Source organism: Muntiacus reevesi, chromosome 1, assembly GCF_963930625.1.
Source record: "Muntiacus reevesi chromosome 1, mMunRee1.1, whole genome shotgun sequence".
NCBI lineage: Eukaryota > Metazoa > Chordata > Mammalia > Artiodactyla > Cervidae > Muntiacus > Muntiacus reevesi.
In genome coordinates this window covers 137489211-137613689 of record NC_089249.1, presented here as the reverse complement: position 1 = coordinate 137613689, position 124479 = coordinate 137489211, and the positions used below count along the sequence as shown (strand labels likewise).

The following is a 124479-nucleotide window of genomic DNA, read 5'->3' as shown; positions in this document are numbered from 1 at the left end:
TTCAAAAAGAAATAAAGTTTCCTCCGTGCAGTTTGCAGCTCTGAATGGAAGTTGACAGTCTGCTTTGAATACCTGATGAAAGATTGCTTTTTCATGACTTATGACTTTAAAAAAGAACACCCATTCTTATTCCTAAGGCCACCCATGTGATTTGTAAAATCACCCTTGTATTTTACAGATTGTGTAGCAGGTTTGGCTACACACACACACACACACACACACACACACACACACACACTACCCTATTCACACACACAACAGAATCATACTCTAAAAATGACTGACTTGAAAGCATTCTTTATTTGATCAAGAATGGTGAAAACTTTCTACAACAATGATTAATTTTTTAGTCAAGAATTGTGTTGATAAGTATTTCAGGAATGTGCCTTAACTGATGCAAATCAAAATGGAAACAAAAGCTTTAGAAAACAGCATTAATCATCACAAGTCCATGCTAGTGGCAATGACAGAACTTTGCAAAAATATAGTTTTAATTATGTAGTAATCAAAAGTCAGCTAGAAATTGTTATTCATAGCCAATGTATGAAAACATTGGAATCAATTTATTTAAATACAAGATTTTCAATGATAAAATATATGAGGTAGTTTAATTCTATCATATTTCATAAACCATATCCATGAAGTGCAACGATTTGTATGGGATTGGTAACTAGTTTCTAGTGAACATTTGACTAATATTATTACAATGCCTTCACCTCAAATTTGCACAAAGGTGTAATTAGTGTCTTTAAAAAAGGAAAATTTAGTTCAGAAACGTTAGCTACTAAACAATTTTTAGTCAATGAAATTTATAAAGCATGAATGATATAAAATTCTTGGAATATTATCATTATATCAGTTAATATTTATGAAATACAAACTATGTGCCAGATAGTAGACTAGAAATTTTCAGTAACATCTCTCATTCTATCCTTCATCTTTCATTAATCCTCAATCTTTAATTAGTATGTATGGGAAAGGTATTATCTTCAATTTTAGAAATGATCAAACTCAAAGAAATGATGTTATTTGCCCAAAAATTATACAATTATTCAAATAGATGGGGAAACAGTGGAAACAGTGGCTGACTATATCTTCTTGGGCTCCAAAATCACTGCAGATGGTGACTGCAGCCATGAAGTTAAAAGACGCTTACTCCTTGGCAGGAAAGTTATGACCAACCTAGACAGCTTATTAAAAAGCAGAGACGTAGATTCCTTAAAAAACTGGAAATGGAACTGCCATATGACCCAGCAATCCCACTCCTGGGCATACACACCGAGGAAATCAGATCTGAAAGAGACATGTGCACTCCAATGTTCATCGCAGCACTGTTTATAATAGCCAGGACATGGAAGCAACCTAGATGCCCATCAGCAGACGAATGGATAAGAAAGCTGTGGTACATATACACTATGGAATATTACTCAGTCATTAAAAAGGATTCATTTGAATCAGTTCTAATGAGATGGATGAAACTGGAGCCCATTATACAGAGTGAAGTAAGCCAGAAAGACAAAGACCAATACAGTATACTAATGCATATATATGGAATTTTAAAAGATGGTAACAATAACCCTATATGCAAAACAGAAAAAGAGACACAGATGTACAGAACAGACTTTTGGACTCTGTGGGAGAAGGCGAGGGTGGGATATTCAGAGAGAACAGCATTGAAACAAGTATACTATCAAGGGTGAAACAGATCACTAGTCCAGGTTGGATGCATGAGACAAGTGCTCAGGGCTGGTGCACTGGGATGACCCAGAGGGATGGGATGGAGAGGGAAGCGGGAGGGGGGATCAGGAAGGGGAACACATGTAAATCCATGGCTGATTCATGTCAATGTATGGCAAAAACCACTACAATATTGTAATTAGCCTCCAACTAATAAAAATAAATGGAAAAAATAAAATAAAATTTAAAAAAAGAGAGAAAAAAATAAAATAAAATAAAAAGCAGAGATGTTACTTGGCCAACAAAGGTCCGTCTAGTCAAGGCTATGGTTTTTCCAGTAGTCATATATGGATGTGAGAGTTGGACTATAAAGAAAGCTGAGCACCGAAGAATTGATGCTTTTGAACTGTGGTGTTGAGGAAGACTCTTGAGAGTCCCTTGGACTGCAAGGAGATCCAACCTAAAGGAGATCAGTCTTGAGTGTTCATTGGTAGGACTGATGTTGAAGCTGAAACTCCAATACTTTGGCCACCTGATGCGAAGAGCTGACTCATTTGAGAAGACCCTGATGCTGGGAAAGATTGAAGGCAGGAGGAGAAGGGGACAACAGAGGATGAGATGGTTGGATGGCATCACTGACTCAATGGACATGAGTTTGGGTAGATTACGGGAGTTGGTGATGGACAGGGAGGCCTGGTGTGCTGCAGTCCATGGGGTTGCAAGGAATTGGAGATGACTGATGACTGAACTGAACTGAACTAAGTGTTAATAATATAACATAAAGTATTTTCTCTTTAATAAAGAAAAATTTGGTAAAATGTACACCAGAAACAATTTAAATGGATTCTTTCCTAACTTCCTTAATTATTCTCAGTTAAATTCAACAGGTATTTACTGAATGAGCTCATGAACCTATTATAGATAAATATTAGATAAAGGAATCTAATAAATGCACTATTTTAAAAGTACTCAATGTCTTAGAACATAAACTGTATTCTATAAGAAAGCAAAGAAAGTGATATCTGTAGACTTTTTCCTACTGCAAGGTGTTTAGGCCATCCATCTCACACGCTAGTAAAGTAATGCTCAAAATTCTCCAAGCCACGCTTCAGCAATACGTGAACTGAGAACTTCCAGATGTTCAAGCTGGTTTTAGAAAAGGCAGAGGAACCAGAGATCAAATTGCCAATATCCACTGTATCATTGAAAAAGCAAGAGAGTTCCAGAAAAACATCTATTTCTGCTTTATTGACTACGCCAAAACCTTCGACTGTGTGGATCACAATAAACTGTGGAAAATTCTGAAAGAGATAGGAATACCAGACCACCTGACCTGCCTCTTGAGAAACCTGTATGCAGGTCAGGAAGCAACAGTTAGAACTGGACATGGAACAACAGACTGGTTCCAAATAGGAAAAGCAGTACGTCAAGGCTGTATATTGTCACCCTGCTTATTTAACTTCTATGCAGAGTACATCATGAGAAACGCTGGGCTGCAAGAAGCACAAGCTGGAATCAAGATTGCCGGGAGAAATATCAATAACCTCAGATAAGCAGATGACACCACCCTTATGGCAGAAAGTGAAGAGGAACTAAAAAGCCTCTTGATGAAAGTGAAAGGAGAGTGGAAAAGTTGGCTTAAAGCTTAACATTCAGAAAACTAAGATCATGGCATCTGGTCCCATCACCTCATGGGAAATAGATGGGGAGACAGTGGAAACAGTGTCAGACTTTATTTTTTTGGGCTCCAAAATCACTGCAGATGGTGATTGCAGCCATGAAATTAAAAGACACTTACTCCTTGGAAGGAAAGTTATGACCAACCTAGATAGCATATTAAAAAGCAGAGACATTACTTTGCCAACAAAGGTCCATCTGGTCAAGGCTATGGTTTTTCCAGTGGTCACGTATGGATGTGAGAGTTGGACTGTGAAGAAAACTGAGCACCAAAAAGTTGATGCTTTTGAACTGTGGTGTTGGAGAAGACTCTTGAGAGTCCCCTGGACTGCAAGGAGATCCAACCAGTCCATCCTGAAGGAGATAAGTCCTGGGTGTTCATTGGAAGGACTGATGCTGAAGCTGAAACTCCAATACTTTGGCCACCTCATGCGAAGAGTTGACTCATTGGAAAAGACCCTGATGCTGGGAGGGATTGGGGGCAGGAGAAGGGGACGACAGAGGATGAGATGGCTGGATGGCATCACGGACTCGATGGGCATGAGTTTGAGTAAACTCCAAGGGTTTGTGGTGGAGAGGGAGGCCTGGCGTGCTGCAATTCATGGGGTCGCAAAGAGTCGGACATGACTGAGTGACTGAACTGAACTGAAAGTTAGAGGGCATCTTCTCCAAGACCACCCTTATTTCTGACACCAAGTTTGAACCCTCAACTTCAATAATTAGCAGAAGGACTCAAAGATCTCACTGAAAGCCATTATTGTCAGGATTATATTTAATTATAGGGAAAGGATTCTGGAGAAGGAAATGACAACCCACTCCAGTACTCTTGCCTGGAAAATCTCATGGATGGAGGAGCATGGTAGGCTATAGTCGATGGGGTCTCAGAGTCAGACACGACTGAGCGACTTCATGCACTCACTCATAAGGAAAGGATATAGGTTAAAATCAACCAAGGGAAAAGCACACAGGACAGAGTCCAGAAGAAGTGCCATAGGCAGAGCTTCATTTGCTCTTCTCCTGGGGTCAGAAAGAGGTTGCTCTCCCAGCACTGATGTATGACAATACATAAGGAGCACGGCCAACCAGGGAAGCTCATCTGAGCTTTGTGTCCAAAGTTTTTAGCTTTTAGGGGTTCATCATATAAGCATGATTGACTCATTTCCCCGATAGTTAATCTCAGTTGATTGACTGATCCAGAGCCCCAACTTTAAGTCACATTGTTGTTCTTTCTAGAGTGGTCATCCCCCGCTAGACTAAGTGGTCAGTCCCCACAAGACTATGCAGGAGTAGACAGTCCTCCACCCTAAATCACATTGTTGGATTATCCAGTGTGACACAAGGCCCCCAGGCAAACAAAGACACTCTATCATGCACGACAATACTGGGACCCAGAGATAACCTCCCAGAAGCCAAGAACAAAGTCCAGAGCTTCTCTTTGGGCAAGAGATTCTTTATTATATAGTCTTTACTGCATATTGACTATATTTTATTTTTAAAATATCCAAATATTTATTTAGCCATTCAGAAATGGTGAAATCCTTTGCTTTCCCATCCCTACCTTCTTTCCTCTCTGGAATGGGGCCATCTCTTTTCTTGCTCCACACAAACCATGAGGCCTGGGAGAAGTATCAGTATTCTTCAAGTTGCCTATCATCCCCTTCACGCCTTTATTTTTCTTCTTCTTTAGGAAAGACCTTCTTTTATGAGGTTCAACTATCTCTTCACACCAACTTATTAACAAATTCCTGACCGTCTCTCACTTTTATGGATTTGAGATTTTTCTCGGGCTTCATATTAAATTTATGAAGTCAATGTCTCACCTTAACACTCATTCACCTCCTAGATTAAAGCTTCTTTACTTCATTGCCCATTAAAACTGTAACTCTGAAATCTTGAGCTTTACCAGTTTGTCCTAGATCACAAACTCTCATTCCTTTAGCCCATCACCTTTCTTACTTCTAGATAATGAGCTCTTTGGCCCCTTAGTGACACCTTAGTTTCATCTCTCTCATTTGCAAATCCAATGGACATTTTTCAGACTCGATGTTATTTGACCTCAGTTCTGAATTTAACATTGTTGACTTCTGACTCCTTGAAATATTCCTTTCCCTTGGCCTCAAGGGATGCTACTCTTTCCTAGTTCCCTTGCCTCACTGAGAATATTCTTATTGCCTTCCTTTGTGAACCCCCATTCCTCTGCTCTCTCCTCAAGTATTATTCTACCCTGAGATTCTTTCCTGCTTTTAATCTCCTTTTGTTCTAAAACAAGAGGGAAGGAGAAAGGGCACAACTTTTAAAGCAATGCAATCTCAATCAAAAGACAGTTGGTTCAAGTCCCAGCTTGTGAGCACAAGTCTCAGTCTGAGTTTTGGCTGGGTTAGCGTCTCATCTGTGCAGTTTCAGTTCCCTTCCTGGCCTTGATATTGCCCTCAGAACACAGTCCAAATTACACAGTGTAGAATATGGATATGGAAATATCTACTATCTGAGTCCAGTTTATGCTGAATAGAGTTCTGACTTTTTAAAATTTGGGCCAACCCCTGGCACACAAAATGACAACCTTATCAGTTCATGTAAACTTTTCAAATGTTTCAGGTTTTCATATCTTTGTGCCTTGGGGTTCATGCTGCTCCCTCAGCACAGGCACTTGTGAACAACTTACTCAACTCCAAGTTTCCAAAGGGGAAACATGTTGTCTATGCTATGCCAATAAGACCACTGACCACAACCCCCTAACCACAGTGATTGATTTAGGGAGAGCTACATGACTCATGAGAGATCAGTTAGGGACTCCAGTTAAGCTACCATGGAAGTTACAACTACTGTCAGACTTTTTCATAATAAAATAAATCCTCTTTGTGCACAGACTAGTTTGGATTTATTTTTTCCACTTCCTATGAAAGGATATCTAAAAATTGATACTGAGCTCTACAAATATTTGTCAGATGAATGGAAACTGTAAAATAGGTAGATGAATGATCTCATAGGGCTGGTCTGAGAATTAAATCATTTACCAATCTGAAGCACCAAGCCTGGTGCCAAGCAAAAACAGATATTCAAAACTTTCATTATGTTTCTTCCCCCAGCCCTCTCCCTATCCCCACAAAGTCCATACAACACAATTAAAAATTGCTACCTGAACTTGATTTTATAGTGCTAAGAAAGCACATATTCTCAAATATTTAAATTGTTTTTCCCTATAAATCTTTTCTTCCTATTATAGAACACAACTTTAAACATATTCTTTTGTATAATATCTTAAAATGTTTTGCTTGATTTACATGTAAAAACACAGTATTTAAAGTAAAAGATTGTAAAATCTGACTTTATAAATATTTAAAATTTCTGCATGTCCAAAATCATCAAAACATTTTAAACACGGAAAATTACCCAAAAGGTATCTCAAAAATTTTAGGGATCATTAAGAAAATGGCAAACATAATAACGGAAAAGAAAATGTGTTGAATTTAAATAGTTCATTTGCAAAATACCTGCAAATGACTATTAATTATATTTTAAATTATCAACAAAATATTCAGAGCCATATGTATTAAACCTACAAAATATAACTTTTCTCTTATCACATTGGCAATTTCTATGCTCTACCAGAGGAAGTATGACTTGTTAGAATGGTGAGTTACAATTTGTAGGAAATCTTTCAAAATATATGCAAACTTTGATTCAGCATTTTCATTTTTAAGAATTTATATTTAGAAATTAATCATAGAAACACACAAAGAATTAGGAACAATGTTGTTAGTATAACATTCTTTATAATGGTGTGAAAAATTAAAAATAGGATAATGGTATCCAGGTGACACTACTGGTAAAGAACCCCCCCTGCCAGTGTAGGAGACATAAAAGACTTGGGTTCAATCCCTGGGTCAGAAAAATCCCCTGGAGGAGGGCAAGGCAACCCACTCTAGTATTCTTGCCTGGAGAATCCCATGGACAGAGGAGGCTGGCAGGCTACAGTCCATGAGGTTACAAAGAGTCGGACACAACTGAAATGATTTAGCTTGCACACAGGCAGTACATCACCAGAGTCAGCCACAGGGACCAGTAAATAATAAAGTAGGTTCCTGGCCAGGAGCTCAGTCATGTCCAACTCTTTGAGACCCTATGGACTGTAGCCCACCAGGCCCCTCTCTCCATGGGTTTTCCCAGACAAGAATATTGGAGTGGGTTTTCATGCCTTCCTCCAAGGGATCTTCCCCACCCAGGAAGCAAACCTGCATCTCCTGTGTCTCCTGCATTGCAAGAGGATTCTTTACCTGTTGAGCCATCTACTCAAAAGAATCAAATGAAGAGAAAAATGATATTCCCTTACATCACATACCCTCTTACCACTTGATGGCAGTATACCAAAGTTTAAAAAAAAAAAAAAAAACAGTTATAATGACTTGAAATGACACTAAATATCTCATGATAAGGGCTGCAAAACAATTTCCCCCAAATGTGCTGTTTTCCAGTTGGAGATTAAGCTACTGTGACTACACTGTAGGTTTTTGAGAAAGATTCTTTCTGTAATGTGTCCCTTCTCCCTCAGCCCCTGCCCATTTTTATACCTACTATAGAGAAAAGAAATTACCATTATAATGCAGTGAAACTACTGAATTAATGTTTCGACCACTTTCTCTTTACTTTTTGCTGCCACTGAGGTCTGATTTGTCTCCTTACATTCGGATTCCTTATTGAAACAGGAAGATCTTCCTTTTATTAAGAGTTCTCTTTCTAATCAAAATGCTGACCAAAAAATTTTATAAAAGTTGATAATTATGAAAATTCTTATATATTTACTTCTTATGTTATACTTACATTTCTTCTTAAGCTACTTATAATGATTTACTTAAACCTCCAATAATTAAATTTAATAGTTTATGTCAAATACCATTTTATTCTTTGAACTAAGTGTTAAGTTAAACATTGACAAATTGTTATAATTCTAAAAGAACTAACACTCTCTCAAACTCCCTTCTATTTCCTTTTGGCTTCATCCTGCTGATTTGATCACTCCTGTACAAGCTCTTCTTTTCCTTCTCACTCCTTTAACGTTGGTATTATCCAGGGTTCTGTCTTCACACTGCTCTTTTCTCTCAACCTAGTCACTTCTAAGCATCTCATCCACATCCAAAGTTTAAGTGATCTCTTATTTACCAATGATTCCTAGGTTTACCTCCCCAGCCCCACCTCTCTCTGAAACTCCACTCATTTTGTGATGGCCTATTCAACATTTCCACTGGAGGCCCCACAAACACTGCATATTCAACATGTCTACTCATTATGTCCCTTCCTAAATTTGTTCTGTCTCACTGCCCTTTCACTTGGTCAGTGAAAATGAAATATTGGAGTGATTTTAACATGAATAATAATAATAATTAAAATTATTAATTAAGTTCTGAGTCTTTTATATGCATGCATGCGTGCTAAGTCACTTCAGCCGTGTCTGACTCTTTGCAACCCCATGGACTGTATGTAGCCCGCCAGGCTTGTCTGTCTATGGGATTTTCCAAACAAGAATACTGGCGTGGGTTGCCATGACCTCTTCCAGGGAATCTTCCCAACCCAGGGCTTGAACCCATGTCTCTTATGTCTCATGCATTGGCATGTGGGTTCTTTAGTGTCACCTCGGAAGCCCATTTGTATTTTTCAATCTTATTTAATATTCAAAACAAGCCTATGAGGTAAGTACTATCACAAAACCATTTTACAAGTGAGGAAACAGACTTTCCTACAGCTACGTGGCTAGTAAGTAGAACTGAGACGTAAACCCAGGCAGTGTGTTTTCAGAGTCCATACCACTAACCCACACTTAACAGGAGCAGCACCAAATATACATATGTTTCTAAACATTTTCTTACTTCCCTTGCAACTAGGTTGGGATCATCTACCCAGTTCTGGACAATGAAATGGGAATGAAAATTATGTATATCTCTTCCAGGACAAGGCACTTAAATCATGTTCTTCTCAATCTTTTCTTTCCCCTCAGTTGTGGCCATGAATTCCAGATGGCATAGCTACATAATCCATATCATTAAGGAAAAATGTGGTAAGTTACAGATTTCAGAGTTTGCTGTTATCACTGTGGACCCTAGCCTATTCTGACTGATACAAGCCGTATGCTAATAAATGCCTCTTTCTCCTTCACTGTCTACATCTGACAGATCAGTTACCAAACTGTTTCATTCCTCCATAATTCTTCTTCCTCTCTGTTCTTTCCATAGTGCCTTAGACTAAATTCTCATTATTTCTTTAATTGGAACAGCTCCTATAGCCTACTAAATAACTCATCTTCTTGCCTCCATCCTCAACCATCTTCAATCCACACTCCACTGTGCAGCTTGGTTGACCCTTTTAAAATAATGTATTAATGCTCTGTTGTTTCTTAACATTTTTAAGTGGCTTCCCATTCCCCAACAGATAACAGTCAGTCTTCTCAGCATGGGCTACAAGATCCTTGATAAGCTCGATAACATCTCACTGGCCACTCCTTCAACCTTATATTCAATTCATTCAGGTCTCCAAATGCCCTTTATTCTGCTAATATGCTGATCCTTCAGGGAATGCCTCTCTTACGCATCTTGTGAAACTCAACTTAGTTGTTGCCTTTCAGGAAGAAATCTTCCCTGACACTTTATTCCATCTCCTCTATTCTGGGCTTCCATGGCCTCCCTCTTTTCTAGCCTTTATGCCATTGCACTTTAGCTCTTTTTTCCTCTATCTGTGTTCATTTTACTAACTGTCATATTCATGTTAATATCTTCCCTACCATGCATGCACAGTGTCTGGCACATATTGGATAATAAAATATTTTCTGAATGAATTAATAGGTACATGAATGTGTGAATAATATTCCTAGATAGCCTGCTGGGAATGCAAGATCATTGAAATAGTCACAAAATTGCATTCTCTGGCTGTGATACTCCCAGACAATTTCCCAGATGCCATTCAGCACGAGCTGCCAGCCACCTACGTGAATGAAACATCTTGGATGTTCCAGATCAGCTGAAACCACAGATAACTGTAGCTTCAGTCATCATCATGTCAGACAGAAGAATGTTTCAACTTAGCCCAGTCATCACTTTCTCTGCTACTATAGCTTCATGTGATCATGTCTCCTAAGCGTGCAATGACAAAAGTGATAATCTGCTGCCTTCCACATCTTTGCCACAGTTACCAGTGCCTGCCGATGCCTATGTTAATGTTGCTGCTACTAGATGTTGAGAGTGCAGATGTCTCTACACTGGGGTGCAGTCTCAGGTCCCTGTAGAAGTTGTCATGAATGCTGCTGACCTCCTGCACTTCATTATCCCACAAAGATCACTGTCAAACAGTGATCACCCCAAATGTCCGTTGGGACTGGGCCACTAAATAATCTGAGTGATAGATAGAAATAGTGCCACATTCATATTCATTTCTCCTCCTTTATCCTTGGTCCATTGTCCTTAAGTCATACTTTTGTGCTATGACATTCCCTTCCCTTGGATTAAAATTTCTCTGAAGAGGCATTAAGATGCTTGATGTATACAGGGCCTAAAATGCAAACCCCACCAGACCTTCAGACATGACCAGAGAAGACTGACATCAAAGAGGTTCGACATGCCCAGATTCTAGTGGAATTAAGACTAAAGCTATTCATTCATATATTTATTTAAGTGTAGAATACTCTCCTCTTCCCACTTCCATTTGCTAACAGTTACCATTTTCCTTGGGGAAACTGCCCTTACCCCTTTCCAGTGAGTTGTGATTGTACTGTCAATTACAGTACATCATTCCACTCTAGCCTAGAGGGATGAGAATGTGATCTTGTTCTGGTCAATCACAGTACCTCCTTTCTCTAGGAAAAGAGACTATTCTAAAGGATTAATTATAGGCTCCAAGATAGAGCAGACAGAGTTCCTCTCAGAGATTTTCTTCAAGAAAAGACTCCTTTCTTGAGGTACAGAATAAGAAAGTTGTAGTCCGGGGATTCTATGCGGAAAATATTTTGAAAAATAAAGCCTAGAAGAATTAAGCAGATGAGAGACGAATGGCGTGAAAGAGAGAAAGTCCTGGTTGTGTTAAGTTGGAAGTTTCTCTCCTTGAGATACCTGAAGTTAACTGCTCCCCACAGAAATTCCATCAGTTCTACAGTGGGCTGTATTCTTTTCCTATTAATTACCATTTTTATTTAAATAGTTTGAATTGGATTCCTAGCATTACAGTTAAAAAAATTTCTGACTATTGCAAATACAAGCAAACCAAAATGATACAAAATATTTTTTGTGTTTTTATCTGCCTTATATTCACAATGGGAAAATGACTTAGAGTAAAAAGAGCTGAAGTTGCAGCATATTTAAATAGTTATCTAATAAGAAATTAATGTGCTATAGTATATAATTTGTGGTTGCTACAATCTGATCTAATGAGGTTAACAAACTGTTCAAGAAATGAAAATTAGACTTGCAGAGTTTTTTGTAATGGGAAAAATTTATGCAAAATAAATGCTTCCTTGGAGTAAAATGACCATTTAAAAAGTTGCTCTGTTTTACCATTTTTTCTTGTAACTCCAGTTTGAAATTTTGTTTTTTTTTTTTTTTCTTAAAGAATATCTCTATAATTTTGCCATCCAGTAAAGAAGACACATGATGCAATATGAAGCAATAAAACTCTGTGAATTCTTTTCTATTGAGTAATGCTGTGCGCGGGATTAATGAAGTTTTCTATTGGTTTCTAGTATGAAACATGCACAAATGTTTAATGCTAGCATATTAAATCATACTTTTATTTAACAACTGATTAGTATTAACCTAAGTAGAAATTCTCAGCAAAATATAAAGGTTCACATAAACAAAGCTGCAGCAAGGACAACCTGGAAGTATAAAGATATCTACAGCAGACAAGCTAATTAAATTAACCATCCAAGATATACTCTATCAAACAGGAAAGTAGAAAATTGACAACCTAATTTATACTACAAATTGCCTTTTCACAATGTAGGTACCAGTATGAACACTTTTATTTCTTAACATTGTAAAGAAAAGGAAGCACATGGAGGAAATATCCTAAAACAGAAAGTCAGTTAGCTACTGAAGACAATGTTAATATTTCTCCTAAGTTAAAAAAAATTGAATCACACCAAAAATTGAATCACACACAAAAAATTGAATTTCAACTTGTGATTGGTTGAAAGATGTGTTAAACTCTTCAGTGTTTAAGCCTCTGTACTCTAACAATTTAACAATAATGACTTTCCTGGTGGTCCAGTGGTTAAGACTACGGGATTCTAATGTATGGATTGTGGGTTCGATCCCTGGTGAGGGAAGTAAGATACCACATGGCTCATGGCTAAAAAAACAAACAATAAGCTACATGTGCTCCATTACTGATTGAGATGTGAAATGAAACTCTCACCATTAGATTGCCAGAAGATTCTCCTGGCAAAAATATTTAACAGAACAAACTGCTTATTTTTTTAATTGAATTTTGGTTTCAAGTATAGCACTAATGACTTCAATGTTTTGTTTTTCCTATGTAAACTTGTGCTCCATTTTATTGAGATTTTTTCCATTCTGTAATAGTATTTGATTTTAGTGTGGAAAGGAGCACAGCATTGAACTCAAGATAGAAATCTCGCCTTATTCTACTTGTTATCACCATAACCAAGAAACCAACATTGATCAGATAATTATGTGCCAGACACTGTGATATACATTTATAGATGCAATTTTACTCAATTCTCCTCCAAATCCTACATGGATTACTCACATTATACAGTGAAAAAAACTAACAGAAAATGGGCTTATGACTTGTCTAAGGTCATTCAACTAGTGAGTGGCCAAACTTGAATTTAAACTTAGATTTCAGAACAGACTTTTGGACTTTGTGGGAGAAGGCGAGGGTGGGATGTTTCGAGAGAACAACATTGAAACATGTATATTATCTATGGTGAAACAGATCACCAGCCCAGGTTGGATGCATGAGACAAGTGCTCGGGCCTGGTGCACTGGGAAGACCCAGAGGGAGCGGGTAGAGAGGGAGGTGGGAGGGGGGATCGGGATGGGGAATACATGTAACTCCATGGCTGATTCATGTCAATGTATGACAAAACCCACTACAATACTTTAAAGTAATTAGCCTCCAACTAATAAAAATAAATGAAAAATAAATAAATAAATAAAAATAAAGATACTAAAAAATAAATAAATAAATAAAATAAACTTAGATTTCTCTGGCTCCAGAATATTTCTCTTTTCCATCCATCCATACTGGTGTCTTCATAGATAATCTAATAATGTGTGACCTACTCTTAAAGAAGCACCAACTGGAAAAGTGGTTATTAACCTAGAATTCTCAAGGACACTTTCTTTGCAAACTAAGAGAGTTTATGGGCAAAATGACATTGTTTCAGGTTAATAATATCTTGTATTGCTTTTCCTTTTAGATGATATCTATAAAATTCTTGGCTTCCCTGGTGGCTCAGACGGTAAAGCGTCTGCCTACAGGGCGGGAGACCCGGGTTCGAACCCTGGGTGGGGAAGATCCTCTGGAGAAGGCAATGGCAACCCACTCCAGTACTCTTGCCTGGAAAATCTCATGGACGGAGGAGCCTGGTAGGCTACAGTCCATGGGGTCGCAAAGAGTCAGATACAACTGAGTGACTTTACTTCATAAAATTCTTAGTATAGTCCTTGTTAGATTGTCAGGGCTAATTAGTTCTCTTCCCATGCTCTCTATTTTAGCATTTTGGGGTTGATAAAATCCACTACTTAATATTACTTTATTTGCTGGGCTTCCCTGGTTGCTCAGATGGTAAAGAATCTGCCTGCAGTGCAGGAGACCCTGGTTCAATCCCTGAGTTGGAAAGATTCCCTGGAGAAGGAAATGGCTATCTACTCTAGTATTCGTGCCTGGAGAATCCCATGGAGAGAAGGGACTGATGGACTACAGTCCATGAGGTTGCAAAAGAGTGGGACACAACTTAGCAACTAAATAACAAAAACAACAACAACACTATACAGGACTCCTGTTGTCTTGTTTGCCCATCACCCAAACTTCCTCTGGAAACTTTCTCCCATTCACCCCTTGTGATAGATTAAATGATTTAGCCCCATCCTTCCCCCTTCTCTGCATCCCACGCTGACTATAGCTTCACTTGGGCACAAAGGTTTTCTCTGTGCTTGACTTAGAGTTTAACCACGTGGCTGGCACTGACCAGTGGCATGTGAGTGGGAGTGGCAGTGTGAGGATGGTTCAGACTAAACTCCAGAGGCCTCCCATGTGCTCTGACTCTCTTACTTGTCCCAGGAAGTAGATGACCAAGGTGTAGCCAGCCTCGTCACCACTACCTGAAGTAGAGCTGCCTCAACCAGTCTGCAGATCTGAGGAAATAAATGATGGTTGTCTCAGTGCTTTGTTACACAGCATTAAACTAGTAATAGCTAACCAATTACCTCCCATGCCCAAGCACACTGTTCCCTCAGAACTTACCTGGTTCTTCTGAAAAGATCTGACCCCTTGTAATATCTTCGTACAAGAGCCTGTCAATAGTTGGTCCAGAGGCCAAATGGGCTACTTAAAGCTCTTCTCAGTGTTTTGAACGTGGAAGAGAACATGGGGGGTGGGGGTGGGGGGTGGAGGGCACTCTGGCCGAAAGTCCAAGGTGTAAAACCTAGGAATTATCCTCAGCTATTTTGGCCACCCAGTAAAGAAACCAGGTTTGCAGTGAGAAAGATGAGTCAGGAGGTGAAGAGTGACACCTAGGGGTTCTTTAGAATTTCTGGTTGCAGTTGTTAAGGCCTTGCTACATTCTTTGGGTCTCTGAACTGGTAATTCTCCTTTGTTCAACTAAGCTGTTTTGGCTGAGTTTAGTGGCTTGCAATTGAATGAGTATTGGCCATACACATATTTTCTTTTCCTTTTTTAAAAAAACTGTGGTGAAAATCATACTGTGTAAAAGCTATCATCTTTACCATTTTTAAGTATGTGGTACAATGAACACATGCTTAGTCACTCAGTCATGTCTGACTCTTTGCAACCCCATGGACTGTAACCCTCCAGGCTTCTCTGTCCACGGGGAATCTTCAGGCAAGAATACTGGAGTGGGTTGTCATTTCCTTGTCCAGGGGATCTTCCCGACCCAGGGGTTGAACCTGCATCTCCTGCATTGCAGGGGTTTCTTTACCACTGAGCCACTAGAGAAGCTCATCCAGTACAGTAGTGTTAATTATTTGCACACTGTTATGAAACAGATCTCTAGAACTTTTCAGTCTTGTGAGACTGAAACTCTATATCCATTGACCAACAATTCTTTTTCAACTCATCCCTTCCTCTGACAACCACTATTCTACTTTCTGTTTCTTTGAGCTTAATTAATATGCAGGTCAAGAAAGAATACTTAGAACTGTACACAGAAAAACAGACTGGTTCAAAACTGGGAAAGAAGTACATCAAGGCTGTATACTGTCACCCTGCTTATTTAAATTATATGCAGAATATGGCATACGAAATGCTGGACTGGAAGACTCACAAATGAATCCAGGGTGCTGGGAGAAATATCAACAACCTCAGACATTCAGATGATACCACTCTAATGTATCTAATTACCACAGTAATCCAAGTCTATGCCCAACCACTAATTCTGAAGAAGCTGAATGGTTCTATGAAGACCTACAAGACCTTCCAGAACTAACACCCAAAAAAGATGTCCTTTTCCTCATAGGGGACAAATGCCAAAGTAGGAAGTTACAAGACATTTGGAGTAACAGGCAAGTTTGGCCTTGGAGTACAAAATGAAGAGGAGCAAAGGTTAACAGAATTTGGCAAAGAGAATCACTGGTCATAGCAAACACCCTCTTCCAAAAACACAAGAGATGACTCTACACATGGACATCACCAGATGATCAATACTGAAATCAGATTGATTGTATTCTTTGCAGCCAAAGATGGAGAAGCTCTACACAGTTAGCAAAAAACAAGACCGGGAGCTGACCGTGGCTCAGATCATAAACTCCTTATTGAAAAATTCAGACTTAAATTTAAGAAACTAGGGAAAACCAGTCACTCAGGTATGACCTAAATCAAATCCCTTATGACTATAAAGTAGAGGTGACAAATAGATTCAAGGGATTATATCTGATAGAGTGCCTGAAAAACTATGCATGGAGGTTCGTGGCACTGTACAGGAGGCAGTGATCAAGATCATTCCAAAGAAAAAGAAATGTAAAAAGGCAAAATGGTTGTCTGAGGAGGCCTTACAAATAGCTGAGAAAAGAAGAGAAGTGAAAGGCAAAGGAGAAAAGGAAAGATATACCCATCTGAATGCAGAGTTCCAAAGAATAGCAAAGAGAGATAAGAAAGTCTTCCTAAGTGATAAATGCAAAGAAATAGAGGAAAATGATAGAATGGGAGAGACTAAAGATGTCTTCAAGAAAATTAGAGATACCAAGGGAACATTTTGTGCAAAGATGGACACAATAAAGGACAGAAATGGTATGAACCTACAGAAGCAGAGGATATTAAGAAGAGGTAGCAAGAATACACAGAAGAACTATACAAAAAAGATCTTCATGACCCAGATAACCACAATGGTGTGATCACTCACCTAGAACCAGACATCTTGGAGTGCAAAGTTAAGTGGGCCTTAGAAAGCATCACTAAGAACAAAGCTAGTGGAGGTGATGAAATTCCAGCTGAGCTACTTCAAAACCTAAAAGATGATGCTGTTAAAAGTGCTGCAGTCAATATGCTGGCAAATTTGGAAAACTGAGCAATGGCCACAGGACTGGAAAAGATGAGTTTTCATTCCAATCCCAAAGAAATGCAATGCCAGAGAATGTTCAAACTACCGCACAGTTGCATTCATTTCCCATGCTAGCAAAGTAATGCTCAAAATTCTCCAAGCCAGGCTTCAACAGTACACAAACTGAGAATGTCGATATGTTCAAGCTGGATTTAGAAAAGGCAGAGGAACAAGAGATCAAATTGTCAACATCTGTTGGATCATAGAAAAAGCAAGAGAGTTCCAGAAAAACATCTACTTCTGCATTACTGATTATGCTAAAGCCTTTGATTGTGTGGATCACAACAAACTGTGTGGAAAATTCTTAAAGAGATGGGAATACCAGACCACCTGACCTGCCTCCTGAGAAACCTGTATGCAGGTCAAAAAGCAATAGTTCTGGACATGGAACAAAGGACTGGTTCCAAATTGGGAAAGGAGAACGTCAAGGCTGTATATCGTTACCCTGTTTATTTAACTTATATGCAGATTACATCATGCGAAATGCCAGGCTGAATGAAACACAAGCTGGAATCGAGATTGCTGGGAGAAATATCAGTAACCTCAGATATGCAGATGACACCACCCTTATGCCAGAAAGCGAAGAGGAACTGAAGAGCCTCTTGATGAAAGTGAAAGAGGAGAGTGAAAAAACTGACTTAAACTCAACATTCAAAAAATGAAGATCATGGTGTCTGGTCCCATAACTTCATGGCAAATAGATGGGGAAACAATGGAAACAGTGACAGACTTTATTTCCTTGGGCTTCAAAATCACTACAGATGGTGACTGCAGCCATGAAATTAAAAGACACTTGCTCCTTGAAGAAAAGCTATGACAAACCTAGACATTTTAGAAACCTAGACATATTAGACATATTAGAAAGCAGAGACATTACTTTGCCAGCAAAGGTCTGTAGAGTCAAAGCTATGGTTTTTCCAGTAGTCATGTGTGGATGTGAGAGGTATACTATAAAGAAGGCAAAGCAGTGAAGAATTGATGCTTTTGAACTGTGGTGTTGGAGAAGAGAATTCTTTGGACTGCAAGGAGATCAACCCAGTCAATCCAAAAGAAATCAACCTTGACTACTCATTGGAAGGACTGATGCTGAAGCTGAAGCTCCAATACTTTGGCCACCTGATGTGAAGAGCTGACTCATTAGAAAATGATGCTGGGAAAGATTGAAGGCAGGAAGAGAAGGGGATGACAGAGGGTAAGATGGGTGGATGGCATCACCAGCTCAATGGACATGAGTTTGAGCAAGCTCCCAGAGATGGTAAAGGACAGGGAAGCCTGGAATGTTGTAGTCCATTGGGTTGCAAAGAGTCAGACATGAATGAGTGACTGGACAACAGCACAACAATGGCAGAAAGTGAACAGGAACTAAAGAGCCTCCTGATGAAGGTGAAAGAGGAGAATGAAAAAACTGGCTTAAAACTCAACATTCAAAAAAGGAAAATCATGGTACCCAGTCCCATTACTTCATGGCAAGTAGAAGTGAAAAAAGTGAAAATGGTTACTGATTTATTTTCTTGGGCTTCAAAATTACTGCAAATAGTGACTGCAGACACAAAATTAAAAAACGCTAGCTCCTTGGAAGCTGTGACAAACCTAAATAGAGTATTATAAGGCAGGAACCACTTTGCTGACAGAGATCTGCATAGTCAAAGGTATGGTTTTTCCAGTAGTCATGTAGGGATGTGAGAGTTGGAGCATAAAGAAGACTGAGCACCAAAGAACTGATGCTTTTGAACTGTGGTGTTGGAGAAGACTCCTGAGAGTCCCTTGGACTGCAAGAAGATTCAACCAGTCCATCCTAAAGGAGATCAGTCCTGAATATTCACTGGAAGGACTGATGCTGAAGCTGAAACTCCAATACTTTGGCCACCTGATGTGAAGGACTGACTCATTGGAAAAGACCCTGATGCTGGGAAAGATTGAAGGCAAAAGGAGAAGAGGGCAGCAGAGGATTAGATGGTTAGATAGCATGGCCAACGCAATGGACATGAGTTTGAGCAAACTCCTGGAGATAGTGAAGGACAGGGAAGCCTGGCGTGCTGCAGTCAATGGGGTGGTAAAGAGTGGGGACACAACTTAGTGACTGAACAACAAACATGGAATTATGTCTTTTTGTGGCAGGCTTATTTTACTTAGCATTATGTCCTCAAAGTTAATCCACCTTGGAATATATGAGAGAATTTCCTTCTTTTAGGGCTGCATAATATTCCATTATATATATTTACCACATTTTCTTTATCCATTCTTCCACTGATGGACATTTAGATTGCTTCTACCTCGTGGTTATTGTGAATAATACTATCATGAAGATGGGTGTGCAAATATACACAGATTTTCTTAATGCAATCAAACATACTTACATGTGTAATCTCTGCTTCTCCATTTGGAAGAAAAAAAATGAAAGAAATATGAATGTAATAACAATGGTTTGAGGACATAAATACCCACCAGTGAAACATACTCCTGAGCTTTCCCACCCCCAGGTCCTTGCCTATTTTATATCTTCTTTCAAATCTCATCCTTCCCATAATTCAAGGGCTATCTGAAATGTCATGTCCTTTATGGAGCCTAATGGAGATCACTTTCTTTAACTTGAACCTCCGTAAAGTATTTCTGCCTCTCTGTGCCTCTTATCTCATTGTACTTGCTTCACTCTCCATGTTTATGTTGTAATCTTTCTGAAGAAAAAGACAGTCTCTCTCCTTTAAAATTTATGTTTATTTATTTATTTCTGGCTGCACTGGGTTGTCATTGCTGCACACAGACTTCCTCTAGCTGTGGCGAGTGGGGGCTACTCTGGGTTGTGGTGTGGGGCTTCTTACTGCGGCGGCTTCTCTTCTTGCAGGGCTCGGGCTCTAAGTGCACAGGCTGCAATAGTTGCAGCTCTCAGGCCTAGAGCTTGGGCTCAGTAGTGAAGGCCCATGGGCTTTGTTGTTCCAAGGAATGTGGAGTCTTCTCAGACCTGGGACAGAACCCATGTCCCCTGCACTGGTAGACAGATTCTTATCCACTGCAACACCAGGGATGTCCCAAAGACAGTCTCTTAATCAAATTTGTATTTCCTCAATAATTCTCTCACAAGTCTCACACATAATTGGCATTCAGTAAATATATGTGGAATTAAGTGGTACTTCACCCAAACCCCTAAGTTAAAACTAGATCTCTTCTTTCATCCAAATTAGCCCATATTTACTCTAATCCACCTACTTTATGCTGGAGGTTCATAGTTCAATCATTTTCCATCATTTGACTGAAATTAAACTCCTAAATTAAATTGAGCAAATGAGTCAGCTAGTTTTTTAAAGGTCAAAGTATTTGTTGCCAAAAGGCCAACAGGTTGAATTTGATCATCCTTTGGATTAAGATCTATTTTAGCTTTAAGATTATTTAGCTTTGTGATATATATAGTTAATTCTTTTTTCCAATCATAAGTAAATGAATTTTCAGGTAATTTTCTTAAAGATAGAAAATTTGCCTTGGTTTATTTTTCTTTATATCTTTACATAGGAATGTTCTGGGCTCAGTCCTAGGACTTCTTCCCTTTTCTATCTCTAGTTTATATATACTTTCTTGGTAATCTCATAATCTCAGTCATGCCTGTGGCTTTAAATTCTGTGTATGTGCAGAAGACACTTAAATTTTTGGATCTCATCTGTATCCCTCCTCTGAATTTCAGACTGATATGACCAACTGGCTATTCAACATCCCTGTCTGTATACTTAATAGACATTCTAAAGCTACCATGTCCTAGAATAAATTCCAAATTCCCTACCCCATTCCTCTGCAAAGTATCTTCCTCTTGAAAAAGATATTTTATCCCATCTCAACTAATAGCCACTTCACCCAACCTTTCTAGTTGCTTAGGCCAGAATCCTTCAGGTCAAATCATGGTCATTCTTCTCTTTAAAACACTTTAATAGCTTCTCATCTCAACTGTCAGGAGAGCTGAAAGCCCACGCAGCCTGACACTATCCCTCACCACCCCACTTCATGACAGTTTCTTCTCCAACCTCATTTCCTTCTGATTTTATCTCCTGCTTTCATCTCCCTTTGCTTACTAAGCTCCTCCTACACTGGCTTCCTTACCTGTACTCAAAAGCAGCCCAGAGCTTCTTTTCTTACCCTATCTGTCCCCTTCACTGTTCTTCCTGTCTGAAGCACACTTCTTCGAATTAAACCCACAGCCACTCACTCAAGCCCACCAGAAACTTCGCTGAAACATCACATTCCAGCAAGACCTTCTCTGAGCACACTGAATTCCGTCTGCATTTCCCACTTTATTTCTCTCCAAATGGTAACACCATCTAAAACTATAATTCACTTATTTATTTTACTTATTGTCTGTCTCCCCATGCTAGAATATAAGCTTCATGAAGACTAGACAATAGAACATGGTATGTTTTCTTATACACTGAATTTTCAAGTCCATTCCTGCATTCTTTCCAGCACTAAGTTGAAATGTCACTGAGAATTTGATGAATGTTGAGTACTAGAGTATTAAAATGGTTGTTCTAAAAGCATAATTTAGTAGAACATGACTTAGTAATTGAACAACAGTCATTTTTTGGATGTACCAGCAAATCCCCCCTGAGCACATAAACATAAAAATTGAAGAGGAGCATTTAAATGATGCTTTATATTAAAAAAAAAGAACAATATGGTGCCACTGGCATAAAAATAGACAGACCAATGGAATAGAAGAAATATCCCAGAAATAAACTCATGCATATGCAATCAAGTAATCATTGACAAAGTACACAAATAGGGAAAATAAAATCTCTTTGATAAATGTTGCTGAGAAATCTGGATATCCATATGGAAAATAATGAAATTAGATCCCTATCTTACATCATTCAAAAAATTAACTGAAATTAATTAAAGACTTAAATACAGGACACGAAACCATAAAATTCCTGGAAAAAAACATAGGGGAAAATCTCCTTGACATTGGTCTTGGCAATGATTTTTTGGATATGACACCATAAGCACAGACAACAAAATCAAAAGTAATCAAGTGGGACTACATTAAACTGAAAAGCTTTTGCAGAGCAAAGAAAATGATCAACACAAAGGAAAGGCAGAAATGTGGAATGAGAGAAAATAATTGCAAACTACATATCTGATAAGGGGCTAATATCTAAAATGTATAAAGAACTCATATAATTCAATAGCAGAAAAACAAGCTGATGAAAAAATGGGCGGAGAAATTGAATAAACATATTTCCAAAAAAATATACACAGATGGCCAACTGGTAAATGAGAAGGTGCTCAACATCACTAATCATGAGAGAAATGTGCATCAAAACCACAGTGAGATATTACCTTATACTTGTTAGAATGACTTTTATCAAAAAAACAAACAATAACAAATATTAGGGAGGATGTGAAGAAAAAAAAGGAAACCTTAAATACTGTTAGTAGTAAAATGGTACAGCCTTTATGGAAGACAGTGTGTGTGTGTGTGTGTGTGTGTGTGTGTATGTGTGTCTGTGTGTGTCTGTGTGTGAGTTGTGTCCAACTCTTTGTGATCCCATGAACTGTAGTCTGTCAGGCTCCTCTGTCCATTGAATTCTCCAGGCAAGAATACTGGAGTGGGTTGCCAGTCCTTTCCCCCAGGGGATTTCCAGGGATTGAACCTGGGTCTCCTGCATTGCAGGCTGAGTCACCAGGAAAGTCCTATTCAATATCTCTACTACCTTAAAACAACACTGTTATAACTTATCACATGTTATTAAAATTTTTTGTCAAATGTCAAAGAACAGCAAGCTCTTTGAAGTCAGGGATATGCTCAAGCCATCTCTGTATCCTGAGCCTTGTGACCGACACATGATAGAAAATCAGGAATATGATCAGTAAATAAAGTAATTCTCTCTGGCGATATGCAGTCAAGCAGGAACTGTAGCAACTCTAAATAGACCTTTAATGGCTGGGGTGCAGCTGGACCTAAAGGTTGAATGATCTAGGGCATTGCAGAGAGAAGTTAAGCAATCAGTAGGCTGTCAGAGATTGCTGCTGGCAGTAGCCATCCCGGTGCATGTAGCCCTCGTTTTTGCAGTAGCCGTCTTTCTGGTCTCAGAAGTAGCCACCATAAGTACCCACCACACTTGTGGTCAAACACCACTCATTCTTTTCCACCAGGCTTACCAGCTTCTCTGCAGGGCCAGGTTCTGCTGGGTGGTGGGCTTGATGTGGTGCATCATCGCTGTCTGCATCAGTTGGTCCAGGGAGGCCATCAACTCATTGTTAATGGTCATCTTGCTGATGATGGAATGTACAATGGGAAGACAGTATAGAGGTTCCTTAAGAAATTAAAAATTAAACTACCATATGATCCAGCTATTCCAGCTGGATCCAGCTATCCAGCTATTCCAGCTATCTGAAGGAACTGAAATCAGTATCTTGAAGAGATACCTGTACACCCATGTGCATTGCCTTTATATACAATGTATACAATAATCAAGATATGAAAACAACCTACATGTCTGACAAGATGAATGGATAAAAAAGATGTGATGTATATATACAATGGAATATTATTCAGCCATGAGAAAGAACAGAATCCTGCCATTTGCAACAACATGGATGAATCTGGAGGACATTATGCAAAATGAAATAAAGCAGACAGAGGAGGACAAATACTGCTAGGTATCACTTATATGAGGAATAAAAAAAAACCCAAAGCAATGAAACTCATAGAAACAGAGAGTAGAGTAGTAGTTCCCAGGGGCTGTGAAAGTGACGTGAAAGTGAAAGTTGCTCAGTCATGTCCAACTCTTTGCAACCTCATGGACTATACAGTCCATATAATTCTCCAGGCCAGAATACTGGAGTGGGTAGCCTTTCTCCACTCCAGGGGATCTTCTCAATCCAGGGATTGAACCCAGGTCTCCAGCATTGTAAGCAGATTCTTTACCAACTGAGCTACCAGGTAAGCCCCCCAGGGGCTGTGGGATGGAGGAAATGGGGAGATATTGATCCAAGGATGCAAACTTTTATTTATAAGATGAAGAATTTCTGACGATCTAATGTACAGCATGGTGAATATATTTATAATACCATATTGCATACTTACTAAGAGACTAGATCTGAAGTGTTCTTGCACACACCACATACACACACACACACACACACAAAGAAGAAGGATAAAAGAATAACTATGTGAGGAGATGTGATTAGATGTGATTAGCTTGATTATGGTAATCATTTAACATATGTATACATACACTAAATCACCACTTTATATGCAATTTTGTCAGTTATGCCTCAATTTTAAAAATATTTACTGTTATTGAATTTCTGGTACAGCCTTCTTTTCTTTGAGTCACTAAAGTCTCAAGATCTTTCTTAAAGAAGATGATAGAAGAATGAAGGAGAATTTAATGGGATAAAAACTCCTCCCCCTCCACTTTAGTTGGATTTATATAAATAAAATGTACCCATCAGTAGGCATATAATTCCCTCCAGCTACCTCATATTTTAGAATTGGCTAGGAAAGAATTTCCTCTTTATATCCTCCCCTTTAGAGACTTCCTAGTCCTTAATGTGTTTAGTATTTTTTAATGTTTAAAAATTATCATACATAATATGCTTATCCTAAAAAATAGGAAGTTATAGAAAAGCAAAAGGAAGAAAAAGTATCCATAATTTCATAATTCAAAGAAACCACTTTTTGGTGTATTTTTCCACATATGGATTTTGTTTGGCTAGTATAGTATCACTTCATGGCAAATAGATGGGGAAACAATGAAAACAGTGAGAGACTTTATTTTGGGGGGCTCCAAAATCACTGCAGATGGTGACTGCAGCCATGAAATTAAAAGACGCTTGCTCCTTGGAAGAAAAGCTGTGACCAACCTAGACAGCATATTAAAAAGCAGAGACATTACTTTGCCAACAAAGGTCCATATAGTTAAAGCAATAGTTTTTCCAGTAGTCATGTATGGATGTGAGACTTGGACTATAAAGAAAGCTGAGTGCTGAAGAATTGATGATTTTGAATGCTAGTGTTGAAGAAGACTCTTGAGCATACCTTGGACTGCAAGGAGATCAAGCAAGTCCATCCTAAAGGAAATCAGTCCTGAATATTCATTGAAAGGACTGATGCTGAAGCTGAAACTCCAATACTTTGGTCACCTATGTGAAGAACTGAGTCCTTGGAAGACTCTGATGCTGGGAAAGATTGAAGATAGGGGAAGAAGGGGATAACAGAGGATGAGATGATTGGGTGGCATCACTGACTCAATGGACATGAGTTTGAGCAAGCTCTGGGAGATGGTCATGAAGAGGGAAACCTGGCGTGCTGCAGTCCATGGGGTTGCAAAAAGTCAGACATGACTGAGCGAGTGAACTGAACTGAACTGAGTATAGGTGAGCACTAGTATAGTAGTCTTCCAAATGCTTTTCTTAAATACCCTTAAATTAAACTTTAAAAATTATGTACCCTTTTGCATATTTTTAAATGAACCTCTAAAATATTAAACACAAGTCTAAAAGAGTTCGCTTCCTTTTAAATAGACAATAGAAATTATTGAACATTTTATAAGATGAAATAAGCAAGACAAGGCTGAGTAGGAACAAATATGCCATGATATAGTTTGATAACATGACGTTTAGCTGCCTTATTCAGTTGCTGTTGTTGTTCAGTTGCTAAGTCGTATCTGACTCTTTGCAACTCCAAGGACCGCAGTGCACCAGGCTTCCCTCTCCTTCACTATCTCCAGGAGTTTGCTCAAACTCATGTCCATTGCGTTGGTCATGCTACCTAACCATCACATCCTCTGCTGCTCTCTTCTCCTCCTGTCCTCAATCTTTCCCAGCATCAAGGCCTTTTCCAATGAGTGGGCTCTTCTCATCAAGTGGCCAAAGTATTGGAGCTTCAGCTTCAGCATTAGTCCTTCCAAATGAATATTCAGGGTTGATTTCCTTTAGGATTGACTTGTTTGATATCCTTGCAGTCCAAGGGACTCTAGGAGTCTTCTCCAACACCACAATTTGAAAGCATCAATTCTTTGGTGATCTTTTATTCAATAAAGTACAGCATATCTGAAATAAACCAAGTAAAATTTTACACAAGAATTTTATCCAATGTATTCAGAAAAAAAAATCATAGTCCATCAAGTATCTTATTTACATTTAAAAGGATAATAATAAGTTTCCCATATTGCTCGTGGTGTTCAGCATTCAGACTATTCCAAAATGGGCCCAAGTATCCCAAATTGGCTAAAATTCAGAGTAAGTCAACATGGGCTGAAATATCGGTATTTTAATAAGCTTCACTTTTCTAAAATACGTATGCAATGCAAGAAAAGATCAGAAACCTTATGAACTTAAAGTGTCTTGATTAGTTATTCAAAGAGTTCTCCCTGAAACCAGTACTCCCATTTCTCTGTTTGTTTGATACCCTGGCGTTAATTATACCCAGGGTCATGCACAATGCTGAGATTTGGGATGGAGGGCTACCATTCTATGAAGTGAAAGAATGACTACTATGAACCCAGCTTGTTCTCAGATAAATCAAATTTAGGAAAGGGCATATTAGGAAGTTAAAAATCTTGAAACTGATCTCTTTAAAAGTATGCGTGAAGTCTCTAAGAGCTACAGTTGTATATTGAAAGTGGTTTTTTCCCCCCCAAATTTTAAACTCTTTATTTTGTATTGGGGTACAGCCGATTAACAGTGTCGTGACAGTTTCAGGTGAACAGCAAAGGGGCTCAGCCATACATGTATGTGTATTTATTCACCCCAAATTCCACCCCGCCCCACCCACCATCCAGGCTGGCGTAAAACATTGAGTAGAGTTCCATGTGTGATACAGTAGGTACTTGTTGGTTAGCCATTCTGCATATAGCAGTGTGTACTTTGAAGGTTTTGAGTTCACTTCCACTTCTGAGCATTCTTAAGTCTCTAAAAAGTTTATAGGAAATAAGGTAGAGTTGACATTTAATGCACACCTCACAGGAAATGGTGATGATTCAGCCAGTAGCACACATTCCTCTGACAGAGCTGAATGAACCGTAAGGTGTTTGATACTGAGAAATGTCGAGCAGTTGCATGTAGGCACTGTCCTTTGGATGAGTCAAAAGATTGATGGTATTTATTTCTTTTCAAAGAATCTATATAACTCTTTATGAATAATGGCACTATTAATTCAGTAGTTGAGAAAATTAATAAAGTGATAACACCTCCTTTCTCTGGCATATTTGAAGAATGAGTTTTTCCAGGTAAAAGTGTTGTCAAGATAATTAAAACATAATTTCAAGACCAGGAAGTTAGAAAAACAAGTTCAACATTTTTGATAAAAAGTTTTCTGAAATGAGTAATATTTTCTGTTACCTTCTTAAATTAAAACTGTGGAACTGAAATTGTACTTTTTGTAATTACTCAGTTGTGAGTGCTGAAAAGTGGAGCACACCCAGACAGTGAGCTGGGCACTGCTGGCGGAGCAAAGTGATACGGTATGGTCCAAACCCACTGGACAGTGATGGGGCAGCACTAGGGACAGTTGAAAGAGGCATGCTGGTGCCCTAAAAAGGCAAAAGATCTAATGATCTGCAGGGAAACCAGAGTTATTTGGTACCATAAAATCTAGTTGAGAGTCACAAGTGTAAGATCAAACTGGAGGCAACAGGTGAGAAACCGATTCTGAGTCATTGACACAGATCTGGTAAACTTTGCCCTGTAGGAGTTGGCATTCAGAGCAGAAGCTTGCAGAAGTGTGAACCTGAAGCTCCTGTGTATTCCTCTGCTCCCCTGCTTTTATCTCTTTCTATGACCATTTTATCCTTCTCTATTGTAACTTTTAAACACAATCTTCTTTCCTACTTCGGTCCTTGAAAGCTAATAATATCCTCTTCTGTAGTCACAACCCCTAGCCAGTCTAAGATGTCACATAGAAGGCACTTAAGGAACATGTAGCCCCTTTCTTAGGCCTGTAACAACAGAAGGGCAGGGTAACACAGTCAATTATCCAAATAAGTTTTGCATTTCAATTGTACATACAAATATCAGTACATTGGCAAACGCAAAAGGGTTCTTTACCCCAACCTCAAGCCCCTTGGTGCAGTATATACAGAAACAGCCTTAAAGAGGCCTGAGGATTGGCTCACTGAACAGCTTTGTTCACAGTCTCAATGGCTTTTTCTTGTCTCACCCTTAATTTCAGGGGGCCAACCCATGCGGTTGCCTCCTTTTTGGTTGTTTAGAGAAGAAGTTGAGAGGAGGAAGTCACTTACCTAACCAAACATCTATTAAACAATTAGACTTTCATTCTACCATGAATTGACAGATTGTTTCAAAATATAAGTAATAAATAAGTGTTAGTCGTTTGGTCGTGTCCAACTCTTTGCAATCCTATGGACAGTAGTCTGCAAGGCTCCTCTGTCCATGGGATTCGCTAGGCAAGAATACTGAAGTGGGTTGCCACTCCATTATCCAAGGGATCTCCTGACCCGGGGATCGAACCCAGGTCTCTACTGCAGGCAGATTCTTTATCGTCTGAGCCACTGGGAAAGCCTGTTTCTAAGCATAACCCTTGTTATTTGCTTAAGGAAAAAGAAGCCCTCCCGTTTTATCTTATATCTGTGTTGCGGTTTCTACAGGCCCTCTTCTATCATCCTGGATCTACTGGTGACTGCCCAAGGAGGAGGGTGGTTATGTGTCTTGCCCCAGGCAGACACTGAGGAGGGATCCAGTCACACTTGAGGCGCTGTAGTAAGATAAGCCCTCTCAAATGGGGATACCTGTTTTCCACCCAGGTGTAGAGAAAGACTGGGCTATACCACTGTATCCTAGCTACCAACAGTTATGCAGATATGTACAAATATCTGCCCTGAGCATATCCATGAATTAGGAGACTTCTCTGACTTCATCGTGTAGCTGTTGTCATCTTTTCTCCTTCAAAAACAGTTCATCCCACCAACCATCAATCTCCCCACCCTTTCATGATATTGATTTCCTTATTCCATACAGAACTGCTAGATTATTATGGCACAAATTTTAAGCCTCCCAAATCAGGTCTACCTAATGAGATTTGCATATTTAGTGGTACCTTCAAAGGGATGACTTAGGAGCTTTACACATGATAATATTCAGAGGTTCTCCCCTACTAAAGCCACTTCAAAGAAATGTAATAATCAAAGTAGAAATAGTGCACCTGCTATGCAAGCACAAATTCAAGAGTTCCCTAGTTTTCTTCTCTAATGAGATTATCTGCTTTAAGCCAGGGCCATTTAAAAATGCTGGGACTGCCATAACACTTCCCTATATAGAGGTGGTAGGTTTTCCACCTCTAATCAGAGTCAGAGAGTCACTAAGTTCCCATTTCAAGGGCCAATAGTCCATTCCTCGCTCTTCTCATTGCCCCATATATGGCATCTGAGTTCTGAGGCAAGATAGATTCCTCTAGGCCTCCTCCTTACTGGGTAGATCAGTGTTGCTAGGCAACAGCTTAACATTTCAGGTCTTGGTCCAGATGTACTTCTTAAACTGGAAGATCCTAACCAATCCACTTGAAAGAGTTCCTTCTATTAATAGTGGTCAGTTAGTTTATGACAGTTTGTTGCCAATGCACAGAGAAACTGGAGATATTTTCAGTCCACAATAGGCAGGTAAATTTATAGAAAAGCACAACTGCATAAGGACTACGTAGTTTACCTTCTGGTTTGAAATTCCCTGAACTATACTTTTTTAAGTTGGAAAAAATCCAAATGTTGCATAATGTATTTACCCTGTGATGTAACTCAAAATATACTTACTAATTTAATATGCTGCTTTCAAGATCATACATTTTACACTCAATATCTTTTTCATTCCCTTATCCAACAACCATTCCAAACTTTTACCAAATGCTACAGAAAAACTTGAAATTGTGCGATTTTTAGGAAATAAACCAGATTTATTACTTGTGGGCTTATAAGACAGTGAAAAGATACCTTCCAAAATAGAAAAATTTTGAAAGTAAAATATTGTGTATAATTACCTATGTGTGTGGGTGTGTGTGCTCAGTTGTGTCTGATTCTTTGGAACCCATAAATGCTAGCCTGCCAGGCTCCCCTGTCCACGGAATTTTCCAGGCAAGAACACTGGAATGGGTTGCCATTCCTTCTCCAGGGGATCTTCCTGGCCCAGGGATCAAACTGGCATCTCCTGCATTGGCAGATGGATTGTTTACCACTGAGCCACCTGGGAAGTCCCAAGTCTATTTAGTACTACATTTTTCACATTTTGTGATTTTTTTTTTTGGTGATTTCACTATTTAACATGGCCCCCAAATACAGTCCTAAAGTATTGTCTAGTGCTCCGAAATGCAAGAAGTCTGCAATGTACATTAAAAAGAACATTCATGTTAGGTAAGCTTTGTTCAGGTTTGAATTATAGGGCTGTTGACCCTGAGTTCGATGTTAGCTAGTCAACAATATAGATTGTCTTTAAACAGAAACACACATTAGGCAAGGCTATATACTGACCCACTGATGAAAAGATAAGCAGAGGCTAACAAGACAAAAATAAAAATAAAAAATTATTAAAGCAATTAATGAATTGGATTTCACTAAAATCAAAAACTTCTTTCAAAAGATATTGGTAAGAAAATGAAAAAAATAAGCCACAGACTAGGACAAAACACATGTCCAGGAAAGGGCTAGTTTTCAAACCATGTAAAGAATACTCAAAACTCAATAATAAGAAAAAGAATAAACCAATATAAATGGACTAAATATTTGAACCTGGAGTAGCAAATGGGAACGCACTCCAACATTCTTGCCTGGGGAAATCCCATGGACAGAGGAGCCTGGCAGGCTACAGTCCATGGAGTCACAAAAGGCCAGACACAACTTAGTGACTAAACAACAAAAACAACAGAGATTTGAATGGATTGTTCACCAAAGATATGCATGGAAAATATCTGAAGAGTGGGTTGAGAACCACCACCAGCCCCCATTAAAATAAATAAGTGGATACTGATTTGCAGTGAGCATCCATCAATCTCATCTCCACTGCCCAAATTCCTGAAATACTGGATGATGTCCTCTCCTTTATTTTCTATTCTAACTCACTTCAATCTTCTTTCTACCTTCATTTCTTTTCTGAAACTATTCTCAGGGGGAACTGACTATTGTCAAATTCAACACTGCCTTTTAGTTCCTATCATATTTAATCTCTGACCTTTTGACACTCGTCATGCACTTCTTCCTGTATCTCTTCTGTACTTTGGTCAAGATTTTCTGGTTCTGGCCTCCTACTCCTTTCCCTTATCTCTCTGGATGTTCTCTCTCAATTCTCTTTTTCTAATTTTACTTTTAATACTACTGACATGCTGAAATCTTCTAAATTTAGATCTCCAGCTCAAACTTCTCTCTCAAGTTTACCAGTGTCTCCACCAGCCTACTAGACAGTCTTCTCTGAACATGCTGGAAGGCCCTTCAAATCAGTATGATCAGAACCACATTCACTACTTTCCCACCCTCACGCCTCCTTTTGTGTGTTCAGTTAATACTGTTATCTACTGAGTCAACAAAATGGCCACCAGAGTCAAGCCTTGTGCTCCTGAATTCTTAGCCCCACACAGGTTGTTCATTGTACAGCTCCTGTTGAGTGGGACTCCCTGGAGACCTCACATGTGTTTCCTCCTCTCAGTGCTCACTGACTTTGCTTTGCCTTAGGTCTTCATCAGCCTTTGCTCTTCCATAGCCTCCTAACTGGATTCCTTATCCTCATTCAATTCTCCATGCAGTAATTAGAAATATCTTTCTAAGATCCAACTTGATTATGTATTTCTCTGCCTAACAATCTTTGTTATCTCTGACACTTTCAGATAAAGGAAGTTGGGGTTTTGTTGTTGTTGTTGTTTGGTTTCTTTCAGCTGTGTAGCCTGACGAGCATGACAAATAGATGGGGCAATAATGGAAACAGTGTCAGACTTTATTTTCTTGGGCTCCAAAATCACTGTGGACAGTGACTGCAGCCATGAAATTAAAAGATGCTTGCTTCTTAGAAGAAAACTATGAAAAACCTAGACAGCATATTAAAAAGCAGAGACATTACTTTGCCTACAAAGATCCATAGAGTCAAAGCTATGTTTTCTTCCAGTAGTCAAGTATGGAGGTGAGAGTTGGATCATAAAGAAGGCTGAGCACTGAAGAATGGATGCTTTCGAACTGTGGTGCTGGAGAAGATTCTTGAGCGTTCCCTGGCGGGCAAGATCAAACTAGTCAACCCTAAGGGAAATAAACACTGAAAATTCATTGGAAGGACTGATGTTGAAGTTGAAGCTCCAATATTTTGGCCACCTGATACAAAGAGTCAACTCATTGGAAAAGACCCAGATGCTGGGAAAGATTGAGGGCAGGAGGAGAAAGGGGCAACAGAGGATGAAGTGGTTGGATGGCATCATCAACTCAGTGGACATAAATTTGAGCAAAACTTCTGGAGACAGTGAAGGACAGGAAGGCCTGGCGTGCTGCAGGCCATGAGGTCACAAAGATTTGGACACAACTGAGCAACTGAACAACAGCCTGACCAGCAACAGTCAGATGGTGATGTACACCTGAGTGCGTGGAGGACAGACAAGAATACAAAGCCCATTATATTTTGCCACTGATCTAATTTTCTAGCTCAAATCCTTCAGCCTACAGAAACAACTTGCCAGTTCCAAACCATTGTTCTTGGTATGAAAAATGTTTCCCATACCTTTCTTCATAGTTTAGAAAATTGTTACTAGTCATTAAAATCCAGTTAACAGTCAAAGACACTCTTATTCATGTATTCTGGTGGTCTCCAGCCCTGACTGCTCATTATAATCATCAAGAGAGTTTTTTTTTAAAATACTGTTGCTCAACTTCCACTTACAGAAATTCTGATTTCATTGGGTACAATAATTTTGAGCATAGGAATGTTTAAACGCTCCCCCAGAATATTCTAAAGTGCTAGGTAATAAAGATACAAAAAACTAAAAAGACAATATGGAGTTTCTGACTTCAAGAAATTCACTGTGGAGGAAATGAGGAAATGGAGGAAATGTAAACCGTCATTTACAATAGAAAGCCGAACGAAGAGTGAAAAGATATTCATGTAGAACAAATAAGGAGGTGAGACAAAAAGGTGTGCCACAAGGTCTCCTGGTGATGCTTGCTAGAAACCAACCAAATAATTGATTATTTTTTAAAAGTTGGTCTTAGGATCCTGTTATGGCTTTCCTGGTGGCTCAACTGGTATAGAATCTGCCTGCAACGTGGGAGACTTGGGTTCGATCCCCGGGTTGGGAAGATCTCCTGGAGAAGGGAAAGGCTACCCACTCCAGTATTCTGGCCTGGAGAATTCCATGGGCTGTATAGTCCATGAGGTTGCAAACAGTTGGACACGACTGAACAACTTTCACTTTAGGATGCTGTTAAACCATGAATAAATAGTTTAAAGCCATTGATCTATAATTTTATTATTATAAACAATGCAATATATAAAGCAGCTGTCCTGTAGTTAATCATTATTATATCTTTAATGCCCCAAAAAATACCTGGCACATATGAGATGCTCAAAAATGCTTGTTCAATAAATGAATGGTCAATAGTAGCTTTTAAACTTTCTTTTCTTAAGAAATGGATTTATAGTGGATATCAATGTTAGTTGCAAATTAAAACTAAGCATTGTATCTTTGGTGTCAAAGATTTTGAAAGATTAAACATAAACATGTGTTCTACTTCTTGGATGAGATTATTTTAAATTAAGGTGAGGAAAAAAAAAGTACTGACAAAGCAGTTCACTTTCAGTAATCTGGGTTTTCCCAAATAGTGACATAAGAGCCAGTCATTTTGAGTTGGACGGTTTTGAGTTCCTCTTCAAGAATCTGAAATGTAGGTCGGAGCTTTGCAGATATTTCCATTTGCCTCATCACTGAAAACCTGAAGCAATCGTTGACAGGCAGGCAGTGAGGAAAGAAGACATGACGCAGATACGAGGGTAGCAGCCTGGCTCTGAGGTGGAATTATGAGCTTCAAACAGATTGTAAGGTAAAGAGATAATGATCTCTGAATACTCAAAAACAGCTATATTTCCTTTTGGAAATCCAAGGGCCAAGTTGTCTTCTCTTATTAGTTTGTATGATATTTCATACAGAGTTACTGATAGAAGCTGAATCTGTAATATTATCTAATATTATATCGCTTTAAATGATATTATTGTGTATATTCTATTAGTTTAGTAGTTAACTCCTAACTAGGAATATTTCAGGGTTTGTTTTGCCTATTATTTACAAAGAGAAGATCTACTATTGTTAACAAATCATGAAAGGGATCTTTATATTCATAAATCATTTGGGACCTCAGTTTTTAAAAATGAAATATTGTGTGTCATTTGATGAGTTATGAGTTTTTGTTGTTTTATATGAAAGGCTCAGGTTTAATTAAACAGATAAAAATAACTGAATAATGCTGATTATTGAATACCTTAATTATTTAATATTGCATGTAACTGTTTAACTGAATAATGTAACTCCAGATGTAAACTAATGGCAATATTGTTTGGAATTTCTATAATGTGTTTCTTTTGAACTCTCTGCAGATAAAGGGGATTTCTGTAAATCTAACTGGTGATAACACATAAGGTTTTGTCTCATTTCCTGTTTCTTCATTTTGAATGCTTTTCTTTTCTGGAAATTCTGACCTTTTTGGCTTTTCCTGAAAGACTAATATTTCTGGAGCTTGATAGACATGTGAACCTGGTCAGGAGAAGGACTGAGGATCATGAGTTAGAGCAGAAAGTGATTTCTGATGAGAGAGACAAGATCAGGAGAAATTATATTTTATCAAGGGTCAGAATGTCTTATGAAGGTAATTCATACTGATTTTTGAAGGGTATAAAATTCCATTCTTTTGCTTTACTCCTCCACCTTATTATACCTCCTCACACCTAGTGACTCTTCTTTGCCCTGTTTCCTTCTCCCTTCCCATCCTTCCTTCCTTCATTCCTTTCTTCCTAATTAAAGTTTCTCATCAAAAACAACTGTTAGAAAAGATGCTATGAAAAAAAAAAAGAAAAGAAAAGATGCTATGCATTTTAGTATTTTATTAAATATTACAGTTTAAACATTTTTCATATTTTTCTAGACAGCGACAAAGAGTTTTTTCTGCTTTCAGGCATGAATCAGGTCACAATTCATTGGGACGTGGTAATAACTCTCTACATATTCTTCAGTTGGTGTCATGGAGGTATAGTATTTTGAGTACCTATTGCTATTTTTTATTCAAATAAAATACTGATTGTTTATTATGTTCATGACATTATGCTTGAATCTCTGAAGAATAAAAATTATTATTTTGGGAAAAATTATATGCACATAAAATTATGTGGAATGAAATATGAGTCCAACCTCCCTCCTAATGCAGGATTCCTTTATCAAGCATCGTGACAGAGGTCTAATTCTTATATCAAAATTTCCATGAAGCGGTCTCATTCTAATATCAACATTTCCACAAAGGAGTTTATCATTTTGGTTTGGCATAATCTGTCTTTGAACATTTTAAACTTATATAACTCAAACATTTGAATTTTATTCAGTTCCGCAAACAATTTATTGATGATTACTCTGTGTTAGGTGCTGTGCAAGGCCTTGTTTTCCTCACAACAACTTTGTGCAGTAATATTATGTGTTATTATTATTCTTATTTTGTAATTCACACAGACAGTTGGCATTATGACAAAGAGCCATTGGCTCTTGAGAGTTTCTATCGGGGGCATAGCATCCTGGACAGGTGAGAGGGACTCATTACTAGGAGAGAAGCAACACCAAGGGCTTCTCATGTGGCTCAGTGGTGAAAGAATTCACCTGTCGATGCAGGAGATGCCTGTTCAATCCCTGGGTAGGGAAGATCCCCTGAAGAAGGCCATGACAACCCACTCCAGTATTCTTACCTGGAGAATCCCATGGACAGAGGAGCCTGGCGGGCTACAGTCCATAGAGTTGCAAAGAGTCGTACACGACTGAATGACTGTGCATGCATGCAAACACAAGCAACATCGAGGCAGGGTTTTAGATCTTGAAGTAAGCTTTGCAAATCAAGAAACTTGCTCAGAATAGTGACAAAAGCAAAACTATCTTCTGTAGGTTGGGACAAACTTATATTAGACATAGAGAAGTAGCCCTACCATGAGAACTAGAATCCCTCCAGCAGGGTATCAGACACTTCCAGAGTCAGACCAACAGTATCCAAGAAGGTTTCATAGAAATAAGACATCATTTACTTTTTCCAGCTTCTGGAAATATGCGAGTGATAAGTCAGACTTCTGTTTATACATGGAATTCTCCAGGCAAGAATACTGGAGTGAGTAGTCATTCCCTTCTCAAGGGGATCTTCCCGATCCAGGGTTCAAACTCAGGTCTCCTGCATTGCAGGCGGATTCTTTACTGTCTGAGCCACCAGGGAAGCCCGTTTATACATATGAGTGATTAATATGAAGCATAGAGAAATAAGACAAGCCCATATGATTGATATGGCATTAGAGACTTTCCAGTTGTTCATTAGAAATTATTATATATATTATTACCCAATCTACTGTAATATTTTTACTGTCTTTTCCAAATTTTCTACTAGAGTGATATTTTACTCCTTTTAAATAGCTTTGCTGAAATGAAAAAAATAAACACTATGTTTAGCATTTTTCTGACCAACCCTCCCCAAATTAACATATTTTGTATTACTTATTTTAACATATTAAAAAGAGCAATTAACATACTTTTGTATGACTTATTCTTACATAATCCAAATTGACTCCTGCCGATTACTGATTTCTTTTTCTATGCACTTTAAAATCATCGACTTACTAATTCATTCCCAAATGTTGTGAAGCTCAGCAGTCCAGTGTTTCTGGGGTTCTTTTTTATTCTATTTTTTAAAACCAAGACAACATTTATCCAAATTTGAAGTCTTCTGACATTTTTAATATTTTCTGTGTATTCTTAAACACTACTCACAAAGGTTTCATGATAGTATTCACATGTTTTTTAAGGTGCTGAAGAAACAGTTTGTCTGAACTTGAATTGTTGAACTTCTTTAAAATAGTAGGGGCTTCCCAGATGGCGCTAGCGGTAATGAACGCCTGCCAATGCTGGATACATAAGAGATGTGGGTTTGATCCCTGGGTTGGGAAGATTGCCCAGAGGAGGGCAAGGCAAACTACTCCAGTATTCTTGCCTGGAGATATCTATGGACAGAGGAGCCTGGCAGGTTACAGTCCATGGGGTCACAAAGAGTTAGATACGACTAAAGTGACTCAGCATGGCAAAGCAGTCAGATGCTTTCTTAAAACTTCTTTTCATGTCTTTGGCTTCAATTTCCTATTGATAATGATGGAATTGTTTTTATCTTTACTTCAACATTTAAATATTTATAATTTATATGTGAATGCAAACTATATAAATGGACATATTCAATTACATTTACATTATAAAAGTTAATTTTTAAGCTTTGACTATTAAAGATAAGGACTTTTAAAATTAAATACTTGCCTTTAATTATCATTTTGATAAGGTTTTAAGATATTCTAACGTTTAGGATTTAGAATATTTAGAAAAAGCCTACAATGCATTTTCCTTGATGTGAATTTAATTGATATTGCATTACATTGTCATTTGAGTTCATGAAAATGCATTTATTGTCATTTGGCTATAAAAATAATACATTATTATATAATTTTAAAACACAGAAATATTCAATTAAAAATAAAAATTAACACACAGAGGTTATCAATGATAATATCTTAGTGTATCTTTAATTCATTCATCTATTTATTCTTAACATTGAGTCTATATTAAATATTTTGTTTTGCAACTTGCTTTTCAACTTAAAAATATATTCTGAACATTTGCCCATATTTTTAAATTAATGATGAATTTCAAGTGGTGGTCAAGCAATAAATTCTTGCAACTAGTAAGAGTATAATTTCAATCATTAAACTCATAATTTTCTAGTAAAAGTAGCCCTTATCTATAAAAGAAGGAAAGACTGAGTAGCTGAAGAACGGAGTTTGGATTCTCCCCTACCAATTGTTACTTCTAATGTTACCTTTGAAACGTAAGGTAGCCTCAAAATGCCTCATTCCTCACCTTTAAAATAGAAGAGCTAACTATATTTGCACTTTAGACTGCTGGAGAAGCTGAAAAGCTGAGAGCTGACTCAGGCTTGTGTCATGCTGTCGAACATCAACAGAACATGATAAAAACACACTGATAAGCTAAGCAGTTAAAGGATACACTGAGTCCTAAAACTCTTTTCCAATGGAAATTATTCTGTCAGAAACAATTTTAAATGCAAAGCATATTCTTCTGAATATCTGGTTTTAATGTTTTACATGGAATTAATTATTTTATCTATTTGTTTTCCAGGGATTACAAATATAAACTGCTCTGGACACATCTGGGTAGAACCTGCCACAATTTTTAAGATGGGTATGAACATCTCTATATATTGCCAAGCAGCAATTAAGAACTGCCAACCAAGGAAGCTTTATTTTTATAAAAATGGCTTCAAAGAAAGATTTCATATCACAAGAATCAATAAAACAACAGCTCGCCTTTTGTATAACAACTTCGTGGAGCCACAAGCCTTTGTGTACTGTACTGCTGAGTGTTCCAGATATTCTCCAGAGACACTGATATGTGGAAAAGACATTTCTTCTGGATGTAAGTGTTGGGGTGCCTTCAAAAGCCAAGTGAAAGTTAGCCTAACAATTAACTGGTAACTACCAATATTGTCTAAAAATGGAGGCAAATTAATATACTGCACTTCTTATATTAGTTTAATGTAGGTATTGCAAATTTGAATGTCTCCAGGAGCCAGGCTGGTGAAATGTTGCATTAAGAAGCTGGTGGGATCTGTGCAGAGCGGAAAACACATAGATAGTTTACTGAGCACAGACAGTGTCCAACTTCAGCATCTCTGAGGGTCCAGTATTCTTAGGTCTTTTGGTTCTTCCAAAGAAGATGGAAGTATAAATTTTCAGTGTGAATTCTACAAACTTTTCAATGTTGCCAACATATTCAAAATACAATTTTTTAACACTAGCCTGGTTGAACACAGTTTTTTAGGTATGTGAAAGGCAGCACCCTCAGATTTTCAGTGTTTTTATTTTCAACTATTTTTCATTTAATATTGTTTTCCAAACTAATATCAACCTTGAAGCAGATTCCATTGAGAAATTTTGAGGCTAAGATTTCGGAAGGAAAAAACAGTTGCAATACTAGCTTTGTATCTCTGCTATATTTCCTACCAGCTGTGTGACTTCAGGAAAGTTGCTTAACCAGTCTGTGTCTCAATTCCATGTCTATAAAATGAGGCTAAGTATATTGGTCATGGTAAACATCAAATTTCAATAACTTATTTAAAAGTGTATTATATACTTTAAACTACAATATTAATGTGCCTTAGCCCTTTTAAATGGAACCTTTTGATAAAATATCTGACGATTTTGATATAATTCCCTGCTCCTAATGTCACTGCCCCAACTGTGAATCATTTTGTTTGTTACTATAATTATTAAGAAAAAAAATGAATTAATTTTAAAAATATTTGCTAAATTCAATGTGTGTTCATAGTATCCTGAAGATGTTTAAGTTACTATAGTAATATGGGCTGGCTTGTATAATTATATACTTAATTCTTGGTTCTACTATTACAAAAGAAAAATCAGTAAGTTCAGTACTGTTTTAATCTAGATTTTCATTCCCTATAGCACCTGGGCCCATTTTCAGTGAAAGATAGAGGGCTTTGGATCTTTGCTACGCTCCCTTTCTCCATACTTTTGAGAATCCAATCTGAGATCTTCCTCATCTCCAGTCCTCACCTAGACAGACCAAGCCCACCGGGCCATCTCTACCTGTCCCTAGAGGGGGTGTCTGAGAAGAAGGAGGCTTTTTTGTTCCAAAGTAAGGCCATTGTCCTGCTAGGCGCCTGACATCCTTGCTTCAAGAGAGAAGAGCTGTAGGAAGTAGCAGAGGTGAATTGAGGAGGGAAATTAGTAGGTTTTGGAGTTAAAGAAAAAATTTAGGCCTTAAAATAATAATAACATGCTAAACTTGCCCTAAATTGTGGGAACTGAAACCACAAGTAGACATCTTATCTGATGTCTGAGGACTTCTTAGCTTGTCCACATCCTCAGGAAACAAAAGTAACCCTTCTTGCTTAATTACATTCCTATTTATCCTTGATGGCTGGGGGGTGGGTTGTTGAGAGAATATGTCATCGGAGGACAAATGAGCAACTGTCATGGTTGTGGGGAAAGGTTAGTGTTAATTTCGATCCAGAGGAAGGAAGGAGGCAGAAGTGTGGCCTCCTTTCCCCTGTTGCAGTGTGAGTGACCAGTGACGCCCACCACTCTCCAGCGTTGGCTGAGGCCTTCTGCCCCCAAACACAACCCCCAGGCTCTGTTCAGGGCCAGGGAATGGCCTTTTCTCCCCTTCTTGGACCACACATTAGAAGCACTTACATTTTCTGTGGACAGCTGCTTAGAAAGAACATTACCCTTTCCACTTGTTTACTCTGTGATTTTGGAACTTTTTACATAGATCTCTGGTTATGAGTGTGAAAGTGTAACTGCCATGTAAGAATTTACCCAAAGCCCTGGATTCAAGAAGTCCCGTGTTCTTGGGCTCTACATTCTTAGCAAACAAAACTTCCTATTGAAGTAGGTCAAGTAAAGGTTTTTGAGGGTTTTTGTGGTATTCTAGAAATCACACTGCTTTCACTGGATCACTTTGATTACAGGATACTCTTCCTGTGAGTTTTACCATGTCAACTTATCATCACTGTTCTGAACAAAATGATTATGTGTGTTTTTTTAGACTGGAGAAAAATCATACAAAGCAAAGAGAAGATAAAGGAGTCATTGCTTTCCTAAAAAGATATCCAAACATTAAAAGCTCCATACTTTGATGTGTAATTTGTGAAATACAAACTATTATCACAGTTTCATTTTTAGCCATAATCTTAGACTTCTTAGATTGTTATCTGTAAGTGTACACACCTCATGTAAAGTATTCTATCAGAGTCACACCAGTCATGGGATAAAACACTTTAAGATTTCTCTATTCCTTTAAAAACACCAAATTAAACTATTCATGAAACAGTCATATTTCCACTGAATCATTAAAAAGTTTAAATATATCTAACTTGAATTTTAATCATCTTTGATCTCTACTTATCATCTGATGAAAGTAGACTTATCCAATAAAAGGCCCTGAAAAGTTGTCTTTAACATTGCTACTCAGTCTTATTAATGACACAGTAGGCCTGTCTGCGCACTCTTTGGGTAAGGAATTATGGAGAGATCTTTGCCAGAAGCATTGTCTTTCCTTTCATTTTAAATTCTCATCATTATCATTTTATTAATCAAACCAATCAAGCCATGAAATACACTTTACTTAGTGGTTAGTATGCACCAAAAATGTGTTAAATGATAGCAATTCAGAGAAGAGGGGATCACAGACTCTGCTGTTTCAAGAAGCTGTCAGTTGAAAATGATCCTTGGCTAAACTTTGAATGAATAACAAACATGGCTTGTGACTAGTAACGGACCCAGTAGGAGCGGAGACATGTAATGGGTAGGAGACAGCAGAATATTCTCTGGTATCTGACTGTACAGCAGGTTTTTACCCATGGACATTTAATAACCTGGCAGGTAAAGAATCTGCTTGCAATGCAGGAGACACAGGAGATGCAGGTTCAATCCCTGGATTGGGAAGATACCTGGAGAAGGAAATGACACTCCATTCTAGTATTCTTGCTCAGGAATTCCATGGACAGAGGAACCTGGAGGGCTACAGTCCAATGGGGTTGCTAAGAGTCCAACGTGACTGAGTGATTAAGCACACACAATGGAATCTAAAAACAATTTGGTCTTATTTTATATCTATATTCACATTCCCATCTTTACATAGCTTCATTTAACAAATAGCATGTTTATTTGCACATAAATGTTTAATCTATTTGATCTTTTACAAAGTTAATTAGTTATCAGACATAACCCTGAGCATTCACTTCAGAGAAAATGCTGTGGAATAACATAGCCCAAAAGACGGACAGTTGTCTTTTAGGATGGCCAAATCAAAAATACTCTGAAACTAGAGGGAAAAAATAACTTCAGCACAAATCACTGAAGGACCCCAAGTCAATCAATATCCAAAATGATTTAAATTTATGTTTCTACACCTACCTCCTTTAAGGCTCAAGTAAAACTTAAAGATTTATTTTATCTTACTTGGAGTCCAATTTCTCCCCCACTGTAGTTTGACACTACAACTCATCAAAATGTTTTAAAGCACTTTAGTGTGTTCTTACTGTTTGAAAACATGTTTTTAAATCATTAAATCAAATTGCATTCATGTAGAACATCTTTAACATTTTGGACCAACAAAAAAGAAATACCCATCATTTCTATAATCTCATAATCTTACTACTAGCAGACTCCATCTTTAATAATTTGGAATATATCTTTCTAGTTTCAGTCTCTTTCTCTGTGTGTGTGTCTCTGTCTCTTTTCTCTGTTTCTCTCTCTCTCTCTCTACCCCTTCATCTCTCTGTCTCTCAAATGAGACCACTATAATATACTATTTTGTAACTTATTTTTTCATTTTATAATATGGCCCTTACTTATTTAATTAAACATATTTTGAGTTGCTTCCAAGGCCAGATACTTATATTGTCTTCAATAACTTTGTTTTTGGTTGTATTTTAGGAGTGTATTTTGGAATATTAAGCTGGTTTCCAATTCTTCCATTATTATGAACAACACTTTAAGAGGCAAACCCTTTTAGCCAAATATTTTTGTGTATCTATGAACATTTTAGTAAGGATGCATTCCTAGATGTAAAATTGCTGGGTCGTAAGATATTACTCCTGCTTTTACAGATTATGATATGTATAGTGCTCTCCATAAAGGTTGTTCCAATTTGCATTTCCACCAGCAGTGTGTTAGAGGATTTCCTTGAGTCCATTTCAACACTATGGATTATCATTTTTCAAAATCCTTGCCAATTTGATAGCTCTAAATGACATCTATTACTGGTTCAGTTTGCAAAGAAGATAAATTTTTTCCATATATGTATTTCTTATTTTATAAGTAGTATTCTTGGTAGATGATTTACAGATGAAGTGAGGAATATATCTATATTTAAGCTAACTCTTTGGGTAAAACTTCAGGTGCATAAATGTCTGTATTTTTATTCGTTCTGAGGCCCCATCCTTTTTCTTTTTTCCGTAATGGGACAGAATTATTGGTTTATTTTTTTGTTTGTTTAATTTTTATTTTATAGTTGATTAACAATGTTGTATTAGTTTCATCCTTTCATTTTTCATATCATTTTTTGAGTAATCAGTTCCCCAGGCAGTATTTCAAAAGTAGGCACACGCTGAGAGAGCCACCCCTAAAAAGTGATCATATGGTAAATGCTCAGTATTTACATACTTCTTTTTTGATCTTGATTCTTAACTGGATGATGTATCTGAAAATTCCAGATGCAGTTCTATATTTTGGGGGGGTTTCATAGGCTTCAGAGACTCTAAGGGCTCCAACAAAACTGTCTCATCTTTTCTCATCTCTTGGGTTTTGTTTTCCCCTGTGCTGGCTTCATTCTTAAATAGACTGTTTCACTATGACAGCAAGATGGCCATCAACAGCCCATAGCTTACATGACACTCAGAGACAGTAAATTAAGGCAGGGAGAAAGCAGATCTTTTACAACAGCCCCAGAAAAAGTTCCTTGGATAATTCTGATTGGTTCATCTTGGGTCACGGGTTCATTCCCAATGGAAATACTTGATCAGACTAGGTCAAGTGCACAGTTCTGCGTGTCAAGGCATGCTACTTGGCACAGGGGTGAAGTGGGGATGAGGTTAGGAATGAGGAAGATGTCAGTTCTTAAAAGGAATCACGGTGGCAGAAAAAAATTAACAATATTCTCCAAAATTTGGTCATTCAGAGAAAGAGCTGAAGGCATGGGAGAAGAGAGGAAAAAAAACTAGAGATAGAATTCTGTGAATGCCTAAGAATTTTTAATCTTTCTTTATTGTAGTGAAATGTACTTTTTAAATGATTCTTCAGTGCACAGTTCTGTGAATGCCAGTGATGTACATACACATTGACATCATTGTGCAACCATCACCCCCATCCATTTCCAGTACTTTTTTCATCTTGCAAAACTGAAACTCTGTACCCAATAAACAACAACTCTTCATTTCTCCCAACACCTCAACCCTTGGCCACCACCATTCTGCTTTCAGTCTCCGTGAGCTCAACTGTTCTAGACATCTCCTATAAATAAAATCATATAGTGTTTGTCCTTTTGTGGCTGGTTTATTTTATTTAGCATAATGTCTTCGAGGTTCATCTATGTTGTAGCATGGGTCAGAATCCCCTTTCTTTTAAAGGTTGAGTATGTATATATGACTATCAAACTTTTTTTTCTTTTTGGCCTCACCCCGAGGCATGTGGGATCTTAGTTCCCTGACCCAGGATCAAACCTGCTCCCCTTGCATTAGAATGCCAGAGTAGAAGAAAAACATGGAGAGCCCTTTCACAACAGCCAAAAGGCACAGAGATTTCAAGGTGGGAAAGACCAAAATAGCAAATTCTGCAGAGTTCAAACTCAATGATGACAGTAAAGAAATCATGGGATTTGTGGATTAGAAAGTCATTGATGACCTTAACAACAGTGATTTTGGTGGAATTGTGGGTCTGAATCTTGATTGTTTGGGGTTCAAAAGTAAATGGGAACTGAGGGAAAAGATCAGTACTATGGACTTTAAAAAAGAAAAAAACTATTGTGAAAAGGAGAAAGATATACTGACAGCTGAGGGAAGAGAATTTGGGGAGGAATTCTTTTTGATGGGAGGAACTTTATCACCTTAGTATCCCCAAAGAGGGAATATAGTAAAGTATGTGAAGGAAAGCAGCAATATTTCAGGACAAAGTGGGCTGGAATGTGAGCTGGAAGGGGTGGAATGGGGGAAGTGCTGATTGACCTGGTTTTCCAAATAAAATGGAATGGTTATCAACTAACTATAAAAAACCTTGATGTTTCTGTGGTGGCTCCTAAGTGATACATTTTGTTGCAGATCCACCAGATGTCCCTGACAAAGTAACCTGTGTCATTTATGAATATTCAGGCAACATGACTTGTACCTGGAACCCTGGGAGGCCCACCTACATAGACACAAAGTATGTGGTGTACGTGAAGAGGTAGGTTCCCTCCTCAACAATCTATCCTGAGCAATTCCACTCCAGTTCAGCCAGTGCTCTGCCTCCAGCAGGGATCCAAGAAATCTGCTTCAAATGTTAAATGCATCTTTACTGTCCCCAACTCCCTAATACTGATCAAGGAATCCACCAGAACACTTTTCAGGCCATTGATGTTTCACCCTGTGAGGCAATATGTTCCATAATCTTTCTGCTGTCTTTACTCATTGGAGGTAACTGTGGGCAAGGACCTAATGTGATACAGCCCAGCACAGTTTTAAAAGGATCTCTGCTTGAATCTCAGCTCTATCCTCCTAGGATTTAGGCACTTAAACTCTCCAAACTGTCACTTCTTTATCTTTAAAATAGGCTTAAAAGTAGAACCTAATGGATAGGTTAATTTTGTTTAAGTGGAATTTGACTTTTTAAAGTGTGAATCACTATGCCAGGTCCATCAGTACAGTTCAGTCACTCAGTCGTGTCTGCAGCACGCCAGGCTTCCCTGTCCATCACCAACTGCCGGAACTTGTTCAAACTCATGTCTATTGAGTCGGTGATACCATTCAACCATCTCGTCCTCTGTCATCCCCTTCTCCTCCTGCCTTCAATCTTTCCCAGCATCAGGGTCTTTTCAAATGAGTCAGTTCTTCGCGTTAGGTGGCCAAAGTTTTGGGGTTTCAGCTTCAGCATCAGTCCTTCCAATGAATATTCAGGACTGATTTCCTTTAGGATTGACTGGTTGGATCTCCTTGCAGTCCAAGGGACTCTCAAGATTTTCTCCAACACCACAGTTCAAAAGCATCAATTCTTTGGCACTGAGCTTTCTTTATAGTCCAACTCTCATATCCATATTCCACATATAGAAAAACCATAGCTTTAACTAAATGGACCTTTGTCAGCAAAGTAATGCCAGATCCATAGTTAGTACTAAATTCATGGAAGATACTATTAATAATGACCCCCAAATCTTAAATTTGGTGTCTATATATACCAACCATCTTCCCTGGCTTGCCAGGGAAGAATAAGGGAGCTATCTGGACACAGGACTTTCAGCTTTAAAACTGAAAGCAATAATTGAATGAAAGTAATAATTTCTTAATTGCAGTTGAGGAGGGCTTTGTGGAAACACTCTTCTGTTATGATCTAACAATAACCAGACTTCAGGAGCCAGACAACCATGCAGCCAAAAGCTCAAAAGTTTTATGCTTAAAGGCAAATAACTAATCATAACCATTATATAACTTCATATGAACTTAGATTAGGGGAAATGTATTTTTAGTTTCTACTATTTGTAAATTGCAAAATAGGAAATGGTTGATGTGGAAAAATCTTTCTCTCCTTAATGTACACAACTCAAATGTTTCTGGGTTATATCTAAACTATATCCATGTACGTCAGTCTGTTTTGGAATCCTTTGCCAGTGTTAAAGATGGAAATAATTTGGAGGAAAAAACTGTGGGCAAACTGGGCTAGATTGGTCTCCCTATTCTTGTTTCATTTATATTTTCAAAGAAAGCCTTCAATTTTGTACAGTTGACTTTTGAAAAACACACGGGTTGTGGTGTTGACCCCTTCATGTTACTTTTGACTCTCCCCAAACTTAATTACTAATAGCCTACTGTTGGGCAGAAACCTTACTGATAATAGCTCACTGACACATTTTGCATATTATATATATGTATTAGATATTGCACTGTGCTGAACTAAGTTGCTTTAGTTGTGTCTGACTCTTTGCGATCCTATGGACTGTTGCCCACCAGGCTCCTCTGTCCATGGCATTCTCCAGGCAAGAATAGTGGAGTGGACTGCCATACCCTCCTCCAGGGGATCTACCCAGCTGAGGGATCGAACCTGCATCTCTTATGTCTCCTGCATTGACAGGCAGGTTCTTTATCACTAGCACCATTGTATTCTTAAAATAAAGTAAGTTAGAAAAAAGAATATGTTATTAAGAATATCATAAGGAAGAAAAAATACATTTATAATAGTGTGCTGTATTTATTGATAAAGTAACTTTGTGTTGTCTGTTTACAAGATTAATCATCTGTTAGTACCAACATCAAAATGAAAATATAATGTGAAAAAGAAATTCATATTTATTTATAGGTGTAATGATTCATGAATGATAGGGAATAAGCAGTAATATGATTGCTTTACAGTAGCCTAGTGTAATTGGTAGAATTGCTTCATAGTAGTCTAGCCTATACACTAATGAGTGAATCATTACTTTTATGGCATATAGTATTATAGTCATATTCATAATACAGTATTGGAAACTTTGTTGCTTTTTTTTTTAGAAACACCTGTGATGATAGGCTGATATGGAGTTTCTCCAATTAGAAAAAACGGGCATACTCTATGGTAATGTAATGCTCTGAAAGCAAAGTTATAACAGTAAGGAAACTAATACATTATTAATTTCATATTAAATATCACTTTATGCTCTTGTAAGGATCGACTAGTACCTATAAATATTTTATGCATTTATGACATACTTAACTTTTACTTAATTTTTTTATATTTCTAGGCTATACATTCATCTGTGAGTTTTTCCACATTGTTGCAAATCTCCAAAATTTTTCCCAATACATTTATTGAAAAAAATTCACCTATCAGTGGACCTGTGTAGTTCAAACCCATGTTATCTAAGGGTCAACTGTATTTGCAGTACACTTGTATACTTTTTTTTTCCTAATGATTGTTAAAAGTTTCACAAGCCACTGTTTTTTAAATAATGCATTTATTGGACTCTTACTGCTTGCCACACACTGGGCAGACTGGGCCAAAGGTTTAATATGTGCTGTGCTGAGTCACTTCAGTCATGTCTGACTGTGTGACCCCATGGACTGTAGCCTGCCAGGCTCCTCTGTTCATGGGATTCTCCAGGCAAGAATACTAGAGTGGGCTGCCATTTCCTTCTCCAGGGGATATTCCTGACCCAAGGATTGAACCCGTGTCTCTTAGCCTCCTGCACTGGCAGGTGGGTTCTTTACCACTAGCACCAGCTGGGAAGTTATTTAATCCCTTATGCAACCTTATGGGGTACATATGATTATTTTCCTGATTTTTGTAGACAGGTGACTGAGGCTTAGCTAGGTTAGATGATGTGTCTAGGGCCACGCAGCTATGAGAGGGAGAGGTGGGATTTGAACTTGGCATGGCCTGACTGCTTTCTTCCTAATTTAGTTTTTTCTGCTAAAGTGGCGTGGGAACCCAGATCACAGGGCATATTTGAGAGATGCTATCCAAGTCTCATCATTATGGAAGGGAATAACCTTCCAATCTTGCTCTCTCAAGATAGAATAATTTTGACTAAGTGAAACATAATATGTACCACGACTCTGTTCAAAATATCTGGACAAAAATTAGACAGATTTTATGAATAGACTGCTAAGCCTGGAGTTACTGGCTACATGCCATGGGCAAGAAGCTCACATCTTTCACTAAACAGAGATTTGGTTGGGTACCAAAGGAATGATGGAAACAGTGAGGTCAGAGATAGATTGTGATGTCAAACAGTACACAATTTGCTAAGCACTGCACTCTGCTACTTCATGTGCTTCACATCCTCAATCTTCAGCTCAACCTTGCACAGTAACTATTATAATTGTCCCCTTTTACCGAGCTTATGTTACTTCCCCAAAGTCATTTGGCTAAGACATCAGGGAGCCAGGACTGTAACAGGTGTCTAAGACTTAACCTCTCCTCCTTGTTTCTGGGATTAAATAATGTCTGTGAGATGAAAAGAGGTCATGAGGACAAGAATCTCATTGTAAAGGCAACCTTCATGTGTGTGTGTGTGTGTGTGTGTGTGTGTGTGTGTGTGTGTGTGTGTGCGTGTGCGTGTGTGTGTTAGTCACTCAGTCAAGTCCAACTCTTTACAACCCCATGGACTGTACCCGTCAGGTTCCTCTGACCATAGAATTCTCCAGGCAAGAATACTGGAGTGGGTAGCCATTCCCTTCTCCAGGTGATCTTTCCAATCCAGTACAGAACCTGGGTCTCTTGCATTGCAGACAGATTCTTTACCATCTGAGCCATCAGGAGGCTTCCATGGTGTCTCTGGTAGTAAAGACTCTGTCTGCAATGTGGGAGATGTGGGTTAGATCCCTGGGTTGGAAAGATCCCCTAGAGAAGGGACTAGCAACCCACTCGAATATTCTTGCCTGGAGGATCCCCATGGACAGAGAGGAGCCATCAGGGAAGCCCAAAGACAGCTTTAAGAATGTGAAAACAAAGCCAGAACAGGGGCCAACACCACAGCTGAAGCTCACAGAAGATTTCGATGTGCCAGACTGACAGAGAATGCCTAGGGCCTTGCTATCTATCTCCTGGAACTTTTACTATCTCATGGACCCACTGATCTTGATTAGTTGATTACTTCTTTTTCTTTTAATCAGTCAATCAGTCAGTTCAGTCACTCAGTCGTGTCTGACTCTTTGCGATCCCACTGACTGCAGCATGCCAGGCTTCCCTGGCCATCACCAACTCCCGGAGCTTGCTCAAACTCATGTCCATTGAGTCAGTGATGCCATCCAACCATCTCATCCTCTGTTGGGCCCTTATCCTCCTGCCTTGAATCTTTCCCACCATCAGGGTCTTTTCTAGTGAGTCAGTTCTTCACATCAGGTGGCCAAAGTATTGGAGTTTCAACTCCAGCATCAGTCCTTCCAGTGAATATTCAGGACTGATTTCCTTTAGGATAGCCTGGTTGGATCTCCTTGCAGTCCAAGGGACTCTCAAGAGTCTTCTCCACACCACAGTTCAAAAGCATCAATTCGTTGGCACTGAGCTTTCTTTATAGTCCAATTCTCACATCCATACATGACTACTGGAAAAACCACAGCTTTGACTAGACAGACCTTTGTTGGCAAAGTAATGTCTCTATTTTTTAATATGTTGTCTAGGTTGATCATAGCTTTCCTTCCAAGGAGCAAGTGTCTTTTAATTTCATGGCTGCAATCACCATCAAGAGTGATTTTGGAGCCTCCCAAAGATAAAGTCTGTCACGGTTTCCATTGTTTCCCCATCTATTTGCCATGAAGTGATTGGACCAGATCCCATGATCTTAGTTTTCTGAATGTTGAGTTTTAAGCCAACTTTTTCACTCTCCTTTTTCACCTTCATCAAGAGGTTCTTTAGTTCTTCTTCACTTTCTGCCATAAGGGTGGTATCATCTGCATATCTGAGGTTATTGATATTTCTCCCAGTAATCTTGATTCCAGTTTGTGCTTCATCCAGCCCAGCATTTTGCATGATGTACCCTGCATATAAGTTAAATAAGCAGGATGAAAATATACAGCCTTGACATACTCCTTTTCCTATTTGGAACCAGTCTGTTGTTCCATGTCCAGTTCTTACTGTTGTCTCTTGACCTGCATACAGATTCCTCAGGAGGAAGGTCAGGTGGTCTGGTATTCCCATCTCTTGAAGAATTTTCCACAGTTTGTTGTGATCCACACAGTCAAAGGCTTTGGCATAGTCAACAAAGCAGAAGTAGATGTTTTTCTAGAACTCTCTTGCTTCTTTGATGATACAATGGATGTTGGCAATTTGACCTCTGGTTCCTCTGCCTTTTCTAAATCCAGCTTGAACCTCTGGAAGTTCACGGTTCAATACTGTTGAAGCCTGGCTTGGAGAATTTTGAGCATTACTTTGCTAGCAAGTCAGATGAGTACAATTGTGCAATAGTTTGAACATTCTTTGGCATTGCCTTTCTTTGAGATTGAAATGAAAACTGAATAATACATATTAGTTATAAAAGAATAAATTCTTTTAATACAATAGCTTTATTGAGTATACTTCATATTCCATACAATTCACCTTATTTAAAGTGCAAAATCCAAAGATTTTAGTATATTCAAAGAGTTGAGCAATCATCTCCATAATATTAGAACATGTTCTTCATGCCAAAAGAAACCATATCTCTATTAGCAGTCACCCCAAATTTCCCTTCAACTCTCCCAGCCCTAGGCATCACCTGTGGATTTGCCTACTCTGGACATTTTGTATAAAAGGAATCATACAAATTATGGTCTTTTATTAATAGCATCTTTCACTTAGGCTAAGGTTTTCAAGATTCATCCATGGTGTAGTATGTATCAGTCCTTCGTTCTTTTTTATGACTGAATAATTTTCCATTGTGTGAATATAGCACACTTAACTTATTCACATTCATTAGTTGATGGACATTTTGGGTTGTTTCCAGTTTTTTGGCTATTGTGAATAATGTTCTACTAACATTCATGTACAAGCTTTTGTGTAGACATGTATTTTCATTTCTCTTGAGCATATACTTAGGAATGGAGTGGCTAGGTCATATGGTGTTGTTTATCAGTTGCTAAGTCTTGTCTGATTCTTTGTGATCCCATGGACAGGAGCACGCCAGGCTTCCTTGTCTGTCACTACCTCATGGAGTTTGCTCAAACTCATGTCCATTGAATCAGTGATGGTAGCTAACCATAGCTTGACTCTATGGACATTTCTCAGCAAAGCGATGCCTTTGCTTTTTAATATGCCATCTAGGTTTGTCATAGCTTTCCTTCCAAGGAGCAAGTGTCTTTGAACTTCATGGCTGCAGTCACTGTCAGCAGTGATTTGGAGCCCAAGAAAATTAAATCTGCCACTGTTTCCACTTTTCCCCCTTTCATTTGCCATGTAGTGGTGGGACTGGATGCCATGATCTTAGTTTTTTTGAATGCTCAGTTTTAAGCCAGCTTTTTCACTCTCCTCTTTCACCTTCATCAAGAGGCTCTTTAGTTCCTCTTCAATTCTGCCTTTAGAGTGGTATCATCTGCATATCTGAGGTAACTGATATTTCTCCCAGGAATCTGGATTCCAGTTTGGTATTCAACCAGCTGGAATTCCCTTGCTTTCTCTATGATCTCCGCTTCCTCTGCCTTTTCTAAATCCAGCTTGTACATCTGGAAGTTCTCAGTTCACTTACTGCTGAAGCCTAGCTTGAAGGATTTTGAGCATTACCTTGCTAGCATGTGAAATGAGTGCAATTGTACAGTAATTTAAACATTTTTTGGCATTGCCTTTCCTTAGGATTGGAATGAAAACTGACCATTTCCAGTCCTGTGGCTACTGCTGAGTTTTCCAAATTTGCTGGCATACTGAGCACAGTACTTTAACAGCATTATCTTTTAGGATTTGAAATAGTTCACCTGGAATTCCATCACCTTCACTAGCTTTGTTTGCAGTAATGCTTCTAAGGCTCACTTGACTTCACACTCCCCGATGTCCAGCTCTAGGTGAGTGATCACTCCATTGTGGTTATCCAGGTCATTAAGTTTCGTTTTTTTTTTCGGTATAGTTCTGTATATTCTTGCTGTCTCTTCTTAATCTGTTCTACTTCTGTTAGATCCTTGTTGTTTCTGTCCCTTATCATGCCCATTCTTGCATGAAATATTCCCTTGATATCTCCAATTTTTGAAGAGATTTCCAGTCTTTCCCATTCTATTGTTTTCCTCTACTTCTTACATTATTCATTTAAGAAGACCTTCTTATCTCTTCTTGCTATTCTCTGGAACTCTGTATTCAGTTGGGTGTATCTTTTTCTTACCTGCTTGTTTTTACCTTCTCTTTCCTCAGCTATTTGTAAAGCCTCCTCAGACAACCACTTTGCCTTCTTGTATTTGTTTTTTGGGGATGGTTTTGGTCACTGCCTTGTGTACAATATCATGAACCTCTATCCATAGTTCTTCAGGCATTCTGTCTACCATATCTAATCCCTTGACTCTATTTATCACCTCTACTGTATAATCATATGGGATTTGATTTAGGTCATACTTGAATGGTCTAGTGGTTTTCCCTACTTTCTTCAATTTAAGCCTGAATTTTGCCATAAGGAACTGATGATATGAGCCACAGTCAGCTCCCGGTCTTGTTTTTGCAGACTGTATAGAGTTTCTCCATCTTCAGCTACAAATAATATAATCAATCTGATTCCAGTATAGGTGATGTCCATGTGTAGAGTCATCTCTTGTGTTGTTGGAAGAGGGTGTTTGCTACGACCAGTGCATTCTCTTGGCAAAACTCTGATAGCCTTTGCCCTGCTTCATTTTGTACTCCAAGGCCAAACTTGCCTATTACTTCAGGTATCTCTTGACTTCCTACTTTTGCATTCCAGGCCCCTATGATGAAAAGGACATCTTTTTTTGGTGTTAGTTCCAGAAGGTCTTGTAGGCCTTTATAGAACCATTCAACTTCAGCTTCTTTGGTATTAGTGCTTGGGGCATAGACTTGGATTACTGTGATGTTGAATGGTTTGCCTTGGAAACGAACTGAGATCATTCTGTTGTTTTTGAGATTGCACTCAAATACTTCATTTTGAACTCTTTTGTTAACTATGAGGGATACTCCATTTCTTCTAAGGTGTTCTTTCTCACAGTAGTAGATATAATCATCATTTGAATTACATTTGCCCATTCCCGTCGATTTTAGTTCACTGATTCCTAAAATGTCGGTGTTCACTCTTGCCATCGCCTGCTTGACCATGTCCAATTTACCTTGATTCACGGACCTAAAATTTCAACTCCTATGCAATATTGTTTTTTACAGCATCGGACTTTACTTTCACCACCAGACACATGCACAACTGAGCGTGATTTCCACTTTGGTTCAACCTCTTCATTCTTTCTGGAGCTACTTTTCTGCTCTTCCTCAGTAGCATGTTGGGCACCTACTGACCTAGCAGGCTCATCTTCCTATACCATATCTTTTCGCCTTATCATACTGTTCATGGGTTCTCAAGGCAAGAATACTGGAGTGGTTTGCTATTCCCTACTCCACTGAACCAGGTTTTGTCAGAACTCTTCACTATGACCCATCTGTCTTACATGGCCCTCCACTGCATGGCTCATTGCTTCACTGAGTTACGCAAATCCCTTCACCACAAGGCTGTGATCCATGAAGGTAAGGTCATATGCTAAGTCAGTTTAAACTTTTGAGGAACTGCCACACTGTTTTTTTAATTGAAGTAGAGCTTATTTATAATATTTTGTTAGTTTCAGGTGTACCACATAATGATTCAATATTTTTTAGGTCATACTCCATTTAAAGTCATTACAAAATAATTGCTATATTTCCCTATGCTATACAATATATTTTTGATGCTTATTTATGTCATAGATAATAGTTTGTATCTTAATCGCATACCTCTATCTTGCCCCCTCCCTCTCTCCTCTCCCCACTAGTAACCACTAGTTTGATTCCTATATCTGTGAGTCTATCTTTTGTCATATACATCTGTTTTAGATTCTGCATATAAATGATAATAGAGATTTGTCTTTGACTTATTTCACTGAGCATAATACTTTCCAGGTCCAACCACACTGTTACAAATGGCATAATGCCATTCTTTTTTATGTCTGAGTAATATTCCATTATACATATATGGACATCAGGATGCATGTCTCTTTTTGAATGAGTGTCTTCATTTTCTTCCAATATATATTCAGCAGTGGAGTTCCTGAATGATATGTTAGTTTTAGTTTTCTGAGGAAACTCCATACTGTTTTCTATAGTGGCTGCGCCAATTTTCAATCCCACCAACAGTGTACTAAGGTTTCCTTTTACTCAGATCCTTGCCAACATTTGCTATTTGTAGAGTTTTTGGTAATAACCATTCTGACAGGTGTGAGGTGATATCTCACTGGTATTTGGTGGATGGGGCAGTTGTTGGGCTTTTTCGATCTTGCCACGTAGTTTGTGGGGTCTTAGTTCTCCATCCTGGGATTGAACCCAGGCCCTTGACAGAGAGTGTGGATTCCTAACCAATGAATCACCAGAGGGCATTCCCTCTCATTATTGCTTTGATTTACATTTTTCTAATTATTAGCATTGGGCTTCCCAGGTGGCTCAGTGGTAAAGAATCTGCCTGCCAATGCAGGAGGTGCAGTTTTGATCCCTGGGTTTGGAAGATCCCCTGAAGGAAATGGCCACCCACTCTGATATTCCTGCCTGGGAAATCCAATGGACAGAAGAGCTTGGTGGGCTACAGTTCACGGGATCACAGAGTCAGACACGACTTAGCGACTGAGCATGCACGCAATGACTAGCAATGTTGAACATTTGTTCATGTGCCTATTGATTACCTGTATATCTTCTCTGGAAAAATGTCTATTCAGGTCTTCTGCCCATTTTTATACTGTCATACTGTTTTCTAAAGAAGTCACACCAGGGAGGCTCAGGATAGGGGGACACACGTGCACCCATGGCTGATCCATGTAGACATATAGCAAAAACCACTACAAATTGTAAAGTAATTATACTCCAGTTAAAATAAATTAGTTAATTTTAAAAATAATTTAAAAAAAGAAGCCACACCATTACAGTCCCATCAAGGATTCCAACCTCCCCACATTCTTGTCAATATTTGCTATTATCTTGTTGATTATTGTCATCATAGTGAGTACGGGTTACTTCTCTCAAATCTTGCTAATATGCCTTCTCAGATTTCTGGCAATGAGACTGTGTTGTAAACTTGAAACAGACATAACACAATTTGAAAGAATTTGTTTCTTAAAAAACACTTGTCGACCACCCATAATTTCCTATTTAGTATCATAAAAATGTTCTCACAATTTTATAAGATTATTATATATCTCTTTAAAAGCCATTAATGCAGCCTGGTGCACTGGGAAGACCTAGAGCAATCGGGTGGAGAGGGAGGTGGGAGGGGGGATCGGGATGGGGAATACATATAACTCCATGGCTGATTCATGTCAATGTATGACAAAACCCACTGCAATGTTGTGAAGTAATTAGCCTCCAACTAATAAAAATAATTGAAAAAAAATTAAAAAATTTTTAAAAAGCCATTAATGCATTGACAATTATATATGTCTAAATTATATATACATGGTGGTTTTTGAGGGACATATCTACTTTATCAAGTAAGGGTTACTTACAGTAGTTATGAGCACTGAAATTGTTCTCGGTACTCAAAAAGTCACTTTGAAAGTCTGGAGACTAGGTTTATTAAAGAGTAAACTGTCAGAAACATCCATTGGAAAGAACATGAACTTTAGACTTTAATGTTTGATATCCAGTTTGCAGACTTATCAGTTAGAAGACTTTAATGGTACAAATAGCTGAAAACCCAGGTGCAGTGACCTAAACAGAAAAGGCTTTATTTATATCAAGCCATGGTGGTAGGTAGTGCAGAGCTAGTGTGTTAACTCAATTGTACTCCAAGGACCCAGGCTCTCTCTATCTTTCTTCTTTGCAGTCTTTAGAGCACTGACCCTAGTCCTCGGGTACTGCATATCCAGGCTTCTCATCCAAGTTTCAGGCAGGAAAGTAGTGAAGGGAAAAGGAAATTCTCAAATGAACTTCTACTTGCATCTCATTGGCCAGAATTGAATTACACACCTACTCTATCTGATGGGAACCCAGGAAAGGCGTACGGTGGATGCAGTTCAGTAATCTAACAGTATCTGCCACAGTTGCTAGCTGAGTAACCTTGGAAAATTTGTTTAGCTTTGCTAAGCCCTAGCCTCCTGAGAAGTGAGTATAAGTAATACAAAACTAAGTATTATAAAACTTATAAGAAAGCAAATTATAAGAAAAGGCTCACAAATAGGAAATGCTTGGAAACTGACAAAAAGACCATGTTAGAGTGTTAGAACATTACGGTGAAGCTCAAGACTGACTCTCTAGACTTTTTTGATTCATTCTAAAATCAAAACCTGACTGACTTGGGAGAGAAGATGAATGTAAAGCCACAAAAATGATCATTTACAGGCTATTGTAAGCAATAACTTTATTTACTTTCAAGTAGCAATAACTTTAGACAGATGACTATCTAGAAAGAATGTCAAATGTGGTCTAATAAGTAAGACTAATTTTCAAGCTGGTGTACATACATCAATAGTAAAGTCACTCATTTTAAAGTCATTCAAACTAGAAATGTAAACTCAATGTGGGCAAGAATTTTTGCTTGCTTTGTTTACTGCTATATTTCTTTAGCCTAGGATGAGGCCTGGCATCTAGAAAGTGCTCAATTAACACGTGTTGAGTGATCATTCTGATAACTAGAAATGAACATTTCCTGTATCCTCCCTTCACAATCAAGTTGAATAATAATAACACAAGGTCCTATATATTAAAAAGGTATTTTTTCACTGTCTTTCCTGAAACTGAGAGTAAATTATAGCCAAGCTTAGGCAAATCTAACCCAAATCCTAAATTGATTAAGTCCAGATTAGTGGAATTTTATTGTATCTTAAAAAGAACATAAAGGATGTGAAGTGATAGCATAAAAATGAATGTATTCCTCTAGCAAATTCAAAGAATGAGCTCCTGTAACCACAGACAAGTTGGAAAAGAAAATAGACATCTGTTCATCTTACAATTAGTTAAAAATACATCCATGGATTAAGAAAAATTACAGAAATTCATTTCTAACTAATGATTAAGGCCTTTCCCCCCTAGGAAAAAGGTGACTTATAATGAATTTTCTGGTTGAGATAGTATCAGATTTTAAAAGGTTTTTCTTTTTAATACCCTGAGAACTCAGGACCCTGAGTTCTCAGGATATTTTCTACTTTGGTTGTTGCGTAGATATCAGCATTTGCAGTTTCACTTCCAACTCCTGTGGTTCTCTTTGCCAGTAAAATCATGTACAGAGAGAGGCATTTCACCTCAGCCCACCTACTTGTTTCCACAGTGGCAGAAAGATGGCATTCCCTCTATGGGAGCACTGGGTCCATCAGGGCCTCCAGATGGTATGGGGTTGAAGTTGTAAAGCAGAGGAATTGTGTCTATGTTGTTTCAAGAATCTTCTTTCTGCACAGGACTTCTGTGGTGACCCCACCAGCATAACCTTTCACACACCATTCTCAACCCCTTTGTATTTTGCTAAGTATTGCACCAATGGGTGGCAATAGGAAAAAAAATAAACAAAACCTCTGCTATTAAGCATCTACTTACTGTTGTCCTGTTACCCTCAACAGCTTCATGTAAATATGTTCTTTCTTTAACATGGAAGCGCTTGCAATATCTGGCATGGTACTCCGTAAATACTTGAATGAAAATGAGTGCATGATGGCCCTTCATTCCATTTTATTCAAGTCAACTTAACAAATATTTATTTAGAATTTCATGTCTTCTCGGAACTATGTTAAATGCTAGAAAACTTTTAAAAAATAGACAACATCTCTGTGCATGACAAGTTCATAAACTATTTAGAATAAACACCAATAGTATATTTTCAGGTACCATGCGAGACCAATAGGGTCTTTTAGTTTTAATAAGAGCCCTAAAATCAATTGTTACTCTTCTACTTTATAAGACCTGCTTGCTTTTGCCACATGTTTCTCACTATATTCATATTCATAATAGCCAGACAAAATTCTCAGATGTAATTCCAAATATATTTAAGGCTGTGATGTTATATTTCTACTGAGTTCTTTTAGGACTTAAAAATCAGTTCATATACTAAAATCCATCTCCTCACTGGTTCTACACCAGTGCTTGGAGAGCTAATTGTGGCTGGGGACAAATACAAAATTTCTGACCCATGTTACTTTATATTCGTGGTCACTCACTTCAGCTGAGCCCAGATAGCCACCCAGCAGTCCTGTGGCACTTCACTGGTCAAGTCACCCCCCCACTGACCAGGCCATTATCTTGTTACTGCTTCATCTTTGGGTTCCAACATCTTCTCCCCCTTCTCACTCTCTGTTGATGAGTAACTTCCTATTTCATTGAGAAAATAAGAGTAATAAGAAATACCACAACCTCTCTCATCTGCCGACACACTGACATCTGAACCCACACTTGGTCCTCCCTTCTTACTGTGGATGAACCACCACTGCCTGAGGCCAGTTCTCTACTATAGACTAGATCTCTCTCTGTCTGCCTGCTAGAGGACATCGCTCCAACAATATTGCTTCCTTTTTTCTGTACCATCACCTTTTCTATCTTTACTGGATCTCCTCATCAGCTTTCAAAATGCTGTAGCATCTACCTTCCCTAGGCCCCCCACTCCCACTAATTTATCTTTCTGCTCCTTCATATGGCAAACTCTTCAAAAAGAGCTGTTCATACTTTCCGCCTCTACTTCCTCTCTTTTCATCCTCTCTTTAATCTTGTCAAGCTTTTGCCCCCCACCTCCAGGTCTTATCAGTGTTGCTAATGACGTCCCCATTGCCAGATGCAGCAGTTTATTCTCAGTTCCTACCTTCCTTTTCAGGAAGGGTAGATTTACTATCAGGAACATTTAACTTAACTTTTTACTTCCTTCTTTCATCTTCCAGGACAGCACTCTCTTTTGGTCCTTCCTGGATGCTTTTTCTCAGTTTCTTTTGCCAATTCTCCTTTATTCTAGTAAAGTAATATCAATACCCTCAGATATGCAGATGACACCACCCTTATGGCAGAAAGTGAAGAAGAACTAAAGAGCCTCTTGTTGAAAGTGAAAGAGGAGAGTGAAAAAGCTGGCTTAAAGCTCAACATTCAGAAAACTAAGATCATGGCATCCGGTCCCATCACTTCATGGCAAATAGATGGGGAAACAGTGCAAACAGTGGCTGACTTTATTTTTCTGGGCTCCAAAATCACTGCAGATGGTGACTGAAGCCATTAAATTAAAAGACACTTACTCCTTGGAAGGAAAGTTATGACCAGCCTAGATAGCATATTAAAAAGCAGAGACATTACTTTGTCAACAAAGATCCGTCTAGTCAAGGCTATGGTTTTTCCAGTGGTCATGTATGGATGTGAGAGTTGGATGGTGAAGATAGCTGAGCGCTAAAGAATTGATGCTTTTGAACTGTGGTGTTGGAGAAGAGTCTTGAGAGTCCCTTGGACTGCAAGGAGATCCAACCAGTCCATCCTAAAGGAGATCAGTCCTGGGTGTTCATTGGGAAGATTGATGTTGAAGCTGAAACTCCAATACTTTGGCCAACAGATGTGAAGAGCTGACTCATTTGAAAAGACCCTGATGCTGGGAGGGATTGGGGTCAGGAGGAGAAGGGGACGACAGAGGATGAAATGGCTGGATGGCATCACCGACTCGATAGACATGGGTTTGGGTGGACTCTGGGAGTTGGTGATGGACAGGGAGGCCTGGCGTGCTGTGGTTCATGGGGTTGCAAATAGTTGGACACGACTGAGCGACTGAACTGAAATGAATCGTGATCCAGAGCTCTGTCCTAGGACCTCGTATTATATTTATCTACATTCATTATCTAAAAGATCTCAACCAAATTTATGGTGTAAAACTCCCTAATTTGTATCTACACTCCATATCTCTATATCTCTCTTGAACTGCAGCCAAATTTTACCTAACTTCATCCTCAATGTTTCCTCTTAATGTCCAAAAGCTAATATTTTCAAAACCAAATACTAAGTTCCCTCTCTTCAGGCTCATGTTCCCTATCTCAGTAACTGGCAACTCCATCCTTTGCAATATTCAAGTTAAAATCACTGGTGTCCTCCTGGATTTCTTTCTACTATGCCCCCATTCAGCTGAGAGAAAAACTTATCGCATCTATTTTTAAAAAACTAACTTCTTTTCACTGTCTGGTCCAAGCCACGTCATCTCTCACCTGGGTTAGTAAACTGGTGCTCTAGCCTCCACCTTTGCCCTGCTACATACAGCCTATTATTCACAAATAGTCAGAGTAATCCTTTTCACACACACATATCAGATGTTACTCCTCTGTTCAGTCTGCTGGTTTACTCAGAGATCCTTCCATGGCCCTATGTGACGTTACAGTGCCTGATAAATCTCCTCTCATCTAGGACTCTCTGCTCTCATCTCATCCCTTCCCATCTCCTTCAGTCTACCAAACGTTAATGACCTCCTTTCTGTTCTTGAACAGGACAGACAAGGACCTGCCTCAGGACCTTTGCACATCACCTACAATGTGCTTCCTCCAGAAAGGCATAGTTCTTGATTCTGTACTGCTCCAGCACTATCTTCTCAGATTCTCAGACATATCTTCCCTTATCTTCCTCCCTAAAAAAATCCCCCCTTACCCCTACTCCTAGCATTTCCTAATCCCCTTCCTTTTTCCTTCTGAGTGTTTATCAACACAAGACGTATTATATATGCATTTGTGTGCTCTACAAAAGTTGCGGCTTTACCTTTTCTGTTCATTATGGTAGCTCCAGTGTCTAAAGTAGTGCTTAGAATACAGCGGGTGTTAAATGTTAAATAACTGTTGAATGAATGATTAAATTTTTTTGAATGATTAAATTTTAAAAGATACTATTTATCATTATCACCATAAATCAGCAGTGTTTACAGAAAACCTATTAACTGCAACTAGGACTAGGTGCAATGGAAACATCAGAAAAATATAAATCATACTAATTCCCCTTCAACAAATAATTTGTTATATATGTTAACTAGCACAGGGAAAAAACAGAAGACACTTTGAAACTTTGTACTGTACAGTTGTATGCAAAAATTGTCCTAAAGTTTAGTCAGTCATTTTGATTGGATTTTTCATCTAAAGTAGTGCTTTGTGGTCTAGGTGCTAATATGAGGGTAGACTTTAAAAGAAGAATTAAATTACCTAATAGCTATAGTTAATGTCGGTCCGAGAAAACATTTCCATTTTGACTTGTGGTCTCAATATGTGTGATGAAAGAATTAGCCACAAACCAATTAAGAACATGTATGTGGTTTTCTCTAACTGAAAAATATTCAAAGATGCCCTACTTACTACTTACACAGTTGCCATTCTCTTATTTTCACATTTGAATACTTATTTAACACAAAAGTTAGCATTCCTTATTACAAAGCCTTTGCGTGGAACTCCTATGCAATGCCCCTTCCCAGAGGGAGCTCACTTAGTTCAAACCGTGTCCAGGGCTGACTTCCCCAAAGAGGCACAAAAGGTACACCCAGGGCCTGCTGTACCTTCAGAAGTCTATGAAAATGTTTAATTTCACTTGAAATCATAAGAAAAAAATGAACCATTAGGCCAAAGACAGTGTTTTAACATGTGACATTAATATATTTACTTTTATATCAACAGTTGTAAAACATAATCTGTATGAACATATATACATATAAGTGCTCATGCATGCTCAGTTGCTCAGTCATGACTTTTTGTGACCCCATGGGCTGTAGCTTGCATATACATATATATATACAATATATATATATAAACATAAACATTATATATATATATGTAAAAACATACCTACACATATACAAACTTGTAAATCTTACTTACAAAAGGGGTTTATGAAGGTAAAGGTGCTTAGGACCCATGAAAGTCACACTGTGACCCTGGATGGTCTTGATTATGTTTTCAAAAATGAAACAAATTTTGATTCATTTTAAAGTGAAAGTGCATTCTGCAAGCAAGCTAAAAAGACAGCACCAAAAAATTGAGGAATAATTAATTCAACATAACTGGTGATCATAATCTTTCTCTTTTTTTTTTAAGTTTAGAGACAGAAGAAGAGCAAGAATATCTCACTTCAAGTTTCATTAACATCTCCACTGATTCACTGCAAAAGGGCAAGAAGTATTTGGTTTGGGTCCAAGCTTCAAATGTACTGGGCATGGAGAAGTCAAAACAACTACAAATTCATCTGGACGATATAGGTAAAGTATAAAAAATTCTGTAAAAAAAAAAAAAATCCTCTAATGTTTTTACAAATAAACAACTAATTTGTGCTGACCTAATCAAATGAAGTCGAGATCTGAAAGGAGTTCCCCTAAAGGTCCCAAAAAATCATGATAAAGAAAATAAGCATTACCCATAACCTGCTGCCTGAGACAAGTCAAAGGTAAGTGAAGCTGCCTTTGTTTTATATATCCTTCCAGTCTTATTTCTACATGGGTGTGTCTTTTCACAATATTTATTGAAAATTTCTTATGTTCAAGCATAGTTCTAAGGGCTAGGGAGAATAAGACAGACAAGGAAGGTACTTGCTTGTAATCTACTGGGGATGATGGAAACGAATAAACATTATAATAAAGTGTGATGAATCTTATGTTGTGAGAATTACAGTATACTGCTATATGCACTATTTTTAAGGTTATGTTTTTGTTTGAAAAGTTCTACAAAAAACACAGAAAATTGTGAAGAATTATGTAGACATCTCTATGTATACCAGCCAGATTAAAACGTTAATATTTTTTGCTTCAGGTATTTTAGAACTTGCCTTTAAAAAAAAAATTACAATATAGAATAAATATTTCTATTAATTCAATCTATAAGCTTACTTTTAATTAAAATCTTTAATTATCCCTTTTTATTGTTCTCAGTTTTTCACCATCATAAACTATACTGCCACGGACAAACTTTAGGCTGAATTTTAACATAGCAGTTGTTTTTCTCCTTAAGATAAATTCCAAAAAGCAATTGCCCTTGAGCCCTTTACATCTACATTCTAATCCTAAAGCCAGAGTTCAGCCAAAGAGCACCAAGTGTGAATCACCTTCTCATTGCAGATTCTAGTGCCAATTATCCCTGTTTTTATTATTAAAGATAATTTCAGTAGCAAACACTTATGGCACACTTCTTCAGCACTAACTGCTTTTACATACGTTATCTTATTTAATCCTTATGACAACCCTATTTTGCAGAAGATAATGTAATTTATACATGAGGAAACCACGCTGAGGTGGTATAAGGCAAGTTGAGGCTGCAGAGCTAGGAAGCCTCTAATTCCAGGCATCTCAACTCCTATCCTCAGTCTTTGTTTAAAAGCACACTGCAATGTGTGTGACAACTTTCCTGCTGATTAACGATTTAGGGGATGTGGCACCTCTCAGGATACAGCATGAGTATCCTTTGGGGACTACTGTGGTCTTCTGTTGGAAGTAATATCTCAATGTCTCAACTAATCACAATAGGATTGGTCTAAAAAGCTGTCCTTAGGCTATGAATATTGGCTTTGAAAATAAACACTGCTAACTGTGGAGATGCATAGTAGCTCCACTGTATTGTATATTCTTGGAGTTACAGTTCTCTGGACCGTGACCTGCATGTTTTTGTAAGCTTCCATTTTGAGGTAGGGTACAGTTACAGTATGTGCGAGCTCAGGTGCTTCAGTTGTGTCCGACTCTTTGTGACCCTATGGACTATAGCCTGCCAGGCTCCTCCATCCATGGGATTCTCCAGGCTAGAATACTGGAGTGCCACGCTCTCCTCCAGGGTATCTTTGCATCCCAGGAATCAAACCCATATCTCTTGCATCTCCTGCATTGCAAGTAGATTCTACCCGCTGAGCTACCTGGGAAGCCCTAAAAACAGGTTCCTCTCAATGGATTAATAATGGTTAAGAGTTATCATGTTCAGTATCATTTTGGCAGTATTCATTATTAGGAACTAGATTAATATTAGTAGTATTACTGGTATTATTATAATTGTTATTACAATCTTAGTGTATCCATTTACTAAACACCTATAGTGTTCCAGGCAATTAACATGCATATTACACTTAATTCTGGAAATCATATATGATACCATTATGCCCATTTTTTAGACAAAGAAAGAGATAAAATACGTTCCTTAAAGCACATAGCAAGTGAGGAGAGCCAGATTTCATCTCAGACTTGCTGACTTGCTGTAGTTAACCATCACCCCCGCCTTCCAAAATCTCCTCTGACTGTCACCTTCAAATCTTTTCACACTAAACCAGGGAGCCTCTTGTTTGGAGTTTCTGCACCTCCTCCTCCTCCTTTCTCAGTCTCCCAAAATGGATTCTAAGAAACTCAGATTGAAAAACACAGGTTGACAATGTAGGAGGCCCCTCCCAACAGAGCCCTTAGACTTACTGGAATATGCTATATCGATTTATGGCACTTTAAGAATGAGACTCTGCAAATTAGATAAATTAACTGTTCTATGAAACTGAAGCAGAGGACTCTCCTGGCAGTAATTTCCACACAACAGCTATGGGATTGGGCTTTAATTAAATTAGAGAGATATGTTGAAAGGCAGGACTGAGTTAACAGTGTAGAAACACTGCCAAAATGACATGTGAAAGGAATGCTTAATGTAAGAACTGATGGAAATGTTTGAAATGTATGCAATGAGAGAAAAAATTCAACATTTTGAGTCTTGTATAACGAACTAATGGTCAAGTACATATTATATAATTACTTGAAAAATATAAGCTCATGCAAACCTGAAGCCTTAGATCTCTATTGTATTGATCTGCTCTGTGCTAAGCCTCTATCTTAACCACACTTACTGTTCTATCTGCATTTCTCATAGGACTAAGAAGAGTTTTTCTTCCTCCCCAGAATATTCCTTTCTGGAAAAGGATCTCACAATGCTTGCATTATTATATTTGTAGCAGGCTACATTCAGAGATGGGAGACAGGAGCAGAGGCATAATTTATAGTCTTGAGGGGGCCTGAAGTATTCGCAAATGGTTTCAGAGCCCTAGAGATCCACTTACCTGACTCTAGAAATCTCTGAATTCTGATTTTTATTACAAGGAGCTTAAAATAGAAAAAGGAAATCAACTATGGAATTCAGATGATAAAAGTTTAGCACTGTAAGCTCTTTAATTAGATTAATTCTACTACTATTACTTATATTCTATGCTAGGTTATGGAGAAGGAAATGGCAACCCACTCCAGTGTTCTTGCCTGGAGAATTCCATGGATAGAGAAGCCTGGCAGGCTACGGTCCATGGGGTCACAAAGAGTCAGACATGACTGAGTGACTAAATCACCATACTAGATTAAACCCAAGGATTTTATTTTAGGTCAGTGTTACTAGAAAGCAAATCTTTAATTTTTCTGTTTTTCTATAAATAATGTATCAGTGCACATAACTTTATGTAATATTATTCATTGAAAATAAAATAATAATTTTCCCAAAGAATACTTTATAACTTAGAATAAAAGGAAACGAATTCATAGAGAATATTAAATTGTAATAATGGCCCCTAAAAGCACACTGATTTGTTAAATCAATATTGGACTGGCCAAAAAGTTCGTACCATTGTACAGAAAACCCTGAACGAACTTTTTAGCCAATCCCAAAATAAATACATCTAACAAAGTCACAGGTTCTCATTGTTCTATTATGCATATAGGAGAAGTGGGAAATGCCAATGATTGTATTCTATTCAGACAGAACAAATTTACAACAATTTGCAGATTAGAAATACAGAGATTCCAGGGACACCATGACTCCTAGTATGAAAAATAGTAAGATTAGCAATCAGAATTTCAGTTTCCTTTTGAAAATCAAAGGAAATTTTTAGTTTCCTTTTGATCTTCCCTGGTGGCTCAGACGGTAAAGAGTCTGCCTGCAATGCAGGAGACATGGGTTTGATCCCTGGGTCAGGAAGATCCCCTGGAGAAGGAAATGGTAACCCACTCCAGTATTCTTGCCTGGAAAACCCATGGACAGAGGAATCTGGCAAGCTGCAGTCCACGGGTCGCAAAGAGTTGGACATGACTGAGCAACTTCACTTTCTTTTTCTTTGAAAATCATAATCACACAACACAGCAATAATTTATAAAGTCTTGGAGTCTTGTGAGACACTGTTCAAGTCATACTTTCAAGTACAGATTTACTTTAATAGCTAACAAAACAAGTGAGCAAATATTTGTACAAGTTTCCCTATGACACAGGAGAGTAATAATAGGATTGTGAAAGATCTCAACTCAACATTTTGCCAAATCAGATTCTCTGAACTAAATTTTAGATGCAAAACATAATTTTTCCCTAAACATATACAGGAAAGAAGAGATATCTTCTTTACCTCTTTTTTATATTCTTCTGTTAATAGGCCAGGCTTCAGATTTCATGAGTTAGGAATATAAAGCAGCATGAGGTGGGAAAAGACAAGACTGTTAAAGTTCCATTTAAAAGAAATGGAGAATGGGTGGAATGGAATTTTAATTAATAACAGCAGTTTTCTCTTACATAATAAATTAGAAAACAAGAAAAATTTCATTAATTATTAATTAGATCATGAGTGTTTTTGTTTAACACTTTGAGTTTTAACATGTCTAAATATTGATGGAAAAAATACCAATTTCTTCCTAGGCAAGTTTTAAGTTACTGGATTTATGTTTTTTTCTAGTGATACCTTCTGCATCCATTATTTCCAGGGCTGAGGATATAAATACTACAGTGTCCAAGACTGTAATCCACTGGAATAGTCAAACATCAATTGAAAAAGTTTCCTGTGAAATGAGATATAAAGCTACAACAAACGAAACTTGGAATGTAAGCTAAATTTACTTTCCTTTTACATGTAAGTGAGTAAAAGACAAGCTAGCCAAGTCAATGACCACAGTGGATGTATAATGATTTTACATGTTTTTATCTGATTGTGTGATATTCAAACTACTCTAGTTTTAATAATGATGCTTCCAAATAAAGAGGTGAATTTCTTGAAAAGGTCCCTTGCCTTTTGTAAACTAGTAAATAGACAAATGTCCAACTAGGAGGGATTCATCTATTTAGCTCCTTATAAGTCAGTGTCACAGGGTGAAATTTGTATCAGTGATTATAAATATAAATGTAAGTATTCTATGCTGAAATTTACCAGGCATTCAGGGAAATAAAATTTGTTCAAAAAGAGCTTCAGATTTATGGGTATCTCTTTTTAAATGAAAAAATGCACAATTCAACATGTAAGATTTATTACTATATTAGTTTTAAATGAGCATAAGATTAAAAAAAAGTGAATGTCCAGGCAAATCAACCATCCTTAAACACCAACAGTAAGTTAGCAAGTTAGTGTCTTAGGAGAAGCACAGGTGCAAGTTTCATTAATAAAAATCACATCACATGGCAGCACCTGTGAACACTGTAATAAAAACTCAGTATTTTGAAATATAGGGGAACAGTAATCTGACTGAGGAAAAAGTACCAATTTTGGTGTATGTGAAAAGAAATGCCATTTTATTACTTTCACGTACAATAAACTGCCATTTGTGTGTGTGTGTGTGTGTGTGTGTGTGCGCTCAGTTGTGTCAGACTCTTTGCAACCCCATGGACTGTAGCTGCCAGTTTAGTCAAAATAATTAGGGAATGGAGTTTATGGCTTTGCTTAATTATGAGTTATGTATCATGTATTAATTTGTCAGTTTTCAGGGAGTTAAGTGAAATGACACACATTTATTCTCTGATGATTAACATGACTTCAAAGCCTTCACCTTCTGAACACGAATGAACTTTTGCTTTGCTATAGAAAGCAGTATGTTTAGGCAGTGTCAAAAAAGTGAGGGTAAAACTATACTAACTTTACCACACACTCCAACAACTACTCTTTAAATCCCCCAATGCCAACTTGTTTATTTACCCTTCTTCATTTAAATGAGAAATGTGACCTTTTCGTTGTTTAGATTACACTTAGATGCAAGTCCATGTTCTGCATCACTTAGTAAATAACCAAATAAAGATCCCACTGGACCCCTTGACTAAATAATTATGGCATTTGTGTTCACAACAACTCCAAGCATAAAGCCTGGGATGACCAAAATAAAAAAATTCATAGCCAATCTTTTGCATATGTGGAATTTAGGTAAATTAGCAAACAGCCCAAATGAAACTCTACTCTTAGACTTTGACTGAATGAGGCTTTACTCTAATAAGACACCTGGGTCCAATCCCTGGGTCAGGAAGATCTCCTGGAGAAGGGCATGGCAACCCTCTTCAGTATTCTTGCCTGAGAATCCCTGTGGACAGAGGAGCCTGGCGGGCTACAGTCCAGTCCCTAGGGTCCCAAAGAGTAGGACACGACTGAAGTGACTTCGTACACATGCACGGGTAGTGTCATGGTCATAGGATGATATTAAGAATATGAAATTCCCTTATTTGGCACAAGTAGGAGGAAGTAATAAGCTATAAGAATGTTTAGAAAATAGAAAGCTGTTATAGTATCAGTATCTCCTAATAGATTTTCAGAAACCAAGTGTTTTTTGGTTGAAACTCTTGTTCTCTGCTCCCCCTGGTGGTGCTATATATGCCACTGTGAAACTTGGTAACTAGAGGTAAATTGGAACTCCTCAAAATGTTCTCTTTATCAGAAGCAGGCAAATGAAGGAGCTGAAAGAATATTTTTTACCTCATTTAATCTCTATCACAATCTTTAGTGATAGGTAGTATCAGCTCCATCACAGAAATGAAGGCACAGGGCTTGAAAGAGCTTAAGCCAGGTTCTCCAAGCTTACAGTGTTAGTATAGTAACTAAGTACGTCTCACAGACCCTACATTACTTTGGACACAAAAATTTTTGGAAAATGAAGGAACCAGTTTCAGTCCAAAATCTGTATCCTACCCTTTTTACCATAATTCCTCCAAATGTAACTACTCACAGAGATGATCCAAGTCCAGTTGATAACAGCCAGAATGAAGCTTTGTTTTCCACACGTGTTACCCATCAATTTCATCTGGATCATGCATAAAATGTTATCGTTACCCCCCTGTAAGGAGACGGGAAATGAGAGTCATGAAGAATAGGCAGACACAAAGGACTACAGATTTGCCCTTCCACCTCAGCTCTGTCTCCACCAGGTAATTGCTGGAAGGAAGCTCTTTACTTCAAAGTGGTGGGCAGTTACACAGAAAGCCTGTGGCTAAGTGCACAGGCTCCAGAGTTCAAAGCCTGGTTATGACACTTTCTAGATGTACAACCTTGAGCAAGTTTCTCACACCAAACACCAGCTAAAGGCTCCAAGGGCTTCCCTGGTGGCTCAGTGGTAAAAAATCCACCTGCCAACGCAGGAGACTTGGGTTCAATCCCTGTTCCAAAAAGATCCCACGTGCTTCAGAGCAACGAAGCCCGTGTGCCACGACTACTGATCCTGTGCTCTAGAACCCAGGAACTGCAACTACTGAAGCCCACCTGTCCCAGAGCCCACGCTTTGCAACAAGAGACGCCACCGCAATGAGAAAGCCGCACACTGCAGCTAGACAGCAGCACCCACTCACCCCAACGACAGAAAAGCCCACACAGGAGCGAAGACCCAGTACAACCGAAAATAAATAAATATGGAAAAAAAGAGGCTTCTGAGCAGAGACAGGAGGAAATGGGTTGGTAAGGGGGAAGAACAAAAAATGTTCAGACTCATGTTTGATGAGCAGGACCCCTTACCCTGTGCCATGCTCCAGGCTGGGAGTCAGAGGGAGTTAGATTATAGAACGCTGAATAGTGTGCGATTCTTCCCTTCACCCAAGGATGCTCCCAGAAACTTAGGTGTAACTTAAGAAAAGCAGTACCTCAAAATGATGGAGTTAAGTTCCCAGGCCTCCCACCTTGAGAACTGAGGCTCTAAAAAGAAATTAGCTGCTATAAAAATGAAGTTATATTTCTGGCACTTGAGATCATACCCTCTCCATAGGAACACAATTAGGTCCAACTCTCTCAATGCCTGTTTTAGCCTCTGAAAGTATTATTTTGAAGTACCATATTGAGCTTGCAAGGCCCTAAATATTCACCTGGTTTGCTTCTTAGTAGAAACAACTTTTAACAGTTCCATAAAATTCTTTCTATTTTAGAATTCTGGCTGTAACTTTAGGGTATTTCTCTTCTTAGAGGACTTATCTATAAACATAATGGCAAGAGACATATGGGAGAATAGTGCATATGGAAGCTAAAGTTTGGCACTAGTAAAATCTCTCCCGTATCTCAGGAGACTCCAGAAGCCTCCACTCAAATTTAAAAGAGCAGAAAATTTCAAGAGCCATGGGTAAAAATATGGCTTATGGAAACTCTGAATGATATCTTTCAGGGAACATGATCTCCCAAAACAGACCTTTATATAACTTTTACAATTTAAGTGTATAAGACATATTAAGATTGGGTTTTAACAGAAGAATCTCTAAATGATGTGAATACCCTGTTTTGGTGTGTGTATGTGTGTGTTTAGGAGAAGGCAATGGCACCCCACTCCAGTACTCTTGCCTGGAAAATCCCAAAGACAGAGGAGCCTGGTAGGCTGCAGTCCATGGATTGCTTAAAGTCGGACACGACTGAGCAACCTCGCTTTCACTTTTCACTTTCATGCACTGGAGAAGGAAATGGCAACCCACTCCAGTGTTCTTGCCTGGAGAATCCCAGGGATAGAGGAACCTGGTGGGCTGCCGTCTATGGGGTCGCACAGAGTCGGACACGACTGAAGCGACTTAGCAGCTGCAGCAGCATGTGTGTGTGTTTTAACTTTCACAAGCACAAAAAAATTTTTGTGATTTTTTGTGATAGTTTTAACTTTCTCTTTCATGGCCATTGTTTTCTTCCAGTTGCTGTTAATAAATAAATGCTTTCCTAGAATTTTTTTATGTTTACCTTTCAATTGTGCCTCATTTTTTTATCAGTAGATCCACTTATTACAACATGCTGATGTGCTGTGTAAGTGCCTTGATTTCTTTCTCCCTTCTGAACCAGCTTGTCTGGGGATCCTTTTTAATTATATTTTATGGCAGATTGTAGTGCCCCAGAAACATGACTTTTAAGTTAATCCCTCAGCTATTTTTTTTTGCTTATCTTCCATTGGATTTTCACAGTTCAACAATCTTAAATGTTTTGTTTTCCTATATATCCTTATAGAATGGATAGATCTGCAATAAGCACCAATTTAACAGCTTAGTTTGTAGGTAATTTTTTCTAAAAGTCATCATTAGCAAGTGAAATTATTTCATCATTCAGAAAGAATTACTGATCTAAATACCCAACTGCATAGCGACAGGGACGGACAGACAGATGGGGGAGGGAAGAAGGACTGAATTCAAACAGTAGCTATCAGGTCTCCCCTCCTCCTATCCTATTAAAATCAGCTGAGTCAAAATTAAGAGTATATTACACATTGAAATTTCTTGAGATTTAAAAGCTTGAGAGAGTTGTCAAACACTAAGCAATGCGTATTTGTCTTTTAAGGTTAAATAACATGTATTTGATTATTTCTGACTATCTTTTATACAAAGTATTCTGTTTCTGTTTTCCCAGGGTTGAGAAGGGTCTGGAACATAATATGTGCCCCACAATATGTTTCTGCTAATAACTGTTTATTTTAAAAGCCTACTGCATTATTTCTTTATGGTATTTCACTATGGTTATTCATCCATTTTAGGTTAAAGAATTTGACACCAATTTTACATACGAGCAACAGTCAGAATTCTACTTGCAGCCAAATGCTATGTATGTATTTCAAGTGAGATGTCAAGAAACAGGTAAAAGGTACTGGCAGCCCTGGAGTTCACCCTTTTTTCATAAAACTCCTGAAATAGGTGAGTGTATTTCTATATTTAATCTCTTCGGCTTTTCTTTTGACTTTGTCTCTCTTCTAAGCATATCTTTTTTTTCTCCCTGATTTCTATCAAAATCGACAAAACTGTTCTAGGGCGGGTCAGTTAAGTTCAATCACTCAGTCATGTCCAACTCTTTGCAACCCCATGGACTGCAGCACGCCAGGCTTCCCTGTTCATCATACCCACTAGGGCAGGTGATAGATAACATTTAAATTGTTATTTTACTTTGATTTTGTTAAGGCTGACTACAATTTATGTAATGGTTCTCAAATATTTCAAGGTATAACAACCAGCTGGGGGCGCTTGTTTAGTACGCATGTTCACTGGCCTCTCCCAGAGTGTCTGAGTCCATGATCTGAGGTAGAGGGGATGGGGTCAAGAGTCAGCATTCATCACAAATATCCCAGGTGATTGTCAAGTATCCCCCTAGTCCTTGTTTTAAAAAAGAGTTTACTAAGAGTTACAGTACACTATTTAGGCCATTCTGATAAAATATATTCTCCTAAGGGAGACACAAAATTATTCAATAAAGATTGATTACTTACTAAATGCAAAGCAAACATAAAAAGTTAAAACTCTTCAACATGGGATTTTTTAATTCTCAGTATAACCTAGCTGAGCTATTTATTTTTAGATATTTTCCTGCTCTTAATATTATTCGGTTAATTTTCTAGTCATTTAAATGTTATTCTGTAAAAGCTTAGCCAGGGAATTCCCTGCCAGTCTGGTGGCTAGGACTCTGCTCTTTCATTGCCAATAAATTCACCTGGTTGGTAAACTGAGATCCCACAAGCTGCAAGCACAACCAAAAAAAAAAAAAAAAAATTAAATTAAGAAATAAAGTCTATTTGGCTAAGATTTTATTTTTAATTGTAAGTAAATAATAAAATGAACCTATTGCAATTGTCATAATACTCCATGCTGGTCCCAGTCCTTTTCCTGAGATGTCTCTGTACTGTGGGTAGCTTACACACTAGATTTAAAATGTTCTTTTCAGAACTGAAGGACTTAATTGTAATCACAGCATTGTTAATGTCATTCTTACATAATATAACATCTTGGAATTATTGTATGTTTTCAAAGCACTTTGACACACATTGTAAATATTAATGGCCACCAAGTAAGTAGAGGGAGCCATAGAGCCAAAGGTAAGGTTAAAAAGTTCTTTTGGTGCCCTCTATGTCAAAATCTTAGAAACACATTATTAAGGGAATCATTTGCAATACGGGTTATCAGTTCTCTCTCTTTTTTTTTTTCTTAAGTAAGTTTTTAATTTAAGGTATTCCAACTTAAATTGATACTGTTAAAATTCTTAGGACTTTTGATGTCATTTTAGAATAGTCAGAATTTAGTAGATAATCCAATTATTTTAATGAAATCTAGAATTGCTTAGCAAGATTATTCAAATTGATAATTAACATTTTCTTACCATTTATTATAGTATACATAAGTGTGTTTGACCTTTACATCAGACAAATCTGATATTACAATTTGCATCATTTTACAAATGAGGAAACTGAAGCATGACTTGTTTTCTTGTTAGTGAGTAAAGAGCAGTTAAAGCAGAACACAAGTTTTCTTACCACCAGTCCTCAGCAATCTCATTGATTTCTTTCTTTAACCAATTACAGTTGACCCTTTAACAGCATGGGTTTGAACTGTGTGGATTCACTTATACTTAGATATTTTTCAATAAATAATACAGCACTACACAATCTGTGGTGGATTGAACTCACAGTGCAGAACAGGATACAGTGGAATCAAAAATACAGAGGGTCAACTATAAATTATACAAGGAGTTCTGGCTGTGTGGAGGGTCAGCACCCCAACCCTTGTGTTAAGGGTCCATTGTACCTCGAAGTGGAACAGCTTTCAGAAATATTCTCCAGTCAGCTCTTCACATTCATGGGTTCCACATTCACAGATTTAACCAACAAAGGGTAGAAAATATTTGGAAAAAAAAATTCCAGAAAATTTGAAAAGCACAACCAATTTGCCTCACACCAGCAACTAGTTCTTTGGAAGAAAGCAATGAAAAACCTAGACAGCATATTAAAAAGTAGAGACTGCCAACAAAGGTCCAAATAGTCAAAGCTATGGTTTTTCCAGCAGTCACGTATGGATGTGAGACTTGGGCCATAAAGAAGATTGAATGCCGAAGAATTGATGCTTTTGAACTGTGGTGTTGGAGAAGACTTTTGAGAGTCCCTTGGACTGCAAGGAGATCAAAACAGTCATTGATATCCTAAAGGCAATCAATCCTGAATATTCATTAGAAGGACCGATGCTGAAACTCCAATATTTTGATCATCTGATGTGAAGAGCTGACTCCTTAGAAAAGACTCTGATGCTGGGAAAGATTGAAGGCAGAAGGAGAAGGGGATGAAGAAGATGACATGATTGGATGGCATCACCGACTCAATGGACATGAGTTTGAGTAAACTCTGGGAGATAGTGAAGAACAGGGAAGCCTGGCGTGCCATGAGGTCCCAACGACTAAACAACAGCAGCAGCAACTACTTCCATAGCATTTACACTGTATTTACAACTATTTACATAGCATTTACTGTACTGAGTATTTTAAGTACTCTAGAGATTATTTCAGGAGAAGGCAATGGCACCCCACTCCAGTACTCTTGCCTGAAAAATCCCATGGACGGAGGAGCCTGGTAGGCTGCGGTCCATGGGGTCGGGAAGAGTTGGACACGACTGAGCGACTTCACTTTCACTTTTCACTTTCATGCATTGGAGAAGGAAATGGCAACCCACTCCAGTGTTCTTGCCTGGAGAATCCCAGGGACGGGGGGACCTGGTGGACTGCCGTCTATGGGGTTGCACAGAGTCAGACACGACTGAAGTGACTTAGCAGCAGCAGCAGCAGCAGCAGAGATGACTTAAAGTATATGGAAAGATGTGCATGGGTTAAGGGCAAATACAAACTCCATTTTAGTTAAGGGACTCAAGCTTCCTCCGAGTTTGGTATCCAAAGTGGGTCCTGGAACTAATCCTCCATGGATACCAATGAACAACTGTATAGGACCACAAACCACAGATGTTCTCCTTTAAAAGTAAAGGCTTGAAACTACACACAGAAGGGATGGGGACGTCACAGCTATCCTACAATTCTAAATTTAAAGTCTTTGTTTCCTAAATAATCACTCAAGAGGCAAAAATGCCAGCTGAAATTAAATATCTCTGAAAACTTGCATCTATCCAGGACTAACATGTTAGCTAAGAGGAACCGTAAACTATTCTCTTGGTACAAATTGCTTTCTAAGACACGTTAAACAAGATACAGGAAAAATGTGTTAGGGAAAGTGCTAGCATAAAATCATTTTGAAAAATTATCTCTTTTTTTCTATTTGTAGAAACAATGCAAATCTATTGTAATATGCAATCTAGAAATAAGTATCATTTACATTTTAATGGATTAAATACCAGTTTTTTCCTGTACACATATTTTTTAAATGGTTGGTGCTGTGGTATAAGTACTGTTTTATATCCTGATTTTCTTACTTAATCTACCTTGTTGAGTTTAAAAACCTATTTAATGGGTGCACTTCAGTTTATGGATGTAATATAATTTAACCATTTCTCTATTTAAACAATATCTAGGTTATTGCATTTTTCCATTATCAATAAACTTCTTTGAATAGCTTTGTATATAAATTCTCCTTCTGCCTTTAGGTCTTATTGGATCAAGAGCTGAGCATATTTTAAGGTACTTAATGCAAGTTGCCAAATTGCTTTTCAGTAAATCTTTAATATCAATTGCTTTTTTAAAAAGGTATCCATGAAAACAGTCATTCATTTAAATTGTTCATGAAATGTTCATTTATACTATACTGCACATCAGGTACTTGCTAGGTACTTGCATAACTTCAGTCAGCGAAGGAGACAAAGATCTTTTAATCCTAGAGAAGGCAGACAAAGCAAAAGTCTAACCAAAAGTACACAGCATTATAAACAAACATATAAATCAAAGCGGTAAGAATCAAACCTCACCACTGAAGTTTGAATTGCTTCATAATGGAAAAAATAAAAAGATAGTTTCTGCAATACTTTCATTAACTTGGTTAGTAGTGGGGTTTGGGGCCAAACTTTCCTGGTAATTTATTTATGAAGAAACATAGCTTTTTGGCCTTTTGGCTAAGATCAAGTATGAAGAAACACAGCCCAGGCAGTAATCCTCCCTTCATGCAGGAATTTCCTGTTTCTGTGCTCTAAAATTCTTATTTGTGTATCACTAAATAGATTCATCCTTGTAACAGTGTTTTCAAAATTTTGCACAGAGGGCACCGCAGGACAAATTGTGAAGTCGGTATGGCTTTTCCTGTAGACCCTGGCATTCTTCTGTATCACGTTCCCGCTGGATAGTGCCTTCCCTTGACTTTTAAAAACCTGGTCTCCAAAAGAAACCAAATGAAATCATTTTATAATATAACCAAATTATAATAAGGGTTAAATGACGTACTCGCTTTTTCGTCCTTAGAGTATTTAGACTTCAATGGAAAACAAAGCCTTACACAGTAGACCCCCCTTATGGGTGGGGAATATATTCCAAGACTCCCAATGGAGGCCTGAATCCACAGATAGTGCTGAACCTTATAATATACTATGTTTTTCTCCTGTAAATAAAACATAAAGTTTAATTTCTACATTAGGCACAGCAAGAGATTAACAACAGTAACTAGTAATAAAACAGAACTATAGCAATATACACATAATATACATTATGTGAATGTAGTTTCTTTCTCAATTTCAAAATACCTTATTGTGCAAATTTAATGCCTTTTGCATCTTAACTAAGCACTCATCACACACTCTAGCTGTAACTTTTGCAGTTTGAGGTATGATAGCAAAACTAGCACAAATTTCTTTTTACTTCTTCATAATTTAAAGGACAGAAGATTTATTCTTACCATACAGCTTGGCGTATAACTATTTTTCTTTCCTTAATAAGTTGAGAACTTTCATCTTTTCACTTAAAGGAAACACTTTACAGCTTCTCTTCAGCATATCCAAATTGCCAGCATCACTACGCTTGTTCTTTGGGCCCTTATTATGTAAGATAAGAGTCACCTGAAGATAACCACTATAATACAGGAAAGTTGTTTTGCTAACCAAGATGGCTACTAAGTGACTGACAGGCCTGATTTGTGGATCATTCATATCCAGGGTAGGATGGAGCTGGACAATGCAAGATTTCATCACACTACTCAGAATGGTGCAGTTTAAAAGTTAAGAATTCTTTATTTCTGGAATTTTCCATTTAATAGTTTTGGATCCAGCCTGACCAGGGTAACAGACTGAGGAAAGCAAAACCATGGACAATGATAAGAGGGGACTAAAAAAGAAAAAAAATAAGTCAACCTCAGAATATACTTTGGGACTTTATGGGACAAATTTCTCTGTATTAGAGACTAGTATGTTTCTATCCTGGTATAATAACAAGAGGCTAATTCAGTGGCTGAATCCAGGTGACTTCAGGATAATAAATAATACAGCTAACATTTATTGGATGCTTATTATGTGTTGGGCACTGTGATAAGAATTTTACTCAACACCACAGCCCAATAAAACTGTTATTCTAATTGTACAGAGGAGGATGAGGCTCAAGGAGGTTAAGCAGTTTACTGAATATTATAAAGCTGGTAAATGGTAGACCTGGGCATGAGTCAGGCTGCAGGATTCCAGCACTCACTCTGTAGTTCTGCTGGTCTCCTTCCTAAGAGACCTCAGATGCTCCCTTGTTAGCCTCCTCTGGATCACCTAACCAAATCTTCCCCTACACATTAGCTAATATGCCAACTGAACTTCTTTTAATTCTTTTAATGTTTGTTACGAAATGCAGATACGTGAGAGAAGAGGGAACCATAAGATGCTATCAACTGTTTCCACTTTGGCATGAATACCAGATATGGAAGCAGGTTGTGTTAAAGTGATGAGAATGAAATCATAGGAACCTTGGGATAGGATAGGGCAGTCTGAGACAAAGACAAAGTACAGGTAGAAAAGGTGACCTTGCCCAAGACAAGGCACCACAGGAAAATTCACAGTGTGTTTTTCCAGCTGGAACTTGGTTCAGTAAAATGTCTTGAAAGCAGTGCTTCTCAGAGGATCACCTGCATTAGAAATGCTTGGGTACCAGTTAAAAAACAATTGCTCAGCATCTATTAAGTGGTATTTCTGCAGCATCTACCAAGTGGTATTTGTGCAGTGTAAAAACCAGTGTTCAGGATGTTGGACACACCCTTTAAAAGGGAGAAGTGTCATGAAGGATGTGGGCCAGAAATGTGGACAAAAAGGGTCAGAACTGATTGTCCAAGCTATTGCCTTTGTAACATGGTTTTGGGGGGCAAAAAAGGGTGGGTACATGAGAATCTCAGGCCATTCTCTCTAGTATTACCTGGTTCCACCTCTGTCTCCTTTTCCTCCTGCTCACCACTTCCTCAGTCCCTGAGTACCCCAGGATCTCAAGAAGCATAGGATGCAGGACTATGGCTCCAGAGAACCCTCATGTTCCACATTACCCCCTCGGCCTAGACCCTCTCTGCCTCTGGATATGCGGTTTCAACAAAGGCACTGAAAACTTCCAAGGGCTGCTGAAACTGGAGCTTCTAGACCACCAACCCAGATAGTCACTGCAGCAATTTCTGGAGTCATTAAGCAGTGCAGAAATAGCAACAAAAGGGAAAAGATAGTTTGTTGGCACAGAAAACCAACACCGAAAATATGAACATGAATTTCCTAATTTGACTCCTACTGATGTGAAAAAGGGTCCCTGGTGGCTCAGAGGTTAAAGCGTCTGCCCGCAATGCAGGAGACCTGGGTTCAATCCCTGGGTCTTAAAGATCCCCTGGAGAAGGAAATGTGAAAAAATGTGAGAAGAGGACTTCTAGGCAGGAATGTTTTTCAGTTCTGTTGTAATACAGATCCTTTTGTCATGAAGGAAAGGTACAGGCCCTCTAATCCCTTTAATGACAAGTCAGAGGCCTAAGGGAAGACAATGACTAATTAATTTGCTTGAATTACAACTTGCAGTAGAAAAGTTTCCCAGAGAAATCATAGTCTTTTTTTTTCTTTTTTGGGAGATTCTCCAGAGGAGGGCAAGTATAAGCAAGATATTAAACCACATTGTACTTTGTTCTCACAAAATACCACTGGTTGTATTACCGTGACTCAAAGATTCTCATTAATTTTTCAGGATTTTAGTGGCTCAAAAAGAAAAAACAAATGCTATATCAATGGAACCAAATAAAGGTGATAATAAATATAAAGCAAATTAGAAGTGGCACACAGAGTGTACTTTGCAAAAATTCTGTTATTTGTAATTAAGAGATTTCTGATTCATTCATATTAAGATGGATTATAAATTTGTGGGTTTGTGGTTACTAAACTGGGTTAAACGTATATACACAATATTCTTTGAAATACTGATCATTTTATTTTTTTAATACTGATCATTTTAGATCCTTCATCTGGATTTATTTAATCTTTTTTGGGTCCAGTCCCTAGTATACCACCAGGGTTTTGTAGAATAAAGAACAATTCATAAGAGTTTCACAATCTCTCTGAGGTCTGCAATCAAATAATTGAGACTAAAGATTATGCTTTTCCATGAGGAAGTCATAACCTCCTGTGTTAGTTTCCTATCACTTCTATTAAAAGTTAGAATAAATTCAGTAACTTAAAACAATGCAAATGTATTTTCTAGTAGTTCTGGAGGTCAGCAACCCACAATAAGCGCCACTGCACCAAAACCAAGGACCTGGCAGGACTATGCTCCTTCTGAAGGCTCTCAGAGTCAGTTTCGGTGCATTTTCCAGATTCTAGAGGCTGTCTGCATTTCTTGGCTTGCAGTCCCATTTTTCATCTTCAAAATCAGAAGCATAGCATCTGCCAATCTCTTTCTCGGACTCTGACCCTCCTGTCTCCTTATAAAGACCCTTGATATTTCACTCCTGAATATAGGATGATCTCCCCATCTCAAATCCCTTTTGCCATATAAGGTAATTTATCCACAAATTCCGAGGATTAGAGCATGGACATCTTTGTGGGGTCAATATTTGTCCTTCCATGTCTCCTCACCTAACCACCCACTACCAAAAATTGCAATGTTTACCCACTACAGAATTTTTCATTGTGATTGGGTGTAAGCAAAAGAAATAAAATCTGGTTTTCTGAAGCAGAAAAGGAATTAATTATTGGAACGACAGCTGGAAAGTAGTAGAAAGGCTGTTAAAATGGTCACAGATAGGATCCCAGGGATGGGGGCGGCCAGAAACACAGCCAAATCTCAGCCTGGGAAGACACTTATGAGGACTCTGCACCTGGCACTGTGCTCACTGCCACTGCTTCCCTGCGCCCCAGACACTCCACTGGCGCTGCTGTTACCAGACTCTGGGCACAGCTGATGCATCTATATTGGATTATAAGTGATTTCCTGGAGCCGTGTGTTCTATGTGAGTGGGGGAGAAGGGCATCTGATGAGTGAGGCTCAGGTCATCTGCTTGCAGCTACTTGCTGGCCAGGGAGGGGGTGGGATGGGGTAGGCAGAGGGTTTCTCTGCTCCACTGAGGCTACCACAGTGGGAAACCCTACCTGCCTCCTACTTCCTCTAGGATGCCCACAAAGAAGTAGGTCCTGCAGCTGGGCAACTGAAAAATGGCAAATGTCCACTAGACTGTTCAGACTAAGGAACAGGTACATGCTGGGCTTGATAGCCAGGCTGCACCTTTGAAGAATCCTGAACCACTAGGTAAAATTGGAAGTTGTCCATGCTTGCACACAGAGTTTGATACACTTTGATATCAGATCCTCACCTCTGTTAGATTCATATCACTCAAGAAAATGTCTAGGTGGCTACCGTTTCTTACCTTTTCCTTCTCTTAACCTTTCTCTTTAATGATACGACTGCCATACACAGATTTCTTACCTTCTTCTCCCTCAAATGTAGGGAATATAAGCATGAAGATAATCCCTTGAATATGTCTAGGCATGACCTCCTATCCTTAATATACGAGGATGACATGGTAACTCATGAAATGATTCATTGTTCGACTTGTTTTTCAAGGCGTGGTAAAGAGTTTATTCTGACGTATCCTTTTCTCTGCCCAGCGCTTCTGGTGCCTATTTGATAGTTCTGCCTACTGTCTTTTTCTTTGCCATGTGACATGGACTATAGTCAAATCTTTACCCTTGGCCCAAATAATGTTGAATTCCAACCATAAAACTAAACTGGCCTAGGAAGATAGCATGTAAATGCTGTGAAACAGTTGAGAATATTAGAATAAGGAGAATAAAAAGAAAGAAATCAAAAGGAGATACTTATGTTTTAAGAAAAACAAAACGGGAAAAAAACCTTCACTAACTTGAAAAACACACCTAAGTATGACTTCTCTTACTAAACTACCTAGAAACTTTGGAAGGAAAGGTCTAGAAAGGGCCCTATGTCAGCTCTGGTCAAAGCTCTAAGATGCAGGTCTTGGTTAGTGTGGCTCTAACACCAAGACTGGTAAGGACAAAAATAAAGGTGCCTTAAAAATATCTAGGCCCTTTGGCCTAACAATTCCCCTTTTAGAAATCTAGCCTTAAGAAATAAGTAGAGATACAAAAAGTCTGATGCACAAAATTTATTTAAAAGCTAATTATAAAATAAGAATTTGGAAACAATCTAAAAGTCCAATAATAGCAATAGCTAATGCTTACTAAGCTTTTAATTTGTATAAGCCATGGTACTAAGCACTTTGTATGAACTATCTCATTAAACCTCACAATGAAGCATTATTATTATTATCTAATTTGACAAATGAAGAAACTGGGTCACAAAGCAGTTAAGCAATTTGCCCAGGGCCATGCAACTTCAGGTGATGGAGCCAGGATTTGAACAGTTTCATCTAAATCCAAAGCTGTTATTTGAAATCACCAAGCTATACGGTTTCCCAATGGGAGAGTGATAGAATAAACACAGTATAAACATGATGAAATATTTAATTGCCAGTAGTTTGATTGTGAACAAGTTTTGATAAAACTTTTAAATGTTCATGATGTAGTATTGAATAAAAAAAACCCAGACACAACATTTAGTAAAGACCATGATCTCCACCAGGGCATAGATATACACCAAAGACTATTAACAGATATAAAAAAATGATTGTTTCTAGTTTTTGAACAAATACAAAATTGTATTTTATTTTTCATACTCTTCTATCTTTTTCAAGCATCCTATAGTTAGCATGTGTGTATGTTACTTGCTGATTCGTGTCCGACTCTTTGCAACCACTTGGACTGTGGGCCTCCAGGCTCCCCAGTCCATCGAATTCTCTAGGCAAGAATACTGGAGGCCATTCCCTTCTCCAGGGGATCTTCCTGACTCAGGAATTAAACCTGGGTCTCCTGCATTGCCAGAGAAGGAAATGGCAATCCACTCCAGTACTCTAGCCTGGAAAATCCCATGGATGGAGGAGCCTGGTAAGCTGCAGTCCATGGGGTCGCTAAGAGTCGGACAAGACTGAGCGACTTCACTCTCACTTTTCACTTTCAAACACTGGAGAAGGAAACAGCAACCTACTCCAGCGTTCTTGCCTGGAGAATCCCAGGGACCGGGGAGCCTGGTGGACTGCCGTCTATGGGGTCGCAGAGTTGGACATGACTGCAGCGACTTAGCAGCAGCAGCAGCAGCTCCTACATTGCAGGCAGATTCTTTACCGTTTGAGCCACCATAGCTTGTATAAAATAGTTGATATTCAGAAGAAAATAACTCAAGGCTGGAAGAGTCTAAGAATCAGTGCTCAGTGGGTTAGTCCAACCATAGGCCATTGAGATGGGTCCTGAGGCCTACAAGGCCAGGCAGCTCTAACACACTGGCCAGCTCCCAGGGGCAACGGCTAAGTATCAACGGGGGAGCTCTGCTTGCTGGGCTGGCTCAGCTGCCCCACCTGCAGCCATCCTGGTAGAAAAGGGAAATTGTTAATTAATGGAGCCAGCGACCAGCATAAATCACATGCCAGAACCAGGTAGGAATTTTTACTCTTGGATCGCTGCCTAGGTGACTTTGGACATGTCATTTATCCTTATTATGCTTTTGTTGCCTCATCTTTAAATGAGGACATCAGTATTATCTACCTGATTGGGTTGTTATAAGGATTAAATGAGAAAGCATGTAAAGTCTAGTACACTATCTGGAAAGTAATTAGTACTCAATAAATCATCACTTTAAAAGAATAACAAAACACATTTTGCCCCATGGTAGACGTGGAGGAAAAGGCTGAGGAGACTAGTTTGACATTACCCATAAGACACAGATGGAATACATTATTGCAAAAGTGAATTCCTTTTGAGTAGATCTGATTAAATTAAGCTGGTATTCAGTGGACCAAAGAATGCAGTTATGCTTCTAGTTTTGTCCAAGAATAAGAAACTGCATCTTTAAAAAAAAAATTCTAGACTCCCTATAAACACGTTCCCTTCTGTTAAGACTAACTCTAGTGTCCAATGTCAGTGTGTATAAATTATATAAAAACTCTTACCAAATTAGAGATGATTTGGGGTTTCTGAGTTTACTCAAATATGTGCTGAGTAATAAGCATAATTTAATATTATGCTGCAGAGACAGAAATGTCTCTTTACAGACAATACCACAGACATTAAACAAATAACAAAAATACTGTGAGATTTTTTCTAGCGGTTTAGGCAATACACTGATCATTAGAGTTGATATAAACAATGTTTTTAGTCATGAAAAGTGGATTAAGGGGATGGGGTTAGGGCTTTTTTTTCCCTTCTGTTTTATTTTTCTTTTAAAATTATTTTCTCTTTTTATAGTTATTGCTTTTATAATGAAAAATATTACGTGTGATTTAAAAAGAAATGACCTAGCCACTTGGTGGCAGTATGCCGTGAAGAATATAGTCTACATGGCTTCATTTTAGTCCCATGCTTAAAAATTTTTATCACTGACTCCATTTCTTCTCTGACAATTTTGCTTATAAATTGTCTTACTTCAGATACCTGATTCTTTATGAAATTACCTTCTCACAACTAAGCACCTCTTTTAAATAGCTTCATTAATCTAACCTGGTCAATTTGAAATTAAGATAACAAAAGACTCTAAAGGATATTATTTTTCTTCTCTATTAGGGCTAATAAAGCCCTAGTCAGATATGAAAATTATTTTTATGTGATGCAAATTAATAACTGATGTTTCATTGCCAAATAACCACCTATAGTTTATGCAACAGAATTATATTAACCTGTGTTTAAAAGCTAACAACACTATATATTATTTTTAAATAAAATGCTAATTCAAAAATAATAAAAGTGAGAAAAAAATAATCCAGCAACATATGCTATAAACCTATGATTCTTCCAAACTGAAAGTTGTATTACATTTTAATGTAATATTTTTCTTAAAATTAGATGAATAATCTTGGCTGTTGGCCACTGGTGATGGAATCACACACTCGGGGAAAAAAGAGATTTACAGAAACACTGAGGAGTCCGAAAGGGTTTCTGATTTGTCACAATTCAGAGTAGGGCCTCCCAAGTGGCACCAGTGGTAAAGAACCCACCTGCCGATGCAGGAGACATAAAAAGATGACAGTTCGATCCTTCGGTTGGGAAGATCACCTGCAGGAGGACACGTCAATCTACTCCAGTGTTCTTGCCTGGAGAATCCAATGGACAGAGGAGCCTGGCGGGCTACAGTCCATAGGATCGCACAGAGTCAGACACGACGGAAGCAACTGAGCATACAGCATGCACAGTTCAGAGTGAAACATTTCCCTCTTGCTGTGGAGAAGCAAGATAAAAACACAAGGAAGAACTTTTGGCTTTTCTGATGTTTTCATCTCCTAAAATTCCCTACCCATGGTTCTTAGAAGACTCCTCTTCAGTTGAGCCTGTGTTTGCAACCAGATGAGCCTTTTATAATCATTTCCAAAGACCCATAGGGACATTTTTTATTGGAACTCTGTGATATTTTTGTCAAAGAGAGTTGCCCCAGCCACAAAGCTTGTTATAAAAGCCTGTGATATCCCTGTAGCAGTTAAGGCATCTCAAGTTGTGATCTCTCCCTGACCCCCACTGTAATTCTTTTAAAAGAAGAATTTGAACACTAAAATCAGAATGACTGAATACACAGGGTTTGAGATCATCTTGGGGATTCAGAGCTTAGAACCACTTTCAGGAACATCCTCCATCAGCTGGGAGAATCATGCCCTTGAAATCACCTCAGGCAGCTTTTAATTATCAGGAGGGAGGAGGTAGGTGAGGAAGTTCCAGGACTCTTTGAGTTCAGACTGAAAATGAGTTAGCTATCAAGGAAGCTAGATGACCCCACCCTGGTCAGAAGCTTCATTAGCAGTGTTCTGAGAGTCTTTATGAGTAGACAGGGCTGGCCAGGATCCTTGACAGCAGGGAAGGAGCAGAGGGAAGTCATTAATAGCATTCCACCCTTATGTTACAACCTCAAAGTGTCTGCTAATCAAAACTGGGCTTCTTTTTTTTTCCCCCATTTATTTTTATTAGTTGGAGGCTAATTATTTTATAATATTGTAATGGTTTTTGCCATACATTGACATGAATCAGCCATGGATTTACATGTGTTCCCCTTCCCGATCCCCCCTCCCGCCTCCCTCTCCATCCCATCCCTCTGGGTCTTCCCAGTGCACCAGCCCTGAGCACTTGTCTCATGCATCTAGACTGGGCTGGTGATCTGTTTCATCCTTGATAGTATACTTGTTTCAATGCTATTCTCTCAGAACATCCCACCCTTGCCTTCTCCCACAGAGTCTAAAAGTCTGTTCTGTACATCTGTGTCTCTTTTTCTGTTTTGCATATAGGGTTATCATTACCATCTTTTAAAATTCCATATATATGCATTAGTATACTGTATTGGTCTTTATCTTTCTGGCTTACTTCACTCTGTATAATGGGCTCCAGTTTCATCCATCTCATTAGAACTGATTCAAATAAATTCTTTTTAATGACTGAGTAATACTCCATAGTGTATATGTACCACAACTTCCTTTTCCATTCGTCTGCTGATGGGCATCTAGGTTGCTTCCATGTCCTGGCTATTATAAACAGTGCTGTGATGAACATTGGAGTGCACGTGTCTCTTTCAGATCTGGTTTCCTTGGTGTGTATGCCCAGGAGTGGGATTGCTGGGTCATATGGTAGTTCTATTTCCAGTTTTTTAAGGAATTTCCACACTGTTCTCCATAGCAGCTGTACTAGTTTGCATTCCCACCAACAGTGTAAGAGGGTTCCCTTTCCTCCACACCCTCTCCAGCATTTATTGCTTGTAGACTTTTGGATAGCAGCCATTCTGACTGGTGTATAATGGTACCTCACTGAGGTTTTGATTTGCATTTCTCTGATAATGAGTGATGTTGAGCATCTTTTCATGTGTTTGTTAGCCATCTGTATGTCTTCTTTGGAGAAATGTCTTTCTAGATCTTTGGCCCATTTTTTGATTGGGTCATTTATTTTTCTGGAATTGAGCTGCAGGAGTTGCTTGTATGCTTTTGAGATTAATCTTTTGTCTGTTTCTTCATTTGCTATTATTAAAACTGGGCTTCTTATATGGAGCCAAGATGCTGTTTGCCAACAGCATCTTGAAGATTATGCAAGCAAAAGTGTCACATCTTGGAGGTGCTTAAGGAAATCTAAACCTTATTGCATCACCTATTGGAAGGAATCAAGTAGGGACCAGTTGTGCGTTTTCTTCTGGCTCAGTGAATGAAATAAAGCTCCTTGGTATTTGTTGCCTAGAAGTCTCATGAAATGAGTGGACACATCTTGAAATCTTACAAACTCCAGGTAGTTTTTATCGTCCTTTGAATGTTTCCTCCTTTGGGATTTATCCAATTTAATAAAAGGAAGAAAAGACACACACACTAGAAGGCTTTTACTCCATCTTTCCAGTCTATTAAAGTTACTGGTTTACTTTATTAATCTCCAAACATGTAAAGAGACTCTCAGGAAACTGGGTAACCTGAATGCAAAGAATGAAAAGCTGACACTATTTTCTTTTTGTTTAAGGTCCTCAGGTCACAATGAAATCATTCCAACATGAAACTCAGAATTCTGGACTTCTAATTGCTTCCATTTTTAAAAAACACCTTACTTCTGGTAAGATATGCCACATGATTTACATAGGAAAATAACCAATAAAAATATGCTTAAAATTGAATTTAAGGAGTGTTTTAAGAAGATTCTGCCAGCGTTTGCTCTGGATTAGAAACATGTTCATCTCAATTGGTGCTGGGCCTCAAGACCTCAAAAATTCTTCCTAAAAAATATCATTATTTAAGTGTTTACCATGTGCTAAAAGTTTCATGTACTTCATCTTTTTCAATCTTCAAAATAACTTCTTGAGCTAAACGTTGAGTCTGTTTTATAGTTGGGAAAACTGGAACTCAGAGACACTGAGGAACTTGTTTGGACTAAAATTCAAATCGGATTTTTCAAATCCTGAAGTCTATTGTGCTCCTTCTCTTACACAAACCAGCTTTCATTTTATTTGTTAGTATGACTGGGTATTTGCCATTGATAAGCAAACCAAAATGTTTTAGGCATAAAAAGATATGAGATCAGGTTGTGTAGCATTTATGTCTTTGCATAGAAATCTGGCAGATATAGTATAAAAACTTTTGCAGGTGATATTGATGTTCTTTGGACTTTTGTTTATTTATTCAAAAATATTCTGTGTCGCCAGGCACATATTCTATGTGCCAGTCACTATTTTGAGTACTGGGGAATCAGCAGTGAAAAAGACAAACAAAGCCCCTGTCTTCATGAAGTTTCTTTTCTACATAGATGAATGTGTGTTGGGGGGAGGTAGACAACAAACAAAACAAGAAAAATAAGGTGGTAGTAAGCGTTATAAAGATGAAGCAATGTAAGGGTACTCTAAATTTTGTATTATGTTAATCAATTATGAACCAAGGGCTTAGGTTCAGTAAATATCCCTAATTACAGATGCCTACACAGATCAGCGGAGAAGGCAATGGCACCCCACTCCAGTACTCTTGCCTGGAAAATCCCATGGATGGAGGAGCCTAGTAGGCTGCAATCCATGGGGTCGCTAAGAGTCAGACACGACTGAGTGACTTCACTTTCACTTTTCACTTTCATGCATTGGAGAAGGAAATGGCAACCCACTCCAGTGTTCTTGCCTGGAGAATCCCAGGGACGGGGCAGCCTGGTGGGCTGCCATCTATGGGGTCGCACAGAGTCGGACACGACTGACGTGACTTAGCAGTGACTTAGCACACAGATCAGCACCTTGATATTGCTGTGGGAACTGTGGAGGCTAGGAATTCATGGCTGCTCTATTAGGTAGATATCATTTTATAGAAGAGGAAACTTGAGCTTTGGCAAGTTCATTATTATGCTCTGAGGTTACAGAGCTGATAAATGGCAGCATCTAATTGGAACCCAGGTATCTTGGCTTGTACTTTTGGTCACTCTGCTCTACTCCTCACACCCCTTTACCTGATCCCATGTTAACTTAGGGATTCTCCATCATCTTCTAGGCTCTAATATCTGGCAGTCAGTCCTCCCATTAGTGGCTTGAAATTCTCAGCAATAGTATTTCAGTCCTAGGAAAACACTAACTGCAGACCCCACAGGGACTAGGCGTGAACTAAGCCACATTGACCCCAGCCCACCAGCTGGCTTTAGCAGAGGGGCTGGACAGCCTGGAGACCCCCAGGTGTATGTTAGGTGCAGCTGGGAAACAACTAGGGTAGGGCCAATTCAGTGCCTGTCACGTAGTAAGTATCTGATAAACATTTGTCAATGGGAGGAAGGAAGATGGAAGGAGACAATACACAGCATGGCTTAGATACAACTCCCATGTGACAAATCATGTCTCAATTACAGTCTACATTTGAAAACAGAAGATAGGGTTTTTCATGTACTAGGGAGAAAATGCGGAGAAGGCAATGGCAACCCACTCTTATATTCTTGCCTGGAAAATCCCATGGATGGAGGAGCCTGGTGGGCTGCAGTCCATGGGGTCGCTAAGAGTTGGACATGACTGAGCGACTTCACTTTCACTTTTCACTTTCCTGCATTGGAGAAGGAAATGGCAACCCACTCCAGTGTTCTTGCCTAGAGAATTCCAGGGACGGCGAAGCCTGGTGGGCTGCCGTCTATGGGGTCACACAGGGTCGGACATGACTGAAGCGCCTTAGCAGCAGCAGCAGCAGGGAGAAAATGTGATGAGCCTGGCAGGTAACACATGTTGAATATATTATTTATTTAAAGATTTCAGGTGATTACTTCTACTTCAAAATTCAAAAGAAGCATTGTTTCTAAAATAAAATATTAGTGCAAAATATATGACAATTTGAATTTCGCTCTTATAGAGCAAAATTTCGCTCTAAGTAGAGTGCCCTTTTTCAGCAGGAAGAAATTTATGAACAGTAAATTTTGAAGAATGGTGACAAACTGTACATAACTTCTGTCTTGTACAAAAGGTTAAACAAACCAAAAAAAAAAAACCTCAGTTGTGATTGTGGCCAGCTTTAGCCTCTGTCACATGCAATTGGGAATTCTCACTTGTGTCAGACAAACCAAATGAGGTTCATCACTACGCTTTTTTTAATATAAAATATGCAAGCACAAACTCATAAAGAATGTCTAACACTGACCACATTTGCCAGAGACTCAATTCTGGAAACCCACTGGCCTCAGGTCCATGCAACCCAATCTTCTCAAACAAAGACATTGTTGTGCAGTTTGGAATGGCAGTCACTTTACAGCCCAAGGTAAAGGTTAATTTTATTTCTTCTTCCTGTTTCCTTTGAGATCAATGACCTTCACTTGGAGCAGAACAGAGAGAACAGTGATTCTGGTATCACATGTTTCTGTTCAGTCGTGTCTGACTCTTTGTGACCTCACGGACTGCAGCATGCCAGGCCTCCCTGTCCCTCACCATCTCCAGGAGTCTGCTCAAACTCGTGTCCATTGAGTCAATGATGTCATCCAACCATCTTACCCTCTGTCGCCCCCTTCTCCTCCTGCCTTCAATCTTTCCTAGCATCAGGGTCTTTTCCAATGAGTTGGTTCTTCACATCAGGTAGCCAAGATGGAAATTATAGCTAAAATTATTTTTCTTTCCTTTCAGACAACAGGAAACAAGACATTGGACTTTTATTGGGAATGGTCTTCTTTGCTGTTATGCTGTCAGTTCTATCTTTGATTGGGATATTTAACAGATCACTTCGAACTGGGTAGGTTTTTGTTGAATTTGTTTTCTCATTTAGACCATATATTTGTACCATCAAAATGTAGTCAACTATGTGATTTATTTTAAAAATTCATCAATACTTTTCCTGAGAGAAAGGCAAAACAAAAGGAACAGTATTTAATGAGTATGCATCCATGCCAAAAAGTGAAAGTGAAAGTCACTCAGTTGTGTCCAACTCTTTGGGACCCCATGGACTGTAGAGTCCATGGAATTCTCCAGGCCAGAATAGTGGAGTGAGTAGCCTTTCCCTTCTTCAGGGATCTTCCCAACCCAGGGATCAAACACAGGTCTTCTGCATTGCAGGCAGGTTCTTTACCAGCTGAGCCACAAAAGAAGCCTGAGAATACTGGAGTGGGTAGCCTATCCCTTTTCCAGGGGATCTTCCCCATCCAGGAATCAGACTAGGGTCTCCGGCATTGCAGGTGTATTCTTTACCAACTGAGTATCAGGGAATCTATCCATGCCAAACTCTTTACAAACGTCATTCATTTAATCCTTGCAATGACCCTGCCAGAAAAGCTGAGTGACTTAGATGACTTAGATGAGGTGTAGAGAGGGTAAGTGTGCTCAAATCAAGGTCACCAAACACTAAGCCAGGAGTCCAGAGGCAGCTGACATCACAGCCCATGTTCTCTCTCTCCCTATGCTAACTTCTCAATGTGCCTCAAGTCTGTCTATTGTGCCTGGATTCTTCACAGTAGTTAAAGTAACCTGCTTTAAGTTCTACCCAAATAAATCCCCTGAATCAGTCTGAAGAGAAGTGTGGCAGTGTCTAAATTCATCACTTTGATACCAATTGTGTTAGTGTTTTAGCAGCCCCATTGCCCCTTATCCTTCAGTTCAGCCCCATTTAGCAGCCCCATTGCCCATTCTCCTTCAGTTCAGTTCAGTTGCTCAGTCGTGTCTGACTCTTTGTAACCCCATGGACTGCAGCACGCCAGGCCTCCGTGTCCATCACCAGCTCCCAGAGTTTATTCAAACTCATGTCCATTGAGTCAGCGATGCCATTCAACCATCTCATCCTTTGTCATTCCCTTGTCCTCCTCCCTTCAATCTTTCCCAGCATCAGGGTCTTTTCAAGTGAGCCAGTTCTTCCCATCAGGTGGCCAAAGTACTGGAGTTTCAGCTTCAACATCAGACCTTCCAATGAACATTCAGGACTGGTTTCCTTTAGAATGGACTGGTTCGATCTCCTTGCAGTCCAAGGGACTCTCAAGAGTTTTCTCCAACACCACAGTTCAAAAGCATCAATTCTTAGGGGCTCAGCTTTCTTTATAGTCCAACTCTCACATCCATACATGACCACTGGAAAAACCATAGCCTTGACTAGATGTACCTTTGTGGACAAAGTAATGTCTCTGCTTTTTAATATGCTATCTAGGTTGGTCATAACTTTCCTTCCAAGGAGTAAACGTCTTTCAGTTTCATGGCTGCAATCACCATCTGCAGTGATTTTGGAACCCCCAAAATAAATTCAGCCACTGTTTCCACTGTTCCCCCATCTATTTGCCATGAAGTGATGGGACTGGATGCTATGATCTTAGTTTTCTGAATGTTGAGCTTTACTTTTTCACTCTCCTCTTTCACTTTTGTCAAGAGGTTCTTTAATTCTTCTTCACTTTCTGCCATAAGGGTGGTGTCATCTGCATATCTGAGGTTATTGATATTTCTCCCAGCAATCTTGATTCCAGCTTGTGCTTCCTCCAGCCCAGTGCTTCTCATGATGTATTCTGCATATAAGTTAAATAAGCAGGGTGACAATATACAGCCTTGACGTACTCCTTTCTCTATTAGGAACCAGCCTGTTGTTCCATGTCCAGTTCTAACTGTTGCTTCCTGACCTGCATACAGGTTTCTCAAGGGGCAGATCAGGTGTTCCAGTATTCCCATCTCCTGAAGAATTTTCCACAGTTTATAAGTGATCCACACAGTCAAAGGCTTTGGTGTAGTCAATAAAGCAGAAATAGATGTTTTCCTGAAACTCTCTTGCTTTTCTGATGACCCAACAGATGTTGGCAATTTGATCTCTGGTTCCTCTGCCTTTTCTAAAACCAGCTTGAACATCTGGAAGTTCACAGTTCACATATTGCTGAAGCCTGGCTTAGAGAATTTTGAGCATTACTTTACTAGCGTGTGAGATGAGTGCAATTGTGTGGTAGTTTGAGTATTCTTTGGCATTACCTTTCTTAGGGATCGGAATGAAAACTGACCTTTTCCAGTCCTGTGACCACTGCTGAGTTTTCCAAATTTGGTGACATATTGAGTGCAGCACTTTCACAGCATCATCTTTTAGGATTTGAAATAGCTTAACCAGAATTCCATTACCTCCACTAACTTTGTTCATAGTGATGCTTCCTAAGGCCACTTGAATTCACATTCCAGGACATCTGGCTCTAGCTGAGTGTGAATGATCACACCATCATGATTACCTGGGTCATGAAGATCTTTTTGTACAGTTCTTCTGTGTGTTCTTGCCACCTCTTCTTAATATCTTCTGCTTCTGTTAGGTCCATACAATTTCTGTCCTTTACTGAACCCATCTTTGCATGAAATGTTCCCTTGGTATCTCTAATTTGCTTGAAGAGGTCTCTAGTCTTTCCTGTTCTATTGTTTTCCTCTATTTCTTTGCATTGATCGCTGAGGAAGGCTTTCTTATCTCTCCTTGCTATTCTTTGGGACTCTGCATTCAAATGTGAATATCTTTCCTTTTCTCCTTTGCTTTTGCCTTCTCTTCTTTTCACAGCTATTTGTAAGGCCTCCTCAGACAGTCATTTTGCTTTTTTGCATTTCTTTTCCATGGGGATGGTCTTGATTCCTGTCTCCTGTACAATGTCACATACCTCCATCCATAGTTCATCAGGCACTCTATCAGATGTAGTCCCCTAAATCTATTTCTCATTTTCACTGTATAGTCATAAGGGATTTGATTTAGGTCATACCTGAATGGTCTAGTGGTTTTCCCCACTTTCTTCAATTTCAGTCTGAATTTGGTAATAAGGAGCTCATAATCTGAGCCACAGCCAGCTCCTGGTCTTGTTTTTGCTGACTGTATAGAGTTTCTCCATCTTTGGCTGCAAAGAATATAATCAGTCTGATTTTGGTGTTGACCATCTGGTGATGTCCATGTGTAGAGTCTTCTCTTGTGTTGTTGGAAGAGGGTGTTTGCTATGACCAGTGCATTCTCTTGGCAGAACTCTATTAGCCTTTGCCCTGCTTCATTCTGTACTCCAAGGCCGAATTTGCCTGTTACTCCAGGTGTTTCTTGACTTCTTACATTTGCATTCCAGTCCCCTATAATGAGAAGGACATCTTTTTGGGGTGTTAGTTCTAAACGGTCTTGTAGGTCTTCATAGAACCATTCAACTTCAGCTTCTCCAGCATTACTGGTTGGGGCATAGACTTGGATTACTATGATATTGAATGAATACTTTTTTCCTCACTGTACCAGCATGCTGTTAAAAAACTTTTCTACAGTATCATGAATTTACCAATTTGGTCTTATTTTAGGTATGCTAAAGGAATATGAAATAGTAAAAGAAACTGTACCATAAAACGTTGTATCAATATATGTAAAGAAACAACTTTTACGCTACAGTTCGAGGTCAAGTTGAGCTAGCAAAGTCTGTGCAGCCATTTTGATTGTTAATTAGTTGAAGTTCTTACAGAAGCTGCACAAGCAGATAAGCAAGCCTGATCTGTGTGGTGCATTGTTAACATGTAATAATGTGCCAGAGCTGACTGTAGTCTCTTCTAAGCTCCCAAGCTAAGCTCTCGAGACAACCTCTTTGCTCAAATCAATGTTTACACAAATGTAGAAAGTGCTTTCAACACAGTGGCAGTGCCAAGGGATAGCTTCGGAGGAAAAGTGGGGTGTTCATGGCTTCTCCCTCTTCTTTCTGTCTGTCACACAACCCCAGGGATACTTAATAAGTACACAACTGAAGTAAAAACCGGTGTTATCTACATGCCATACAACTGCGAGACAACTTCTCCAGGCTCCTACTCCGACCTCATAAGGAAAGTTTGTGGCTACCACTCTCTCAACCTTATTTAGAATCATTACAATTAGAGGAGCTCACACATAATGTTTTCTTATACGACATTCTCCTCTTTAACATTTCTTTATAGTTATGCTCCCCTTGGAAAGTTTACATTTATCCCTTAAGTTTTACAAACGTTTCCACACTAACGTCTCCACTTATAATGGTTTGCCATATTTAACGCGTGTCTAGTTTCACTTCCCGGATGGCTCTCCCGCTTATCTTGAATCTAGTGTGAGTGTTTTGGAATGTTCCGACTCCTTAGAGGCAGAGCAACATGGAGAAGAGGAAAATCTGAAAAGATACTGAATCAACTTCCCACATAACTTTTAAGGAGATGGAAATCTTAGTTTCTGCATTGGAAATTTTAATTTTTATTACACATTTTATTCTAGTTTATTTCCTAATCTCTAAGATGATTGTCTGCACCAGTCCTCAAGTAAGATACTTATTATAATGTGTCATTTTTTGTTTTTTTAGAATTAAAAGAAGAATCTTATTGCTAATACCAAAGTGGCTCTATGAAGATATTCCAAACATGGAAAACAGTAAAGCTGTGAAACTACTTCAGGTAACCAAACACCATTAAGTGCAAACTAAATGGCAGCTGAGACCAACAGTGCAGTCCAATAGTTAAAGTAGAATTTCCATTCAAATAAATAAATGTGTGTGCCTATTTGCACAACTGTATAAACATATGCAGAAATAAAATTTTACATATTTCAGATCATACTTAAGAGAGATGAGAGAATGGATTAGGGGAAGAAAAAAGAGATGGAAGAGAGAAGCAATGCCATTCAAAAGAGAAGAATAAGATTGTAAGCCAGGTGCCAGAGCCACTTGGTGGCCAAATAATTGGTAGGTGTCCCCAGAGACTGAAGAAACAAGGAAGAAAATCTCAATAGAAGGAGCCTCAGAGACACAAAGGGGCTTCTGTTTTACATGACTTGGAGAGGCAGGTGGAGCCCAAGGAAGACACTACTTTGCCCCTGAGACCCAGTGGAATTTGAGAAGATGAATGTGAGGAGACCGTGGCAGATAGTGTCACCAGGGGTAGGCTGGGTCTCCAGTTCCCTGAGGCAATAGGGGATCTTGCAGGTTTTGAAGGAGCAGCTGCTGGTTATGGAGGAGGGGGAAGAATCTGCTATGTTGTCCTCTTACACTTTCTGGCTCTCTGGCCTGGCTGTCAAGGGGCTCAAAACTCAGTTGGTTGGACAGACACATCATCTAAGCATTGAAATGCAGCAACGTAGTATAGTGAAAGAAATGAGACCAAGCCTGATGAGTGTGTAGAGGAAATATTTTAAGAGATGGGAAGGAATTGCTCAGGAGAGACAGAGAACATTCAAAATAGAGAGGCTACATGAGCAAAGGTACAGAGGTGAGAAGAGCCTGCTGGGTGTGGCTTTGTGGAAACATCTGATGTGAGGAGTGGCTGGAATAATGGGGGAATGCAGAGTGGTCGCACAGAGTCAGACATGACTAAAGTGACTAAGCACCGCACATAGAGTGGGATCAGGGAACAGGAGGCCTTGTTATGGAACTCAGACTTCATTCTGCCAACCAACAGTTTTCAAGCTTAAATTTATTTTTAGCCTAGGGACCCTTTGTTCAAATGATGTTGAAGTAGACAAGTATTTGCAAAACAAATAGAAGTGGTGCTATCTGGAGATCTAGTGAGCCCACTAATCAACTCCTTTCAGAGCCCCAGATAAGTCCTTAAGACAACAGTTCTCAGCCTTGATTGCATTTTAGAATCCTGATTCCCAGGCCACAATCCAGGATCTTTGGGGGGAGGGCTGACATGGGGAGGCCCAGGTGTCAGCATCTTCAAAGTTTCCCATGTGAATCCACTACACAGCCAGTGTTTAGAACACTGTTAAGGGTTTGAAAACTACTATGAGAAATTAGCATTGTGAGGGGTGGGCAAAGTGTCATTAAGCAAGGGTCCTCGGTGCTGACTTTGTAGAGGGCTTATAAGGAGTGTAATGTGCCTATGGAACATGACAAGGAGCAGGTCACCGGTGGTCTGTCCAGAGGTTCAGTTAGAAGTGAATAGAAGATAAGGAAGTGGGAATGGGCATGGAGACATCTTTTGATGAGTGTAGACTGGAAGAGAAGTAAGAAAAGGGCTATGCTGACACATGGTCAAATGCTGTCAGTACTGATGGTACTGATGCAACCTATGTATAACAATAGCTTCAGAGCAGTATGGGCTCAGAATTGTATTTGTACTAAATTGGGTGGGCTTGAGAGGACTAGTATGGGGTGGCAGAGGAGGGTGAGGATTGATCAAGTAAGACTATGAAGGGTTGAGGAGGAAAGGCCTACCATGAGCAGGAGGAGGGATCCTTGTCACTGGATACTTAAAGGAAAGAGTGTGGACATGGTTGACTCTAAAGGAGGTAATGTTGTACATAGTGGAGGGGTGGTCTGGAATAACTGAACCCATACATAGAATAAAGTAGTTAACAACTGGCTGAAGGGCAAGTACACAGTCAGGAAACAATAGCTGATAAAAACTGTGGTCTTGATATTCATTCCACTTAGTCACTCTGTCTTGTCCCCCCACAAGTTATCCTGGGGAACTGTGAACATTCTGTAACTCAGACAATTGTCCCTGACCTCACTGTGATCAGATTCTCCTCTTCCTTTGTGTCCTTCACTGTGGTCTGTCCCCTATGTACTTCTCCATTCAGCTGCCAACCTGAAGAGGGGAAAACACCCCCTTCCTCTTGGTTCCTTTGACATCTGATCCATGACTATATGTCTGCCCTTCCCAACACAAACCTAGCAAAGGCCTGGGGGAGGCTGAGTTGAAAAAAACTGAATGATATTTCACCCTGCTTTATTCAAGGTCTTCCTTTTGCCAAACTTCCTTCCCATCCTGAGCTCTTGGAATTAGAAATAAATTAGAAATAAACCTTAGGGTTTTCTTCAGATGAGGTTTTGCTTTCTGCCAAAAGGCTAAGAGGTGGTAGTCTAGTCAGTTCAGGCTGCTCAATAGAATACCACAGACTGGGCAGCTTAAGTGGGAAGTCCAAGATCAAGCAGATGTGGTTCCTAGTGAGAGCTCTCTTACAGATGGCTGTCTTCTTGCTATATCCTCAGATGGCAGTCTGAGAGATCAGCTTTCTTGTGTCTCTTCTTATGAGAACACTAATCCTATTTATGAGGGCTCTACTCTCATGACCTAATTACCTCCAAAAGGTCCCATCTCCTAATATGATCACAGGGCTTCAACATATGACTTTTGGAAGGACTCAAACATTCCATCATAGTGGGCATCTGTAATTTTATAACTGTGTTGGGTGGGAGTTACTTGTCCTGGGAAGACAGACAACAGGTGAAAGGCCATGAGCCCTTCTCTTACCAGAAAAGTCATCAGGCTTTTATACAAATAAAACCTTTCTTCACTCACCCTCCTGACTGATCACCACAGACATGTCTGAATTGTGAGCAGCTGCCCACCTTTGGAGCCACAATCCAAAGCATTTACCACAACTTTATTCTCAAATGGAAGCAAAACAGGATTCTCTGTGCCCTTTTCAGTTCAGTTCAGTCACTCAGTCATGTCTAAAACTTTGTGACCCCATGGACTGCAGCACTCCAGGCCTCCCTGTCCATTGCCAACTCCCGGAGCTTACTCAAACTCATGTCCATTGAGTCAGTGATGCCATCCAACCATCTCATCTTCTGTTGTCTCCTTCTCCTCCTGCCTTCAATCTTTCCCAGCATCAGGGTCTTTTCAAATGAGTCAGTTCTTCACATCAGGCGGCTTTTATTTAAGCAACAAAGTATTTTCTTCTAGTAAAGCTCTATAATATTACAAAATATTCCAAAATTTTAAAAGGCACTGAGATAATATGCAAGTTAACAAGCAAAAGGTTTCTTTCTCTTTAAAATTCATAAATAAAGACGTGCTTACAGCATGGATTATTTTTATTACTTCTTTCCTTCAATTCCTTCTTGGGATAATTTAATGAACCTCTGGAATGGAGCAGAATAACAAGACAAAAGTAGAAATTCATATGGGAAGAGAAACATTATGAAGAAAAGCGAGGGGGAAAGGAAAGTTGAGGGAGGGCAAAATTCTAGTCCTTATTTATCCAGTTTGCTCCTTTAAATGTCTTTTGTAAACTAAAAATGTCTTTCCTTCCTAGGAAAAAAATGAATTTATGAATAACAATTCCAGTGAACAGGTCCTATATGTTGATCCGGTGATTACAGAGATAGAAATCATTCTCCCAGAAGAAAAACCCATGGGCTACAAGAAAGAAAACAATACAGGATGCCTGGAGAGAAAAGAGAGCCTGGAGAAGTCACTACTCACCAACACTACAGTTGTATATATTCCTGATCTCAACACTGGGTATAAACCCCAGATTTCAAGTTTTCTCCCTGAGGGAAACCATCTCAGCAATGATGATGAAACAGCTTCCTCAACTCTGGAACTACCAGCTGACTCCTTAAACATGGGAAACAATGCCAGGTTTAAAAAATATCCTGATTTTGCTTTTTCTGTCTCAAGTACAAATTCACTAAGTAACACACTATTTCTTGAAGGATTAAGCCTCATTTTAAATCAAGGAGAATGCAGTCCTCCGGACATGCAAAACTCAATAGAGGGGGAAACTGCCATTCTTCTGGAAGATGCATCACTGAATGAAACTATTCCAGAACAAACCCTGCTGCCTGATGAATTTGTCTCCTGTTTGGGGAGCATAAACAAAGAGTTGCCATCTATTGATTCTTACTTTCCACAAAATATTTTGGAAAGCCACTTCAATAGGATTTCATTCTTAGAAAAGTAGATTTGTGTAGTCAAAAGCTGCCTTGCAATCTGAAGAGGGCTCTCTCTCTCAACACAGATTTAATTCTGCCCAATTTTTTCTTATTAGAGAATCAAGATTCAAAGATGAAACATATTTCATGGCCACAAAAGCAGCAGAAATATTAGAGAAGACTTCTATATTTTAAAAAATGTTTCAACTATATCTTTTAAAAATTTTCCTTATTGCAAGGCACTAAACAGATCTCTCTGTATGAAGGATAAATAATGCAAAATACATGGTAATGAAATAAATGCTGAAAATAGTTTTTAAAAATTGAACTATTAGTACTTGCTTACAAGAGGAAAAACACATTTAACTTTCATTTTATTACTTAGTAGATAAAAATATAGCCCACAAACAACAAAACAAGTAAGGGATGGAAACAGAGGAACAATTAATTACATGTTTACTGTGTTGTCGTTTTTTTTCCCTACTACTTTCTATTCAGGTATTAAGAATGTGATCTTCCTTGTTTTGATTTTGAAGTGAGAGAGTTGTAAACAGTGATGTGTGGAAATCATGAGGTGGTTGTCTTCGTTCTAGTTAAGAGTGACGACATTCTTCTGTGGTGTAGCTGATGTGCTAATTACACTGTAATAGACTTATTCAGATAGAAGAAGCAGGATCAACAAGGTGTGATTATTTCTTTTGTATTGGATGTCTGCCAGAAAATTATTGTAAAAATAGGTGTGTTTCCAAATCTGGGATGGCAATACTTGCCACACCTGTAACTGCTCCATAGTCCATGTCTCCTATGAACAGCATTAAGACATCACCACATGCCTTGCTGCTGGCCCTAAGGTGACCTCAGAATCCTCTCAACACAGGACTCCTGATGAACGCAGCCAATAAGGGCTGGGGCTGGCAGTGAGCTTTCTGCCAACCAGGTCAACACTGGAAGTGGGTAATTGTAAAAACACAAAATGCATATTTTTAAGCTGAGAAATGGTACCCAGCAGACTTTTCTATTATGGTTAATTTTTACATCAAGGGGAAATTTTTTCTAATGATCAGAGCCATTTGAAAATTGAGCAGATTACCGATTGAACTTCTCTTCCTCTTCTAACAGTTGTCAATGATAATTTATATTCAGATTAAATAGTTTAATTCTACTGTGCCACTGCTGCTAAGTCGCTTCAGTTGTGTCCGACCCTTGTGACCCCATAGATGGCAGTCCACCAGGCTCTCCCGTCCCTGGGATTCTCCAGGCAAGAACACTGGAATGGGTTGCCATTTCCTTCTCCAATGCATGAAAGTGAAAAGTGAAAGTGAAGTCACTCAGTTGTGTCCGACTCTTAGCGACCCCATGGACTGTAGCCCTCGAGGCTCCTCCGTCCATGAGTATTTCCAGGTAAGAGTACTGGAGTGGGTTACTATTGCCTTCTCCTTAATTTTACTGTACCAAAGCAGTTAATCAAAAAAGGACCAGTGTTCAGCATATTGAGCAAGCTAGTTTGTTTTGTATTGGCTTTTGAAAAAAAAAACAAACCCAAAGTAGTTTTGTCATTAGATGTCCCCATGAGGAGGATGACCAAATATCCTGGTTTATCCTGACTTTTGTTAATTGTGGCCAGTGTGCCCTTTCCTTCTCAGAAGCATCCCTTTGGATGATAAATCATTTGGTCATTCGTCATTCTATTTATGAAAACTGCTAATGTCCAACATATAATTTATCACAATTCGTTTTTTTGGCTTTTTTTTTTTTTTTTGGACAGTCCTCTTTATTTTACTTTATATCACTTACTAAAGCCATTGTGCTCCAAAATGAACATTACTGTTAGTGTAAAAAAAAAAAGTATCTTCTACTGTGAAATTCTATTCTATTTATCCTAAAATATGTATATATTTGTTGTATTTTATATATTCAGAAAGCTGTATATTTTAAATCACTAACAAAGTGCTAATATTAAATATCTTGACTTGTAAATGATCATGTGCTTTTGCCTTATTCTTACCTAAAGGAAGAATATAATGAAGCAAAGATGCAGGTAGTATTTGAGATAGAGATAACCAAAGACCAAGATGAATCTTTGATGTTTACCAATCTGATGAAGACATCTGTTAACAAGTGAAGAATATTTTCAAACTATATTTCAGTATAAGTGTAACCTGATGCCGGACCAGCCGGGAGATTTCAGCGAGCAACACGACGCGTTCCTTTAGGCTAAGAAATAAAGACACAGGACAGATGGGGTCGAGAGGATCGCTGCAGTCAACGATGCTCCTTTATTTCTCCAAGCTTCATTTATACTTAAACCAAGAAGGAGACATCACAAAGAAAATTTTTCCCCATGTACATCATCTTAAGATAACAATAATTAGAACTCTCACTAGGCGTCGGAGCACAGGAATGGCATCCTGATTTAGATTAGGGGTAATCGTAAAGAGGCTATCTGTCTGCGTCTTGTGTGCATTCAAGGCTTACTAGTGTTGTGTTTATCTTTGGATAGTAAATTCAGAGGGGTGGCGGGACAGAGAGCTATGTCCTTGAAGGAACCCTTGATAATCAAGGCAGCTCCCAGAGTCAGCTCTTTCAAGCCGCTCCCCGCAGCTCCCCCTCTTTTATTTAGTAAAAGGGCACGCCTGATTCTTTTGGCGTAAGTAATTACTGTGTAGGACAGCCTTGATGTCCCACAACTTTGTAATGAATTTCTTTATGATACAAGGAGCAATGCACACAAAAAGCGCAAACACTAGGAGCACAGCCATGACCCCTGAAAAAAGAGGCCAAAGTGAGGTAATCGAGGGAAAATTGGAAAACAAACTGTTAACAAACTCTTCAGCATTTTTTGCCAAATCCATACTAGCCCGAGGAGCATTTTCTATATCAAGAATTTCCTGATGAAGTTGTAATAGATCCAAGAAAATGTTTCCATTATACCAAATACCATCTAAATGTAATTTTATCTTATTCCAAGGGGTCTCAGTATTATTATAAATTTTTGGAGTTACACAGATCCAACGATAATTAGCATGACATCTAATTTTTGTTCTCAGCTTTAACCCTTGCACTTCTTTTCCCAAAAATCTTACTGCATCATAGAGCGCATTTAGCCTATCTTTTAATTTTCTATCTATATCTTTTTGAACTCCTAAAGCTTTTGAAGTGTTCTTTGCCAAATCATCTACAATATTAGCAGTATGCACAGATTGAGCTAAAGATACAGAAGCAGTAACAGCAGAAGCAATCAAAGTTATTAGAGTTACTACTCCCAGAATTATTAATCCTATCCCCCTTCGTGGCTTAGCAAGGGCTGTACGCACTCTTTCCCATAGTTTAAGCCCAGACTCTTCATACCAGGGCTCAGTAAGATTTACAGGCAACATAACAAAAGGTGGTTGTTTAACTATTAATACTCCAGAATTATTTCTTATTCCCCGAATGCAATTGGTTAGGGTACAATTAAAACAATGAATATAATATTGACTATTTTTCTTAGTAAGATTTACAGAACCAGGAATAATCATAAATGGATAAGGTACACAAGCCCGAGGATATCTCCAGGTTGCATTCCAAAAAAGGTCCACCTTTAACCTTTTCTCCAGTCTGCAGGAAGGATCCGCTTGTTTCAAAAGCGGCCAGCAACTTCCAGACCTCAGTTTGATAAACAAGGGTGCTGCCAAGATTCCAAATTCTTGCTGCAAACTGTCTGTTACTTTCCTTTCCGGGGTTTCTCTCTGAGTCTGGCGACCAGTCCCACAGTGAGTGCGTGCTGTTAGGAATAGAATACACCGTAGCAGTCTCATTCCGGCAGAGTTTCCATGGCACCGCTATATGTTTCCCTTTTTGCCCCAGGCCACAGAATGGGATATCCTGGGGTCCCGTTCCGTTGCGTCGCTGTGCATGCCCTGTGAGCTTGGTCACACCAGGAATATCCACACTCCAGCCAGTGCTGTAATCAGAGTATCCAACATCTGTAACAGTGAGACAACCTGAAACATTATGATTTCGGAAAAAACACATTGGTAATTGTGAAGAGGATCCAGTATAAGAAATGTTGGCATTCTGCGGAAAAATATGTTTATCAGAAAACCCCCCCAAAAGTACTGTGTCATTCACATACACAGGAACAGAACTCATTTCCCATCCAACAGGCTGCAAAAGAGGGGGATCAGGAACATATGCCCAGAAGACATCAGCATTCATGGAACTTATCTGGTTTAAAAGGAGTAATAAAGAAATTAATATACTAGTAGGAGAGGTGGGGGAAGGATTTGGAGCATTCTCACATGCCATCTGTAACAGTGCCTGTATCTGCTGAGCTGTCGGCAGCGGGGCTGTCTCCTGGATTGTGAGCTGTCTCATTCGCTCCACCAGTGACCTCCTCCGCCGTGCGTACCAGCCTTTCCGGGAGCCAGCGCGGCGCTTCGGCATTCTGCGGGAAAACATAAACATGACCTCTCCCCCATGTTAGAACTGGATCCGGCCCATGCCATCTGCCTTCCAGCGGGTCTTTCCACCTGACTAATGGCCGAACCTTTTTATTGTCATAGTGCCAAAGACGTTGAGCTGCTGATTTGCCATCCTGGTCAAGACTTAGAAAATTCAAAATGAATAAGGCATGGCTGAGGAGATTGTTAGGAGTAATAGTATACAAACTCCCCCTTTTTAATTTTTTCAATTGGTGCTGAAGGGTTTGATGTGCTCGCTCAACAATTTTTTGGCCCTGCGGATTATATGGAATACCAGTCTTATGCACAATTTGTAATTGGGCACAGAAGGCTTGAAAATTGCGACCAGTATATCCAGGGCCATTGTCTGTTTTGATGCATTTAGGCAGGCCCATAGCAGAAAAGCTCCATAAGCAATGCTGAATACAATGCTTATTAGCCTCTCCAGGTTGAAGTGTGGCCATGAGGAAACCAGAAAAGGTATCAACAGTAACATGCACATATTTCAATTTTCCAAAATCAGAAATATGTGTAACATCCATTTGCCACAAATCGTTGGGGAGTAAACCCCGAGGATTGACTCCATAAGTGGGAAGAACAAAAAACTGCGGGCAGGTAGAACAAGTTTTTACAATGTGACAAGCGGCTTCCCGAGAAATTCCAAATTGCAGCCATAAAGAATTGCTATTTTGATGGTGTATTGCATGAGAGGCCTGTGCCGCAGAGATAGGGGTTAAGGAAGAATAACATACCATACGGGTGACTTTATCCGCCAGAGCATTCCCGGCCGTTAAAGGCCCAGGAAGGGCAGTGTGAGCGCGTATGTGCCCAAAAAAGCAAGGATGAGTTCGGGCTCGAATGAGATTCTGAATTTTCAAAAACAAGGTTTGAATAGAGGGCTTTGCAGCTCCAATGAGGGGTACTGTTTCAATGACTGAGAGAGCTCTGACAACATAATGACTGTCAGAGTATAAATTAAAACTTTGAGGAACACGTTGCAGAGCTTGGAGTACTGCAAAAAGCTCTACTTCTTGAGCTGATGAATATGAGGTTTGACAATAATAAGATTCATTTTCAATCACCAAACTGGCCATGCCATTGGAAGATCCATCAGTAAAGACAGTTGTCCCCTTTTCTAAAGGGCATTGCTGCACGACTTTTGGAAAAATAAACTGATGCAACTGTGCAAATTGTAACAATTTATTAGCAGGATAATGTTGTTTAATCTCCCCTGCATACTGTGCAAGCGCAATTGCCCAATCATCAGAAAATTGAGAAAGCCATAACTGTTGTTCAGTTGAAAAAGGAATACAAATAAAGTGGGGATCCCTTCCTAAATAATTAACGGATTCCTGTCTGCCTTTGGCTATTACTTTAGCTACAAGAACATGATAAGGACTTAACACCCGTAAAGGAGAAACTGGCAAGTAAATCCACCTTAGAGGGTTATCTTGAAACAGGACACCTGTAGGTGAATGTTCTGAGGCAAGGATATAAAGTCCCCAAGGCCTTTCATAGTCACAGTAACTGGAATGCTGCTGTGATAAGGCAGTTTCCACTTTCTGAAGAGCTCGCTCTCCAGCTTCTGTAAGGCTGCGTGGGGAGGTAGGATTATTATCTCCCTTTAAGACATCAAAAAGAGGCTTTAATTCATATGTTGCAAGGTGTAAATAGGGCCTAATCCAATTAATGTCCCCAAGCAACTTTTGAAAATCATTAAGTGTTTTCAGATTATCTCTTCGCAAAGCAATGGGCTGAACTCCAAATGTCTCCCTTTCTAAACGAAAGCCAAGATAGGAATAAGGAGGAAAGGTTTGCACCTTTTCTTTGGCTATTATAAGCCCTGCAGCCTTCAAAGTTGGTTCCATGAAGGCATAAGCTGCTAACAGATGTTTTTCATCAAAATGTGCCAGCAGTATATCATCCATGTAATGCAAAATGTAAACATCAGAGTATTTTACTCGAGTCTCTTCTAATGCTGCTGCAACAAATTTTTGACATAAAGTCGGACTATTAGCCATACCTTGAGGCAAAACTTTCCATTGATAGCGGCGCATTGGTTGAGAGAAATTAACAGATGGAACGCTAAAGGCAAATCGAGGACAGTCTTGAGGTGCTAAGGGAATAGTATAAAAACAATCCTTTAGGTCTATGATTATTATATGAGCATTTCTTGGAATAGCCATGGGGGAAGGTAAGCCAGGTTGTAATGCTCCCATGACTTTCATAGTTTCATTAACCTTTGATTTACAATTTTTGCCCAGTGTCTTCCTTTATTGTTATTAATAATTGCTGCACGAGTGCCTCCAGACTCTTTGTCGGAGGGGCAGCTGCTGCCTGCACATTTGAATCATCAGTTACAAGTAATTCCCAGTGATCATCCTTATGGTAAGCAGCTGCCTGTTCCTCTAAACTTTCCTCATCCTCTGGAGTCAACGTTCCCTCATTTTCCTTCAAAGGTTTGGCAGATTCTAATTCAAAGGTTGTGGGTCTTTTCCCTTCAGGAGTAGCATAAACTTTAGGAGTAGCATAAATTGGATCTTCAGGTGAGAGCATGTTTTTTAATTTACTCCCTTCCTCATGTTCAAAATCAAGGCAGTCTCTTATTAAAGACCATAATGAAAATGTCTCCACAGGAACCTTATTAGGTCCATGGAGAGTATAATATGTTTGAATCTGTTTCCCTATCTTTTTCCATATCTCTAAACTCATAGTCCCTTCCTGTGGAAACCAGGGACATACTTCTTCAACAAAACTAAGAAAAGTCTGCAATTTTGTTTTAGTAACCTGCATTCCCCGATGCTTCAACATTATCTGTAACATATGCACAAACAACTGACGACTATGATCTTGCCCCATAGTTTATACTCTCGACAATAAACCTTCCTACCCCACAATATTCAAGCAAATATTCTTTTACTTACTTACTGCACAATTTCCAACGGGTAGCGGCCGAGAGGAACTTTCGTCTAGCCACACGCTTGGGCGCCACTTGCCGGACCAGCCGGGAGATTTCAGCGAGCAACACGACGCGTTCCTTTAGGCTAAGAAATAAAGACACAGGACAGATGGGGTCGAGAGGATCGCTGCAGTCAACGATGCTCCTTTATTTCTCCAAGCTTCATTTATACTTAAACCAAGAAGGAGACATCACAAAGAAAATTTTTCCCCATGTACATCATCTTAAGATAACAATAATTAGAACTCTCACTAGGCGTCGGAGCACAGGAATGGCATCCTGATTTAGATTAGGGGTAATCGTAAAGAGGCTATCTGTCTGCGTCTTGTGTGCATTCAAGGCTTACTAGTGTTGTGTTTATCTTTGGATAGTAAATTCAGAGGGGTGGCGGGACAGAGAGCTATGTCCTTGAAGGAACCCTTGATAATCAAGGCAGCTCCCAGAGTCAGCTCTTTCAAGCCGCTCCCCGCAACCTGACACACATCAAAAAAGCTTTTGTCAAGTTTAAAGGATTGAAGCATCATTAGATCTTCTGTGTTTGCTTTCAACGCAGTCAGTGCCTCCTCTACAACATCTCCTTCTTGCCCCCCTGGAGCAGGAAGGAGCTGCTTTCTCTTGTTACAGCATCCTCCCCACACCCAAATCATAATTAGCACAGAGGAGACACTTCTAGTTCCATCCATGCCACTGACCTTGCTGATCCCAACAGACTAAAAATGGAGGCTATACTTACAACCAAAGCAATGTGCCTGCCATTGTCCCACCTCAGAGAAAAACTTAACTGCTTCATCACCATGCAAACTTGATCAACAGAAAAGGAAGGGTTTCTTTCTTTGATTCTTTTATTCAACAAGTTTTCACTGAAGCATTGAAGGCCCCTACTCTGTGTAAGGCATTTTGAATTAATTTGCTCAGTTGTGTCCAACTCTTTGCGGCCCCATGGACTGTAGCCCACCAGGCTCCTCTGTCACTGGATTTCCCAGGCAAGAATACTGGAGTGGTAGCTATTTCCTCCTCCAAAGGACCTTCCTGACCCAGAGAACACCAGTCTCCTATATTGCAGGCAGATTCTTTATCATCTGAGCCACCAGGGAAGCCCTGCCTTCCCTGAATTGATATCGATGTTCACAAAATCAGCCAAGTCCCTGCAGCCTTGGGGCTTCTATTCTAGGAGCAAAAAGCAGAAAATCATTGCCCTTTGGGGTGCTTATATTTTGGTGGGGAAGGAGGTGATGATAGGAGGTAGAGAAAGGCAGAAAAAAATATATAGAAGAAAAATGCCAGATAATGAGTGCCATGAAGAGGTAAAATGGGATAATGTAGTAGAGAGGCACTTAGTGGCCACTCTGTGCTGGGCAGTCAAGGAAGGTCTCTCCTAGGAGGGAGCATTGACACTGCAGTCAGAGCCACAGGTAGGCGCTGCATGTGAGAGTCAGCTTGCCACTGACAGGTCCCTTTCATAGAAGAATTCTCCAGTAGTTAATGTCTCTACTTCTTTTCCTCGTGGACAAGTTGCTCCTAACTGCAGCCCTTTGCCACCCTTCCCTTCCTCAGCCAGAATTTTCTGTGGCTTTAGGGGACAAGTGTGTATCTTTTCATCTTTCCATCCAGCTCTTGGACTTATTAACTTTCTTTCTCTTGAGTCTCAAAGTCTTGCTAAGTTTCTGCTTCCTAAATGAATGTGTTAAACTTACTGGTGTGGGTTAAAGAGAAGAAGGAAGAAAGAGTGAGAAAAAGTCCCCTGGAGACACCACTGAGTGGAAAGAAGGGGAGAGAAATATAAAGAATGAAAGGTAGACTAATATGCAGGATGCTGAAGCAAAATGGAATGCCTTACTTAGTTCTGGACAATACTGAAGCTGATGAACAGATTTCCAGTTTCCTTCTGGTCATGTATCTTCTTTGGCCCTACTTCCCTTTTCTTACATAGAAACAATGTGGGGAGGAACAACTGAAGTACAGTTTGAGGGTAACTTCTTGGTTTGTGTGAGTGTTTGTGTATGCTTTATCCTTTTTTTAAATTAGGAATTTGTTTTTACCAGAGTTAGAAATAATATCGATGGGACTTCCCTGGTGGTCTAGTGGTTAGGAATCTACACTCAATGCAGGGGGCCTGCGTTCGAGCCCTGGTCAGGGAACAAGATCCCGTATGCCATGACTAAGAGCCTGCACAACCAAATAAATTAAAAATGAGAGAGAGAGAGAGAGAGAGAGAGAGAGAGAGAGAAAGAAAAGAAACAATACTGATGTTGTAAGAGGGCTTTGGCATTCTAGCACATGGTTCTTGGGTAACATGGGTTGTTGTTTGGCCCTCCGGGTTCAAACAACAACCCAGCTTCTTTTCTTTCCTTATATTTTCAGTCCCTTTGACAGAGGCAGCACATGACTGTGGCATAGGGCTGAGGTTTTCAAAAGTAAATTTTAGCAATTGACCCCTTTTCTCCAATGAAATCTGTTGCAAAAGCCCCAAATATAAAACAAGTGAAAGCAAATCTTCTGTTGAAACAGAGGGTGAAGTTCGTGCCTGTTCATTGCCTCTCCTCTGCCACTGCAGCAGCCTATCCATCCATGCACAATGAAAATCCAAGGCCCAGGAATCTCTAGTCCACACCTGGTGATCTGGGTCCTAGCCCAGCCCTGAGAAGCCTGTACCTCAGGATTGTACTAACCTCTCCCTCTCAGCCACAAGGCTGCTACCCAGACAAAGGGGACCAGAACTCCCTGAAGCCTCCCTACACTCTGAATGACTAAGTAAAAAGCTTCCTCTCAGAGCCTGCTAATAGAGGCGGTACTATATGCAGTAATTAACTTGTTTCTTTCCAATTATTTCATCATAAATGTCTGGATTTTGTTCAAGTTTATGTCCTCTTTGTGATCACTAAGAATAAAATATTGTGCTGTGAATATAATTAGATTTTATAAACCCAAAGACTGCTGAATTGTGCTGCAGTTTATCTCTCTATGAAATAATTATACCAATTATAGGAGGTGATGCCTTAATGGAAAACATTACCCACTTGGCAGACACTACTGATTTAAAATAAAAGAAGTGATTAAAAACAATTTATGGATCTCTCTTGGGTAGGAGCATGAAACCAATATAAAATAATTGGATTCTGAATCCTGGAGTAGATTGTGTGTAACTTTCTTGGATGCTATAGTAAGGCAATATTATAAGAAACTTTAAGAAAGGTTTGATAGAATGTTGTTATGTCTCTTTCCCACTAAGATACCATTAAATTCCAATTAATGTTTCATGTTAGGATTCTAGCTACTTTGGTAATTTCACTTTTCAACTTAATTTAGAATATACAGTCTGTATCTCTTGTATACAGAATTTCCATCAATTTTCTAAAGATGCATTTCCTTTATATTTATGTTCAGGAAAATAGCTTATTATCTAATTCTTATAATTAACATTTAGCAACAAATTAAGAACGTATTCTTAAATCATCCCTTTTTGTTTGGGGTAGGAAGAGGATTCTGACCTCACTTTATGAGAAGAAATATATATGTACAGACTAAGCAAGTGTTGCAGAAACAATTCTTGAGATCATTGGTTCAAATATTCAAGTAAAACAAAATGCTGTTTCTAACCATAAAGACATACCTAAAATTAGTGACTTTGTCAGAGCACAGGAAGGAAATCATAAACAGTCAAACATGAGAACCCAAGTGTGAGATGCGGAAGTCAATAAACCAGACTGCTTTCTTTCTGGTCACATCCTGCCTGAGAATTTTATTAGAAATGAGTGACAAAGAAAGGGTACAATGGTAATATATATATATTACATTGTATATATAAACACATATATAACATATATATGTAAAATATATATATGTAAAAATATATATGTAAAGATATATATATGTAAAAAATATATATATACACATATATATATTTAAGCTATATGGTTATAAATGAAAAACCACTTTAAAAATCTAAGCTATGCCAATGTAAATGGAATAGAAAGTGACTGTCCCTCTCCATATCCCTTCTTCCCATATGCCATTCCCATCATCAAAAACAGTGACCCTCAACAAGTTAAAAGAGGCTCAGTTTCAATTCTTGGGTCAGGAAGATCACCTGGAGGAGGGGCATGGCACTCTAGTATTCTTTCCTGGAGAATCCCATGGACAGAGGAGTCTGACAGGCTACAGTCCACGGGGTCGCAAAGAGTTGGACATGACTGAAACGACTTAGCAGGCATGCACACACAAGTTAATGGTTTTCTTTCCAGTATGTTTTCTACCTAAATGTTAACATATGGTATTGCTCTGTGACTTGTCATTTTCACCTTTCAGTATATCTTGGAAATCTTCACATGTCATTATATTTAACCTTTTCTTATTCCTTTAAATAGTTGCATAGCATTCCGTAAAATAAATGTGTTTTAATATACTTTACTTATTCTCCTAATAACATACATTTAGATTGTTTCCAATTTTTCACTAGTATACCCATTCCTGTGATGGATCCTCTTATATATATATATATATATATATCTGTGCATATATACGAGAATTTGTGGGGAGGGATAGATACCTAAACAGAGAGGCAAGAATGGGAATATGAGGTACCTGAGAGGAGAGGCAGGAAGTGTCACTAGACTCGTGGACTGAAGAGAAGGAAACAGGAGCAGAAAGGTTGGAAAGCATGCATCTTAGGCGGTGCAGACTGCTCTTATCCACCTAGTAAAAAGCACCGAGCTAAACTCTCATCATGTGCTTGTTTTGTTTCAGTGTTCAGGAGTTCATGGTAAACATGCAAAATTCGATATTCCTTGGATACTGGCTGATGTGACACTTATTCAAAACCTTGTCTCATCTGGATTTAAACAAAGTTCAGCATACATTTTACTTTGGTATTTGATGTAGAAGATTTGTTTTATCTTAGTTTCTAAAATTGAAAATCACGTGTATTTCACTAAACGAGGAGATTAGGATTTTAAGAAGCTGCCAGCTGCCAAGTATTTGCAGGTTCAGTTTTCCTTTTGAAGTATTCATTGCACATTCCACCTAGTGTGCTACTTCAGAGATTCCATTTGATCGAACAGATATAGCATAGGTAGAACCTTGTGAGGGCTTGGAAGGGAGCTTGCTAAGGCCCAGTGTGACCCAGAAAAGTGATTCTAACGCAACCAACAAACTCAAAAATGCTTTGGAAACGAACTAGTTGATGGTCTTAGTCTATCCTCATAACTTTAATGAAATGATGATTTTTAAAAATTCTTTTTAAAACTCTTATTTTTCCATTTTATTTCTTTTGTTTTGCTAAGCAATGGAAATCCTCATTTAACAAAAAATTTGCAGAAAAGCAGGTAGAACTACAAATATAACTGATGTTGCAAATAGGTAGATTGCACTTTCTTTTATTTTCACTTTAAGAGGTTGGATTTAAAGCCAAACAATTGAGGTTTTTTAATTTCAAACCTATCACATGCCAAGTGTATGGCCTTGGGCAATCACTGGAGTTTTATGTTCTCTTCCTTGTCCTATTTTCTGGGACAAAGATACCAGTCATGATGTACCTTGTGAAAGCAGATTTGACTGAGTTGACTTCTCTCTCCTTCTTGAAACACTGTCTTTACTGCCCTCCCAGGACAGCACCAGCCCATGACCTCTTTCTCTGGCTACTCATTCTCAGCCTCCTTTTCTGGTTTCTCCTAGCCTCTCTGTCACATAAATGCTAGAGGTCCCACAGCTCAGGTCTTGGTTTCTCCTTTGGTGACCTTGTACATTCACGTGGCTTTAAACACTATCTACATGTCATGAAAAAGACTACCCTGACATTGACCCTGAACTCCAGACTCATACATTTAGTTGTCTCTCTGACATGTCCATTTGCACATCCTCACTGCCTATAAGACCCAATACAAGATGGTCTTATGAAATTTTTCAGTAAATAGTACTGCCCACAAATTTGGTGTCATCCTTGATTTTTTTTAAATTTTTTTTTGTTGTTGTTGTTTTCATGCCTCACGTTACTCTACCAGGAAAACCTAGCCAATCTACCTTTAAAATATATCCATAATTTGAATCACCTCTTACTACCTCAAGTCCATCACCCTAATTCAAACCGCCAACATCCCTTGCCTACATTATTGTAAAAGTTTCCTAGGGGGTATCTACAATATTGTTAACTAGACGATCCTGTTAAAACAATGCTTGTCTGTTCAAAACCTGTCAGTGGCTTCCCATCCCACCAACAATAGCAGTCCAAGTAATTCCAGTGACCTATGAAGCCCTACCTGGTGAACCTCTCTCTGTCCCCTGGCCACCTAGCAGACACCTCAGGGTCTCGGCCTAGCAGTTTCCTCTTCTTGAAATGCTCTTCCCTAAGGCTATTGCGTGGATTACTAGCACACTACCTCTGGACCTTCCATGTCACTCTAAAATTGGAAAATTGTCCTCCATACTTCCTACTCTCCTCTCATCCCTTTTCTTTCTTTAATTGTACTCACCACCATCTAAAATCATGCATACTGCATATTTAATACATTGTTCATTATTACCCACTACAGTAGAGTAGCCACCATAGTCAACAAAAGAGTCCAAAATGCAGTACTTGGATGCCATTTCAAAAATGACAGAATGATCTCTGTTCATTTCCAAGGCAAACCATTCAATATCACGGTAATCCAAGTCTAAGCCCCAATTCGTAATGCTGGAGAAGCTGAACTTGAACAGTTCTATGAAGACCTACAAGATCTTCTAGAACTAACATCCCCAAAAGATGTCCTTCTCATTATAGGGGACTGGAATGCAAATGTAAGAAGTCAAGAAACACCTGGAGTAACAGGCAAATTTGGCCTTGGAGTACAGAATGAAGCATGGCAAAGGTTAACAGAGTTCTGCCAAGAGAATGCACTGGTCATAGCAAACACCCTCTTCCAACAACACAAGAGAAGACTCTACACATGGACATCACCAGATGGTCAACACCAAAATCAGACTGATTATATTCTTTGCAGCCAAAGATGGAGAAGTTCTATACAGTCAGCAAAAACAAGACCAGGAGCTGACTGTGGCTCAGATTATGAGCTCCTTATTGCCAAATTCAGACTGAAATTGAAGAAAGTGGGGAAAATCACTAGACCATTCGGGTATGATCTAAATCAAATCCCTTATGGCTATACACTGTAAGTGAGAAATAGATTTAAGGGACTAAATCTGACAGATAGATTGCCTAATGAACTATGGATGGAGGTACATGACATTGTACAAGAGACAGGAATCAAGACCATTCCCAAGAAAAAGAAATGTAAAAAAGCAAAATGGCTGTCTGAGGAGGCCTTACAAATAGCTGTGAAAAGAAGAGAAAGGAAAAGCAAAGAAGAAAAGGAAAGATATACCCATGTGAATGCAGAGTTCCAAAGAATAGCAAGGAGAGATAAGAAAAGCCTTCCTCAGTGATCAATGCAACGAAATAGAGGAAAACAATAGAATAGGAAAGACTAGAGATCTCTTCAAGAAAATTAGAGATACCAAGGGAACACTTCATGCAAAGATGGGCTCAATAAAGGACAGAAATAGTATGGACCTAACAAAAGCAGAAGATATTAAGAAGAGGTGGCAAGAATACACAGAAGAACTGTACAAAAAGATCTTCATGATCCAGATAAACATGATGGTGTGATAACTCACACTCACCTAGAGCCAGACATCCTGGAATGTGAAGTCAAGTGGGCCTTAGGAAGCATCACTGTGAACAAAGCTAGTGGAGGTAATGGAATTCCGGTTGAGCTATTTCAAATCCTAAAAGGTGACGCTGTGAAAGTGCTGCACTCAATATGTCAGCAAATTTGGAAAACTCAGCAGTGGCCACAGGACTGGAAAAGGTCAGTTTTCATCCCAATCCCTAAGAAAAGCAATGCCAAAGAATACTCAAACTACCACACAATTGCACTCATCTCACACGCTAGTAAAGTAATGCTCAAAATTCTCCGAGTCAGGCTTCAGCAATACGTGAACCATGAACTTCCAGATGTTCAAGCTGGTTTTAGAAAGAGCAGAGGAACCAGAGATCAAATTACCAACATCCGTTGGATCATCAAAAAAGCAAGAGAGTTTCAGAAAAACATCTACTTCTGCTTTACTGACTTATCCCAAAGCCTTTGACTGTGTGGATTACAATAAACTGTGGAAAATTCTTCAGGAGATGGTAATACCAGACCATCTGACCTGCCTCTTGAGAAACCTGTATGCAAGTCAGGAAGCAACAGTTGGAACTGGATATGGAACAACAGACTGGTTCCTAATAGTAAAAAGAGCACATCAAGGCTGTATATTGTCACCCTGCTTATTTAACTTATATGCAGAGTACATCATGAGAAATGCTGGGCTGGAGGAAGCACAAGCTGGAATCAAGATTGTCGGGAGAAATATCAATAACCTCAGATATGTAGATGATACCACCCTTATGGCAGAAAGTGAAGAAGAATGAAAAAGCCTCTTGATGAAAGTGAAAAAGGAGAGTGAAAAAGTTGGCTTAAGGCTCAACATTCAGAAAACTAAGATCATGGCATCCGGTCCCATCACTTCATGGGAAATAGATAGGGAAACAGTGGAAACAGTGGCTGACTTTATTTTGGGGGGCTCCAAAATCACTTCAGATGGTGATTGCAGCCATGAAATTAAAAGACACTTACTCCTTGGAAGGAAAGTTATGACCAACCTAGATAGCACATTAAAAAGCAGAGACGTTACTTTGTCCACAAAGGTCCATCCAGTCAAGGCTATGGTTTTTCCAGTAGTCATGTATGGCTGTGAGAGTTGGACTGTAAAGAAAGCTGAGTGCTGAAGAATTGATGCTTTTGAACTGTGGTGTTGGAGAAGATTCTTGAGAGTCCCTTGGACTGCAAGAAGATCCAACCAGTCCATTCTAAAGGAAATCAGTCCTGAAAGTTCATCGGAAGGTCTGATGTTGAAGCTGAAACTCCAGTACTTTGGCTACCTGATTTGAAGAGCTGACTCATTTGAAAAATCCTGATGCTGGGAAAGATGAGGGCAGGAGGAGAAGGGGACGACAGAAGATGAGATGGTTGGATGGCATCACCGACTCAATGGACATGAGTTTGGGTAGACTCCAGCAGTTGGTAATGGACAGGGAGGCCTGGCGTGTTGTGGTTCATTGGGTCACAAAGAGTCAGACACGACTGAACGACTGAACTGAACTGAACTGAACAGTGTACAATCCAGGAGGGTAGAAATTATCTGCTTTTTCCTCTATCAATCATTAATGCTCAGAAGAGTGCCTGGAACATCATAGGTGCTCAATAAGTATTTGCTACAAGAATGAATGAGTAATAGACAATGGCTCAGTTTATTAATTCTGTTTCCCATGAGAAAGAAAACAACATTACATGGAGGCATCAGAGAACTTTCAGACCTCAATGTGTTTTCTGAGGCTCTTCCTTACACTCTACTCTTTTACCACTATCATTGTTGTTTCTCTCTAAGCTGCCACCATCTAACTAATGAGAAAGCAATGATACAATATGCATTTTTCAACTCTGCAGTTTTATTTCCTCTGATCATTTCAACATGACAATTATTTTCAACCACCTTTTTTACTTTTGACTGAAGTCCTTACTTCAAATAGATTCATATGGCAGAATTAATAACACCTCAGTGGGAAAACAGTACTTTGCATTTCTTCAGGAGAAAATGTGTCTAGCCAGCACACTAATTAGACAGCTCTCTCTGATAATCAGGAGCAGAAAAATTGTGTGGTATGTTAAAGAAAATGAGCAAACCAACAGGTGTACTCACCTTACAGGACATTGATAGTATAAAAAAAAATCACTAAATTCTCTCTAAAATAGTCAAGCAGAGATAATCCATAGAATGTACTTACTAACTTATTATTTTTCTAAATGCTATCTATTTTGTTTCAATCTTGCCTATTAATTTTTTCAGTGAAGCTGGTGATTGGTGATTTATGCAGCCTGGCAGAGCTGGGGCACACATCCACTGTCCTGACTCACCTGCAAAAAAAAAAAAAAAAAAAAAAAAACAATCCCCATCCTCCCTCCTACTCCTGTAAAACACAAGAGGTACACCTTTCTCCTGTCAGGGTACTCTCTCCACTTGGCACTGGCCTTACCCCTCATCTTGTGCCTACTTAGGGGCTGGTTACAGTTAACTGTTTATTATCATACCTACCTTGTTCCCATTCACCAGTGTCTGGCTCATAATAAATGCCGTAGAAACTTCTACCTAATTCTTCAGCATCCACACTTACACTCCTTACTTACTATCAAGACCCCTATAATATTGAAGCAGCAAGGTACCCAACAAAAGCCATTTTCCAGGTTTCCTTACCACTATGTGTGGCTGTGTGACTAAGCTCTGTTCAATGAGACATGCATAGCAGTTGATAGAGGGGTTTCTGGGAAGTCTTTTTAATAGGGAAGACAGACACTAAGAGAAATCTTGCTCTTGTTCCCCGCCCCCCTCCTTCCTCCAGATGAGTGGAAAGTGGATGTGATAGCTAGAGCTCCAGCAGCCATCTGGGACTGTAAGATGCCACGGAGGATGAAAGTCACACAGTAAGAATGGTGGAGAGAAAGATGGAGGGAGTCCATGTCCCTGATGATTTTGAGGAGATGCCCTGGAGCACTTACCTCTATTTTGAGACCAAACTAATGTTTTTAACTCACAGTTATTCATGGTCTTGATATTCCTATTTGAATAATCCTTATGGATGCAGTAAATTCATGGAGTTAAGGGATTAAGAAGAGGTGACAAGAGTACACAGAAAAACTATACAAAAGGGTCTTAATGACCCAGATAACCATGATGGTGTGGTTATTCACCTAGAGCCAGATATCCTTGAGTGCAAAGTCAAGTGGGCCTTAGGAAGCATTAACAAAGCTAGTGGTGGTGATGAATTCCAGCTGAGCTATTTCAAATCCTAAAAGATGATGCTGTGAAAGTGCTGGACTCAATATGCCAACAAATTTGGAAAACTCATCAGTGGCCACAGGACTGGAAAAGGTCAGTTTTCATTCCAATCCCAAAGAAAGGCAATGCCAAAGAATGTTCAAACTACCATACAATTGCGCTCATTTCACATGCTAGCAAGGTGATGCTCAAAATCCTTCAAGCTAGTCTTCAGCAGTAATGTGAACCGAGAACTTTCAGATGTACAAGCTGGATTTGGAAAAGGCAGAGGAACCAGAGATCAAATTGCCAACGTACCTTGGATCACAGAGAAAGCAAGGGAATTGCCAAAAAAAACACATCTGCTTCATTGACTATGCTATAGCCTTTGACTGTGGGTCACAACAAACTGGAAAATTCTTCAAGAGATGGGAATACCAGACCACTTTACCTGTCTCCTGAGAAACCTGCGTGCAGGCCACGAAGCAACAGTTAGAACCAGACATGGAAGAATGGACTGGTTGAAAATTGAGAAAGGAGGGGCTGAGCCGCGCACTCGGATCCCAGGCTTCGCAGTCAACGGCTTATTTGCGGGCCCCGCCGCAGCTGACCCGGCTCTTCGGTGGAGAGACGATGGCGGGCCGGAACAGCGCCATCGCCGCCGGCGTGTGCGGGGCCCTTTTCATCGGTTACTGCATTTATTTCGACCGCAAGAGACGGAGTGACTCCAACTTCAAGAACAGGCTGTGAGAACGAAGAAAGAAACAAAAGCTTGCCAAGGAGAGAGCTGGGCTTTCCAAGTTACCTGATCTTAAAGATGCTGAAGCCGTTCAGAAATTCTTTCTAGAAGAAATACAGCTTGGTGAAGAATTACTAGTTCAAGGTACCAATCAACAGAAGTTTTATGAAAGTTGTAGCAACATTCCATGTGAAGGAAGCTCAAGATGACAGGTTGACCACTACTGAGGTGAATATGAGAAGGGTGTGGACCATCTGACAAATGCAATTGCTGTGTGTGGACAGCCACAGCAGTTACTGCAAGTGTTGCAACAAGCTCTTCCACCACCAGTGTTCCAGAGGCTTCTGATTAAGCTCCCAACAATTAGTCAGAGAATTGTAAGTGCTCAGAGCTTGGCTGAAGATGATGTGGAATGAGAAATATCAACATAATGATATCAATTAAAACATATTTTTAAAATCTTAACTCGGAAGATGATTGGCTCTGGGGGAGTAAGGGCAGATGAGCTTGTTATGCACTGTCCTCCACAGTGAAGTCTACCAAAGTTACTTTTTACTTTGTGTAGATCTATTTGTCTGTTTTATTTATTTTTCCCAGTGAAAAGTGTATTTTGATAGAGAGCTTTTCATTTTATAAATACACTATGAATTACTGAAATATGCATTTTGTTTATTCCTAAAATGTGTAATTAGAATGTACATATAACATCCCATTACTTACATTAAAAATACCCAGTGCTGTTTTGAAAGATAGGCCCAAAAAAGTGTAGAAGAAAACTGAAGAATATACTTGTTTTGCTCTACATCAGAAAGTTGGCTGGAAACTTGTGTTGATCAAAACTGAGCATTAAAATAAGAGATTATTTCTTTCCATTTAATCTCTTAAATATGTGTAATGTGCTGCTATGCTATAATAACAACTTCACCCCCACCCTTGAAATGTTTTCTTTAAATCAGTGGGTTTGATGTGTTCTGGATATTTATCTCCTTGTATTTTAGATACATGTAGTTGCAGATAGCACCAGGAATTAGATGTCTGTACATTCTTAATCTGGCTGAGTAAGTTTTACCAGTTAATGTCTGCCCACTTGCGTCATATATAAACTGAGGAAATGGGTCTGCTAATTCAGCTTCTAATTCCTTTGGTTCTGTGCAGCATTTTCAAATCCCTCTTTCTGAGGGAAATACCTGTTTGGGCCGCCAGCCCTTGCATTTTTTTATACTCTGAATTTTGCATGCTTGCCTGACTTAGTATTTCTGAATTGGTTTTTTAAAGGGTATAACGTGTTGATTTTCACTGAAATCATGGTTCTGTCACTACTTTTGTAAATTAACCTGAAACGTAACCTTCACGGTAACTGGGACGATATGCTTGTAAAAGTGTTTGTTCCCTTTTGCTTTTCTCCTCAGTGTACCTCCTTAATCCCCTACCAACCCTTATATGAGAATAAGGTGTAACTTTGTGGCTGAAGACTTGAATGAAGATGATGGGACCTTTTATTCTCTAAATAGTGACGAATTATCTGCAGCCACAGATTGAATATCAGACCTAAGACTAAAGATCCTTGGTACCTAAAAAAAAAAAAAAAAAAAAAAAGAAAATTGAGAAAGGAGTTTGTCAAGGTCATATATTGTCGTCCCACTTATTTAACTTCATGCAGAGTTGTTGCTCAGTTGCTAAGTTGTGTCCAACTCTTTGAGACCCCATGAACTGTAGCACACCAGGCTTCATTATCTCCCAGAGTTTGCTCAAATTCATGTCCATTGAGTCAGTGGTGCAGAGTACATCATGCGAAATGCCTGGCAGGATGAATCCCAAGCTGGAATCAAGATTGCTGGGAGAAATATCAACAACCTCAGATATGCAGATGACACTACTCTAATGGCAGAATGTGAAGAGGAACTAAAGAGCCTCTTGATGACGGTGAAAGAGGAGAAAAAGCTGACTTAAAACTCAACATTAAAAAAAAAGAGAGAGACAATCATGGCATCTGGTCCCACCACTTCATGGCAAATAGATGGGGAGGAAGTGGAAACAGTGACAGATTTTATTTTCTTGGGCTCCAAAATCACTGCAGATGGTGATTGCAGCCATGAAATTAAAAGATGCTTGCTCCTTGGAAGGAAAGCTATGGCAAACCTAGATAGCATATTAAAAAGTAGAGAGATCACTTTGCGACAAAGGTCTGTATAGTCAAAGCTATGGTTTTTCCAGTAGTCATGTATGGATGTGAGAGTTGGACCATAAAGAAGGCTGAGTGTTGAAGAATTAATGCTTTTGAATTGTGGTGCTGGAATAGACTCTTGAGAGCAAGGAAATTTGGACAGCAAGGAAATCAAACCAGTCAATCCTAAAGGGAATAAATCCTTAATATTTATTGGAAGGACTGATGCTAAAGCTGAAGCTCCAATTCTCTGGCCACTTGAAGTGAAAAGCCAACTCACTGGAAAAGACCCAGATGCTGGGAAAGATTGAGCGTAGGAGGAAAAGGAGGCAACAGAGGATGAGATGGTTGGATGGCATCACTGACTCAATGGACATGAGTTTGAGCAAACTCCAAGAGATCATGAAGGACAGGGAAGCTTGGTGTGCTGTGGTCCATGGGGGTCACAAAGAGGCAGACACAACTTAGCAACTGAACAACAACATGCAGTAAGTAATCAGAAATTAATTTTTCTAAGAAAAGGGGGAAATACACCCCTTTGGTGGTCATCTATCATCTGCCCAGCTATCCTTTCTTGGGAACTGCCCCTTGCCTCCTATCTGCATGTTCCCTCAGTGTTACCCTGGCCAGTTAGCTGCAGGCATTGGTGTGGGTTATATCCTAACCCAAGGCAGGCCAACCAAATGCCTTTCCAGGACTTGACTCTGGTTTTTAACAGTTGGGCTAGAAGTGCACACCTGATCTAAGCTGGACCAACCAAAGGCCTTCCCCAGGAACTCTGGAGGAACAGTGTCTCTCCAATGACAGGATTTTAGATGCAAAGCTCAGAAGCTGTCATGCTTCTTTCCCCTTCGTGACCAGAATTTACAAAGGAGGGTTGTCTGCAGACAGAGGGCAAGAAGAATAAACACGTGAACAGAAAAGGGCAAAGAGAAGAGATGGAATGGGAGCCCCAATTCAGAGGTTCAGAGTTCCTGGTTTTAACTGTTATTAAGGTTCAATTACATTCATGACCTAAAATCTAAGAGGAACCTTTACCATACAGTCATCTCTTTGCTTCAGCTACTTACAGCTGTATTTATGCTATTTGTAATTGAGAATCCTAATACAACCCGCAAGAATTAAAAAGAAAAAAGCTTTGTATTTTGCTCCTAGAATCTATATGATTTTCTTTTAATAATGATTAGCAATGGTGGTCTTTCTCTTGCAAATTAATTTACCTGAAATTCAATAGGGACTACTGTACAGACATATATTTGGGGCTGTTCTCAGTAAATTGTTAGTAAACTGGAGTTAAACCTCAAGCCGGCCTAACAACTTCTTCCCAGATCAGCCTATTTGCAATTGAAATCAGGAGACTTGGCCATAAAGGCAATTCAGCTTTCAAAAAAAAAACACTATAAATTTTAAAAGCCTGTGCAAAAACACTGGATTGTGTTATCAACTCATGGTACTTCCTGTTTGCACAACTAAAATTAGAAACAAAATTCTAAAGTTTTTGCTTTCATAGATGTTTATAACTGTCATCTTTCCATCTCAAACAATTACGCCTGGATAAAGATACTGCAAAGAGTCGCAAAGAGTCGGACATGACTGGCAGACTGAACAACAACAACAACGAAGATATTGCACACCATCTGATAAGTGGAAAATACCTTTAAACTAAGTGACTGGGTTTCATAATGTTAGTAAAGTATGCTAACCAAAATGTTCAAGCCAACTAATGCAAATTTCCTTTTCTATGACTACGTAAACAAAAATCTTTTGCACAGTACCAAGTTTTATGTGGTATAACGTGTGAAAGAGAAAGCATCTTATCTGTGTTTGTGCAGAAAGCAGGTGACCTTGTCATAAACTGGAGAAGAAATGACTTAAGCATTACCTCCCACTTCTGCTGTGAATAGGCTTAAGGGCTACTAGGTGTCACAACCATTAACACAAACTTGACAGAAACTAAATCTCAGTGCACAAACTAAAAACAAAACTTGAGCTGCTCTAAATGAGTCCTATGAATTCATACTGGGCTCTTCCCAAATGTTTAACTTCCAAATAACTTGTAGCTGAAAAACTATCAGAGAACTGTGCCAGGGTCACCAAGCTTGTGAGACTTTGAACATAGGTCACCTCACTCTCAACCCACATGCATAACTCAACACTGTTCTACTGTGAACTTCTCAGCTGTGGTTTTAAATTGCTTCTTTAACATTTGCTATGCGAACCTAGAGTTTTCTTATTGGTAGTAATACTGTATACAGTACCAAGAATACAGCCGCTATACCAAGAGTATATTAAAGTCAGCAGGTATGTGTAAAAATACAGCAATTACAAAAAGCACACTTGTGAAGTATGATCATATTCAGCAATAATAAATCATTTAAAAACTAGTACAGCCACTATGGAAAACAGTGTGGAGATTTCTTAAAAAACTGGAAATAGAACTACCATATGACCCAGCAATACCACTTCTGGGCATACACACTGAGGAATCCAGATCTGAAAGAGACACGTGCACCCCAATGTTCATCACAGCACTGTTTATAATAGCCAGGACATGGAAACAACCTAGATGCCCATCAGCAGATGAATGGATAAGGAAGCTGTGGTACATATACACCATGGAATATTACTCAGCCGTTAAAAAGAATTCATTTGAATCAGTTCTAATGAGATGGATGAAACTGGAGCCCATTATACAGAGTGAGGTGAGCCAGAAAGATAAAGAACATTACAGTATACTAACACATATATACGGAATTTAGAAAGATGGTAACAATGGCCCTATATGCAGGGCAGAAGAAGAGACGCAGAAGTACAGAACAGACTTTTGAACTCTGTGGGAGAAGGGGAGGGTGGGATGTTTCGAAAGAACAGCATGTATATTATCTGTGGTAAAACAGACCACCAGCCCAGGTGGGAGGCATGAGTCAAGTGCTCGGGCCTGTTGGGCTGGGAAGATCCAGAGGAATCTGGTGGAGAGGGAGGTGGGATGGGAGACCGGGATGGGGAATTCGTGTAACTCTATGGCTGATTCACATCAATGTATGACAAAACCCACTGAAAAATAAAAAAGAAAAAATAATAAAAATAAAAAAAAAATAAAAAAAAAAAAAAGAAGTTCTAGCCACAGTAATCAGACTAGAAAAAGAAATAAAAGGCATCCCAATTGGAAGGGAAGAATAAAACTTTCATATATATATATGTAAAAAAAAAAAAAAAAAAAAAAAAAAAAAAAAACTAGGCTTACCCACCAAATCCAACACATGATCCTGGACTGAATCCGATGCTGAGGGCAAATCTGCTAACGAGACTAATATTGGACATTCAACAAAATTTTAATATGGACTGCAGTTTATTTTTAAAATGCTGTATCAATGTTAAAATTTCCTGCACTTGAGACTTCCCTGGTGATCCAGTGGTTAAGAATGCCTTGCAATTCAGGGTATGTGGGTACGATCCCTGGTCGGGGAACTAAGATCCCTTATGCCTAGGCACAATTAAGCCCATGCATCCAACTAGCAAGTTGGTGCTGCAACTAAAACCTCATGCAGACAAATAAATAAATAGATATATATAGTTTTTAAAATTTCCTGATTTTGATACATACTATGAATACTTAAAAGCATATCTTTATATGAAAACACAATGGAGT

The 124479-nt window shown here is 38.9% G+C and overlaps 1 protein-coding gene and 1 pseudogene across 1 annotated transcript; both read left to right on the top strand.

Moving 5' to 3' along the window:
* The first annotated feature begins 35258 nt into the window (after positions 1 to 35258).
* IL23R (interleukin 23 receptor) lies at positions 35259 to 99668 on the top strand. The gene is made up of 10 exons (XM_065928516.1): positions 35259 to 35328; positions 38502 to 38798; positions 45226 to 45349; positions 62764 to 62924; positions 67379 to 67524; positions 72372 to 72528; positions 87598 to 87687; positions 90692 to 90797; positions 95335 to 95425; positions 99018 to 99668. The coding sequence occupies exons 1-10, from the start codon at positions 35259 to 35261 to the stop codon at positions 99666 to 99668; spliced, it is 1893 nt and encodes a 630-aa protein (XP_065784588.1).
* An 18804-nt stretch (positions 99669 to 118472) lies between these two features.
* On the top strand, positions 118473 to 120201 carry LOC136163799 (mitochondrial import receptor subunit TOM20 homolog; annotated as a pseudogene).
* Positions 120202 to 124479: the final 4278 nt, after the last annotated feature.

Coding starts and splice junctions, on each gene's coding strand:
- IL23R (XM_065928516.1), top strand. CDS start 35,259: ATGAATCAGGTCACAATTCATTGGGACGTGGTAATAACTCTCTACATA. Junction 38,799..45,225: donor AAAAGACATTTCTTCTGGAT/GTAAGTGTTGGG, acceptor ATTTTGTTGCAG/ATCCACCAGATGTCCCTGAC. Junction 95,426..99,017: donor AAGCTGTGAAACTACTTCAG/GTAACCAAACAC, acceptor TTTCCTTCCTAG/GAAAAAAATGAATTTATGAA.